Below are 144,179 nucleotides of genomic sequence, written 5' to 3' on the forward strand. Positions count from 1 at the left end.
AAACCCCAACACACTAGATTACTCCCATGTGGATTTTAATGAAAGGCACCTGAGAGAGTCTGGGGATGCCTTGAAATCTCTATACAAGTAAGGAGAAGCCTATGGACAGAGGACATCCAATGCTATTGTTAAGAGGTATGACAGAAAGGTGTGTGTTTTTAGTGACCTGGTCAGGTAGCTACTGAGACTTACCCATAGCCCCAAGAAGAAGATCAGTAAATTATCCCTAGGGTCAACTGAAGCCTGCTTGTAGATGATCTAGGGGCAGTAGAAAGCTAAAATTACATCCCAAGAATATATTCTCTTTGTAGAGAATGGACAAGAATATCTACAATGTTTGCCATATAAACATCTGTGATATTAATAATAATTTTAGAAACTATAAACATACAGATGGGATTACAAGGATTTGTAGGTAAGAAATAAAGCATACCAACCTTCTAAGACAAATTTGCGCCAAATCTTTTCCTCGTTCCTCTCTTCTGTTTTTCATCAATTGGCTGAGGTCACACAGCTGTGATTCAGGCCCTGGTGACACAGATGAATCAGACATGGCACAAAGTCCAGAATTCTTGGCCAGCCTTACAACAGATTTTTCATCTATCAACCAGAAATGATGCAGTGCTCTGATTCAGTTATGGTGGCCCAAAAAGTTAGCTAGGCTATTTTGGAATTATTCCTAGTATTTAGGCAGTCTCTTACCTTCTTTTTGCTTCTTCACATAACAATTATGGGAAAAAAAAAACAACAAATAGATGAAGTGTTTTCATCCCAAATACCTGGGCACTGCCATGTTATTTTTCATTATTGACCCTTCCATATGGACCACTTCTCTTGGATCAGGTTGACAAAATAAGATCTAATGTATTCAGGTAAAAAAAAAAAATGGCTGAAATAAATTATTAATGTTTTCCTAAGTCCCAATGTTAAGTATCTTTTTTTTTTCTTGTCGGGCCACGTGCTAGGTGTCTCAAAAGATATCTATTAAGCAGGCTTCCAATCAAGTTAATTTAATTCACCTTCACTTTCTAAAAATTTATTGGTTAAAAGCTTGGAACTGAGAATCCTACTTGTCTGGATTCTGTTAGTAGCTAGACAACTTATTTGGTACATGCCTAAGAGAAGTTTGACTTCAAAGACACACTTTCTTCACCTGGAAAAAGAGGAAAATTCTATTTGCCTTAACGGTTAGTAATGGGAAATAAAAGAGATAGTGTGTACCAAATGCTTGGTATAACCCCCAAGCTCAAGGGCAGCTGGTTTAACAGTACGACCTCAAGAGTCCAGCGCTTGATTTAGCAAATAAAGCTCACAGTTCAGAATAAAGAAAGCACCGAGAATGAAAAGTTCACGTTGGATGACAAGAGAAGCATCGTTTGTGGAGGCCTGCCATCTCTCACTGGGGCAGTTGGGAGAAGCCACCCCACCTCAGAATGGAGCAGGGGGAGGAGAGAGGAGAGAGGGGACAGAGAAGAGGCAATTCTGTTTTATGGAAGAACAATGCTGGTGAGCAAAAGGTATTCCCCATCTTACTTCCTTGCTCAAGAGAGCACTGGAGGGCTTCTCCACAGTGAAACCAAATGAGAGGAGCCTAGAGATTTGAGGAAACTGCGACATTAGACCCCACTGGTCACCTGGCTAGCCACCAAGTGCAGGCTTACCTGCACTTGCTTTCTAATGTAGGGGTAACAGCATTGGAGAGAAACACTGAGCCTTCCAAGGAGGGTGGAAGTGGGCTTCCATAGGGGAGCCTCATACCCTGAAAAGAGAGAGGAGCTCAAAAGTCAGATGAAAATAGAAGGTCAGTGTTGCTGGGAGCTCACAGGGAGAATTGGGGTGCTCTGGAGGAAGTGAGAGAGTTTGCCAAGGAACTGACAATGCATGCTTGGAAGAAGATGTCTTTGAACAGATATGAAAATGAAGCTCTAAAATGAATGACTGAATCATAAGAACAAAATAAGGCCATTTTAATAACCATCCATGAAATCAGACTATCTATTATTGGAACTTCCTACTCAGGGGGAAAAGGGGAGCTTGAGAATTTATTTTTATAACATCTAGGAGCCGGTAAACAGAATGTGAAGCATTTTAAAGTTTTTTGAGGCCCAAATGGGATCAGTCTAAAAATGTGCTATCTTTCCTCTGATTTTGTGACATTTATTTTCTTCCCTTTCCAGAATTTCTATTAGAAATTATGTTTCTCAACCTCTTTACTTATTCTCATTTTTGTTACCATAGAATCTGCCTTTTGAGTTTTTTCCCCTAATTGTCCTTTCTTCATGAAATCTTAATACTCCCACTATACCCTATAACTCTTTATACACTCACGTATGTCTGTGTTTTTTTATGTAGTAAGACTTTTTTCACCGTTCAAGAACAAATTTTGACCCCTCTGGGGGCAATATCGCCCTGTTGAAAGTCCATCGATGAAATTGACAGAAAGGCCTCCTAGCCAGATTGGGCCTGTATCTCCTCATTTCTAAAACTGAGAATTCAATTCAGTAAACATTTCTTATGCTCCAGGCATCTTTCCAGGCCTAAGGATATGAAGAGGAAAGAGGCATGGATACTATGCTTAAAGAGATGGTTGCTGTATGTTCTACACAGAGCATTTCCGGTGTGTAATATCTGTGCCTTCTATTGCACAGATCTACGATGGACTTACGAGTGTTCCTTGGATGATGGTGACTTTATACATTTTTTTTCTTTTCTGTTTTGAAAATTTTTATTCTCAAAAATTTAAGGGCTATTTTTGATTGAAAAAATCCTCAAAATGTTAGAGCCAGAAGGACCCTTGAAATCATCCCCTCCAAACTTCTTGGGTCCTCTTACACATACAGCAGAGTCCCTGCTGCTGGCTGCACTTTGGGTTGTAATTATTCATCTGGAGCTGTGGTTTCTGTCCCTATTCTGTAGCCAACAAACTGAGTGACCTTGGTTGAATTATTGATCATTTCTATGTAATTTAGGGAATGAACTACGGAACTTCCTAAAGCTTCTTTGAATAAGGAAATATTAAGATTCTAAGATTATTTTTCTTATGTACAAAATAGAGTGGTGCCAGTGTCTAAAGATATTGTAAAAAAATTAAAGAAGTATATTATTTTGTAAGATAGTACACCTTCACTTTAGGAATGAAAACCACAAATAGCCAGACTCCAAGTTAGCCAACAATACCGACACTTTACTTCATTTTTCACATATTTTCCTAGATCAGCCAATATCATTATTTGAGGTTCTTTTGATCTTCTTGGAAGCTTTCTTTTTCTACCTTCAAAAAGCACAGTTGAAGTTCTGCCTGAATTGATTTCTTTATCACATTTGAATTTTGGTTTGGGGTATTCTGCCTAACATTTTACTTCTTGGTCTAATGACCAGCAACTTGCACTACTAACATTAAATTGGGTTGCCATTATTGGAAGATTATTGGCAATAACCTGCTCTGCTCCCTTCTGGATCTCATTTACCTCCATGATATTCCTTTACATCTTCTTTTTGTCTGTAGGACTCAGGCCAAGTCTGGCTAATCTTTGTCATGATTTAGCACTGAATCATTTTGATTATTCTCTGATGTGTGTTCTCAGACTTAGAATGTCCTCCTATAGCTCTATGCACAACAGTGCATAGCAGCATTCCCTGGTGAAATTTCATCAGTACTTTATGTGATGCCAAAATAACATCAACACCGTAAAATATGCTTCATAATAATCTTACTTGCTTTTCTTTCTCAGCTGTCAAAGATCATACAGATGGTTTGGTGAAAAGTCCACATTGACTCCCACAGAGTACCCTTCACATTTCTAGTTGATAATAATTTTAAACTTTCATTCCTAATCATTTTTTATTATTAAAACAGCTTTGTTTTGAGAAGTGGGATAGTGGGATAGAAACAATTTTCTCCAGATGAAAAGATGGTAGCCCTTTCCTGGGGAAGTGGGAAGAAAAGATTTATCACAGCCCACATAGTCTCTGTGGACTCAATTCTGGGTTAGAATATCATGGGGAATGGAAGAGAAATGAAAGTCATCAAGAGGAAAGTGGCGTCTTAAGACAGTGCTGTCCAATAGAACTTTCTGCGATGATGGTAATGTTCTACTTGCACTATGAAACACAGTAGCTATTAAGTACTTGAAATGTGGCTATTGTGATTGAGGAAATGGGTTTTCAGTTTATTTAATTTATATTAATTCAAAGTGAAATTGCACCTACCATATTCATAGTACACAGCCCCAGAAAGTAATGTGACTAGTGCTGGGGCCCAGAGTCCAGTACAACGTTGAGCAAATTCTGCTCCACCATTTAATGAATGTGTTCCTGGGGAATATTTAGCCTTGCTGTAATAATATACGGGCAATCTTTGTACCTGCTTCTGAGGGCTCTTGCAATGAGTAAGAGCGATAATCCATGCAAAACACTTGACATGGTGCCTTTTCATTCTACTTGTTATACATGTTTGGTATTATTTTAATCATTCCCTTTAGGAGGTGTGATTTAGACACTTGCATCAGGAAGCTGACATAATGTATTCAGAACCTAAGGTTGGAGTCCTCCATTTTTTTCTCACAAGAACGCCATCTGTTCTAGAACTGGGGTGGTAGGAAAATCCTTCCTGAGTGAACCTGGGGAGGGAGCGATGTAAACTTCCTGAAGTTAATATTATTCCTGCTGAACACTCTTTGCTCCGTCTCAAACTTTTCCTTTCTTTGCATTTCATCTCTCAGGATTGTTAAAAATTTAAGAATGTGGAAATTCATCATAGAACATTTAGTCGGCAATGATCAACTTACTTCTGGTGTTTACTTCATGTTCCCTGTGAGACACTTGTAGAAATGAATACACTTCTGTGGAGAAACCTTCAGATGTCAGCTTGATGAACTACAGCTACCTTCCTGGGTCATTCTGAAGAGACCTTGTGTTTGTACCCCTAGATGTGTGCTGCCAATCCTCTCTATCTTTAGCTAAGGATCAGAGCACTCACTGAGTGTCCAGCCGTGTTAATAGGAATGGTCTTAAAATGGTATACCCAATGAGGCAAGAAAAAATTATTTTCTTTATTGACTAACACAAGTCAGCTATCTTCAATCTGATGCTTTCAAATATGCACTAAAAATTAAATTATGTAAACTTTGTCTTTGGAAGCAGCATAGAAATTTAAGGAGCATTTAAGTAATAGTGGATGGTTATTGAATGTCAATGGAAGCACTTCTGACATCTATGTTAATGGAAATTAAATTTGTAATCAGTGATATGACAATCAATACCTCATGTCAGCCCAATATATACATTATTTTTTTCCCTCTTGAGTCAGAATAATAAGAAACAGCTTTCAACTTATCTTATGCTTCCTTCTTGCTTTTCATTTCTGTATGCTGTCAGTGTAAATGGAAAAGGATGTTTGGGCTTTTCCCCACCTTTCCTCCAAAATTAAAGCTGACTTCTTTATTCTGCATCCTGCTCCAAATTGTACAGCTACTACAGCTGTACCCATCTCCTTTAGGGAGACATGGATGTGTATGTCCCAACTTCTCATTCTGAACTGCGTACACCTAGAGCCCAGCTATGCATCCATTAAATCTAAACTCATAAGCAAGGATGCTGGAGTGCTATGAGCAACAAAAAAATAAAACCTGTAGAGTCTGGCTGAACATGCTGTCCTTCTGCAGAAGATAATTTATAGTTTGTTTTTTTTCTCTTGCTGAACTGCTATGGTCTACCTTTTGACCTTTCTTTCTTTCTTTCTTTCTTTCTTTCTTTCTTTCTTTCTTTCTTTCTTTTTAATGGGAATGTGGGCAATTCCTATCATTCTTCTGTTTTCCTAATGATTCTCACCGATAATGATAAAATGTGATCCTAATATAAATTAATTAAAGATTTTCATTAAATTTTGATCCTGGAACATTTTAATAGACTGAGTCCTTCAATTGTTTTTCTTTTAATTTGTGAAACACGGGCTTCTTAAATCATGCTTCCTAATATTTTCCTAGGAATAAGACCACATGAAAATCTTAATTAGTCCCTTAAGCTTTACAGACATTACTTTATTTTTATGTCCGATGCCAGTTTAACACAAAGTACTTTTGCAGTAATTTTCCTTTGGAATTCTTTTTTTTTTTTTTTTAATCTTTGAGGTTAGGGTTTGAGGTTTATGGAGAACGTGTACACGGGAGGGCAACTGTTATATCAATCACATTTAATCAGTCCCCTTTTTCAGTTACTTGCATCTTGAAAATGAAAGTTACATCTAAACTAAAATAACAATTATTATCTAAAATCTTTTTTAAAAACAATACAAACTTTTGACTGTGGAATGCATGACAAAGAATTTATTTCAAGAATGTTGTTCAATTTGTTACCATCAGATGTTCAGTTTTCCATCTGGAGTGAGTGATATGTTATCATTAACCAATATGGACTAAATTTTATCTTATTTTTATTTCAAAATTGTTAAAATACAAGGTGGGAAGGAGGCCTTTGTCTTGTATGTATAATTTTTTGTTCCTTTTAAAGCTAATTAAGACTAGTACTATCTTTCTGAGGCTTTCCCAATGGGATATTTATATAAATCAGTTTGACTCTATTAATATACTGTATTGATCTACAATTCATCTAATTGTTAGGAGGATATTAATGGATTCCATTAGTCCATTTTCTAATTTCCACATATTCTAAGGACCATAAATCTCTGGTTCACCTACTTGTAAGGAAGAGTCAATTCCAATAGAACCAGTTGAAAATAGGACAAAGGACTTTTCTAATAAAATTTATTAGCACAAGTAAAATCCATTTGAAGAATTCTAAAGTCTCTCCTCTTAAAATAAACTCCTTTTAAAAAATCTTGCTGATAGCTAATGTATTTACAAATATAGACTCATAAATACAAATTTGCAAAGTATCTTTCCTGTAACTATAAGGGTTAACATCTAAAGAGCAGGATCCATCCTTAACCCCTAATCCCAACTGATTTATGATTGTTATACTGATTTCAAGCAGCATTGTGTAGGAGAGATAACTTTTCAGCTAAAACAAGGAGACCTACTTAGTAAGGTTACTGTAAGCAAAAGAGAAAATATTTGTTAAATGACTAGCACAGTGCCTGGAAACACACAATAAGTACTCTGTGTTCTGTTTCTGGGCTATGTCATCTCTACAAGGTGGGAAGGAGGCCTTTGTCTTACAGGTATGATTTTTTTGTCCTTTTCAAGATAATGGAGACTGGTACCGTCTTTCTGAGGCTTTCCCAATGGGACATTTATATAAATCAGTTTGATACTATTAATATACTGTATTGATCTCTAATTCATCTAACTGTTGAGAGGATCATCTCAAATAATTTAGATAACAGCGCACAAGTTGTATACAAGCGCTTTCCAACACACTTCTTTGAGAATATTTTCTCAGCTGATTATCTTTTTGTTTTTTTAAGATTTTATTTATTTATTCATGATAGACACAGAGAGAGGGCGGGCGGGGGCGGGGCGGGCAGAGACAAAGGCAGAGGCAGAAGCAGGCTCCATGCCCGGAGCCTGAGGCAGGACTCGATCCCGGGTCTCCAGGATCACACACTGGGCCAAAGGCAGGCTTTAAACCGCTGAGCCACCCAGGGATCCCGCTGATTATCTTCTATAGCAATGAATAATAGGAAACCAAATATAATCTTAATGAACTCCCCAGGAGATCTGATGAAATCTAATGCTTAATCCATCCATACTGAATAAAACTACCTAGAAACACTGGGAGACATGACCTAGTCGATCCGTTACAATCTGGAGGAGGACCCTGATTTCAGGGAAGAGAAAGAACTTGATGAAGGCTCCAAGCCATTGAGTTTATAGCTGATGTTCTCATGCCACCAGGCCCATAACTTTGCCAACATATCACGATGCTTCTACCTTAGTTAAGTACTAATTTCAGAACCATACTTCTTTGTATGGCTTTAGAGAATATTTATTGCATGCCTGCCATATGCAAAATATCATGCTTGGTGTTGTGGAGAATGTGAAGATAAATAAGAGCTTTCCCTTGCAATATAAATATATTTTAGGGTGTCTGGGTAGCACAGTGGTTGAGCGTCTGCCTTTGGCTCAGGTGGTGATCCCGGGATCCTGGAATCAGTCCAACATGGGGCTTCTAGCAGGGAGCTTCTTCTCCCTCTGCCTATGTCTCTGTCTCTCTCTTCATGTCTCTCCTGAATAAATAAATAAAATCTTTAGTAAAACAATATAAATATATTTTCCTTATATACAAATTTATATCACATAAAACACCTGAGGCTTCATATAGTCCCATCTGTATATGGTGTAATGTATAAAGAAATAGCAATGTCTATTGATTCTTGAAGAAAATTAGATTTTGAAGATTCTTTTAAGGGATTTTAGACAGCACACATCAATATTAGGAATTCTTCCCTTTTCAAATTTCTCTCACATATTAGGTACTAACCCTCTGCACATCTCTCATCCCTATTGCCTCTTTACTACTGTATTCTCCCCTTTATCACCATCTCCTCCATTACATATGCTTTTTCCCAAAGTGGGGGGAGAGGGAAATCTTCATATCAACCACTCTTAAAAGAGATAAAAACTAGCCTTCCTATCTTCCTGAACTCTTCTTAGAATCCTGGTGAAATTCTTTTCTACTTTGTAATGAAGAAGTAGTACTTCATTAAAAATATTTTTTAATGCGTGTGTATTATATGTGAGAGAGAGAATATTTGGCAACAAAAGATAAGATCTTTGGAAAGGCTGAATAATTGAGTATTCTATGCATTGTCCTCAAGGATGCTACTAAACAATATTCTGATTATTACCTTGATTCAAGTTGACTCTTGATGGATGCCTGACTTACAGCTGAATTTCACTCATTCCTCATATGCTACTCCCTTAAGCTCCTGGTTTGTTGAAATAGAGAACAGTATTCTTTTAAGAGTTTGCACAAGAATTTCTCTTACATGAAGGAAAACTCCCCCCCTCCCCTTTTTGGAAGTTATTGATGTGCCTGTTTGGGTTAGAAACAATAATTCAAAGGAACCAAATGTGGAAGATCATCTGTCCTGTATGAGATGAGAGGAAGACCTAGTGATTTTGGAGGGCAGAGAAGATAAAGAATGAGGGGGAAGTGCAGGGCCACTAAGAGACTATGATCAGAGTCTCCCTTCTGACCCACAAATTCTTGGGTCATTTTATGTCTCCCTCAAGGCCATGCAACATTTCTTCATCAGTGAAATAAATCATCCCATGCCTCATGGACCTAGGACTGTAAGCAAGAAATAAGTTTCTCATCCTAAAAGACCATTGACCCTAATACGTGAACTAAGCTAAAATAGGCCTCTGGTTAGCCCTCTGCTACAGTAAAGAGAACATGGGATTTTAGCTTATTTGTCTTTTAATCTATCAAACTAGCAAGGTGACCAAGACTCTCGTTCCATTCTATTTTTACTAGATATATTTGCTGAGTCTCTTGTCTCTAAGCTATCCTAAACACTATGTGGGTGTTAATATGCCTTTGTACATTTTTCTTCCTATATTTCTATGGGTGCTATTTCTGTGTTTTAGGCAGTATCTTCAAATTCATCTTTGTGGATGGTTGTCTTATCAGTGGTTTACTGATACCTGCCATCATTAATCTGTAACACAGTTTTGCCACAAGAAGTCCCACACTGCTTGCTAAGATTGTAAAATCGGGGTATAGGGTTCTTCTTCTGTGAGTGTTTTGTGGCATAACAACCTGCTCTCTGAGCACTTTGATGGGGGACACTTTATCATTTCCATCCTCTCTAGACCTACCCAGAATTTGATAGATACATATTGAGCTAAATTACTAAATACTTATGCAACTTGTAAAGAAATTAGGGGTAAAACATCAAGTAGATTCTAGTCCAAAGAACTATTATAAGGTAAGCTACCACTACTCTTCAGTTACTATGGACTTGTTTTAAGTAGCCAGTGATTTAATATACTTTGTGTGTCTCATGCTTTACATACATGAGCTCATATAATCTTATCAATAACTATAAAAATAAACATTATTTTATAGATGTGGAAACTGAGGTTCAAAGAACTAACATAATGAGTAGCAAATAAGAGTTCAGATGTCATGTTTTTCGAACTGAATAGCCTTTGCTGAGTGCCACCACACCCTGGCAAAACTCATAAGGTAAAAATAGATCAAAATAGTCAAAAGAAGTGAATCCTAAAGAAAAATATGGTTATAGTTCTTTCTCTAATTTTCAATTAAATTGAAACTTTCTAAATCATGCTAATTATTTCTATAATTTTAAAGATTATAAAAAAGGTATTCAGGTAATTTCAGGCAATTACACAATTTGTAGGTGTATAAATATTATTAAAGTTTTGAATATAAGTTAAACATCCAATAGCCTCAACTTCACAGTTAAATTGTGTGTGTGTGTGTGTTTAATATTTAATTTATTTATTCATGAGAGACACAGAGAGAGAGAAAGAGGCATAGACACAGGCAGAGGGAGAAGCAGGCTCCATGCAGGGAGCCTGACACGGGACTCGATCCTGGGTCTCCAGGATCATGCTCTGGGCCAAAGGCAGGCGCCAAACTGCTAAGCCACCCAGGGATCCTTAAATTGTGTTTTGATGTTGTCTAAAATAGTAGAGAAGTCCCCGGAACCTTCCATCATTTTCTCCTATCTTAACTCCTCCCTTCACAGAAAAAAAAATTGAGTTTACCCTATGGAGATATGTAGGTTACAGATAAATTCTTGTTGTATAGTTGTTGATTTGGTGGACTTCAAGCATGAATTCAAAAAGTATTCAACTCTATATATTCTAATTTAAAATCTGATTATGTCTTAGTTACTTGTTTACATTTGAATCAAATCCCTCCCGAAAAGGGCCTCTTCGTCCAGGGAGCTTGGTGTTGCATATTCATGAAATCACATTTTGGAATTTTGACATTTTGTAAATTAGAAGTGGGATTCCTAGTCATATACTGGTGCTTTAGGATAATACAGCAAGGAAATTCTAATGAGCATCACATTTTACTGTGAGAATAAAGCACATTTGTCCATTTATTAGTATTTATTAATGAAAATGTATAGAACATTTAAGCACATATCTTCTTAGCATTTAGGATAACATCAAGGATATAGATTCAGGAATTCTATATCTTAATAAGTTGTAAAATTTGCACTCTTCCTTTCTTTTTTTTTTTTTTTAAACTATTTCTCCTCCCTATTGCCATTGACTTATGAACTTAGCATTCCATCCAAAGAGATCCATGGTAGATGCAATTGAAACTATTTGAGTGGACTTATTCTGAAAGAGACATTCCCTTTCAGGTCTTGTTCTGATAAAAGAAAATATTTTAGTTGTATACATTTAGTTTTTTTGGGTCAGTGTTTCTCCCAAAAGCTGGGGTTCATTGGTGAGTCACCATTTCACTCTCCAGTCATTGGGGAGTAATAAGAATAAACTTTAATTATTGTTTAAACATTTCTAATTCTCTATTAGGGCATATATATTATGGCATATAAAATTTCACATAGATTTTACTTCCATAAAATGGTCAGTGTCTGTCCCATTCAAATATTTAAAAACTGGGTAGTGGTGGTAAACTCATCCTCAGAGTGACTGAAATGGATGTGAAAACACTATCAGCTTCTGCCATCCTAAATGAAAATATTTTTCTGTTTTTAGAATTCTTTTCACTTGAGTCTTTATCTTCATATTTTCAAAGTAAATTGTCCTTTACTAAAATTTCAAAAACCTAACATGCCATTGAGTATAAGACGTACATCATTTTATGAGAGTAAGAGAGACAAAAACCTTACCAAATTCATTTAGACACACACACTATAAATTATAAGACATATCCAAATTTTAGAAATATTAAAATGTGAAAATCTTTGCATCCTAGAATTGATAAATGCTGTATTTCTTCATATGAGTAATTCTATCCCCCAAATGGAGGCAAAATCCAAAGCACATCACTTTTACTTGACTTGGTGGATCAAGCTTAATTTGATGCATTTTAATAAATAAGAGACTGACTGAAGTAGGAGGTATCAAAACTTAACAACCAATTCATTTAATATGGATGAAGCTCTGCTGTGAATGGAAGGAAGAAGCAGAATGTAAGTTGCTGTCAGAAGTTTCAGTATATTTAGCATATTATTCTAACTTTGGATAAATGTGTTTTGTACTATGGAAAAATGCAGTGATGTGGATCTGGAAATCCTTATAGCACTGAAGCATTACTAATTACAATAAAATGCAAGGCAGTCTTGTACATGGAAAAAAAATGAAATCCAAAGAAATAAATTGTTTTGCGAGCTGTACATCTATTCCATGGATAGTATAGATAACACACTCATGAAACATTTCATTTCTGCATCAGCATGACAATGTTATCTTATTTATTCTAGTCAATAGCTGTTGCCTCCCTGGAAACATATTTATAAGCATACTCAACCTCCTAGTGCATAAATTATTTCATGGAAGAAAATTAGAAACTTTCGAAACAACATAAACTTTTTGAGGTCACCAAGGTACCATTAGGTAAATTATTGCTTCACAGCCCTAAATGGTACCTAGTAGCCAGGAAGAGTTTAATGCACCTTTCAAAGTGCCTAATTTACTCCCAGGGAGTAACGAACTAGTGGACAGGTCCTAGATGATAAATTACACATTGAGATGCATTTTCCCAAGTGAATAGGGCTCAGTGTTGTCTGACTAAAATTAATGCCTCACATTTATTTCAAACATGTGAAGGCAAAGGTCTACAAATAGTTTCAGAAGTCTAAAGACCATTCCATCTACCTAAACGCAGTAAAGGGCAAGGTAAATTCAGTTATATAAACCAGGATGGCTGAAAATAAATTGACCAAAGCAATTGAATAAAAAGTATTCTATGTGTAGTTAGGAAGGGTCACTGATCCAAAAACAAACAAACAAAAAAACCCACCACAGAATAAAATCACATCTGAAATAACGCTATACTTTTTATAATCCTTGTGTGTTCCAAAAAGGCCTTTCCTGTAAAATTTTAACCTGTCCAACCTTGTAGAATCTATGATACCTGCCAGGATCACAATCCAAGGTGGTATGTCTCCAGGCCATGAATACTGTTGTGTGTATTTACTGAATAATGTCTATTGCAAAGAAATTGTAAAGTATTTTTGCATTTGAAAGAGTTCCCTTTGTTAGTCTTTATGATCTCAGAGAGATTGCATAAATGTCTGGTATCCTACTTATTACTGCTTTTCCTTTGGGGAATGATGAAAGAATCTGGAGTTGTTTCTGAATCCAAGCGCCCTGAACTCATCCGATCCTCAATTCCAAATAGCCTGAGGCAACTAAACCTTTAAAGCATACTGACTTTGTATTATCACATTTGTACTTTCACTGATGTCTGAATATTCACTCCATTTAGTATCATATTTAAGACTAATATGACCAAATGAAATGATAGTAAACTATAAGACCACTTGAAGACAGACAACAATGCAAACTAGATTGCATTGCTGTTTGCTCAATATTCCTATTTATTCCCCCTGGTGTCTCACTCTATAAGAGATTATGTATGGATCTCCAGTCTGTTGAATTCAGGAACGGTCATGGGAGGAACTGACATGTACTTCAGCACAGAAGGGTTATGATTCAGCGCATGCTTCACCATTTCTTTCTATCATGAGACAGTCATTGTACAACACAGAGGATCCTCAATTGTCTGCGTCTCCTAAATGACATTGATGATGGAGGAGAGCCAACATTGACCATAGAGAGAGAGAGCCAGAGAATAAATGAGGGATGATATATATTGTTGTAAATCAGTGAGATTTGGGGTTTCTTTGTTACCACAATATAATCTATCTGACCTTTATTGGTATGGTGAACAATGCCTGGCATATTGCCACTGTTCAATAAATATTTGTTGAATGAATCAATTTCTCAAGTTTTATAGCAAATCACTGTTCACACCACCTGAAATCTGGAAATCATAATCTCCTGTCAATAAAATCAGGACCACAAAATATGATTTCTCTCTAGTCCTACCCCACAGCCCTATCCCCTTAAATAGTCCCTCTAAACGTCTTTAGAATTTTGGGGAATATTTCTTTGCACTTTATCTTACGTTTCCTTCTATCCAGTTTTGTTGGGATCATGTCTCCTTTGCTGTCACTGACAAAGAGGCATTTAGGTCATTAGCTGTCAACTCAAGGGGTCATGGTTAATTTTAAACAATGATAACATCAAAGATGAACTTATTGACTAATGTTGAGGACACTAGTGTCATCACCTGCCATGCAAGACCCTTTGTCCTTGTTCGTTTTTCTTCTCATGAGCTAAAACTTTTTAGGAAATGATTATTTTTGTTTTCATTTTTTTGTTTATTCCCATTCCTTGGAGTCTGTCATGAATTCCTAGGAGGTGAGCTGGGAGATAACAGAATGAAAGGCATCAGGCCTTAGAATCTTACCTTCCCCCAATCCTGGCTCATTGTCTTTGAATAATAACAGCTAAAATCTCTTGAGCGATTGATTATATATTAGCCACTGTTGAAAGAGCAGTTGAATCTTTACATCAACCATGTGATGCGGAAACTAAGAAACAGAGAAGTTAAATGACTTTGCCATGATCACAGAGAAAAATCACCCATGCTATCTCACTTAGAAACCAGGCTATTATACTTCTCAACAATATTCTAAGTCTTATTTATTTATTTTTTACCTAACAGGTTCTTTGTACACTTACATTAACAGAGCCCTGGTGACCTCATTTCACTAATTTTCCATGCATGCTGAGTGGAGGTTCATTTCCATAGAGGTACAAAGACGTGTTGGCTGTTCTGTTTTTGACAAAAATAAGACAATGATGAATATTTCAGATATCACTGTGTCATTATTTTATGTGCAATGTTTTAAAGAACATCATTATATTCATTGTATTATTCAAATTCCATATTTGGAAGCAATAAAAACTGCATTTATTTTAAAATGTAGCCTATTTAAAATATTCAGCTAATAGATATTCTCACTCCTTCTTTTTTTTTTCTCACTCCTTTTTTTAAAAAAAATGAACGGTGGACTGTAGACCTTTTTTTTTTTTAATACAAAATATTTTTCTCCAGTAGAACAGTAGGAAAAGGTTGTCAATCTCTGTAGACTTCCCTGTTGAAATGTGTATAATGGGGAGGAAAGGGGGAGAAAAAAAAATGAAATGTGTAGAACAAATCTAAGTAAATCTAATATAGCTTTGACAATACAAAAATCCTATTAGAAATAAATGACTAATCAGTAATGGTCCAAACATCAATGACATACTATGCTGCAATTAACATGGCCTCTTCTGTTCATAATGGAGATGGACAATAGGGGAAAATATTTGTAATATAATTCTGTATGAATGATTGGAATGTAAAATTATATGTGTATTATATTTACAACCATAAAAATACCTGTATATATGCATATACACGAAAGTTAGAATGAAATAAATCCCAATCATAACTGTTTTGTTAAGTTTGTGAGATTTGGGGGCAATTAGAAATGATGTCCTCAAAATATTTGTTGGTTTTTACATAAAAGTGAAAAAAATCTGAAAATAGAACTTAATATTTTGAAAATTGGTCTTGATAAATACATTTAATGTATCTTAATGATACATTTAATTTCTGAAATTACTTTCTTAGGTATATTTCTTAACAATCGAATTGTTGACTACTTCTCATTTCTTCCAACCATAGTGTTCCCTGTCCTCCTGCCATGAAATTCAGAAGAGTGAAGTAAGGTGAGTGGAATGGTTTAAAGAAATAAGATAAGCAGAGATCTTATCATGACTCCTTTGGGAATATATAAGGTAATAAAACTCCATCGAGTTGTTTTTACTGGCAAATATTCAAATACCAGCTTTTGAATTAGAGCTTCACTGGCCAAAAGTTGGCAAGACAAGCTTCTGTGCAATGTCTGTGAATAAAAGTCCCTAAGCTGAGTCGGGAAATTGCCAGGCTGTGTTCAAATTTTATTAGGAACACTTTAAAGATCTAGTAACAAAGGTCCTACTTAGGTTCCCTTAATTCAGCCCAAGATAGTTCATAAACACATAGGCCAAGTTCAGAGTTAGAGACTTTTGTATGCAGGAGGGCAGCGAAACAGCACATGTGCAGCCACTTTTTCTTCTTTACCCAAGGCAGGCATGAATAATCTATCCAGGACTTCATGATATTTCTACACTGAGTTTCAAATTCTTTTCAAGATGCACTCTAGGGGATCTATACTGTATGAAATGATAAGGCACTTCATTTCATCTGAACATGAAATAAAATTATTTGACATTCCATACGTAACCCACTGATTTTTCAGATAAAGGAACTGAGATCCTTCACGGGAGGGAGAAAACGAATTCTAAGCATTTTCTATTTTCAAAGCAGCCAAATAGGTGTATGATGCATGGTCTTAGGAAAAAAGTTATTAACATTTCCATTTGACAGATGAAGAAACTGAGTCACAGAGATACTAAGCAAACACAAAAGCGTACAGGCCTTCCTGGCTACAAATGCACAACTGCAATGCAATTCTCTTGACCCATGGACGAGTATATTAGTATATTTTGCACTACCGCCAAGCTCTAAAGTAATGTTATTCTTTCTCTGAAGAAATTAATGGGTGATGTTAAAAGAATCCTTCTCAGGTCAATGGCAGTCACTCATCTCCCTGTGAACCAGAAGAAACAGACTCATAAATAACAAACCACTATGCATAGCAGCCACCTGGCACCTAAATATTAATAGCGTGTATGTGAAATACTTTTACATAACCATACTAAAGGCATTAAATAAATGTCAGGATTTGAAAAATTACCTCTTTGGGTCACTGCTGGCCACTAAATTCTACGGTCTGGCTATTACAGCAGAGAGTTTTAGACATTCCACTGTCCTGGGCTTTTCTTTCCAGGAAAAATAGTATCTTCCTGGACAATAAAGAACAGTTTGGGCCTAAAATTCACAAACTTCATTACTATTTGTGAAGTTTGAGCCATAGTGGCTCTTAACAGTTTCCACTCCCTTCCCTCAGTTTGCAATTTCTCAGCAACCTAATCTAGAATATTCTCCACAGTGCAGAGCAGAGTCAGGTCCTCCGCTTGGATGGAAGACTAGGCTTTTATCATCAGTAATTCAAATATTTGTTCCTTTTTCCAGGTCCTTGGGGGAAAACTGACTTCTTAAGAGGGAAGTTTTTCTGATTAGGAAAGGTTTTCAGCTTCTCTCCGAGATAAATCATACTGTGAATTCCTTTAGTTGAATTCCTTTTCATTTGTTTTCTATTTAGTTCTTGTTTCATTCCCTCTAGGTCTCATACATCCCTGTTGTATAGTAAATTCTAATCTGTTTTCAAAATAAATACACGATTGATGAAAGAAATATTAGGAGGAAGGGTGGAATGAGAAAGAATCCAGCTAATCTTGATTGTGTATTTAGGCTTATTGGAAAACTAAATCTTTCTCCACATCTCTACCCCCACACCAGTATATTACCTGACTTCTGTAGAAACAAAAGTAACAGATACAATTCTCTTTCCTGGTCATTTTAAGCAAGATGCAGAAAGTGCTGTCTACACACCCCTGGACCCTGGCAGATTCCGAGAACTCTAGATCTGCTTCCAGAACTTTGTGCTGCTTTGTTGGTACAGTTTCTGCTACTCTGACTTTATAATCGCCAGCATCATTCTTTGCTCTTTCTTTTCCAAACAGAGCGATGAGGGTGGGAAGGAAATTCTCTGGAACGTGACAAAGCTAACATAATGGGAACCTTGTAAGGTTTATGCTGGCAGCAGAGCAGAATTCACACTGGCTAGGAGAGTTAACCAGACCATTTGTGGTTTCTGGTATATACTTAGGGTTCTCAGTAATTGGTGTCCATGGTGTAACCAAAAGCATATGATAATTGGCCATGTTCTAATAGGCGATGTACTGTTTTAAATATCATCATGTGTAATAGTTTGACATCCTAGGCAACCTTTTAAGTTCTTCCATATTTTAGAAATTATTTGGAAATTTAATGCCAGCTCCTGACAAATATGAAAAATAATGTTTACAATTGACAATAATATATTTTCCCTAATATTTGTTCTAATTATTTATTAGGATAATATATGTTTTCTGTGAAGAAGGAAGAAAATAAAAATCACCCCTAATCTGATTGCTAAGATATAACCGCTACAAACATTTTGGTTATTTTCTCCTAGTATTTCCCTGGATGTTCAGTTATACACCAATAACAACACAATTGGAAGAATACTGCACATTCTATTTGTTCCATCCTTTCTCACTTACACAATAATAGGAGCGTCCCCATATCCGATGTAAAGTCAAGAAAAGTGGATATTCTCTGAGGTGAAAGAAGATAGTGTTTAGATGAGAATAAAGTAGTTTCTAAGTAATGTAAATCATTTATTTCTTGACTTGGATGGTGGTAGCAGATGTAATTTTTCTAAATCTTCAAGGTGCACTCTTACAATTGGTGTCTTTCTGTTCTGTATGTTCTACTTCAACAGAAAGTTTATTTAATACAGAGTCACAAATTAATCAGAAAATTATTCATAATGATTGCAGATCTTTTCGTTAAAGGACTCTGCTGTGATTGAGAATGCTATTCTCCCATTGTTGGGTATTTAATCACTTCTTAATATTAAAAATACATGAAAATATTTATACTTAAATATTCATTTGCGTCACATTCACTAGAGGTGGAGTTCTGGAACTTTCCAGAGAAGAAATTACTGTGTAATGAGGAGAAGGATTATTGTAAGTACATTTTCTGCAATTGCATTTATTGCTGGCATAAACATGGTGGAACCCTCGAATTCTTACAGCTGTCAGCTGGAATGGAAGATGTGACTGTTAAATCCTGAGTTGGGTCCCACGTGGAACTTGGGCAGCAAGTGAGATATTCTGCATTCCAATCAAGGTGAACAACCATCCATTCAATTTATTTGGGCAAACCACTTCTTTTTTGAACACCAAATCTGTGGCAGGACTCTTCCAGACAGGAGAGTACAAAGATAACAAAAGGATAGCCCTGTTCTTGATTAGAATTAAGAGTGGACCCTATAGGAAAGACCCTCAAACTGGTGTGGATATGAATGCTCTCCCTCATTTCGTGGTTCCTCCCTCTGTATATTGGAATGGTGACGCTTACTTCAATGGCTTGTACTAAGGATTAAATGAAATAGCTGTAGGAATGCCAGCCAGGGGTGCCATTCAAAACACTTAGTAATCCATACGTATTGGCATCATCTAATCAGAATAAATGCTGGTTCCAGACAAACTAAAGGCTGGTGATAAAGATCCAAATGTGTTCTGCCTGAATATTTTGTCCCTCAGCCTATAGTAAGTACTGGCAATTATTAGTTTTTGGTGCTTTATTCCTTTGGATTTCATCAGACAAACTGAACTTTCCTTAAACTCCTATTCAGTGTTTGAATGAAATTATTTTACTTATAAATATTTGGAGAAAGCAACTCCAGAGATGTGATTTATGCTTATATATTCTTCCTTTAGCTTTTCTGAAGAGTAACTATTGGAACTCTTCATTTGCTCTAATCGTTATTTCCTTATTCGACTTCTATTTCTACTGCTGATAGCCATAGCAGCTTGTTGAGAGAAAAAAACACAGTGTACATTTAGTCCTAAAATTTGGCAAAGGATATAGGAACCATGTGGGAGGTGGAGATGGGATGTGGAGGCCAGTCATATAAATATAGTAAACGAAAAGTTAGAAGACCTAAAACATTATATTCTGGGAGCAAGTTTCCACTTTTCGAGTACCATGAAACTACTTCAAAACTGTGCCAAATTTGCTAAAGTCAAAGATATGAACTATTACAGAAGTTGAATCATAACCATAGCTATAAAAAAATGCTCAGCAATTACTGTAGATTTATTTTTTAGGTGATCGTGGTTAAGCAGTTACAGGTCAACAAGGGCATCTTGAAAATATGTTGACATTTGTTACAAAAATTGGGAAGAAAGATACATTATAGGAATAATATATTGGAATTGTTCAAATCTCATGTCATCTTTGAGTTCCAATAAGAATTTCTAGATGCTAGGAATTGTGGAGTCAGGAATGAGAATATTGGGTGGTATCATTATTACAATCAGAGATTTAAAGTTCTGTAGGTTCATTTCAAAGAATGACATTTAAATGCCCATGACCCAATATATGGCTTGTATGGTACCTGGCACATAGCTTTGCCTCTATTAAGTGCTTAATAATCTTTGTGGGAGCAAATCTTGGAAGACTGCATGTTTCTTGGACACCAGAGGTAATGTAAATATTTGGAAAGAATATGTATTTTGTTGTCAGAAGGATATGGGTTAAAGATCCGACTTCATCAATTACTATGTGACCTTGGGCTAGTCATTCAAATCTGAGAACCTCAGACTCCTTATCTGTAAAAATGAAGAAAATAACATATTCGCCGAATTGCTATAAAATTTAGAAGTAATGTGGGCAGTCCCGGTGGCTCAGCGGTTTAGCGCCGCCTTCAGCCCAGGGCGTGATCCTGGAGACCTGGAATCGAGTCCCACGTCAGGCTCCCTGCATGGAGCCTGCTTCTCCCTCTGCCTGTGTCTCTGCCTCTCTGTCTCTCTCTCTCTCTCTCTCTGTGTCTCTCATGAATAAATAAATAAAAATAAAATCTTTAAAAAAATTTTTTAGAAATAATGCATATATAGTGACTGGCACAGAGTAGAATCAGAAGAATAATAACTAATATCATATGTAATAATATATGTCACGCTACTTATTGCTATTATAAATAATTTTTAAAAAGGCTGGGAATCAAAAAAAAAGGCTGGGAATCATGAAAATGTGGGAAACACTCAAAAAAAAAAAAAAAAAACCCTCCCTTTGTGGTATCCTCAACATAAATGTCAATGAGGAAATTCACCAGTAGTGATTTAACAAAGGTAAAATTAGGAAAATATCCCCAGCTAAACACTTGTGTAATGAAGTCTTCATTTTCCTCCTGAAGCTTTTGTCAAGTAAAGCTGATTTCCACAATAACCCAATTTCAAAGTATAAATAGTGATGCTTTGATCTTGGTAGGAGGCATCCTCTGTGGGTTCTTGGACAATAGGCAGGTAAATACCTAAGCAACAGCTGCCCCAGGAATCCAAATAGTTCACATTTCATCTACCTTCTCATGAAACTTCACTGGATCAAACACTGTGGGCAAGCTCCTTTTTTTTTTTTTCCCCCCTTGATCCAGCCAAATTATCTAGCGGCAAAAGAATGCTTTAGTTTGTCAATATAAAGTGTAAGGCTGGAAGTGAGGTGGAGTAGAAAGATAATCACATTCTCTTCAGGAGGGCTTTAGTTTTATCCTTTTTAATCTCTCTCGATTGGATTAAAAACTACTCAAGAATGCCCTCGAAATTTTCTGTTTTTGCCTTTCAGTTTCCAGGACTAGAACTTTCTCTGTGTTGGCTCTGCTCTGCTTTACATTCTCCTACCAGTCTCTGTACCCAGAGACACTGGTGGGGGCAGCTGCTTTTCTGCCTTCTCCTCTTCCAAGGGGAGGCAGAGCCCAACTGGGAACCTCTGTGAGAGGAGGGAAAGTGAAGCTCTCACTGGCCACGGAATAGGTAGGTGAGCAATGGGCAGGATCCGAGTAATGGGATATGACTTACATGACCATTGTCCGTCTACATGTATGGGGGCACACATGTGAGAGCATGTGTGTGCACACACACACTATCAAATGCAGCTCCAATTTCTGTAACATTATATAATAACTTGTTGTGATCAGGTCAAACTGTTTATATCATACTTTCCTTGGCCAGCATCAGTAAAATACTACCAAGAAGAGTCAACTTGCTCAACTGCCTGGATGAATGCTAAGCTCTTTACGTTCATTATTACAAGAGCTCCTCTCACTCACCCTCTAAGGGAGGTACTATTCTTATCAACATCTTACAGAAAAGAGAAGCTAAGGAGCTTAAGTAACCTATACAGTCACAGTGGTAGTAAGCAGTAGAGCCCAGATTTCGATCCAGATAGCCTGATCCCAGAGCCTGAGTTCCAAAGCATTCCATTGTCTGCCTCTTTAGCCATATCTAACCAGGCCCTATTAAAGGGAATGAGGTATGTGGGCTGATGAGATGCACATGTCCTGCTGATGGCAAGTCTGAGCTGTATTTGAGTGCTTGCCATAAGCAAACTTTCCTTTGCACAAACTTTGGGACACAGGAAGGCAATCAGACTTCACTAGCTGTACCTTCTGCTCTCTGTTCTCTGTGTGCCATTTTAGTTCATCCTAAACATGACCACTTAGTGAACATAGTATATCTTGTTGAAAAAACTGGCATAGAGTGGATCACCTGCGTAGCTCAGATGGTTAAGTGTCGACCTTTGGCTCAGGTCATGATCTCTAGAGTTCTGGAATTGAGACCCATGTCTTTGGGCTCCTGGCTCAGTGGGGAGTCTGCTTTTCCCTCTCCATCTGCCTCTCTCCCTGTTCATGCTCTCTCTCTGAATCTGTCTCAAATGAATAAATAAAATATTTAAACAAACAAAAAACTGGCAGATGGTGGCTACACTTATAGTGAGAATTGAGTAATGTATAGAATTGTTGAATCAAAATGATATATACCTGAAACTAGTCTAACTTTGTATGTTAATTATACTTCAATTAAAAAAATAAAATGAAAATCTTTTGGAAAAAATCCAGAATAAACCTCTCCATCATTAAATTCCTCTGTAAGATATTTTTGTGTATTATAGAAATTGAGTGAGATTTCAGTTTTTCATGTTTTCTCCCCCAGAAAACAAGGATATGACAGTAAGTTATGTACATTAAGTTTTTTGTATCCTGATGCCATTTATTTATATTTATTAAAAATTGAATCAATGAAAAGTATATCAGTAATATGAACTTTTGGTCCTGTTGGGTATTCCTTAGCATCTGGAATCTGTGATATTTACATAAAATTGTTCTTGAATCCTTATTCTATAAGTTTTCCTTCCATCAATAGAATAGAAATTTAAAATGTCAGCCATGATTGAAATTATGATTTCTAGTACTCATTGGTATGGCCTTTTAAAAGTATAGCTAACTGTTCTATTCTCCTCTTCCAAGATGATCTTTTTTTTTTTTTTTAAGTTGATTGTCTTGAGCATCTATAGGGTCTATATTATAAGCGAGTGCTTGTCAACTTAAAGTCAATGAGACTGATGGCATATCACCCCATGTACACCAAATGTAGAAAGAACATCCTGCCATGTTATGGTTGCCAATTTTGGAAAGCTAAGGAGGGCACTGAATATTTCATTTTTTATAAAAATCATGTTAAATTTCCTTGTTTATCCCAGATGACTAGCTGAGCCAATGGTATCACTCGGATTCAATTCCTTGAATATTGGTTTATGTAAATCTACAATTATATGCAATATTAACTGAATCAGGTAGCTATTGTGATTGTTTCAAATGTGCACATACATTATTTTCCCCAAGACAATATGATAGATATTGAATTTCTGTAGACTGGCATGAAAATACTATATATTTCTTTGCACCATGTTTAACTTTTGTGGTACAATTTATGTATGTCATATACATTTCCTGAAGTAACCATAGGTAACTTCTCTGTTTTTGATGCCCGATATAGTAGCATTTGATATAGGATCTTTTCTATATTTCTAATATATTAAAGACAACGTATATATTGCTCCAATTTGCATAGAACAAGGTAAATTAAATTGTCTTCGATTACTAGTTAAGCATACTTATTTAAAAAAAATTTTAAAGCATACTAAATCTCCCTTTCTTCTTCTACTCTGTCCCTCTCTCCCAAACCTGCACCAGTTTAGCATCAATGTTCCATAGGGCCATTTCTAGTTAGTTAGGTTTCCATCTATCCTTCTAGTTCCTTTTCTTATTACTCTTGTCGATAATTTCTTCTCTCCAACCAAATTAGATTCTTTATTTTTTCCAGAATGGTCACTGCATTCCTTCTCTTTATGCACCTGTTAATGACTTGTGCTTTTATCTCACCTAAATAATTCCTTCCCATTCTTCAGAATTCCATTCAAATCCTCTCCTGAAGCAATCAAGATTTTTTTGTAAAAAGTCAGACTTGTAGTAACAGATTGTAGAAGGGTGGTTACTAGAAGCAGGGATTGTGAGGGAGACTGATCAAAGGATACAAACTTTCAGTTATATAATGAATAAATTCTGGAGACCTTATCTACAGCTTGGTGACTACAGATAAAAATAGCGTACTGTACACTTGAAATTTGCTGAGAGCAGATCCCAAGTGTCCTCACTATTCACATACAATGGTAACTGAGGGAGGTGATGGATATGTTAATTAGTTTGATTGTGGTAATCATTTTACAATGTATCCATATATCAAAACAGTACATGCTATACTTTAAATATATACTATTTGTGTTTGTCAATAATAAAAATGTAAAGAAAAAAAAACCCCTTCCCTTCTATTTAACATAGACAAGATCAAATAGCTGAGACAGATTGCTTATTTCATTCACCAGACAATTGAATATATACAACTGACCCTTGAGTAATGTTTGGGTTTGGGATGCCAACCCCCCTCACAGTAAAAACTCCATGTATAACTTTTGACTTCCCCATATTTAACAACTAGTAGCCTACTGTTGACCAAAGGCCTTACCAATAACATAAATAGCTGATTAACACATATTTTGTATGCTATATAGATGATACACTGTATCCTTATAATACAGTAAGCTAGTGAAAAGGAAAATGTAGATTAAGAAAATCGTATGGGGCACCTAGGTGGCACATTTCTTTAAGCATGTGACTTGGCTCAGGTCATGATCTCAGGATCATGGGCTTGAGCCCAGCATTGGGCTTCCCACTCAGCAGAGAGTCTGCTGGAGATTCTCCTCCTGTCCCTTTACCCCTCCCTCTTCTCATGCTCGCTCTACCTCTCTCAAAATAAATTTAAAAGTATTTTAAAAATCATAAGGAAGAGAAAATATATTTACAGTGCAGTTGATACCTGAACAACATGGATTTGAATTACATGGATCCACTTATACACAAATGTTTAAAATAAATATATTGGAAGAATTTTTGGAGTTTTGTGGCAATCTGAAAACTCACAGATGAACCACATAACCTAGGAATACCCCAAAATTTAAGAAAAAGTTAGATATGTCACATATACATAAAATATATGTCAATGCTAATCTATTTTACCCCTTACTACCCTAAAATATACACAAATCTATTATAAAAAGTTAAAATTTGTCAAAACTTATACACACAATTATAGACTTTACAGGGCACACCATTTGCAGCCAAGAGAAAGGTAGACAAACATAAGGATGCAAGATTAAATCATAACTGCATAAAATTAAGTGTAGTACATACTGTACTACATATAAAAATATCATAGCCATCTCCTTTGCTATTGCGGTGAGCTCAAGGGTTGCGGGTATTGCCTAAAATTCCACATGAGGCAAATCATCTCTGAGTAAGCCATTTGTCTCTCTAGTAAATTATGCATCCCAGTAAAAAGTGATCTCTTGTGGTTCTTGCAAATTTTTCATGTTTAGTGCAGTACTCTACACCTCAAGTGATACCATGAAATCCATACAAAGTGCCACTAGTGATGCTAGAAGTGCTCCCAAGGAACAGAGAAAAGTCATGACATTACAAGGTAAAGCCTAATTGCTTGATATATACCAGAGATGGAGGTCTGCAGCTGTGGTGACCCACCATTTGAAGATAAATGAATCCAGTGTAAGGACCATTGTAAAAAAAAAAAAAAAAAAAAATAGAAAAGGAAATTCATGAAGCTGTTGCTGTAGCTAGGCCAGCAGGTGTAAATACTTTGTACTTTTTGTGAAATACCCTTTTATCTCATTGAAAATAGAGCTTTTATGTGGGTACAGGGTTGCTATGAGAAAGGCATAGACTCTACCAGGATTCGAGAAAAAGCCAAGTCATATGACAACTTAAAGCAAAAGGAAGGTGAAAGGTATAAAGCTGAAGAAGTTAATGCCAGCAAAGGATGGATTGATAATTTTAGAAAGAGGTTTGGCTTTAAAAATTGTGCAGATAACAGGAGAAGCAGCTTCTGGCAACCAAGAGGCAGTAGGTAAGATCACACAGACCACTAGGAAAATCATGTAGGAGAAAGGATATCTGCCTGAAAAGGTTTTCAATGCAGACAAAAGTGCCCTATTCTAGAAAAAAAAAATGTCACAAAGAACACAAAGAAGGGAAGCAAGCCCCAGGATTTAAGGCAGGAAGGGATATACTAACTCTATTGTGTTTGTGCAAATGCAGTTGGGTTTATGATCAGTATTGCCCTTGTTTGTAAAGCTGCTAACCTCTGAGCCTTGAAGGGAAAAGACAAATACCGGTGCCCCTATTTTGGTTGTAGAACAAGAAGGCCAGGACAATGAGAACCCTTTTTTTCTGGACTGGTTCTACTGATGCTTTGTTACTAAAGTCAGGAAATGCCTTTCCACTAAGGGCTGCCTGTTAGAGTTCTTTTGATATTGAACGATACCCCTGGCCACCCCACAAGTTCAACACCAAAGGTGTGGAGTGGTCTGCTTGCCCCCAAACACAAGACCTCTAATTCAGCCTCTAGATCAGGGGGTCATATTCCTTAAGACCCACTGCACATGATACTCAGTGTAAAGATTATCAATGATACCCAAGAGAATCCTAAGAGAGAGAAAATTGTGAGAGTCTGGAAGGACTACATCACTGAAGACGTCACCATTGTCACAGAAAAAGCCACAAAAGTCATCAAGCCTGAAACAACCAATCCCTACTGGAGAAAACTGTGTCCAGATGTTGTACATGACTTCGGAGTATTATGACAAAGCTAATCAAGGAAGCCATGAAAAAGATTACGGATAGGGCAAATGAGGTGGGGGTGAAGTGTTGCAAGATACAAGTCTTGGAGAAATTCAAGAGTTAATAGGCATCCCACTGGAGGAATTAATGGAAGAAGACCTGGTGAAGATGAGTGCTTCTGAACCAGTGCCAGACAAGGAAGAAGACGTAGAAGAAGCAGTGCCAGGAAACAAATTGACATTAGACAATCTAGCCAAAGAGTTCTGATTACTCAAGACTACTTTTGTCTTCTTGAATGACACAGACCCTTCGATGATGTGGGCACTGAAACTAAAGCCAGTGGTGGAAGAAGGATTGGTACCATATAGAAACATTTTTAAAGAAATGAAAAAGAAAAAAATCAGACAGAAATCACAATGTATTTCTGTAAAGTTCCATAAGTGTGCTTGCCTCTCCTGCTTCCCTCTCACCTCCTCTACCTCTTCTGCCTCTGCCACCCTTGAAACAAAAAGATCTACCTCACCTCTTCTTCCTCTTCCTTGGCCTACTCACCATGAAGACGATGAGGATGAAGATCTTTATGATGAACCACTTTCGCTTAATGAATAGTAAATCATCATCATGCCATACACTTAACAGACTTACCTTTTGTGCATGTGCATGTCTTTGTGGGAAAATCTAATAATTATAAGCAAGAATCATGTGAGACAAGTTTATGTCATCATCGCCTAAGTATTTATCATGTGAACATTGAGTGCAAGACTTGTATGGGAATGGACAGCCTGTTCTTTCTTCATAGGCATAAGGTGAGTGATATTTAAGATAAAATTAATAATGTGTTAGTTTTCTTACTGTCTTATAACTTTACTTTCAAAGAATGACATTACCTTACAGTATGCCTCTCTCTCTCATCTTTGGAAAGACTGCATTTCAGCCTCTTGTCTGTCACAGGTAAGTGGTTTTTAAAAAACATAAAAATGTTTCCAATACTGTATTTTAAGTATGACTCTAAAACTGTATGCCATAAAAATTTCATCATGATACATTCATTGGTGTATCGACTAGGTTACCGTTATGCCATCATATTGATTATACTAGGCTACATCAAAGCCATCATATTGCTGCTTTTTCATTATCAATGCATGAATCATTATACCTGTAAATAAATATGAATATCTTTTTCACATTATCTTTTCACTTTTGATGTCTAGTGTATGTATGACATCCTACTATGTTTTGTATCATACAAGGCAATATTGATGTAGGTATTAACAGATGATTCTTCTTGTAAATAGACAACACAAACTTATGATAGAGTAATGTAAATGTATTTTCTCCTCCTTTTGATTTTCTTAGTAACATTTTCTTTTTTCTAGCTTACTTCGTTGAAAAATACAGTATATAATACACATAATGTACAAAATATGTGTTAATTGATTTATTTATGCTATTGGGAAGGGCTCTGGTTAACTGCTGGTGATTAGTAGTTAAGATTTGGGGAATAAAAAGTTATGTGTGTATTTTTGACTACACAGGAGTCACTTACCCCTACTCCCCATGTTGTTCAAAGGTCAACTGTACTATACTGTGTTTATTGAAGATAATCCACACATAAGTGGACCTGTGTAGTTCAAACTCATGTTGCCCAAAGATCAAGTGTACAGTTTCATAGAAGACAGGAAGGAGTAAGCCAATAAGTAAAAAAATAAAAAAAAAATAACAACATGCCATTTTGCCCTTCTCTAACAATTAAAACCATCAATAAAAATCTCTCTCATACTTTTTGCTGAGCCAAGATACCACACAGCCTTCTCAAAACGGGTCCACTAACAGAGTCGAGGCAGGATGCGAATGGTAAGATCAGAATCTGGAACCTGGTTCTACTTCTGCTTGCATCCCTAAGTAGCCATCTCAACAGAAGATTCTATTTGAAATGCGATAATGCAGATAATGAAAATATAGACCTTAGATATTATAAACATGCATATAATACTCTCTCAAGCTGTTATTTTAATCTTCTACTGAGATATATGCAGTGATGTGCTGGTTTAACAACCAGTCCTCCAGAAAGAAAAAATGTGATTCAGAGCATTTGTAGATTTCCTTGGTACAAATATTCCCACCTGGCAAATTTCAAACTACTTATGGGCCATCACGAGGCATATGCTTGAGAAGAGAAGAGATGCACAGTAACACATCGTTAACCAGTATTATCACCATACAGATGCAGTAGGCATAAAAGAACCTCGAAGAGCATAGATAGAGAACAGTATAAGGTAGCAAATGGATTGTAAGTATTTATGACTTTTTGTTTTAAACATAAATGTAATTTGATATTTATTATTTAATAATGATTGTCTCTAACAAATTACTGAGACTTAATTGGCTTTCATGAGCAGGTACTACTTGTCTGTGGCACACCACTGGGATCATCCACATTTTCTTCTCCAAATACATAAGTGCAAGTGCTGTGTTTGAGTAGTGTACTTCAGTGTTGGCACATAATAAAACTTAATTACTGTTTTACTTATGAACTGTGATGTACTTAAGAAGGCTATTGCCTTCTCAGAAGGCAATATCAGAAGACTGATTGCTTGAGATATTTAAAAAATATAGTTATTCAAAAAGCATTTATTGACTGCACACAATTTGCCAGATACTCTGTGAAGCTAAGATAGAAGGAAAAACATCATATGGGTTAATATTAATCATCAAATCCTCAAAGGCAAACGATCAGAAAAATCTTGTCAATTCTTTGGTTGTTCCTTTTAGATCTTCTGCCCACACTTGTAACTCATCAGAGGAATGGCAAGATCCCGTGGCAAAAGTTGCTTTGATCCTCAGGTTATAAGTGAGAAAACTGAGGTTTTGAGACATTGGCTGTCTTGTTCAGGGTCATTTCATGAATAAGGATTAGAGCCGGCAAAACTTTTACTTAGTTTTTTTTTTTTTTTTTTTTTCTTTTTTGGCAACAAAGCACTTTCTGCCCTCCTTTTTCACATAACACGTGAACATTTCAGTATAATATTTTTAACTATGGCAGGCTAGAAAATCTTTTTTTAAAAGATGGAGAAAAGCTGGTAGTATATTATATGTAAATCTGTTTTTCAAATAAAAGTTGCCTTGACAGTTTTTATTGGACTGCTTCCTCATTTACACATAATAGAAGGATGAATAGTGATGTGAAATTTGAGGGCAAATAACCACAGGATATGAAATTCTTTTAAAGGGGTGGGTTATAACTGGCAGTTGGGCATGTTAACTTTGAACCAAATGGAAAGTCAACTCTAACAAGATCTCCTTCTTCTTCTTCTTCTTCTTCTTTACTTTTTTTTTTTTTACTTTTTATTTTATATAAGCATTTATATTACTGAAGTAAACCATAATTACTTTTGCTTCTTGATGCAAGAATCATACTACCACACATATAGCACAAAGTATAAAAAAATATTTCCTCTGGGATTTCAGGCTCAAGTTTAGAAATAAAATTACCAGCCCATTATCATAGAGGCAGGGCAGATACTGTTCTGAGTTTTGAGTCCAAAAAGCCAGATTCATTTTTCAAGAGGCTGCCAAAGAAGAACCATGAGATGTTTAAGAACAGAAGAGAGGGGAAAGAAGGTAGGATCTTTTTAACAGTCCATCATTTGGAAATACATGCTTAGTGGAATCATGATGTAAAACTCTATTGAAATAAAACTGGGAGAAGTTCAGTAAAAAATCCAATAAATCCCATATCATACAATGCTGGCCCAGATTTGCATTGTGATAACATTAAGAGAATTTTCAACTTTGGAGAGATGTATTCCCAAGAAATTAGTGAGAGAACAAAAATAAAGGGACAAGAAAATTTTCAGAAAAAATAAAAGCATAGAAACTACAACCAGCATGCCAGTCGTGGTATGATTCTCTGACCAAAGTCTTTTATTAGAAGGATCCTAGAAACACACCCTAATGAGAAGATTCACCCTTCACTGAATTTTTATACAACATGACTATTTACATGGTAGGTCAATGTCCAGGTGTTAAGAGAAATGCAGTGACCAAGACAGTGACTATGGGGTGAAGAACAGGGTCTCAACCTACCCATGTCAAGTTGAAAGTAAAGTCTTCTTTCTGGGCAAGGCACTCTGCTCCAAGCCACAAAAGAACTTGTATAAGCCACAGCCAGAGAGGGCATCGGCTTGCATTCAAGGAGGGGAACTCTGGCTATTTTTGTCCACTCTGTATTTTAAGGAGCATGAAGCTTTGCATCATGGACCCAAGGAAAGAAAAGTAGGGATGACTGAAAACTCAGAAGGGGCTTTAAGGTTCAAATAGAAATCAATGAGCAAAAAAGAAAAATCAAGCATCTTCAGATATGTCTAATTAAAAATAAAGTCAACTCCTATTTTTTTAAATTATTTATTCATGAGAGACACAGAGAGAGAGAGAGGCAGGGACACAGGCAGAGGGAGAAGCAGGCTCTCTTCAGGGAGCCCAATGCTGGACTTGATCCCAAGACCCCAGGGTCACGCCCTGAGCAGAAGGCAGATGCTCAACCCTTGAGCAACCCAGATGCCAACTCCTATTTTTGATACATTCTTCCCTTCCATGAGGCAACAGTGGTCTTAATTTTTCCTCCAGAACAAATGGAGCCTCTGTGAATTTTGTAGGCATTTCTATGCATTGAAAGGATAGGCCTAATAGTCTTCTAGGCTCTTTCTTTTTGAACACGTGCATGGTTGTTTAGACCTGTCTAGTTAATAATAATAATAAACTGCAGTGGCATGAAGTAGCCTGGCACTTCATTCTCAGCCCCAGCCTGTAATGCAGCAGAGAAAATCTTGTTGTAATCTACAATGAGGAAACTGAGACAGCAATTTCCTTGCTCAAAATATAGTCCGTTTGTACCAAGTCATGACTGATGAGCATCCCAGACCTGTCTTCAGGCCCAGGCCCCGCAGCTCTGCCACACCATGGTGCTGTTCTCTGATCGGTGATCAGGCTTGTTGACATGACAGGGAAGGTTCGTTTTTGGCTTCTAGGCAGTGTGGCAGTACATTCTGGTACAGTGGGGCAGAATTAGACTCTACTGGGTTACCTCTTTTTTCAAACACTCTTCAAAAATGGGGCAGCATCATGGGACGGGCTAAAGGATGATTACAAAAGCCTTTTTCTGACAAGGTCTGAATCACAAATGGCACATCCAGAAGCTTATATAATTACCTCCTTACCACAATGAACGAATTGCATCTTGATTATAATATGGATGATCCTAATTCGAGGTAAATTTAACCTGGAGGAAAATCGTATGCTGAGGACTGGGAATCATTTGACAGTTCAACAAGTGCAGAGAGGTTCCATGAAGGAAGAGGAATGGATCAAAGACACTACTGAAAGCATATATCTAAAGAATTTTTATTCCATTAAAAGACCAAAAACATACTGTAAAAAACCATATATACAGTATGATCCCATTTTTGATTTAGGAAATACTACCTAGCTCTGTTTGTGTATGTGTGTGTGCGTGTGTGTATAAAAATATAATTGGAAAGAAATATGAAAAAAAAAGGAAAGAAATATGATTGAGTTCACAACATATTGGTAGTGTGGATTTTTCCTCTGTGATGTGACGTGGTTGCTTTATGAATAATTTTGTTATGTCCTCTAGCATTGTGGTTGTGTTCTGGAGGGAACAATTGGATTTGATTTCCAAGTTGCTCACTTAATGTGTGGCCCTAGGTACCCCTTGCCTTTGTTGTTTCAAATGTAAAATGGGAATAATATTAGTATCTACCTCCTGTGTTGCTGCTGAAATAAAAAGGGATCATATAAATAAGTAACAAACTACAGGGTCACTGCACATAGTAATCCCTTAAATATGGCAGTTGCTAATTGCATTTTCTTCTTTTATACATTTCTGAGTTATTCAAAATTTCTGAAAGGCTTTGTTTACTTTCCTCATCAGAAAATAAAAACAACAACAAAAAAGAAAAACACAAATGCAGAAACTTTACAAAAACTGTTGGAATCAATTTAACTCAATTGATAACCAGTACTTGTCGCTAATTGACCAGGTTGGTTTTTTTTTTTTTTTAAGATTTTATTTATTTATTTATTTATTTATTTATTTATTTGAGAAAGAAAGAGAGAGAGCATGAGCTGGGGGAAGAGCAGTAGAAGAAGGAGAAAGAGAGAATCTCAAGCAGATTCCATACTAAGCATGGAGCCCAAAGCTGGGCTAGATCTCATGACCTGAGCTGAAACCAAAAGTCAGATGCCTGACTGACTGAGCCCCACTAGTTGCCCCACTAGTTGACTAGGTTTTAATCTAATTTGATCTAACAATAACTTGGTAAGACAAGGTATTCTTTCCTTCTTGCCTAGATCCTGAGCCAGCTTCTCACTAATAGTAAGAGTCAAGAAATGGAATTGCAGTTGAATCTAGCTGTTCCCAAACTGACATGTGTTCTCAAACTAGTTTCCTTACCAATTCCTTTTCAAAGGGGTATTCCCTAGCCTCATTGTGCCTACCTTCCAAGGTAGTTGAGAGAGAAAAATAAATGTCAGAAGCAATTGGGGAAAGAGTAAAGTGTGCACTGAGGCATAATGGGAATTCAGGAAAAAAGGTCAGAGTGTCTTGGGGTAGTCTGAGGGAGGAGGTGGAAATTGCATGAAGCCCCGAGGGATCAATATTAATAATACAGGTTAAAGGGATATGCCTGTAAAGGCATTTGACTAAAAAGGCCATAAAGTGGCAGCATTTCCTGCCCGTCAAGTCTCCAAGGGTTATTTTTTTTTTTTTAATGAGTGGAAAAAAATTTTAAATGTTTCTCCAGTTTTACCACTACCCTTTCTTTCTTGTGTTGCCACCCTCCCAGTGACTTTTATTATGGCATTAAAATATTTCCCAGGCATTATCGCCATCTCTACCCAGTGACAGCATTTTAAAGGGGTGGGTAGTGGTGGCAGTATACAAATAAAAGACGGAGGAACCTCTGAAAATGCAGTTTCAGGACCTCCCAGCCCCACACATCCACATTCCACCTCGCGGCATCGGAAGGCCCATGCAGACGTCCCAACAGGATTCTCCTCCCGAAGTAAATGCTTTCCAATTCCATAACTGCACAAAATGCCCTGCCGGAGTGCAAGGCTCGGCTGTACGGTCGTCACCCTCGTGGCTCTTTGCAGCGGAGAGACTGTTTTCATTATAAGAGGGAGGCCAATTCAGGCCAAGCGAGGGAAATGTGGATGCCATTGGATAATAAGTGAAGGTTTTAATAGGCCTCTGTTGATTTTGACATCTTGATTCCTTGCCCACTGATCTTAAGGTAGTGTAAAATGGTTGGATACATATTTGAAGGAAAGTGCTTTGGACAAACCTCCAGATGACCTCGAAGTTCCCATTGATATGGAGGTTTTGTAGGAATAACTACCATTTCTCAAGTACCTATTATGCATTAGGTTTTCATTTATTTGTTCAATAAATATTAAGTACCTATTCTTTGACAACCGTGGAAGTTATAATAGTGAACAAAATAGTTACTCCTTGCCATTGCGTGGCTCTTGGTCTAGTAGAGAGACAGTCAATCAAATTAAATATATGGTAAGAGCCGTGATGGAGGAGAACTGTAAGGTAGTTGGAGAATAATATCAAAGGAATTGGGCCTACCAGAATGATCAAGGAGCAGGCATTAAATAGATCACATAGTGTGAGGGAGCCTGGCCAGAATGAAGGATCCAGACTTCCAGGAAGGCTGGTTTGGCTTCAGCAGAAGGGTCACACATGAGGGCTGAAGCAGAAGGGCATGCAGAGGAGGGAAGAAGCCAGATCATGCCAAATCTTTATGATAATCCACAATCACAAATCCTCCTCCAGCTCTGGGAGTTCGACCCTATCCTCATTTTGCAGAACAGAAAAATGAAAGTGAAGAATGGGCCTCAGGTCACATGGCAAGTTGGGGCCAGAGGTGGGGTTGGAACTGCATTCTCCACTTTTAGAGCCCGGATTTGCAACCCTTGTTCCCAATGATTGACAACTCTATTTTGACACATTGTCCAGTGGGTGATCTCTCCAAATGACCCAATAAAGACCACTTTATTCTCTGGTTCCAGGGAAGCCACTGCTGGCTGCCCCATGGCAAATGGTGTCTCTCCTGCCATAGGAAAGAACACTGCTGTGCTCTCTCACCTAAGAAAGAGGGCTGCTTCACCCATCAAACTGGAATCCTTGTTTTGGACAGTATTTGCTTTAAAGTTTCCAATCAAAGCCATCCATATTCAGGGCTTCCTTGGATGACTGTGATGATATTTTTTTTTCAGAAAATAAAGTTATATTATTTCATTCACATGGGACTTGTCTTCTTGTTTGTAAAGCAGCAGTAGCAACACTGCTTGTGTGTCATGTAACAAGTGTTCTGCTGAAGCAGGTTACACACATTATTTCATGGTGGCCTCAACGAATCCACCCAACTGGGCAAAGACATACGATTGTTCACTCTTGACAAAGGAGGACCTTGAGGCTCACTTAGTTTAAGTGACCGGCCTCGGGTCACACAGTTTCTAAGTGACACAGGTGAGGTTTGAGTCGAAGAGACCTGATTCCAAAGCCACGTTTTTAACATAATGTTGCCAAAGTTCAACTTCTAAAAGAGAATTAGTGAAATAAAAAATCTCCTAAAAATGCTGCCTGCTAGTATGTACTATAATTCAATAGTAATAATATTGTTAAACAGGGAAGAACTTGTCATATAAAGATTCTCAGTGGCTTCAACACCAATTATGGATGCTTTAGGAAGTAAGTGTGATTTCCCAAATTAAGATATCAAGTTCAAGATGCAGGGTTAAAAAATAAAACAAAAACAGAAATGATGGGCAGCCCAGGTGGCTCAGTGGTTTAGCACCTGCCTTCAGCCCAGGGCCTGATCCTGGAGACCTGGGATCGAGTGCCATGTCGGACTCCCTGTATGAAACCTGTCTCTCTGCCTCTCTCTCTGTATGTCTATCATGAATAAATAAAATCTAAAAAAAAAAGAAAGAAAGAAAAAGAAAAAAAAAACACATTAAAAAGAAAACAGAAATGACTTGCTTCCTAAAGATGAAGATGAAGGATACATATATTTTGGGGCTGTGTGTGTATGTGTGTGTGTGTGTGTGTGTGCTGGGGGTTGGAAAAAAAAACAAATGAGTAAAAGAATTATTCTATTTTGGTAATCTTTCAAAAATTACGTGATTGTTTTTGAAGTTCATACGGTAAGTTGGTGGGGATAGGGAGACCACCTTAAGACACAACCACAGAGGCGCCTGGGTGGTTCAGTCAGTTAAGCATCTGCCTTCAGCTCCCTCATGATCCTGGGGTCCTGGGATGGAGCCCACATCACTCCCTGCTCAGCAGGGAATCAGCTTCTCCCTCTACCCCTGCCCCCAACTTGTGCTCTCTCACTCTCTCTCACTTTCTTTCAAATAAATAAATAAAATCTTTTTTAAAAAAGGACATATCCACACACAGAGAGCTGTTAGTGTCTTTCCAGTGCTGTTTTGTCCTTACTAAAGAAGAAAGGTTTCCCTTCACAGTGCATTTACGTCAAAGTTCTAAACCTTCATCATATCAACCTTGTCAAGTCTCACTTGTTGAAATGAGTGGGATTTGAAAACTCCTGAGTGTGCTACTACATTTTCTATTTATGTTCAGGGAATAGGGCTGTGTGAAAATGAGGTCAAGAGTTGTATGTGTGTATGTGTATAGGGGGGTGACTAGAAATTGAGGGAGAAAGAGCTCTAAATGAGTGAAACTAAACAGATGAATTGTTTCAGGTGGTGGAGGACAGTGGTCTCCATAAAGAGTGGGACAAGGAGTTTGGGAAGAAATTTGTTTTATTTCTTACATTTTAAAATGTTTACTGCCCTATTTAAATTACTCATTACATCAAATGCTAGAGTTTAACTGAAAGAAGCCAATGTCTTTGCTTTCAAACTATATACAAGTAAAATACGACCTTATCTTCATTGAGATAACAATAAGATGGTTCTTGGGGTTTTTTTCTTCTTTTTTCTTTTTTAGAACTCAGCCAGAGACAAAGAAGTTATGAAAAAAGTGAATACTTTCATGAAGATTTCTTAACTTTCAGAAAATGAATTCACCATTTTTTGTCAAATTTGAGAAAATACAATTCTAAAACTAACCCTGATTATGTAAGCTCAAACTATATAATAGAATGACCAGATGCATTTTAGAGGAGGTAGGGATTGTTTATCGAGGGGAGACACTGCACATTTCTATTTCCATAATTCTTAGTTCTTAGTTCTTTTCTCTCTATAACTGAGTACAAGTGAACATCTTTCAGGCTTCCCAAGGAACTTAGATTTTTTTCAAAAAATTTAATTTGGGGAAGATGTCTCTTAAACAGCAAATTTCTTTTTCAAGGAGAGACCAAATGTTTTCTTCTAGTAGTCAGTAGAGGGAGCTGTTGGCATTTGATTTGGCCTCATAACTCGACCTGGAAGTTCCCTTCTAATTAATTCAATGTTTGAAATCAAACCACCGTTTAAATGTAATGATATTAATATGCAAGGATAGACATGTAAACGTGGAGATTTTCCATTCCCATTAAACTTTCTACACAACCACATATTTCTGGTTCTTCTGTGGGCCTCTTTTAGAGAGCTTATGTTATAGAAATGTTGGCTGCTATAAATTAAAGCTGCTCAGAACTGAGTTCATGCACCTAGGCAATGATTCAACATTTCGAAGACTGATTGCAAGTCAAGAAAGAAAGCAGCTTCTTTCTCCTGCTCTATGAAGAAAGAAAGAAAGAAGGAAAGGAAAGGAAAGGAAATGAAGAAAGAAAGAAAGAAAGAAAGAAAGAAAGAAAGAAAGAAAGAAAGAAAGAAAGAAAGAAAGAAAGAAAATGAAAGAAAGAAAGAAAGAAAGAAAGAAAGAAAGAAAGAAAGAAAGAAAGAAAGAAAGAGAAAGAAAGAAAGAAAGGCAAAACAAATATTTGACCTGGAAATAATACTTGAAATTTTCAAAGAAAAATTAGCATGTACTAGGTTTATAATAAATTTGAGGATCTTTAATCCAGGGGGAAGAATTTTCCATAGTTAAATTCTGGGTATATTTGATGGTATCCTTGTGATAAAACACAGTATATTGATTTTTCTTATATTTCCCTCCACCCCAGATTCATGTCCATCGCTGTGGGTTTTTAAAGACTTGTTTCACAGCCTAGTATTGAAAAGATACTTTTCCTTTGTTCCTATTTTTTAGTTAAAATAGATCACTATGTAACAATTTCCAAACACCTCACCGAGTTGGACAGAGAGCCGGGAAGTGATTGTTCTGGTAGCACTGCTTCTCAAACAGCCCAGCCTGGGAGAGTAGATAAGTCCCCCTGGAACGTTGAGGAACATTGGAGAGAGAGTTAGAAATAATCATTCTGATACAACGGAGTTTTTCTGTCCTGAAATGAACAGAAAAATAAACTAGTAGATATTTAAACCAAAGATATTGAAGACCTGAGATTGTACCAAACTTGAAATGGAAAATTACTTGAAAAGATAAATAAGAGAGTGATGTTTGCCTTGATGGGCATTAACAAATGATCACTAAACACACCACCCAATCCTTGCTGATAGACGTAGGATTTCTTCATGTATGTACGCCGCAAACCTAGCAGAGATACAGGGCTCGTTGTGTTCTCAAGAACAGAAAGAAGTGCCATTTTCTGGGGACAGCACAGAACATTGCAATTTGCAGACTGAAGGCTAAACCAAAGTCATTTGCCTTGTTCACAAAAACACCAAGCAGAGCTTCTTGGAAAGAAAAAAAAAAAAAGGTGTTTTTGTATCTGAATGTGGACGGTGTTTTATGCTATTTCCAGGTAGTGTGTGTTCCCTCAAATGGCTCATGCTCCTCCATGTGTCTGGCTTGGTCTATGTTTTGTGTTGATTTCTGGGCCTTGCAATCAACATTAATTTTGCTGCTCTTTCTGAGAGATGTTGTTAGGGGGGAAAATGAGCCACTCGTGCAGGTAGAGTTGAAAGACAAGGAACAAAAGTGCTGGATTGTACTCTTGAGTGCCTCAGATAGCTGAAACAAAAACACCCGAACGCTATTAGACATATAATTTTAGGTGAAATTGGGTTCCATGTGAAGCATTAATTTTAATAGAGACTTTATATATAAGCTCTCGTTTGAATAATAATGTAAAATTAAATTTAAATTGTAAATAACGTCCAGATACTAGTCGTTTCCTGGCTCAAATTCTTTAGCACATATGGTGCTAGCATAAGCTTGTGCCTGTCTGCCTACTCTGGGTAATTTTGCATGCAAATAGTTTTAGTGCCTATGTTGAGGTGCTAAAACGTGTTTAGTACACTTGAAAATATTTGCATTGCAAAAGGAGACTGAATCTCCTGAGGAAAATCAAATTGATATTTTGTATTAAGAGACCACTCTGGGCACTGCATGGCATTCTTCTATGGAGACTTCTGTTTATAGTGCAAGTCACATTTTTAATTGACCTTTAGAAGAGAAGGTCTGGCTCCAGCTTTGCCAGGTTTATAAACCGTCGGATCATCTTCTGGCAGCATTCACCATATTAATCAGTAGAGCAGAGAAAGCTGAGGATAGAATCTACTTGCCTTGGCCGGACTGTAGCCTTTCAGGCCTCAGGTTGGTGGATTGGTAGGATAAATATGTTAATTATAATTAAAAGTTTCAGTTGAAATGTGCCTAACTAATTAGCTAACTAACTAACCAACTAACTCAGGAAAGGCTTTAGCACAGTGAAGCAGCAGTGGATGCTGGGTGTGAGGCCGCACACCCGCTCCCATTTGCTACACTCCCATCTGCTGCATTTACGGGAACCAGTTCGTTAAGAGTCTGAATTGAATCCAAATAAAATGCATTTCTGATGCAAGCCCGATGACTGGTGCCATTCTACGCTGCATTATGTCAAATTAGAGTTCGTTTGGAAAAGAGGTTACAGAGATTTTACCGAAATGTCACATGCGTAGAGCATCGAGGTAGAGTTCTGCACAAAGTCAACATCCGATTTCTAGAAACAAATCAACCTCCTTCCTGATACAGCCCTTATTCACCAAGACCAATGAAAATCTTGGACCCTCTAATCAAGTAATAAGGAAATTTCACGAGGCTTGTTAGGAAGAGGTTTATAGAACTTTCCTCAGAACCATCTTTTCAATGATTGTAGAGAATTTTACTTTATTACATTGACTAATTCAGGTGTAGTAACATCCTTAGAAAATGAAAGTTAAGTTTAGTATCCATGAAGTAAACAGATGATCCAAGGTCTCCAGGAAGAATTCAAATTGTGGGACTTCTCTGTCTGCACCACCTTCCTCGGCGGAGAAATGATGCCAGATGGAATCCTAATACCTCCCATTGTTGTAGAGTGGCTCTATGGCTTCCAGCCCAAGCACCATGCAAGAGATTGCCTATCATAGGTGCTTATATTGGCTGAAACTCTGGAGTTTGATCCAGATTTTCTCCCCATATTTTACCCTTCCACACGTAATATTTTATTCCTTCATCCCTGCCACTTCCCTCAGTATGCAAGGTGCAATATTTTGTGTCAACGTATAGCCATAGACAGGTAGCAGGCAAAAGCCAAAAGGAACTCATTATGAATACAAACCAGGAAGGAGGGGTTGACTCACTATGTTAGTGAAACTCCTGTTTGCAATCTATTTCCTTTAAAGCAAGCTTTAAAAAAAATAGCCCTGTTGTCTGTGGGATCAGCCTGGCACATCAATCAATCCATTAAGTAAGTAAATAAGGCAATAACTAAACAATAAATCATTTTGAATTTCACGCATGCACAAACCTTTTGATACATAAATTACCAGAAAGGTTTAGATTTGGATGCTGCAGCCTCTTTTCTAATGATTTTGCCTAGAAGAGAAAGAACTATTCTAAGCTATGGTGCATTGCTCCTTCTGGTCCTCAGATCGCGGGTTTCTCTGCACCCCTTCGGTGGTTGTGTGTATGATGCATGGCATGGGAGTTGTTTGTGCGCGCGTGTGTGTGTATGTGTGTGTGTGTGTGTGGCGTGTGTGGGGGGGCATGCTGTTAGGGGGAAGCCTCTCACACATTTCTACCATCACAGACGGTGGGCAAACAGCTGTCTCCACAGCTGAGGCCACTGGAACTGCTCGCGCTGCTCCAGTAACTCGAGAGCGCACGGCTGGTCCCTGGATGGCATGGAGCACTGTGCCTGCAGCAAAGCGCCAGAGCTTTCCCGGGGCTGAGCAGGCGGAGACTTTGCCACCAGACACAATAAGCATCTGAAACGGGGTCTCATGAATAATTCATCCTTGGTGTCCTACGAAACAAAGAAATGATATGTTTGCTGGTAGATAACTGTGTTGTGGCATTTGTAAATCTTTTTGAATTTGGAGTTGATCATGTTTCGTGTTGGTAGAGAAATATGTTTTTTTTTTTTCCTACCCTAAAACAAAAAGTTGGGAGTTCAATGCGATAATCTTACAGTGAGGGTCTTCCACGAATAGGATGGATTATACTAATTTGGCTCCTGTTTTAGGAATTTTTAAAAATCTCATTCAGTGAAGAGGGATGTTAAAATGGTTTTACTGCCATAAAATCCAGCAGGATACCCAGCTCTCAAGGAGATTATTATTTTTTCCTTAGTAGGCAACCAGCCCACTTTTGCTAATGCAAGTTTCATTACTGTAGACTAAAAAACAGTGGTGCCTTTAGCATCCCAGGAGAGCATCAGGAGGAAGAATTCTTCACTTTCACTAAAATATTAGTAAAAATGATACTTCAGTGAATTGAGCCCTAAATTGTTTTAGTGACAGTTAAATACCCACTAATTTAACACTAGTTAAATCGGCAATAAAATGACCCCCAACCGAGTTGAGCCAACCATCCTATTTTCGGCACAATAGTTCCGGACCTAATGCCAGTGATCTAGAAGGACCACTGGGTAGACTTTATGCATTTGCATAACAAACACTTCCAGTGTTGTATAAAGTAGCCAGCTACTCAAACTTATCATAATCAGGATTTATAATTAGTATTTGTGTATTCATTTCATTTATTCTTTAATATCTGTGTACTCATTTCCCTGAGAAAAAAAAAAAGATATCGATTTAATAGTTCTTCATTGTCTTTGAAATGACAACCTGGCAAAACAAATCCTGGTGATGTTCTCTGTCATCTCTCCAATAATTATCTCAAATCTGTCATCTATTATTCACTCACGCTTTCTCCGTGACACTCTTCCCCCCACTATCTCCTGTAGTCTCCCTGGCTTTCAGGTTGCCCGGGTATTATTGTGCATCCGTAAACCTCACACAATCTGATATGTCTGGCAGGGAAAGTCAGAAAGAAGGCACATTGATTTCACTGAAAGGAAAAAAAACAAGCAAAAACAAAATATGGATCTGCCAATTATATGCTGGAGTGAAAATACAATTCCTTCTTACTTTCAGGTGAGGGAATTGGCAGTTGGAGTCTGAACTGGTAGGTGGTGAGCCCTCCAAGATAAAGAAGAGTAGTGAATGCTGTGTGAGTGCGTTTGTGTGTGTGTGTGTGGGGGGTGTTGTGGATGCTGGTGTTTGTCATTTGTTTCCTGAAGCTCCGATAATGAACCAGATAGGAGATGCACAATATACAAGCAGGTGATGACTACTTCTCTTTACTTTGGCTGTGTAGGATTAAGGCTGTAAATAAAATTATGGTGGTACGTGTATTGCTTTGTACTTTTGAAAAGGTAATTAGATTTCCAGTGGAGCTAATAACAAGGTAAGTGGTAAGAATGGCCTGGGCCAATGGAATAGCATTAGAAGTTGAGGTGACAGCCTGTTTGACCAAAGGCAAACAAAGCCTACGAGGTCAGAAGCAGAGTCTAATAGAAATGTCCCTCACTTCCCATGGACTGCCTTGCTGCTCCACCACCTCCTGCGCACTTCGGGTTAGCGGGGGGCAGCAGAAGTTGCTCACGCCTCCTCTTTCCGAGCTTCTCGAAGCTTCTTCAGGCTCAGTCAGCTACTGAAGGACACCAAGTCACTATGACTTTCCAGAACATCACCACCCGGGCTTCCAACTTTTGTTTCCAGGATGTAAAAGAATCCTTTACGGGACTATCAAGCAAATCCATACCCCTAATGTAGTATATTATTCCGTTTCAATATATGAGAATGAAAAGGAAATTTAAATAAAAGACATTTAAGGATGTGTGCTGTGATCACACAAATAGTAACCATAGGAAAGAAATGTCAGGAAGTCAATCAACAGCTTAGAACATTGATGATATATTTACAGTTAAAAAAAATGCACACACGCAACAGGGTCTCTGAATAAAAGAGACTTGTATTTCTGTCTCCACCACACTGGAGTTATGATAGACATTTGAACCTCCCTGAATATATTTCCTCGTCTGCAAAATGGGGACAAAAATACATACCTCACAGAGTACTTTTATAAAACCGGAACTAGTGATCTAATATATGTCAAGTGTGGATGGTAGTTTGTAACAGTTGAAGCATGTCTGAGTCACCTGAGAGCTTTGAAAAGCTACCAATGCCCCCTTCCACCTCTGTCCAAATAAATCTGAACCTCTAGGGAACAGGCCTTGGCATAAGAGTTTTTAAATGCCCCCCACCCCCCCCCACCCCCCGGTGATTCCAGTGTGCAGCCAAGGATTTGAACAACTGATGGAAAAGCTTGAAACTGAATGAACTCTCAGTAAATATTACCTAATTCTTCTTGTTCGTGTGATATGAATATTACCTTAGTCAGGACACGGATTTTTATTCCTGAAAGGAATCCTGAGGCCAGTTAATCCATGTTCATGCTTCGAAGGTAAAGAAGCTGAATCCAGGAGGATTAGTGACATGTCCATGGTCATATGGCTAGTGGTAGAAATGAGACAACAGTTCCAGTATTCATCCTACAATACTGCACGAAGTTGCCCTCCCTAGCATAGCTCTTAAGATATCTCAGATAAGGCTGAGCTCCATCTTTCCTTTTTCCTTTTCTCAACAGTATTTTTCCGGCAGTGAAGATATCACTAATGGAAAGGATTACACCCTCAACTCTTGCCTTCATTAGCTTGGCCCTAGTAGCATCTATTCATAGAAACTTTTGAGCAGAAAAACTGAATCCCAGCAATGCTCTGTGTGGAGGGCACATGCATATGTAGTTTGGCTTCTGAGAGTGGATGTCATAATGCTCCTCCATCTCACTGAGCATTTCCTGTGTGATTGATATGGAAAATCTGAGCAATTTACCACAACACAGTTATGAGCCATCATACAGGTGCATTTAATTTTTAATTACTCTTAAAAATGTTTTTAATAATTAGTAGCAATAACCACTAATTGGCACGTAAGCTATTCTTGCACCAGCAGGCAAACTGTAGGTTTACTTCTGTACACCCACACCCAATCAACTGAAAATTGCTTCCATGCTTATTTTATAATTACTGTGCTTAATGCTGTTTGCATTGTTTGGAAGCTTTTATAATTAATTGATTTTTTTTTTTTTTTTACCTCTGAACCTGTACATGGAACAGTAAAGATCAGTCCTTTGCTCAGTAACATCTTATTTACATTGAATTGTGTAGACATACATAAGGTGGAAAGTGATGGGTTTTGTTTTTACCTGCCAAATAGATTTCCTTTGGTTTGACGATAGTGGGACAGATCCCACGTAGAATATGAAACTTCTCTGGCTACCTCCTTGTCTTTCTCCTCAATGTGGTTGCATTGTGGCACAATTACATTTTTAGGCAGATTTTTTCAGCCTCCATGTACCTTTATGTCATCTGCATTATTGATTTCGAAAATATTTCTGGGTAAAGAGCAAACATTTGTGGAACGTCTGTATTCAAGTAAAGGTCATCATAGTTAAAGTTGCATTGTTAGTACGTTGGGCATCATTCATGGATTTATACTTGTGCCTGTAATTGTGCCTTTGATCTGAAAGTGGCAGGAACAGTTAATCACTAAAGAAATCATGAAACAAATTGAAATTATTGGTATGGTAAGCCATTTTAGAAAAAGTGATAGATCTGCCAATGTTTTCATAGTAGTAAATGGCAAATAAAATTTTATGATGAGAGGGGCAAAAGATAAAAATTGCTTTGTAATTGTAGGTCATTATGTACTGGTTATAAACAGAAACTGGATGAAGGCATGGGTATGAATATTGCTCCTTTTATTTATTCTCTCATTCAGCAAACAGTATAAGGAATACGATGTGCCAAGCAATGTGCTAGAAAATGGAAATACAAAGGGAACAAGACATTGTAGGAAAGTGTGGTCTTGGGAGTCAGAAAAAAACGGAGTACGAAAATCTTGATTCCACAACTAAGTAACTGAGACACTTTAGGAATATCATTTTGTCTTTTAGAACCTGATTTCTGTCATTGGAAAAGTGAGGACAAGGATACCTACTGTGAATACTCATTGTGAAGATTAAATGATGAACAATGATACATAAAGCACTTTGCACTTTGCCGTTGTGCAGTTTTTACTGAATGCATGCATGCCATAATTTTAATTAGATCGAAGAACTCATAGTCCAGTGAGTGAATCACATCTATCTCTTCCAGAGTTCTTTGATTGCAGGCACAGAAACAAATTCTGGCTGCCTAAGCAGGTGAGATGTTTATCGGAAAGCTATTGGGATATGCATGGGATCAACTAGAAGGCTGGAGAATCAGGCTTGAAAACAGAAGAACTAGGGTACCTAAGAGTTCAAGTCTCAGGATCACGCCAACAGTCTTACAGGGCATCACCAGTGAACAAATGTATTCCAAATTTTTCCCCTTGTGCTTTCATCTTTGTTCTCAAGATTCAAAGTCTTGGAAGAAAGAAAGAGAGAGGAAGAAGAATAAGAGCAAGAGGGAGAGAGAGGAACTAATGGAGCATGAGCTTGGTCATGTCCCTATCCCTTAGAAGGAAAGGGTAGGATACCTTGATTTCTAGATGCATTGAGACAATATATAGCAAAGGAGAAGGATCTCTAATACACACACACACACACACACACACACAGGTGATGGGTGATTAGTAAACTGAAATCAACACAAAATATATAATGCAGAATCTGATTACAGTGGCTTTATGGACATGTGACTTGCACAAAGCGTTCCATGTTAAGCAGCTCTTACATTTGATTTGATGCTCTGTGCCACCACTTTAAAATTTTTAATAATTTATAAACCAGGGACCCCACATTCTCATTTTGTTCTGGGTAGTGCAAATCTTGTAGGCAGGCCCTGATCATATGCCCTATGGTAATGATCTATACAAAGCTCTGCAGAAGTACAGAAGAGGGAGAATGGCCAGGAAAGGATTCACGGAGATGCCAGGGAAGGGGTTCAAGAGATAAGAATTAAAGTATCAGTCAGTGTTTGCCAAGTGGAGGAAGGGGCTAGAGGATTCAGATAATGAAAACCTAGAAGCAAAAACCACCAACATTTCTTATGATCAGGATATTAAACATGATTTTGGCATAATTTGAAGTAAAAGTCATCCCCTTCAGAGTGGTAAAGTAAATAACTTACTATTACAGATTGGAGAAAACAAGTCCCTTTCACTCTCTGTATGTCAGTGCCAAGCAGTGGAGGGGACCTGTACAAAGCTTGAGAAGAATCCCACCAGAGCTTAATGAACCAGTGTGCTTCCAGGCCACTAGAAATGTGTGGTTTAACTGTCCTAGCTTCCTCCTGAAGTCACTGGAAGCAAGAACTGTTGCCAGTGCAGACTCCTATCTTCTTGGCACAAAACTCATATGTTAATGGCTGGGCTTTTGAGTGGGACGGTAGAGAGAATAAGCAGAGCAGTTTAGCTTTGCTTTCCATGTGTTATTTTAGAATTGATGCAACTCTGCTTTTCAGTGTTTCCTGATACCAAGACTTTTTCCATTCTTTTATCAAACATTTTTATAGAACTGTGGGCTTCTAGCCTAACACTTTTCCAAAGCATGAATTTCCTGAACATGTCCAACAAGTGCTCCTTCAGCCTTGGCTGGAATACCTCCAGCCCATTTGAGTTTTGGATAGATCTAATTGTCAGAAAGTTCTTCCTTCTATTGAGTTGAACTTGGACTCTGAGTAAAATTCATCAAAAGATGTTTTGGAGTCCCTCAGATTAAGCCTGATTTTTCTTCATCGTGCAAAATCAAAAATATATTTTCTAACCCCAACAGTGGAAATTTTCTTTGCTATTGGGGCCCATATCAGTGGGAAAATACATATAAGGTTTCCTTTAAAGAAGCTCCTTTTAGCACCTTGAGAACAGTATACTATAGGGTAGAGCCTGAGAGGATCCTCCTATGAGCTGAAGAGGATTATGTTATTCTTCCGAGATGGCAAAGGCCTGAAAGTCTCTCCTCCAGATTCATTTTGCCTTCTGAACTTCATACTCTTGGTGGGAAACAACTTTTTCCATTCCCTTTATCATTTGTAATGTACCAGGCTCATATCCAGCTGACTCCATTGCATGAGAGACAGAGCAGGTCACAAACACACTTGTGCCAGGAAGGACAGCCCAGACATTTGCCATCTGTGTCTCAGCTTTCTCTAGTTCTGTTCTTGGGTTGCTTGTCTAGGGACACACCCATACACGCTCTTTCCCATTCCCCTGGCAGTGGAAAGAATTGGCACGTTGCACATTAGGTTTTCGAGGGAGGCCTTATTTTACAAGATTTTTGTAAATTTTAGTGAAATTTTTTTTCTAATGTGCTAATAAATTATTTTCTGGAGTGGTGAACATTCAGATGCGTGTGCTAAAATTAATCTACTTGATTATAACAACAAGAGCATCTTCATGATGACATTTTGTTTTGCTTTGTGGGGAAATCAAGGCATCAAGTTAATATAGGTATCAAGTCAATGCCTAGAGGCTCTTTCCAGAAGTATAAACGTTCATTGATTAAAAGGTAATTAGAATTGTACATACGTGGATATTTGCCAAAGAGTCTTATTGAACAAGGGCCTCTTCCATGACCAAGAACTTAATTTCAAATATCATGTCTCCTTCTCTTTAGTTGTCTTGCAAAGTGCTGCCTCGTAATGCTGAAAATCAAACTATAACATTATGCTCCCTTACCCCTTAAGTATCAGTTTCAGGAATACAATACAATTTTCTTTCCTTAATCTTCTCTTTCTCACTCCCTATACCCTAATTTTCTTTGTACAATCTTCCCCACTTGATTATTTGATCTCTGGCCAAGGTAGAACTTTACAATGCAATCATGATGAGCTTAACTGGAACTTACATGAAATTAGCAACAGATATAGAATATCAGGAAAATATAAGGTAGAACAATTACAAAAAGAGCGGCTAGACTGTTTACAGAGCGCCTACTATGAGTCATGCCTTTTGATGGGAATGGTACATATGTTTTCCTTCATCCTTGCAATGCTATAAGACAGGAATTATTGTTCATATTTTAAAGATAAGGAAACTGAGGCTCAAAACTTTTAAGTAACTGTCCCCAGTTCGGGCTGCTCTTAAATGATGGAGCTGGGGTTCACCAAACTTTGAAAGTTGACAGTGCAAGTGAAGAAGTGGTAAATAGAAAATCCTAGACTTGAAAGGCCTGGCTGAAGGCAATCTAAATTTGCCTGCATGACTCCCCAGTATACTACTTTATGGTGCGAGGGGATGTAGTGTACGTGTATAGCTCACATCTTTTCTGGTGTAATCTAGAAGTCCTTAAATATTGAACCCCTAGGATATTGTCATAGCAATCAAGATTTTGGTAACAAGTATCTTATATTAAGCCATTGCAGATTGGATGACAAGGCCCTTGAAGCATAAAGCTAAAATTGGGGTGCTGGGAAGCTCAGTTGGTTGAGCATCCAAGTCTTGATTTCAGCTCAGGTCATGGTCTAGGGATCTTGAGATAGAGCCCTGTGCCAGGCCCTGCTTTAAGCCCCTTGTCTGCTCTGTGCTCAGTGGGGAGTTAGCTTGAGATTCTTTCCCTCTGCCCCTCCCCCCATGCTTACATACAAGCACTATCTCTCTCTCTCTCTAATAAATAATCTTTTTTTTTTTTAATTTTTATTTATTTATGATAGTCACACAGAGAGAGAGAGAGAGAGAGAGAGGCAGAGACACAGGCAGAGGGAGAAGCAGGCTCCATGCACCGGGAGCCCGACGTGGGATTCGATCCTGGGTCTCCAGGATCGTGCCCTGGGCCAAAGGCAGGCGCTAAACCGCTGTGCCACCCAGGGATCCCAATAAATAATCTTTAAAAAAGAAACATGGAGCTATAGATGATAGCAACAAAAAACCCTCAATTTTTGAACATAAACCTGTACATAATCAGTCATTCTAGCTGTAAGTCCATTTACTATTCCAAAATTCCCCCATAGTGCCTCATCACAATGGGCTTTCCTTTCCCTTGAATGGAGATATGTATTCATCTGCCTTACTTAATAAAGTAAAAAGTTGATGCCTGGGTGGCTCAGCGGTTGAACATCTGCCTTTGGCTCAGGGCGTGATCCTGGGGTCCTGGAATTGAATCCCGCATCAGGTTCCCCACAGGAAACCTGTTTCTCCCTCTGCCTATGTCTCTGCCTCTCTCTGTGTGTCTCTCATGAATAAATAAAATACAACCTAAAAAAAGAAATAGTAAAATGTCAGCCCCAAGGTTGGCAGTGTGGAGGAAATCAAGGCCGAGGCAGGAAGCTAGACTAGGTAACTGTGATGGTCCCCTCCTTGAAGGGATAACTCACTCCTTGGCCAGAAACATTGAAAAGGGTAGACTTGGTTTCATGAGTTGAACCAGCAGGTCCTAACCTATGTGGAGACAGTGGTAGAATCCTAGAGACACCCCTAATGGAGTTGGAACAGTGCCTCTAAGACCCATACCAGCCAGAGAGTCTCCCACTATTACCAAATTAAATATATCTATGCTTGGTATCCTGAGAGGAGCTAGTGGGTTTTCTTTCTTTTTTTTTTTTTTAATTTTTATTTATTCATGAGAGACACAGAGAGAAAGAGAGAGAGAGAGAGGGAGAGGGAGAGACACAGGCAGAGGGAGAAGCAGGCTCCATGCAGGGAGCCCGACGTGGGACTCAATCCCAGGTCTCCAGGATCACACCCTGGGCTGAAGGCAGGTGCTCAACCACTGAGCCGCCCAGGGATCCCCCTCTAGTGGGTTTTCTTACACAGCCTGCTAGTGTAAGTAGTGGAGAGTGTATTTCCTTAGAAACTATCTGAAGTAGAAATAATGGGCAAGAGACAGAAGTGCTAACTTACACTTTTCAATAATCCAGGTTTTCCTCACTTCTCAAAGTCACTGGGAAATTCAAATCAGAACAAGATGTGAAATCACAAGTCAAATAGCAAAGCATTATTATTTTGAAAACTAGTGAGTGGCAAATAGATGTGTCTTATAGTCTGATTTTATAGTCCTAAATCCTATTACCTGGTTAGGAAAGCTTTTTTTGACTTTGCTTTTAAGATTCATTATTTTGTCTTTAAAAATTTTTTTAAGATTATATTTCTTTCAGAGATAGATTGTGTGCAGGCGAGTGAGACTTGTTAGGTGTTACTATTATTAGGCAGATAGAATATAAAATATTTTCAACACCTTCTCATCAATAAAGACCATTGGTGCTGGTGTCTCATGAAACTTTGTAATGCTTGGGTATTTTATTTTCTGTACCGACCACCGCTGAGAAGTATTTTGTTCAGAATGGTGATGTTGACAGTGGTCGGGACAGGAGTGACCCCACTGAAACAGAAAATGCATCTTCAGCTCCCAGGAGGAAACTCCATACACCTCTGCTTGTTGTTGTTTTTAAATATTAATTTAATTTTATGGAAGGGACTAAAGTACTCTAGAGAGCCAAGAAGCCTGATTTCCAGGGAAAGGAAGCCATATATCCTCGAAGGCAAGTCTGTGGTCTATCTCATAGCAGGTTTGGAACTGCAGAATTTTAAGTCAGATCATCCTCCAGAGAGAGCAAGGAGCTGAGACTCAGACTCTAAACACAGCCTCACACAGTAGTGATCTCAGCTGTCCATGGTGGCCCCAATATATGCTGTGGCACCTTGTCTGGACATAGAACCTGGTGGCATTACACGTAGGAGGTAAAATTCTCTTGGGCACCATGTATTGGGACAGCCCCTGGATGCTTCCCAATCCCCCTGCCCTGCACTTGAGGTCCTCCATGTCACTTTATTTTTCTGTGTGAGATCATTGGACTTCCTTAGAGAATTTTTGAATTCTTTAAAAAGGATTATGTTCCAACATATAACTAGACTCTTGAGTCCTCTCCCAACTCACCTTAATTTTACAGCTAAATAGACAGAAGACAGGGATGGGCTAAGCAAAGAGCACAAAGCCACCCAATGCTGGAGCCTGAACCAAGACCCTGGACTTCTCATTCCCAGTTCAACCGATAAGCAGAGAGATTTACTAGTAGCATACTGGATTCGTTAAGTAGTAGTACTAATGATGATGATGATAACAAATATTTTTCCAGTACTTATTAAGTGCCAGGTACTGTTTTAAGAATTTTACATGTATTAACTCCTGTTGTCCTCATAACAAAACTATGAGGAAGATATTACCATCATCCCCATTTTACAGGCAGGTAAACTGAACCATGGTGCAGTTGATCAACTTGCCCAAAGGCAGAACTAGTATGTGACTGAACAGGGATGTGATTCCGTGTAATCCAGCTACTGAGTCCATGCTTTTAAGCTACACTACATCTTATTTAATTAACTGCTTCTACCACATGTAGTTTAACTCATTCTTCTTGATATGCTTTACTTTAAAAAAGGCCTGAATCTTTAGGCTATTTATTAGACACAGAATTTATCAAAAGCCACACATGCCCATTTTGTACCTTTCACATACGTTCATCCATGTACACAGAAAACCCCTTTGTAAAACCAGCATATAAATATATATGTATATATTTATATATAAAGATCTACCACATGCAGGGAATTTATCCAGGATAGCAATGAGTGATACTCCGATCGTTAACACATCCTGGCCAATTAAGTTAACAAAACTGTAACGTATACAGTATTCATTTGTAACAAAAATAAAATAAAATTAAAATACATTTGACACCAAAACTGTACTCATCATAATACAATTTCATTTAAATTCCGATTTGGAGGGCATGGCAAGTTTTATAGTGCCTCCAGTCTTCCCTATCAACATTTTACATTCCAAAGATAGAGAGGGAGAGAGGAGGCAATTAAGTTGTCTTTAAATGCTATTTCAGGAGCTTTTCTAAAAGTTACTTCGTATGACTATATCCCTGTTGTCCACGATTTTTGTTTGTTATTTCCTAATGTCAAAATGCAGAGTGAAAACAAATTTGAGTTACTTAAGCTCAGTGGTATGATGGAGCCCCAGAAATAAGGATTTGCTTCCATCCTTAATCTATGCATATACCAAAAAGCTTTATAAAAAGAGGGAGGGGGTTAGAGTTATTGGATAAGTAAAAAAAGAAACCAGCCCAGTAAATAATGATAGGATTTTTACATGAGAAATGGTCCTTCTGAATAATAATGACTGATCTCTAATACACAAATTAGAAAAGACAGTATTTGTGCTCCATACCTGTGCACACACTATTTTATATGTAGAAATGTTGTTTACCTTTCCTAGATAATTTTCGAGAGGTTATTCTTGTCTTTACTGTTATTATCACTACTACTCACATGTTCACATCCTAAACGCTCTCACTCAGCTCACCCTAAAATAAAAAAGTTGTGTGCAAAGAACCCATCTAAAGGATTACATCTCAAAATAAGGTACATACTCTAATTTTGCTGTAGAGTTGTTTTTTTTTTTAATGAAATAATGAACATGGCCAAAAATAATTATTTTCTTTGCAGGGCTAGCGATGCTAAAACCTGGCTGCCTTATTGCAGATAACAAACTTTGGCTCTTTGTTCTTTATTTGGAATTTACCCTATAGCAAAATAAAAAAGAATAATAGGGAACACACACACACAGACATACACACATATTCAAAGAGAAAACCTCTGTTCAGGACCCAGTCATCCATCCCCTGAAGAGATGTAATCTCTGCATAACAATGCTTAAATCAGCACATTTACAACACATATTAAGTGGTTTGTTATTTATTTCAAGACTTTAATTGGCACAATATATTAACATCATTGTTGTACCAGTTCCGCTTAAGATTTTTTCCCCTTAAAAAGAGGAAGAGAGGGAGAGAGAAAAGGAAGAGAGAGAAAGAGAGAGAGAGAGAAACAATCAACCAGAATTACGCTATAACCACTGTTTTGTTATTTCTTTAGCCTGAATGAACTGTTAAAGATGAAGGGGGGAAAAAAGGAAACTAGCTTCAAGAACCATATTTTAGACTCAATTCAGTTTTATTAAACCCAGACCAGTGTTTTTTTTTTTTTCTTTCTGTCATTCTAATATAACCTATTATGAGAATTTTTTTTTCCCAGGGACAAAAACAACACCAACTTTCCCTCCCTAAGAGCTTCTTATTGTTCATTTTCGTTGCTATTTGGAGAAAAAGCTCATTAAAATATTATGAAGCACATAGCGCAATTACGTGCCAGCCTTCGCCAATGAGGAACATCTGCAGCACAGTGTATGTATATTTATGTTACTGCAAACTTGTGTGCAGACTCTCTCTTTCACCCCTTCCCTACTTTGCCTCTGTTCCACACAATTCTTTGTCCTGACTACAGAGCCCCGCAAACGTGTGAAGCGCACAGGCTACAGTGTGCGCATTGTCAGCCTCTCCCGGGCTGCGAGCTCCAAATGTTATTATTCCATCATTAGCCTGTAGCTCACGCCAGGGTAAACTGTGCTCTGCTAAATGCCTCCAAACCTTTTTCCCTCTTTTTATTCCCCCAGTTATTTTTAAAATGTATCTTTTTCCTCACTCGCTCTCTGGCACAGAAGGATCTGCAAAGTGCATCCAACACACACCCAGTTCCCAAATCCGTGCTTCTCTCCCTTCTTTACATTATTCCACTTGCTTTAAAACCAAAGAACCTTGGGCATAATAAAAACATTGAGAGCTTGCCTATACCACAAATATTTGTGGAAAGCACATGGTGCCATTTTGCCAGACTACTCTTATTTGTTAAACTGAGTTAAGTGTAACACGATTCCAAAAACTGCCTTTAGAATGAAAGAAAAGGCTTGTAAAGCCAGGGAGATAATTACCGCAATCTGGGTTAGAGAAAATGCAAAACAAAGGAGCACAATCCCATTTTGTGTGTGTGTGTGCGCGCGTGTATGTGTGTGTGTCTGTGGTGTGAGTCTTTTTGTTTTGTTTTGTTTTGTTTTTTCCTCTTTGTTGATGTACCCAAACATGTAAATATTCCATGGCATGTGTTGTGTGGGGAGAAAAACCAACCCGAATCCTGCACAGACGGCACAAAGCGCAGACTCTGTAGTGGACAGTGGCATGTTCCTGGTGGGAACATCTCTCCAGAAGGGAGGCTTTCGTTCTTTTTCTTCCTCCATCCGGCAAACACTCACCCAAGGGTTACAGTTATCACTGGTTGCCAAGACTCTGACACCCACTTACCTACCCTTCATTCGAAGCTGTCAATGTATTTTTGCTCACATGAATAAAAGTTGGTTTGGCAAGAATTTAAGTTCTGAAACTTTGCTTATGAATCCATCCATAAAAATACTAAAGAATCCTCCACTCTCTCCACTCCACCTCCATGGTATTGTCTTCATGGGGATTATCATGCTATCTGTCTTCCCACTGTCGGGAATACCGTCCTTCGGGATGGTTTTGTAAACTGGACCGTTCCCAGTTTTCCTTTCTTTGTCTGCCAATTGTTTCTGGATTTAACCGCTTTCCGAGACGATTAGTTCCATACGTGTACGTGTATGTAAATATTAATAATCACTGCGTGTGTGTATTTATGTGTGGGTAAATAAACACCATCCCCACACGTATTTCCCGTTTTTAAAGAACTAGTTCTTACTCCATAAAAAGATCTGTGTTCCCAAAAGCAGGTTGTTAATGTGCTTTATGAAAGAGAAAGAGCGGACCTTCCCCATTTCCCTATTTTATGTTTAGAAGTGAACCTTGCAGGTCTGAGCTAAGCTTTTTGGTATGTTTTAGCCGAGACCAGATTACAGGCTGACGGTTTCAAAGCTCAGATCACCCAGTTTTCTCAAAAACTGTCCCCACAGCTCCCTCTTTAAATTTCATCTGGACTGTCTCTAAAAGCCCCAGCTGACCCCCTCATTTCCTTCTCTTATTACTAACATGTTTCTCCCTGTGTGTACAACGCGATGATATTTTCCAGAGGAAAAGGGCAAAAAAAAAAAAAAAAATACAGTAGGGGTTTCTTTGCCTCCAGATGTAGACATTTTGTCACCCGAATAGCAGTGAGAGGACACAGAAAATGAACCTGAGCTCGGAAGAGACAAAATACAGGACGTCACCGAGGTGCATGTAAGGATAAACCCGTGAAGCTCTCGAAGCAGGATTTGGCAACAGAACTGTCCCGTGGAGCCAAAAAGCCAGGCAGGGCACGGAGCTGGGGATTGGGGTTTGCTGGGCGAGGGGGGCCCGGGGCTGCCCAGCGTGAAGCCTGCTCAGGGTAGTGGAGGACTAGGGAAGGAGAGGCTCTTGAGGGACTCCGAGTCCAATCCAGCTGCGGCTGCACCCTAACCTTGGTAAGAATTCAGAAACGAGGCAAAAATAACATTTTTTAAAAAAAATTCCCCCAGTAAGATCATGGGTCCCGTCTTGAATCTTCTGACATTCACGATGGGCGGTTTCCACCGTGGGCAACTTGCAACTACCTGTTAGAAAGTGGGCGAGAAGCAATGCCTTTGAATGAAAGCACCAGCAAATGCGGAGGAAGGCAGGAGCAGGAGACGGTGCTGGAGGGAGCTCGGGGGAGCCCTTCGCAGCCCTGCCTAAGAAAGCCAAAAATACCAATTCTTCCCATCCGAATTATGTGACACATTATTGGCTCTTTTCCTCTCTTTCATTTTTGTTTCCAAACATGCTCGAATTGGTTCTTTTTTCCCCCCTTCTCTTAATACTAGATTGAATCGTGCGAAATGTAGATGATTTGACAATTTTGACTTTTACAAAAATGTAATTTTGCATACTTCAGCCTAATAATCCCTTGCCTGAAGATAATGCTTCTATTTTCTTCTGATTGACTCATTTTAGGATGACCTACGAGTCAATAATAGGTGATATTATTTTTGTGTTGTTTGGTTTCTTTTCCTCTGCTTTCCAATTTAGTCGCTTTTTGTATTTTAATGCCTGCTGAAATTTTGGAGAAGTGACTATTTGGTTAGATGAGGAGAAACTATTTAAAACCTGTATTTAATGTGAGGTTGAAATGGGCTTGTTTTTCCTTCAATTTCATTTGGAGGCGCTCTGTATGAAGTTCGGTTTTCCAGATTTTTTGTCCACTGTGAATACTAGGGGGAGGATGTCATGTTTGTTGCCTCTAAGGCCTTTACTTCACTTTTTAGTCTTAAAAAGAGAAATCTGAGTTTTAAAATAATCTATGTTAAAGAGATAAGGTCAGACAGAGAGAGAAATGCATTCATAAGTTCTGGTGGTGATCTTTTTAGATACTCAGACGTCCCAAGGGTGGGAAGGGGTGTTTCCATAGAGTGTTGTCCATATGCTTCCTAACGTTTGGGAAAGGGACAGAGTGGTTCTTTCCAGAGTGGTTCCTAGCAAGGATCATGCATTCTGGAAAAGGAGGCAGACTAGTACACCCTAAAGTAAAGTGGAAAAGAAGCATTGCTGGGATTATCAGTAAGGCCCCCTCATTGTTATGGACGCCGAACTGAGTAATAAGGATCATCTGAGTGAGAGTCTGGAGGAGCCGATGCTCTGAGAATTTATTCTTTTCAGAGATTTCAGCATCTCCTCCAGCTTTTAGGGAAAGACATGCTGGATAAAACTAAGAGCCAGACATATTTAACTCCCTGTTCTCACTAGCCAATAAAGAAAATGCAGCCCAACACACTTTGTAAATCTAGAAATAATACTCAAAGCGTGACCTAAAAAATTTAATTAATAACACTCAGCACAAGCAATTCATAAATAAAAATCTCGATTCTGTTTTATTTTCCTCATGTAGAAAAGTTTTAATTTGCATTAGTTGGGAATATGAACTTTGTTTAAAAAATTTCCACAGCATCATTCATTGGGAAGTAAAAAAAATTAATCTTCATAGACTCAAAATAATTATAATGTCTCTTTATACTATTCTTCATAATTAATAAAGTAGGAAAAAAATCTGTATTTATTTTGAAACCAATAGGTGGTGCTATAAATTTCTATATTTTGTAATATGTTGTTATAGTTTCCCACCCCTCAGTGGCATTAGAAATTTCTTTAATAATCATAGTAGGATTTCTTGTGTGTCCCTGCCACCACCACTCCCCCCACCACCACCCGCCAAAAAAAAAGAAAGGAAGGAAGAAAAAAGACTGAATTGACTTTCCCATTCAATTAGCCACTGTGATATGTCTCTTTCCCATTGGAAAATCAGTTATAACTCAGAGTATAAATTAAAGTGAAGGAAATCTATACAATTTCTGGCAGGAAATTATATTTATGGAAACAGACTTATATATAGTTCTCCATAGTTTTTTCCCCTAACCCTTCCACTAATGGAAATGCCATGGAGGAACATAATTTCAATATTTAATTTAATATTTCACTCTATGAACCATCTTAAGGTGTTAGATTTGGGTAAAAAACAACAACCGCAGTATCATAAGACCATGATTGTGTTATCCTGGGCTCCCCTAACCACAGAGCAAAAGAGACTCTCAGATATCAGGTAGCTGCCAATGAGGCAACTGGCAGATACAAGTTGAAAGTGCTAGAAACAGGCACTTGATGGTCGTCACCATGGGAACCAACACGTTCCTGGTTTAAAGCCAAAAAGTTTACGAAGGTTCAAAGACACTGAAAAATTAATATCCAAATTCCATTTCAACTTGTGTCAATAGTCATCTCAAACTTATGCATTTCATTGATGTACACCTTGAAGATAAAAATCTAAATCCTTTCCTTTCCCTTAGAAAAGCTCTGGAAGTCCTTCATAATTTTACCGGTATGTAGGTGTGTGCGTGTGTGTGTGTGTGGGGGGGGGCTGATATACTAGAGAAACAAGAATTTCAGTGAGGTCTTGAAGAAGTGCCATAAAAAGACCATGGCAGCTGCAACTAGTTCCCATCTCAACCCTATCATTCCTCAAACATCTGGGTGATTTTTACCTCTCTTCGTCCAGATGTTTTGGTACCCTGCAGAAATAGCCTCAAACACTTGTCAGTATTGAATGAGCAGCCTAGTTACTTACTGGAAGATGTGTTTGTAGAAGACATGATAATTTGCATATGATTATACTTTGTGTAGCAGATGAAGTTTCCTCCTTCCCACCAGGAGCCATTTCTGGGCGGGCTCGTTATTTCCTGCTTCCCCCAGCCCTGTGCTTCTCTGCCCTTCGGGGGTCAGGCTGATTTCTTCTGGCTTCCCGGGTAGGAATTGGACGGAACCAACCATTAAATAGTCATTTTTACATTCTAATGAAATATTTCATAATGTTGAGGGTATAAGAAAGACGAAAATATGGGCCAAGAAGAAGAGCAAATATCACTTAGGAGACAGTAATAGGAACATAATATCTAGAAAAGGGACTTGAGAGTCTTGTTCTACATCGTGTTGCACAAAATTTACGGGGGGCATTACTTTCAAAACCAGGCACTTCACTCTGAAAAGAATTTTGGCAAATTAGGGTGCAATTGAAAGGGAGTAATGAGAATAATGTAGAGATATGATAAGCCCCATGAGAAATACTTTAAGGAATTACAAACTTTTAGGCTGAATAAGAGGCTGATGGTGAGGATGTGGTAGGGTTGGATATGCTAACTGCCTCCTAGTAATGGATGAGCTGTCATGTGGAAAAGATACTAAAGTGATTTGATGTGATTTCAGAATGCTTATGGAGGACTGATTGAAAGACATTGTCATTTAGTATCTCATTTTACCATCAAGATATTAGCAGTAGATGTGGATAGCTTTCTTTTACTATTATAAAGTGAAATGCAACAGAATGAATCCGGCTATGCATTGAAGTAAAATTGATTTAAGTAATCATGGTATGGTTTGGCTCAATAGCAAAAAGAACCTTCTTAAAATTCATGTATGCAATAAATATTTATTGAAAACTTATGTGCCCGTTACTGTTCTAGGCACTGGAAAGAAAGCCATGGACAAGATGGAGTTCTTGCTTTCATAGTGCTTTCATTCTGCAGAGGATGGAGACAATGAACAGAGAAACAAAACTATGAAATAGGTCAGAGAGTGCTAAGTGCTATAAAGGAAAAGAGGATAGAGTGGCGGGGGTGCTCCTTTAGATAGAGAAGTCAGTAGTACTGTCTGCACATGGAAGGGAACATTGTCAGAGGCAGGGACTGATGAGAACCTGTCGTGGAAAAGGAGTGAACCTGGATAACCGATTTGTGGGAGGTGTAAAATATTAGCACCTGTTTGTTTCTGTGTTCTGCTACCCCATTGGTTTATGTGTTCATTTTGAGTATGGGTACTGTCTTACTCAACTCTGCATGAGTAGCTCTTCCTACTATATGACAGTGCTTCATCAAAGCTTCTGGAGTGAAAGCTGTACAGGAGCTTCTGCCTTGGCTGACATGCATAATCTCCAAATCTGCCCCAATTTAGATGGTAGATGGTCTGTTTCCTTTGTAAGCATTCACACTCTTCTTTCTTTTTTTCCCCAGTTTTATCTTCCCCTCTCTAAGCCAAGAGAGTATGAGTGGCAAATATGTCAAGACTTTCAGTGATAGGGTTGGTAAAAGGAAGTGTGGGGAAGAAAATCCCCTACTTCCTCTGATGCCAGTACTTTCAATGCAATAGTAATTCAACTTTTTGGGGGGAGGGACGGGGACACAGCTTGCTTAGTAGAATTAGATTCAGCTGCGTGGAAAGAAAATAAAAATTAACTATGGCTTAAACATTAAAGGTTTTATTCTCTTATAAAAATCCTAGAGATTGGACATTCAGGCTGGTAAAGCAGTTGCATAAAATCTTCAGAGAATAAACATCCTTTGAAGTTTCTCTTATACCTAGAGTGAGGTTCTGTCATCTATCTGGTCTCAGAGGTTACTGGATGACCAGTCAACACCATATGAGTTGGAAGTCTGAGAAATGGGTGCTAATATCTGACTTACTTTTATCTGTTTTATATATCAAGAGTTTTTGTCTAATGAACTAATTTTGGTGCTTAAAAAACTGGAAAATTGCTAATCTCTTTTACAAACAAGGATACTGAGGGCCAGCAAAATTGAATGCCTTGCTTGGGACCCCTGAGCTAACTATTGACATGGTTGAAATGGGAACTTAAGTCTCCTAATGACATCTGTGCCATTTTCACTGTTAAGATAGTCAATATCGTATCCAAGTCACATACAAATAGAGGAGTTGAGGCACAGCACACTGTGGAATCCATCTGCCACACCATGCATCTTCAGTGTTGAGTAAGTATTACCATCCACTTGAATGGTGAAGAATTTTGGAAAATAGGATAGATAACTGTCTTTAGCAACATTGCACTGTTCCCGGCAACAACTTTACACCACCAACAACATGAGAGGAACATAGGAGGAGCTGTTCTGGGATACATGGCAACAATACTGATATTCCTTCAAGAAAGTGAGATTTAGTTACCACACCAGTCTGTTCTAAAACACCCCTGTTTCACCCTTCTTTCGCTTTCTTGTTTCAAAGAACTTTCAAAGATGTTTGGAGTAAATTTTGCCTATTAGCTATGCAACCATGAGGATGTGGGACAATTGATTTGGTAAGATTGGATAGAATTGCTTCGTCTTTATGCCAAAACTACTAAAGGAAATCAGTGCTTTGTCTTTATATCTAAGTGATGCAAACTATTAACATGGAGCCTCCATGAAAATGAGGCAAAGTCGTTTCAAATAGGGGTTGAATATGCTTTCAACTGAGCAATCTGCCAGTATCAGTTCCTATTTTGTGTGTAGTTGAACTGATTGAATTACCATTTGTGCCTAGAACCACAGAAGCCCAGGAGACTCTAGGGCCCAAACCATGAACAATGGTTCTTTGTCTAAGGCGAGCCCATGGTTGGGTTTTTACACGCCAACATGTGTGATTTCAATGTATAGCAGAATGATTAAGAATTCAGCTCTGTTCCAGAGCAGGTCTATTGTCTCTCAGCCCAGCCCCTTATTTATGAACAGAACACTCTACTACATGTGAAGGCATGGAAAAATCTTGTTCATTTGTTCAATTATTTCAAGGTGCAAATTCATCACCTCTGTGATGTGTTCCCTCTCAGTTTCAAAGCATCTAACATGAACCCCTTTCTCCCATTTACAAGAGAATAGTGTGAAAGTAGATGATTCTGGCAGGATTCACAGCATTGCCACTTTGGAGTCTGCTGGAGAAACCAGGCAAGGGAAGGTGGTAGCCAGGTGACACTGCTGGAGTGATTCCTTCTGGGGACTGCACATCTGGGTCGTGCGGCTGCCAAGCATAAAGCATGTGCTTCGATTAGCTGCAGCTCGGAATTAAAACGTGGAGAAGTAGAACATGTTCTACAAAATGCCAATAATGTAAAAATGTTCGGGGTGAGGGGCTGACTTCTCTGTGTGTGTGTGTGTGTTGGTGTGGGTGCACACCAGCACAGTCTGCAGTATTGCATGTTCATGTTTCTGAATAACAGCATATGGCCTTTTAAACACCAGTTAGACCTTGGGCCCACAAGGTTTAGGTATGCTTCATGGGAAAACCCACTTTATGTGTACCGGGAGAACAGTGAAACAGCAGTTTGTCAGAAGGTCTTTGCTTAGCATTAAGATAGAGCCATGGCTGGCTGATTAAACAATATTAAAAGACATTTCTTTTCTCCCTAAATCCACTGGGGTTTGGCACTCATAGAAGGTAAAGAAAAATAGAATGTTCTAAAAGATTCAGGTATTCTTTGAATGTAATAGGCATTTAATATTTATTTGGTTAATGCATACCCACCGTACATGCACATTTAAATGCATAATGATTGCACAGCTCAAAAATCATGTTGTTTATTTCCCCACCAACTTTCAATCAGCAGGAGGACTATAAAAATCACATAATTGAGCCCAGAGTTGGTCAGCATAAGCAACTAATGAGCCCCATGAATCTGACTTATTTTTTGCTCATTACTAATGCTCTTTAGATAGCTCATATTTGAATTGAAAGACCAGATTCCTAATGACCAGGAAAAGCATAGGACTGTTCAATGATGGAGTCAGCCTGGGAAATTGTGTACCAACATCTTGGATGGCTGGAGCACCTTAAACCTTATTTGTTTATTTTTATAATAGGTATTTGGCTTAAGTGAGGCAAAGAAACTTTGGGTCTCATCTCTGCATTTTGTCTTATGATGTGATTCTACCAACATCTTTTATAGCTACGGTGACTCTACACAACCACGGAAACAAAATAGTGAATTCTGCAAGACTTACCTTGGCCTGGACCCAGGCATGTAAGCAGAAGATCCTGTAAATATTCTTAGAGCATTGGACCTACCATGATTAAGGAGTAAGAAAAAATGGGATACAGCACCTAGTTTCTCTTCCCTTAACTATGGCTCTCATCAAAATCAGGGCAGGTGCTTTGAAATGCTAGCAACAGAATTATAAATTATTTGAGTTGTAATGATCAAATCTCAGAGCTAGAAGGAAACTTGGAGATTTCCAGTCAACCTCTCTTATTGTAGATGAGAAACTCAGGACCTAGCAAATTTAGCCTTTGTTATCTCCAGAAACTAGAGTCTGGCCTCCAAGTCACAATTTCCATGGCTTTGCTCACCTTTCCTGCCCCATTGACTCATTAAGTCCAATAATAAGTTCTTAAATAAAAATAAGGCTTGCTGTGTTCTCCTATCTAGATCATTTTGGGGGGTCAAACCTCCAAACTGAGCTTCCACCTGGTTTCTGCTTCCAAACTCCCTGATGCCACCCAATTCTCTTTGGCTTCCAGGAATTTTACTTTTTTTGTCCATGGTTGGAAGTCTCCAATCTATAAACACTACAAAAATCTTGTTTTTAGCTTGGAAATTCTCTAAGAAGAAGGGCAACGTACCAAAGAAAGGCAAACTTCTAGGGTCTTTCTCAAGATTTTGATTGGTTCCACGAAGATTCTGTGGAACCTAGACAAAAGCCACTTCTGAATTTTATCCTTTTAATATTCATTAAAACTGCTCAGAGACCTTTATGTTAGATGACAGTCAGCCCACCAGAGGGTCCTTCCTCCACTGAGGACACAGAAGGAAGTTATTCTAAAGCCCTCTGGCCTAGACCCACACTGTTGTGGAATCAGATTATAATACGGGCTCTGTAGGGCTCTGCAGCAGAAGGGAACCATGACGTGTTACTGTGTGGAATGGCCTAGCTTTACTATTTGGTTTCTAAATGTGCAACGAAAATCCATCAACCATTTATGCATCTAATGAGTAAATTACACACACTCATACACACACAGACACACACACACACACACACTTGAATTTTTATTTGTTGTAAACTAGTTAGGTTCTCCAAGCACATAGAAAAAAAAATTAGTCTTGGTAGAAGTATTCAATCAGTAATTTGCTTCTTATTTGTTTCCCAGACGAGCACAAAACCAGCAACAATGAAATGGGAAAGCCCTGGTATCCTGCTCTGGGAGTTGCTTTTTTGCACAAGAAGCATTTTCTGGAGTTGCTTTGAATTGGCCCTTAGACACCACTTTACTGTTAATGCTGCTGAGATGTGGGGGTTTACAGTGAAGTAGACTCAATGTCCATGCATTTTGCTTAATATTGAAAAAGATCGCATGTGTGTTTAACCAAAGAATTGCACTAGCGTGCACAGTCCATATTTTTGTTTGCTTTTCAGTCCAAATGAAATTCTGCAGCTTGTTGGGCCATTGACCAAAGGCCATTGACCAGGCCTTTGACCCTGGATCACATAGAAGGGACTGCCCAGTGAAGCTATCACATCACAGAATTTTGGAAGTACCGCTAGGGATGCCAACTTGATGATCCAAACCTGTTTTCAAATTTTGTAACATGTCTCCAATTTAAAGAAAAATGTACCTTACATGGGAGATGGTCATTCATGAGTGGTTAACTAGGGAAGTTTGTGTTCCATCATTCCCTGCTTAGAAGAACATGAACAGCATGATTTCAGGTACACAGTTAGAGTGGCTGATGGCACATCTGCAACTGAAACAGGGTGGGTCGGAAGCCACAAATGCAAATTCTATTTAGGTAAGTCTCTGATCACATGAAATAAAGCAATATTATTAAGTTTCCCCAGAGGATTTTTTGGCAGGAAATGTAACTGGAGAGGGACAAATCTAATATCTTTATATACTTTGTAGAATTCTATATTACATTTTCCAAAAAAATTGCAATATGATAGAAGCTAAGAAAGAATTTTAGATATCATTTTTTAAATATCATTACACACTTTATTTGCTCTTACCACTTATTTAAAGGTATAATGATAGCCCTAAAACTTTGAAAATGATATATGATTTCAAGAATTTGCAGAGATTTCAGATGTAACTTGTAAGGACACTTTTAATGGTTCAAATGAGTCTGTTGGTTGAGAATTTCATCTTTATAGTGTAATTATCTTTGTATAGGATCTGTATCTATATGTAATATATAGCTCTATATATGCATTTTATATTATAAGCACCTTTATACTTAAAAAGGCTTAGTAAAGAACTACAATTCCAGATCCTTAGTATACAAAATGATGTATGATTTCACCAGAATTTCAGATTGCAAAAGGCTCAGAAGACTGTTTTGGAATTAGGACACGCTTTGAAGAAATTTCCCAAGTTTATCATAACCAATAGGAATCAAAATGTCCTCGGCTAGAGACAGATTCAACTCTCTAGATTAGCTGGTCTGTTAAATTCAGCTAGTAAATTAATTTTATATTGTCTAATAATTAGCTTTGTTAATCTTGTGCCATAAGAGACTTTCTATTCATGGAATCACAAATGGCATTTGTTGAAAAAATTCTCACTCCAGTGAAATCTAACCCAGAAATAAACTCTATATTATAATCTGGCCAAATTTGTTTAAGGTGGTGGGAGGGTGGGGCAGATCACAGGAGGTTTAATTTTCTGGAAAAGGATCCTGTGTCTCCCACCACCTCCTAAATGGCCACCATAGAAAGCAAAGGCAAAGAGCCACTATTGGCACACTGTCTCTCTGTCTCTGTCATCTGATTTGGTTCCCAAGTCACCCATTGAAATTAGTGCAGCTGACAGCTGGTTTTGATTGAGAACTATGACATTAAAAGCAATAGTAGCAGTCGGCCATTACCAATAGTGAACTACCTTTTCCTGTAGAATGGAGAGCTAATTACTTGTCTTGAGATTTCTTCCCCTCTTCAAAGGAAGTCAGTTTGATTCCCCCAAAGTTATCAAGCATAAAAGAACTCTGCCCCCAAATCAGGATTGCCCTTTTGCATTTTCCCCATGATTTCTGAGATTTTCACTGTTGTTACTCTGCTCTTCATATCCTGTTTTGCTGCTTCCACTTAGACATGCCAATTAAAGAAAGATATGGTTTATTTAAAAAATATGGTCCTAGTGCTGACTGTAAAGAGAGCTCTTAAACAGGCCTGAACTCTTCATCAGGATTAGCTGAACGTAGTAAGTAAATCCCATGTTGAATGGTGACCTTGTAAAGTCTCCAAAAAGCGGGGCTATATTGGGCTTTGTAGCAGCTTAAATGAAACAAACCTGCTTCTTCCCTTGGGTCTCACCAATCCTGGACCAGGCGATGTAATGGGCAAGATGCCCACTTTAAGGGGCTATAAGAACCGTCTAATGTGGTGGTTCCTAAAATGTGGTCCGGAACCAGCAGTAGCAGTAGCACTTGTTAGAAATGCACATTCTCAGTTCCCGGGCAGCCCTGACACAGGGCCCAGTAATTTTAATAAGCCTTTCCGTTGATTCCGATGCATGTGAGCATTTGAGAACACTGGTTTAGTGCATCAATAAGCTCTCTGTTGACACTCACAGGCTTAAATCTGGTTTAACTTCACTTAGAGGGAATACAGAATCCTGGATTGCAGGAAAAGTTGGATGGGCAGACAAGTCAACAGCAAAAAGGCACCAACATATCTTAACTATATCTGAACAGCCTGATATTTAGACACCTTGCTCTCTCTCAGTCTCTCTCATTCTCTCTCTCTCAGATATAGACGTATCAATTCATAGATTCTAAGCTATTTATTCATTTAACAATAGTTGTTTCTATATATAAGACACCATCCCAGAAATTGAGAGTACTGTAGTAAGCAAAATATACTAAGCCCCTGATCACATGCTATTTATAGTCTTGTAAGGAGAACTTCAAGCCAATAAGCAAGTGAATACATGAGGTGGTAATGAGGGGATAGAGAGTGACAGGATAGGGGCTGGGTGCTCTGTGGATAAAGGGGTTAGGGAAGTATAGATAAGTCTTAAGCCCTGTCTCATATCTTCTCAATCATCTTTCTTATTTCACTCTTTGCTGCAATGGTCAGATTCACATCGACATCATCGCGTCACACCTCAACTTAGTTTTGCCTTATATCTCTACTCTCTGTACAGGGGATTCTCTGTCCCACTGAGTTTATTCCTTTCATCATCCTGGTACATGCAGGAGCTCACTTGCTCAAGGAAAGTAACATTCCATTCAGAAACTTTTGATCAATTAGAAAGAGAACTGGTAAATAAATACTTGCTTCTTTCTCTACGGGGTAGACAATTCTGTGAAGCATTCCTCATGATCCCTAGCCAGACTGAGCTCTGGTTGCCCACAACATTGACCAGGTTACTAATGTGCCCTGGGTTTAGCTTTATCTCCTTCTTCCCTGACTCCATTCCTTGGGATCAATTTTCCCCTAAAAGTACCTACATCTGAACTTTTGTCTCAGGCTCTGCTGTTGGGGAATCCCAGGCCATGATGATGGATGGACCTCAAGGGGGCAGAAGCATGAGGAGGGAAGTCACACAGATATCTTGATGAAGAGTGTTCCAGACAAGAGCAAATTTCATGACACTAGAATGTGTTTGGCATGTTTCCAGATTAACAGGAAGCCAGTGTGGCATGTGTGGAGTGAGCACAGGGGAGGGAGAGAGAGAGTGGAAGGAGGTAGGGTACAAGACGAAGAGGGATGCCCAATCACTTAGGGCCTTGTAGGCCATCAAAAGGATTTTGGCTTTTGTTCAGAGTGAAAAGGGAAGCCAGTGAGGAATTTTGAACAGAGGAACTACATGGATTTGAAAGATGTTTTGAAACATTCACTTTGGCTGCTGTTTTTAGAAAAGACTTTAGTAGAATCAGCAACAAGACCAGTTTGGAGGCTTTTGCCATAATTTGGGCAACTTGGACATGGTGGTGGCAACGAAAGTGACAAATTGACAGAACTGACACTTGGACTGGATATGGAGTGAAAGAGAGGAATTGAGGATGTCCCCAAGTTCTTTGTCTGAAATTGAATGGAAAGTATAAAAGTATCCAAGAGAGCATACTTGAGCAAAGTGGAGCGAAGCTGAGTTGAAGGAAAGGAAACCATAAACAAGTTAAATCATATTCTGGTTCATCAGTGATTATCTAATAGCCATGGTCATTGGAGAGTCCAACATGCTTCTTAGCCTATCAACTATCCATGTCCAGAATAATAGGAATTAAGCCTCCATCTTTTCCTAGGACATGGCAGAATCAGCACAATAGACACATTCTCAAATAATATTGCATCAATTACTCTCCATTAATTATTATATTTAATCCTTTAAACAACTTGTGAGCTAAATATATTTATTTTCCTTTTATAGATGATGAAACTGGCAAACAGCATAGCTAAGGAACTTCTTCAAGGTCTCAGTGCCTAAAAAGGGCAGATCTCAAATTCAAACTCAGGTCTTCTTTACCCAACTTATTTTTACTCCTAAACACCAATATCTCCTTCTCTCCTTCCCATTTCTAGCATAATGACTTGTCAAAACCTAACTCCTTCACTCTTGCCAGCCTATGTAAGATTCTAGATAGGTTCAGCATCAGGTGCAAAACAGTTGTACCTTAAATCCTTATCATAGATAATTATCCCAAAATGATTTTCTTTCACCATTTTTCTTCAACCCTTTATCATCTGTCTCTACAGTCTTCTAAGATATGTTTATCTTTCTTCATTTCAATGCATCTATTTTTTTAAGCACTTGACTATCAAAGATTAAATCTTTTATGAGATGAATTCAAATGCCCTTACAGTGGAATAATATGTACCAGTGGACATGATGTATAGATTGGTTTTGACTCCCTTTTCTCCCCATTCTTCCTAATAATTTGCAGTAGGGGTCAGTTTCCCTCACCTAGTGGTTCAAGGATACTCCTTGGATTCATGTTCCACTCAGAAGGCTGTGATGAGTCCAGCAAGAGCTCTAACCAAAGGAGTTTTCAGGACAGGCTGGATACTAAGAGGAGCCATGAACACAAAGACAGAATTCAAGTTCTAGTTAGAGAGAAGAACCCAAGCCAAAGTCAGAAAAGCAAGACCAAGCTCAGAATTAAAGAATGTAGTAAGGTTGTAAATAGGAGATTGTATAATGAATAAACTCAGTGGGTCATAAGCCAGATGGATCAGAAACACATGGAGTGTAGGGTATAGAGTAGGTTTGGACAGGTGGCTCAGGACTAAGATTGTGACTGATCAGAGGGTATTGGAAACCTGTTTTTATGTGATGCCAGCTGCTTGGTACAGGATAGATTTAATGGATTAAAAGCCTGAAAACAAGATCTTGTTCCTAAGTAGGGGTATTATAGGAACTATAGGCTAATTGCTTACACGTACATCATCCAATTAGCTAGGGTCAGCTCTGACAGCTCTTTCTCTGTAAATATCTTCATCCTCTTGATTCATTCATTCATTCAAGGCATTTTCAGACATGCATTGAGCATTTGTTCTGCATTGAATGCTCTATTTTGAAGCAAAACTGGACTAGAAAGATGAACTGGCATAGTTGTTGTTCTCAAGGAGTGTTTAGTTTTGTTTGGAAATAGTTTTAAAGCAAATAGTGAAGAGAAATGACATGGTATAGTAATGCCCTGATGGAAATAGGTATGAGGCTCAATGGAGGCACAGAATATCATGCTCCTAAGTCAGAGATGTCCTCACAGAGAAGGTCATCTTGACCTGATTTTGAAGCACAGTCAGCTTACAGAGAGGGGGAGTGGTACAGGAGCAGGTTTTCCAAGCAGGGAGACCCACAAGTACTAAGGAATGAGCAAAGAAATTGTAGTCATGGACGTGTGGTGGTGGTCTGGGCAGGGAGGTTAGCGTGGAGAAGGCTGGAAGAGTTGGGGATGGTGAGATCATGAAGGGGCTTATGCTCCATTCTATGGAGTTTAGATTTTATCAGGTGAATGATGGAAAGTCACTGAGTTATTATGTAGAGGGGAACCACATGAACTCAAAGTCAGAGAAAGTCTTCCAAGGGCAGTTGTGGGCTTTGGAACGGTCCTTTTGATTAGGTAAACAAACAATTACTAGGTGGAGCCGTAGTGACCAGAGACTCTTAAAGAGGGATCACAAGCAAAAACAGAGGACCCCCCTTTCCCCGGAAATATAGAACATTATAGGTCAAAAAGCTCAAAACCACTTCAGCAACAGCGCTTCTTTTCCTAGGCTTTCTTTGAGCCAATAGTGCTTGAAAAATACCAGGTTTTTTAATTCTTTCTTTTTTTTTTCCCTTTTCAGATAACTTAAATAAATTCACTTATTTTTAAAGGCCTTAATATTTTGGAATGAAAAATCTGTCTTAAAGAAAAGCTGTGTATTTTTTCATATTAATTTTTGACTTGTCAGAAAAGTACTTCTTTGTCTAAAGGAAGCATTTCTCTAAAGAAAGTTTTTTTCTGGACATGGGTCACTGAATCTCTTGCCCCAAGTACCAAGGGTGTACTATAATTTCTGGCTATTAGTTAAGTGTTTTTCTTAAGGCAAAAGTATTAGGTGTGTTTACCCCCATTTTCCTAAGGGGAGTGTAAATATCACTCCCAATTCTTTCTAGACTGGCTTTAATTGAAGAAGAAAGTAAAGCAACATTTACTGGGGAGGAGGCTAAGTGACTATGTTTCTATAAATAATACATGCTTTAAGAGTTTGGTCCTCTGAATCCTCTAAGGGCAAGTACTACCTGTAGCCCTGATGCAGTGGATCAAAGATCCTTTGGGGCAGAGACAGCATCTTCTCTCTCCTGTTGCTTCTCACTGCACTGTATTCATGGCAGGATCTCAATACTTGTTAGCCTCTCATGAGAGTAATGAAAACTTGTGAGATGTGGGGAACAACTCTGTGATGATCAACAACCCAGGGCTTCCCAAACTTGCCTGATGGTAAAATCATCTGGGGCTTTTAAAGCAAAGATTGTGGAGCCTCATCTCCAGAGTTCTAGATGAATTAGGATCTCCAGGGAGAGGGGTCTGAGAATCTGTACAGAGATCAAGTATTCCAAGTGACTCTTAGAATCTGGCAAATTTGGGGAGTGCAGGCTTACTCTATCTTCACCCAAAGGAGGTATAAATTTTTAGGAGTAAGTTGGAGAAGATACATCAAAAGTCAAATATAGAAACAATATTTTTAGTTGCAGTTATGGCCAGAAAGCCAAATCTTGCCTGTTTTTGTAAATAAGGTTTAATTGGAACAAAGTCACATCCATTTATTTATACATTGTCTGTGACTGCTTTCATGCTTCAGCAGAAGAGAAGAGTAATTACAGCAGAGACCATATGGCCTACAAAGTCTAAAATACTCACTATCTGACCCTTTACAGAATAAGTTTGTTGACCTCTGATCTAGAGCACATGGTGTGCTTAAGAAAGAGCTTACCAGTAATAGTATGCAATATCCAATAATAATTGCAATAGCAGGTCACTTCAGCCATAACTTTTTTAAAACCTTAAAAATCCTATTTTCCATCCTGTTCGTTGTAAATGTGAGATGTGAATGCTCATTGGGATGAGAAATTATAATATATAACTGTGTCACATCTATCTCAAATACCTTAACCAATCCCCCCACTGCCAATGAAATCTAACTCATAGCCTGGTATTTAGGACTTTCCGGTATCTGGACACAACAGTCAACCCCTTCTCCCATTAACCTCTCTGGCACACCATTCCTCTTGTCAAATCATACCTCTGGCTGTTTCTGGCATCTAAATAGCATCTTTTTGCCTTTCAAAATCCAGACAAAATATTCATGCATAAAGACTTCCCATTCCTCTCCCATGATATTTAAAGTATATCACTAGTATTAAGCTTTCTTATGTAATGGCTACTTTGTACCTACTTTATCTCCTCCAGTAAAGTAGACATGCGTTAAGAGCTGGGGTTGTATTTTGATCCATTTTGTAATTTTTTTTTAATTTTTTTTTTTATTTATGATAGTCACAGAGAGAGAAAGGGAGAGAGGCAGAGACACAGGCAGAGGGAGAGGCAGGCTCCATGCACCGGGAGCCTGATATGGGATTCGATCCCGGGTCTCCAGATTGCGTCCTGGGCCAAAGGCAGGCTCCAAACCGCTGCGCCACCCAGGGATCCCCCATTTTGTAATTTTTGAATGGACCAAATATATATAGATGATGCATTGTGGGTATTTATGAATTGAATAAAATTCTTTGTATATCAAAAGTGACTGGATCTAAAACAATCTCATGTGAGTGGGGGGAAGCACCAAGGGGAGAAAGTCCTAGGAGCTGGGTCAAAAAGACAGGGGTAGTCAGTAAGGTGCTATAGCAGGTGCTGCTGGTGGTTGCCCATACACTTGCAGACAGCTCCAGGTAACTCTGAAGCAAGGTGAGGCAGATGATGAATAAATACTCTATCTTTCTTACTTCTAGTAGGATAGTTCTGGCCAGTGTTCCACACAGACGCTCAGAGGGATCCTAGTGGGATGGAGCCCAGTGGCACAGAACTGTAATACACTCATTAAAGACCATTATCTTAGTTCTTTTGGGCTGCTTTAGGAAAATGTCACAGATTGGGAGACATATAAAGAATAAATAATTATTTTTCACAGTTCTAGAAGCTGGGAAGTCCAAGATCAAGGTGCTGGCAGATTTAGTGTCTGGTGAGGACCCTCCTCCTGTTTCAAAGAGAGCCTTCTCATCACTGCTTCCTCAAATGGCAGAAGGGATAGGGATCTTTCTTTTTCTTTTTATTTTTTTGACAGGGATCTTTCTTATGCCTCTTTTATAAGAACACTAACCTCATTCATAATAACAGAGCTCTCATGACCTAATCAGCTCCCAAGGGCCCCACTTCCAAATATCATCACATTAGAGATTAGATTCCAGCATATGAATTTTGGGGAGACACAAAGATTAAATCAATGGCAATCATTTACTGCTTGTCTTTCCTTTCCTGTCTTATTTCCATGCCTCTTCACAGTATTTTTGGGGATCTATTTTCTAATAAACTGCTTGCACCTAAATTCTTGTCTTAGGATCTGCTTTTAGAAGAACCCAAACTGTGGTAAGCAACCTCTAAGATGATCCCAATGATCCCTGTTTCCTGGCACTCATGTTCTTGTCTAATCCTTCCCCTTGAGTGTAAACATGAATTGATAGTTTGCTTCTAATGAATAGAATATGCTGGAAGTAAAGATATGTGACTCCTGAGCTTAGGTTATAAGAAGACTGTGGGCTTTGTCTTGGGAGCTCTCTTTAACTCTTGTTTGGATTTCCAGACTTTTCCCGGAAAAATAGCTGCTGAAATACTCAGACTGAAATCCTTATAGTCAAACAAATCTAGAAGAAAGAAAGCATCTTTTAAATGTTCAGAAAATGTCTTGGAATTGAATGTTTCTGGCTACCCTGGGTCATAAGCTCAGCCATGACCAGAGAAATTGGTATGACCAGAGAATATAATACACAAACTAGCCAGGCTAGGTCCAAGGTACACTTCTGTTGTGTAGAGAATGGGCTGTCCTACCTAAATAATATGGATTGAACAGGTGATTCCCCAAAACAATATCAAGTTGATGTTAACAGAATAAAGGATAGTGGATAATGGACAGAAAACAAACCAAACAACTAATCAAACAAACAACCAAACAAAAAACAAAACAACTACAGACAACGAGACATCTCCATACAGTGGGGAATCAGAAATGTGGTTGAGAATATTCAAGATCACAGTTGGAAGAAAGATGATAGTATGAGACAAGTTTGGAGGACAAGATGTTAACAAGCTAATTCAAGAAATTACAGAGAAAAGGGAAGAGTTGAAAGGACTGTAAGGTATGATCATGACAAAGATTATGTACAGAGAGAATGTGTCAGGATTCTCTGATCAACTCCCCACCCCTACCCCTCTTCTACCCTACACATGAATCTTTGGACTGTGCTTACTACGGACCACTGGAGGCTAAAGGAACTATTCATGGATGGACAAAAGGGATATTTGATATAATATTTTTGTAACCATATGCATATTTCCCCAGAAATTACTCATTCACAAAAGTGACATGAATAGTCACTGCTATTATCTGTGCATATTAGTACAGTGATCATTTATTTTCAGTTTCTCCTTAACTGAACAACTAATATAAACCATAAGTAGTATGGAATGATACCAATCCAGACACACCCTAACACTAGATGCAAAACTGAAGTTGCAGAGTAGACATTTGGGACTCTATATGTCAGCAACTCTTCCAGTGCCTATGAAAAAGCATTAACTTGAAGAGTTATTCAATTTGGGATTAGCAGATGTTGAGCATCTGCATGCTATTCACACCCTTATTATCCTGGACGTAATTAAGTTGCATTACTTCATCTGAGAATCATCACCCTGACAAGGCAGTTACAGAGGGAAGATGGTGGATCCCACTGACAACAGTATGATGGCCTTTTTGGGGTGGCCTAAAAAGCAGGGAATAATAAGAGGCATTTCGTATTTCTTGCATTTCTGTATAATTTCTTCAGAATGTGTTTTGACTGCCTTCCCCCAACCACTGCCCTGTCTCAGAAACCCTAGTTCTTCTCATCTTTTGTTCAACAAGCTTTTCTTCATTCTCCTCCTTGGTCTTCATCTATCTAGTGTTTTTAACATCTGCATTATTGACATTTTGGAACAGGTAATGCTTTGTTGCAGAGGACTGTTGTATTCATTGCAGGATGTTTAGCAACATCTCTGGCTTCTGCCCACTAGATGCCAGTAGCATCCCCAGGCATCTGGGTGGGGAGGCACCGGAAGGGGAGGGGGCAAATTGCCTGTAGTTGAGAACTACTGGCTAATGCTACTTATCTTCCTGAGGTGATAGAATTGATAACTGTGGCTTTAACTATCATCCTTGCCGATGGTTCCCTTATCTGTATCTTTGTCCCAGCATGCCTCAAATAGGACACCTCCATCTGACTGTTCCTTTCGCATCCATAATGGAACCCATCTAAAACCAAACTTTCTTCTTTCCCTAAATCTCCTTTCATTTTCATCCCCACCTCCTCCTCTTCCTCCTTCTTCTTTGCTATCTTAGTTATAGGTGACACTCCATTTTCACTTTGCCAAACTAGAAATCTCTGGGTTATTATCTGATTTTTCTTGATAATATATATTCAGGAGTAGATCTGCCTTTGTGAGATCTAAAACTCACACAGTTTGAGGAAATTTTTTTTTCAAAGATTATAAACTTATAGATCAGATACAGGGACTTGGAAGGGGCTGGTGCAAAGAAGGGAACCCAAAGCCTATATTTTATTGGTTTCATTACTAATCCACCTTTGTATTGACTAGGTTTCTAAAGATTTTATTTACTTATTTGGTAGAAAGAGAGAAAGTACAAGCAGGAGGAGTGACTTTTCCTCCTGGAAGAAGCAGGCTTTTCACTGACCAGGGAGCCCCCCACATGGGGCTCCACACGGGGATCATGACCTGAGCCACCCAGATGCCCCAATGTATTGACTATTCTAATATAAGTAAAGACAATTCACTCATATAAATATTTTTTATTCAATGAAAAGAACAGCAGGCTTCCATGATTAATTGAGGAAATTTTTGTCTAATAAAGAAAAACTTTTATAAAATGTCTACGTTGTGTCAAGCATTTTTTCCTCATTTAATTTCCTTTGCTACCAATGAGGAAGGTATTAATCTACTATTGTGGTTAAGAGCATCTCCTTAGAGGCCACACTGTCTTAGCCTGACATGTGGTTTTGCTAACCTACCATGTGACTGCACAAATCACTTAGCCAATCAGAATGTCATTGTTCTCAACTATGAAATGCAGATAAATTTTAGTGACTACCTCACTGAGTTGTGAAAGGTTAAATTAGTTACTATGTACAAGACACTCAAAAGAGTGCTTAAGATATAAGAAAGACATGAATACAAGCTATTATTATTTTGCTGATAAGAAAACCAAGGCCCAGAAATTAGATAACTAACCCAAGGTGATATGTTAAGAGTGGGAGAGAAATAGGAAATTGAACTTGAAAGCTTGGGGTTTTTCTACCACATCAATTCCCCACTATAACCTTCATGAGTTTTGGGCAGGATTACATATGCTACTGCTGATTCAATTGTTTTACATATTGTTACACCAATATACAGAGATTATAAGGGAAGAACAAAAACAAACTAGAAAGTGGATGTTTGGAGGTTTGGTTTTAATAAAAATAGTTTGGAATTAGAAATAAACATAATGAGAGAAATAGAAATAAATTTATACTCTGAAAACTATAAAATCTTCTTTAAAATTTTAAGAAAACCCAACTAAATGGAAAGGAATCCCATGTTCATGGATTGAAAGACTTGAATTGTTAAGATGACAATACTCCCCAAATTGGTCTGCAAATTTAATGAAATCCCTATCAAAATCTTTGCAGTGTTTCTTGCAGAAACTGACAAACTGATTCTAAAATTCATATTGATATGGAAAGGAACTAGAATGGCCAAACAATATTGGGGAAAAAACAGAGTGAAGTTGGAAGACTCACATTTCCCAGTTTTATACAACGGAAGAAAATATTTGAAAATTACATATTTGAGGGGGATCCCTGGGTGGCTCAGTGGTTTAGCGCCTGCCTTTGGCCCAGGGTGCGATCCTGGAGTCCCGGGATTGAGTCCCACGTCGGGCTCCCAGCATGGAGCCTGCTTCTCCCTCTGCCTGTGTCTCTGCCTCGCTCTCTCTCTCTCTCTCTCTCTATATATATATATATATATATCATAAATAAATAAATAAATCTTAAAAAAAAGAAAATTATATATTTGATAAGAAATATGTATCTACAATATATAAGAACCACCCAATTAAAAAAATGGCAGAGAATCTGAATAGACATTTCTCCAAGGGAAATATACAAATAGCCAATATACACATGAAAAGATGTTTAACATCTTTAGTAATTAAGGTAATGTAAATCAAACCCACAATGAGATTTCACTTCATGAAATTCACTAGACTGCCTATAATAAAAAAGATAAAAACAAATAACAAGAAATTGGAACCTCAAACATAGGTTCCAATTGAAAACCTGAAACCTGAAATGGTGTAGCAGCTTTGAGAAATAGACTGGCTGTTCCTCAATAATAAGTTAAGTTACCATATGACCAAGTAATATAGATATAGATATAGATATAGATATAGATATAGATATAGATATAGATATACACAAATATATGTTCGCATAAAAACTTGTACGTGGATATTCATAGCAGCACTATTCAAAATAAGTGATGTGATGAGCACCTGGTATTATACTATATGTTGGCAAATTGAATTTAAATTAGAAAAGCAACAAAAAGACCCCCAAAATAGTCAAAAGTGGAAACTATTCAATACCAACAAGCTGATGGATAAATAAAATGGGTATATTGATACAATGGAATATTACTCAGCAATTAAGGGAAATGAAGTACTAACATGTGGCACAACATGGATGAACCTTAACATTATGCTTAGTAAAATATACCACTCGCCAAAGTCCACACATTGTATAATTCCATTTATATAAAGTATCCATAATACGCAAGTCCTATATAAACAGAAAGCAGATTAATGGTTGCTTCGGTCTGGGAGAGAGGTTTGGGGAATTTGCTGAAGTTGGATATAAATTGCAGGTTCCGAACTCAATCTTGACTGATTCAGCAGAGACTGCTATTTTCACTACTACTAGAAACTTTGGGGAATTTCTGACTGTTAAAATCAAGGACTGTCTTCCCACACTTTCTGTATACTTAGACCTCTCAACCATGTTAGAGAAGTATAGGAACAGTTGCTCAACTTACTGGTCAGTCTGAGGATATCATGGAGCCATAGAATCATAATATTTTAAATATTAGCTTATCTTACTACTTCTAGACACAAATGAAGAACCACAACTCCATGGGGATTGCACATGATTATTGTTATTATTATTACCTGAATATGGCTTTCCCAGAAGCTGCTGAAGTAGCCAGGTGACATAACCTGGAGCAAAGTTTGACCAGTTGGGAACAGCATATGGGAAGGGAAGGCAGAAATATTCTCTTTCCATCTCATTCTGTGTACTGTTCTGAAGTTCAATAGGCTATCCAGAGAATTCCAGCCAAGTGACCAGCTGGGAGTCTTTGTGGGGCACGGTCATCTTGTATTTACCTCTCGTGCTTCTCTGTCTCGCTTCTTTTTCCTCACTTCTTCCTCTGCTCCAAATATTTTAATTGTCAATTAAGCATTAATGCTTAGCCCTTGCTTCAACTTCTGTTCTCCAGAGAAACTGGGCTAAGACAAAAATCGTCAGTGTGTATCCAGCTATCGATAAGGGAATATTCTAGTGCCAGTTCTGTTCATATTCTAGTCCTTTGTTGATTAGTTTTCTTTGAGAGGTGAGAATAGCAGGATTTAGGAATCAAACCTCATCCTGAAATTTTAATTTATCACGTATGTTTTCTCTCTTTCCTATGGTGATTGGATCACCTTACAGGGATTTCTGCTCTATTTATTTTGAAATGCCAGTTGCGAATCATGTGATCTTTTGCATGCATTTCTACTTTGGGTGATTGATTTAGTTGTTTTATGGAATCAAAATAATCATACTTAATTCAGCAAACATTTTATGCAATTTGTATGTGACCAGGTACCACAGCCATAAAAGATAAAATATAGTTTCTGTCTTGCTAGAAACTCCAGTGCAGTAAAACTGGACAGAGATACTTTATTTTAAAAAAAAAAGATTTATCTATTTATTATAGAGAAAGTGAGAGAGAGCATGATGGGAGAGGGGCAGAGAGAGAGAATCTCAAGCAGACTCTCCACTGAGCACAGAGCCCTACATGGGGCTCAATCTTGTGACCCTGAGATCATGACCTGCTGAAATCAGGAGTCTGTTGCTTAACTGGCTGAGCCACGCAGGCACCACTGGACAGATATACTTTCATCCAAAATGACTAGTAGTGGAACAAATACAGAGGAATGGGCCAGTGGGAGAGTGATTAACCCCAACTGGTCAAAAAGGGTAATGACTTATAGAGTAGATGGTGATCAGTCAAGCACTGAAATATGTGTATGAATACAAAAGATAAAAGTGGGACAGATGTGCAATGTAGGTGTAGAATGAATAAATGTAAGTAGAGAAGAGATTGCAGAGTGGATTTATGGAAAGGGGACCCTTGGAGCATAGAGTTCATGTGTGAATCTGTTGTGAGGTGGTCAGACTTAATATGGTGAGTAATAATGAGAAATATCCAACATCTAACTCATAGAGAGCTGCAACTGCCAGACTGAGGATTTAAGAAGTTATGTGGATGAATTTGGAAGACATTGAGGTGCTTAGGTAAGGAGGTGATATAATCATGTCTGTGCTTTATAAAGATAACTGTGTGCATGATGAACTGGTGAGGGAAGAGTCTGCAGGCAAAAAGAGCCATTAAGAGCTTAAGGCAGCAATTCAACTGATGCTGATTTATTGTTGTGGCAGTGGACGTGCCAGCATATGAATTTACAGAAAGGAAAAAATAAGAAAACTTAAAAATTATTTTGTGAATTTGGGCAGGAGAAATGGAATGTTGATTAGCACACATTATTAGCTGAATTCATTAGATGGTAGTCTTATTAAACAACCTCATTGTGAGGAAGTTAAAATGTATTTGGCCCTGATGGCCATCTGGTGAAACTAGTTTATAATCTTTGATAGTTTTACCACAAAAGGGGTCATTACAAGGAGGGTATTCTCAAAAAAAAAAAAAAAAAAAAAAAATCCGAAAAGGCAAACAAACAAACAAAACCCCATCAAAACAATAAACAAAACCCAAAAAACAAAAAAACCTGGTCTAGATGATTAAAAAAAAATTTAGAGCTGCTTTCCCCCTAAGGTCTATGAATATTATGCACATAGGTATTTTCTGGTCTTCTAATGTTCTGTGTAGTCCTTCCTCCAAAGAAATCATCTTTCCTAGAAATATTTCACCTTATCTTTTATTAAGGAGTTTTTTTTTTTTAAGGAGTTTTTTAATTTGTATAAATATAAGCATAATTGTATAAAGACCTCTCAATTGTTCCTCACCCAGTTTTTAAAAGTATCTACTAATGGCCAATCTGTATCACTGATTCTCCCATACATCACTCTGCCCCACTCGAATATTACTTTGACGCAAACCCTAGACATCATCTTCCGTCTTTGACTATTTCTGTTTCTCTAAAAGCTAAGAATTCTTTAAAAAAAACTTATCTGCACACCTAAATATTAGCAATGATTCTTAAAAATAGTAAGTATTCAAACTATTTATTTGTTTTTACTGTTTCAAGTAAAATCCAAATAAGGTCCACACATTGCAATTAGTCAATATATCTCTTAAATCGCTTTTAAATCTATGGGGTTTCCTTCCATTTCTTTTTTTTCCCCCCTTGCAAGCAACCAGAAAAGCTATTTGTCTTTTATAATTGCTCAGTGTCTGGTGATCTTATGCATTTCTTGTAAACTGGTAGTTGAATCTAGAACAGTGATTCTCACTGTGAGGGGACAGGGTGATTTTGTTCCTCTCTCCAGGGGACATTTGGTAGTGTCTTCAGAGATCTTTGGATTTCATAACACAGGGATGTCCTGGCATCTAGTAAGTAAAAGCCAGAGATGCTGCTAACCACCGGCAATGCAGACAATGTTGTGGGGACACCATCCCCCACTACACACACAACAAGGAATTATCTGGCCTAAAAAGTCATTTTGAGGTTGAGAAACCCTGATCTAGAGTCTTGGTCAGATATAAGTTCACATTTTTCCAGCAAGACTACTCTAGCAATGTTGAGTGCTTCCTTCTGGTTGTTAGTGATGCAAGGATCTGTCGATAATCAACATCCAGAAGCACTAATTCAGAAGTATGAATTCATTAGAGTTTGCAAAATGATAATATTCTAGTTGTACAATTTCTTCTTCATTTATTAGCTGGAAAAATTCTTTTTTTTTTCTTTTTTTTTTTGGAAAAATTCTTTAAAGAGAAATTTCCCCTCATCTGCTATTTGGTTGCCCTGAGAGATGATCGAAAATATTAAAGTCTGTTGAATATCTTGCAAGATATGTTTTCTTTCTCAAGTACTTAGATTCAGTTCTAAAGTAAGTGGAATGATATAGACAACATCAAGATTAATTGGATATACAAACCTTTCCTTTTTAGTCTTCCTAGACAATCTATTAGAGTATTTCTACTGAGATTTTCTTCCCCTCAATAACTTTAGCTGTATTTAAAGTTAATGAGCTTTTACAATTAGAGCCACAGATATTTAGCCTTTGGATAACATTTGGATGAATCAGGGTGTATCTAATTACTCTGGATAAATTCTTAAGAGGCTGAGAAGATTCTTTACTCAGAACAAGCACAACTTAAGTTGGAGTCACGTAGTAGACATCATTCCAAACAATATGCAAACTACCTTTGAGAAACCTCAGATGTGGCTGAGAGTTTAAGAAATGCATGCAAAGGAAAGCAGAGAAATTATTATTCTTTTCAATAGTGACCTGTCAATTCTACAACTAGACGACAAAAGTAGCAAAATTTACGGCCTGAGTGTTCACAAAGCAATTGTGGTATAGTCATCAGGAGGACCCTCACTCACTGACTTATCATTAGACTGACTCCAGGCATAGCCAGACTCAGATGTCCAAAACAAACAAACAAACAAACAAAAAACAACAAAACAAAACAAAACAAAAGTCAGAAATATGTTCTAGAATGAGTTCTTCAATGATCTGGCTAGAGTCAAGTGCCCATCCTTGAAGCTGTCACTATGATTAGGATGAGTGAATACTTTGACCTGGCCTGGTTCTTGTGGCCACTTCTAGAGCCACAAGATAGCATCAGCTCCACCAGAACTACACAGACTGAGAAAGTAGGCAAATGATGTCACCAAGGAGCTTTGGGTAGTCAGATAAAATAGATGTCTATTATACTTTGGTTTTATGGTCTTTCAACTTTTACACTCTACTTACCAAGCATCTTACTGCATTTTTGTTTGCTTTTTGTATTTCCTTTACATAGAGAACCAAGGAAAAAAAGGTATTCAACAAAGATATTAGCTGTTTCCTGAAATTTCAATATTTTAATTATCAACTCGCCAATTATGTCCTAACATAATTTAGTAAATTAGCCTTCATGCAGTGACAATTGTTGAAATTATAATTTTGCAATTCTTTTCTGAGAATTTCAGTTCACAACTGGATCTCCCTATCAAGACATTTTATTTATTTCAATAATTACAGCATATCATTAAGAACACGGGGGAAAAAATCTTTGCATGTGTGTGTTTGCACACGCATATGTGTTTCATTAAATATTGGAGGAGAAATTTAAACTTCCTCTCTACTTAAAGGTAACCACAGGAAATTCTTGAATTTTATACTTTATTAATGTGAGTATTTTAATTATTTTCTTTAGTAGAGATATTAGGGAAGGTATTTCTAGCATCAAAAATGGAAATAGAAAACAAGTTTGAAGCACTTACTAAAGAGGGAAGGAAAAAGACATTTTAAGATGGTAGTGTATTTTGCAGAATTCCAATAGGCATTTACTAAACATTTATTGAAGGTGGAAATTGGGCTGCATGTGATCAGAAAAGTTTACAGCTCTGATTTTTCAGCTGGAGGAGATTCCCAGTGACTTAGGTCACTCTTAACACCCTTGTAGAAATATGCATGTTTCTACAGGGTACTACAGGGTACTGTAGTAGCATCTGTCACATTCTACCTGGATTTCCCCAGTGAAAATGGAGCCACTTATCCCCCCTGCTTTCTGGGGTGGTGGCTAATGTCTCACAGCTGGGCAATTCCCTAAGCTTTGCTCTCAGCTGAGAGGCACTGGTAAAAGTTATGCTTTCTCCCTCTGGGCAGCCCACATCAATGGCTGCTCATGTGGTGCTGTGATTGTCTTAGTTTGAGACCTCTCTGAAGGACTAACCTCTCTTCAGCATTCCCTGTTGAATTGGCTAAACCTCAGCTGAAACTGCATCATGGTTCAACTTGTCCATGTGTCCAGTCCTGCTTCCCTGACTTCCTTACAGTTGTTACCAAGAGCATTGTTTCCTCAATACACTTATTTTGAAAAGATTTAATTAATTAGTTAATTAATTAATTATTATTTATTTATTTATTTATTTATTTATTGGGAGAGAGAGAGAGAGAGCATGAGTTGGTGGGGAAGGACAGAGGAGAAGGAGAAGCAGACTCCCTGCTGAGCAGGGAGCCTGATGAGGGGCTTGATCCCAGGATCCTGAGATCATGACCTGAGCAGAAGGCAGACACTTAACCGACTGAGCCACCCAGGCGCCCCTCTCAATAAAATTCTTATATGCGAATCTCCATCATAGCGTCTGTGTCCTAGGGCTCTCATTCTCTCACAGTTGGTACCAGGCTTGGTTTTTCAAAGCAGATTGTGAATGAGATTTTGGAGTTGGATCTGTGCTTCTCTGATTGGCAATGAGGATGCCATCACTGACAATATTAGTATTATTCGGATTAATAGCCCCTGGAAGGGATCCCTGGGTGGCGCAGCGGTTTGTCGCCTGCCTTTGGCCCAGGGCGCGATCCTGGAGACCTGGGATCGAATCCCACGTCGGGCTCCCGGTGCATGGAGCCTGCTTCTCCCTCTGCCTGTGTCTCTGCCCCTCTCTCTCTCTCTCTCTCTCTCTCTGTGCGTGTGGCTATCATAAAAAAAAAAAAAAAATACTTTAAAAAAAAAAAAATAGCCCCTGGAATATGTTACAGTAGAATTTTAAAGACTTTCACCATTGCTGAACCTGGAGGGACATCTGTGGAGGGAAATGCAGGGCTCGTGCAATATTTCTAGCTTAACACTATGCATGTGGGGATGGGATGGAGAGAGGTAGTTCTTGCAAGAGCTAAGAAATTAAATGGATATTTCCTGGGATAATCAGTACATTGGGGAAAGTATAATAAATGCCTGGGAGTGGTTAATCATCAGTTTAAGGTTAAATGTGAAAATCAGGGGCCTTTGGCAACTAGAAAGAAGCTCTCACCTCCTGTAGCTGGAGGACAAATAAAGCTGAGGACTAGGCCCATGAGTTCACTGACCTTTTTCTTGTAAGTTCCATCAGGAAAACAGACCAACTAGAATCCTGGAAGAGCTGATTCCAGATGGAGTGAATTTATTCAAGGAAATGAAGGGAACTATGTGATACAAGGGGTAGGCTGTAGTACATACTGTGTGGCACAGCCCCTTTTGGAAATAAATTCCTGGGCTCCAGTCACCAGGAGCATTCTTGCTGAAGGGTCACAGCTGAGGCTCCTCTCAGGCTTGCCCTAAGCTGAAAGGAACTGCTTCTCCTCAGTCTATATCTCTTTCCAGGATGCAGTTTAATTCAATAACTGGTTTATACAGGGGGAGGAGGACAAATTTTGTGGCTACCAAACAAGCAAACTAACAAAAAGAAAAAAAAAAAAAAAACACTCACTCTGAATGAAGCATTGAATGCCGTTATCTATAGGGCCGCTAGCGTCTTCTAATGGGTCTCATTGGATTAGTCTGTTCTGTTCTATGATGCCATGATTTAATATTAGGTGTAAACAAGTAGTGAAGATATGCAAGTGTAATACAGACCAGGGCTTTTCAAAGGTATTTTAAAGTAATGAAACTTTCTTTCTGCTCCAGACTTTTTGGGGGGTTTTTTGGAAGGGAGAGAAGAATTCCTATATATAATAAGGCTGTACATGGATTTCCTCTAGTTGGTCGATTTCTTTTATCCCCTCCTATGAGTAGTTCAAAATTTGGGTAGCAGGCACTCCTTTGACCTTGTCTCCTACTACTTTTTCTCCTCTACCCTTGCTCCCTTACAGTGGCTTTTGTAGTATGTTGGAAGATTCTTAATTCTCCACAGAGCAGTATTTATAAATCACTGTTCAAAATAACATGATAATCCTACAGAAGTCATTGAAACACTGGATGGGGTGTTGAAACTGTGAGTCCTTCATTTCTCCAGGCTTTGATTGTGTACCACTTATTACGTCTTCTTCGTCCTTTATTCTCTATATACCAAACTCCTACTTTGCATTTCTTTGGGAATCTCTTTGCTCTTTAGGTATCTCAGAATAATTAAATTTTTGGTTTGGGTTTTACAGCTTCATGTCAACAAATCTAATGAGATGCTAACCAAGTTTGCTGCCTATTTTGTTCACTTGAAATCATAAACAGACATCATGAATATCTTAGTAGTTACTGATGAAAATGTCCTAACAATTTCTCTTAGAGATAATCAGATTTTGTAATGAGTTTGGACAGAGAGAGATTACATGACTTGTTTGTCACATAATTAAGTGGCAGAGCTGGGGTGGAATACAGGGTCTTCATCCTCTCAGTCAAAATTTTCCGGTATTCCATGTTAAAGTACTCTGGCAAATGAATTTCAATTTATTTCACCAACCATTGCGTTTGCACCCCATTAGACCAAAGTAGAAGAAATGTTAAAAAGAAAAATAAGATCCATCCCAAAGGAATAACACATCTATCTTCCTTTTTCTATATCCCCTCCATGTCCTCTTTCATACACATAGTACTTTTTAAAATTTTTATAATTCTTGCAAGAGAGATCTCCTCCTCCCATTTCTGCCATAGGTTCTTTTTTTCCTCATCTCCTATTTCTTTCCCTCCTTTCTTTTTTCCCACCCTCCTTTTCTCTTCTTCTCTGTTCACTCAAGTCTCAGTTGACAGCACGCCATGCTGAAAGAGGTTATTTTGAAGCAACCAAGGTCTGTCTTCTGGATTTCCCTTTTTCTTAAACAAAGGGAGTAAGAGGAAGTTTTCAAGTAATCAAAATCAATCCTTTCTCCTGCATGACAATCTTGAGAAGTGAAAGAACAAATCTGCCTATGATGATCAGGGATTTGGGAGTGAGGATAGGAGAAATAGATAAATTAACAAGTGTCTCTTGAGATTTGGAAGAAAGAAGTTTTATCAGGTGGGTTAGGTTGGCCACAACCAAAGCCTAAAGGCTGTAAATTCCTGAAATCTCATCTGCATGAGGGTAAAAACATGAAAGTGTCGGGGAGTTGAAACCAAAAGACTATGACTGGCCTCAGAGAAGATGGAGACAGAAGATGGTTCTGTATCAGTGAGGAACTAGTTCTGCCCCAGTCTTGTTCTGGGTAAACAAAGAGCTAAGTGTACCATGGACTTGTATGCTTGGGGCTCAGGCTACTAGTGAATGCATTCTCTCAAATGAACATGACATCAGATATTTGTCTTCCCTTGAAGAACTTGCTGCGATTAGAACAGCAATCATCTAAGAGTTCCAACAGCTGTAATGTGGCCTTCACGGTCAGGAACAGAGCATGGGAAATGCAGCTATATCCTGAAAACAATATTCACCTCCCTCCTCCTAGATACCCCTTCAGTTTCCTTGGTATTTGGCAATTTCCAATCATCTCTGCTCAGAAGTAGCAATCCTTTCTATAGCCTGAATTTTCTACTTGTGACAATTTGGCTACACAGCTTCCAATGGGCATTGCTGTAATTCCACCATAGCCCTTTTCTCCATCAACGTTGGCTCATGAGGGAATTGGGACTCTGAACTTTTATAATGCCACTACTCTGGGCATCTTTGTGCCCTGTGGGGATAGGTGGGTGAGGTGATGAACAGAACATGGAGACCAAGGACTATCTCCATTTTGCTGGAGAATCCCCATTGTCAAGTGTTATTGGAAAGCAAACATCACTTTGGCCCTTCTGACACCTACTGGAGCAGATTTCCCCTTAGCTACTTTCTTCTGGACATGCCCAGAAATGACAAAGTTATATTCTGTAGCCAGCAACCTTCAGCCACAGGCTGCAGCAGCACATGGAGAGATGACTGACACACACCAGACTTCTTCTATCTCTCAGACGCTGAAAAGCCTTTGCAAATCTCCAGTTCTGTAATGGGAATGGCTTGAGGACTTGGTAGACTAGCCTGGACTTTGTAACACTACTGGCCAAAGGGATCTGACCAGTATATGTGAATTGCATCCCAAATCATACAATGGGATACCTTAACTAGGCTTGCATTCCACTGTTTCACTTACTTGTACATCATTAACATTTCCCATATTGCAACATGGTTTTGTATATTTGTTTAGTGAATGGCCTTCATAATTACAATTTGATTGCAGCATAATGTTTCCCTTAAGAGGATGTGCCATAATTTGTGAGGCATTCATTGATTGCTGGACATTTAGGTTTTTTCCAATGTTTCATGATTAGAAATAATGTTGCAAAAAATATGCCTATTGCTTCTCTTCTTATTTTAAATCATTTCCTTAGTGTACATTCCCAAGAGTGAGATTACCGAGTCAAAAGTGTAAACATTTTAGTTAAACAAGTCTAAAGGGAAAAACACATTCTATATGCTTGAAAAGTAAACTATGAATCTGGAAAATACCAATTGACTGGGTCTTAATCTTTGCCCCATTTGATTTAATTTGAAATAAAGGTAAACTTTCTTTTTCTATAACTGAATCTTATGAATTAGCATCAACCACATAGGCTCTACCTACCAGCTGACCAAACTGACTCTAACTGTAGGGCTGTGATACAGCATAACAGAAATTATCTTGCCCTTGGGTTCAGTACAACATCCAATTGCATTATCATTTTCCGAGTAAATAGCTCTTGTCATCCCTAACTACAGCTGTGTGAAACCAGCGGCGTCCACTTGGCAGTGAATCACATACCAAAGTGTTACTCAATTATTATCCAGAAATAAAACTTAAATCACTTCTCCTGGCTAACTGAGTGTAAGGTACTTTTTATTTACTGAAGGGTGAAATCATGCCTTTCAAGCAAGCTTTGGTTTCAAGTGTCAGTTGTCTGATAGGGGAAGGTATTTTGATGGCCTCAAAATATAAGGTGGACACACAAAGCTTTCTCCTTTTTTTTTTCCCCCCCATGGTTTTTGGCATTCAGAATGTAATCCTGGAGCTTCACCTCAAGGCAAATTCCACACTTACCTTACCATTTCCCTCAGGAAAACCCATTTCACAATAGTTATACTACAGTGGTATTTGCTTCACTTCAACAAAAATTTATTGAGTGTGTACGTAGCAGGGCGTATGGAAAGAATATGGCTTGAGAATCATGCTGACCGGCTGTGTATTCATGAAAAATGTATGCAATTTCTCTAAATCCCAATGCCTTCATTTATTAAGTGAAAATAATAATACCTTTTTCACAAGTGGGAAGTACAAATAATATACAAAATAGGAAGTTCTTGGCATGCAATAGGCACTCAATAAATGACAGTTCTTTTTCTTGGGGTCTATATGGAATACAAAATTGCAAGACAGGGTTCCTGCTTTCAGAGCCTACAGAAGGGCAGATATGAGCAGGTAAATACAAGTAGCTAGGATACAAAAGTCTATGACAAATGCCATAAAAGAGAAACAAGTTTGAAGGGAAACATCAAGGGGAGACAACAGAGACGACCTAGAGAGAGGCTATAAAAAATAGTAAAAACAAACGAGTCTGGATTCAGAGATTCTGGTTTCACAAGACTCCAAATTCTTTGAGACTGAATTTCTGTATCTAGAAATGAAGGAAGTCAATTAATATTAATAGGGTTTGGAAACAAATGACATCATGTATATGAAATCTCTTTGAGCCTTACATCCTTTGCATTTGTTAGTAATTGCAATAATGATAATTCCAAATTCAACTCTCTGGAAACCCTTTATGGAGGTAGTGGCATATGAAATAGCTGTTAGAGAATGGATTAGATGTTGATCACATGTAAGAACTGGCTGAGGGAGTAGCTTAAGTAAAGGTTTGTGAGAAAGAAAACACACCATAGGGTGAGTGAATTTAAGTGGAAATAACAGTGAAAAGTGGGTTGGGACCATTTGGGAAAAACTGGATGGTTTGCTAAGCATGTATTTACATTTTATTTTACATTATGGGAAGCTCTTAAAGTTTTGTGAACTGGAAGCAAAAGCACTCTCATCTCTCTGCTCTCAGAATGGAGTTTTAGAAAAGAATTTTCACAGTGGTATAGAGACCGCACACTCTCCCTCCCCTGTTGAGAAGGAATTTAGAGCACACATCCCAGAATCAACAATTGAATTGGAAGTTGACTTAAAATATTCTGTGGGAGTCTTGAATAACAGCCCCCCCCCAGATGTTCACCTTTTAATCCTCCAAGTTTTGAATATGTTACCTCGTGTGGAAAAAGAGGATTTTGCAGGTGCAATTAAAGATCTTGAGATGGGGATAGTGTCCTAGAGTATCCAGGTGGGCCCAGTGTAATCACAAATGTCTGTAAGAAAAAGGCAGAAGTGTCAAAATCAGAGAGAAGAGAGGTATGCAGCAGAAATTGGAGTGAAGTGCTTTGAAGGTGGAGGAAGGGGCCACCAGTCAAGGAATGTAGCTTCTGGAATCTAAAGGAGGACCTGATTCACCCTAGAGCCTCCAATAGAAACACAGTCTTTCCAACGCCTTCATTTTAGGACTTCTGACCTCCAAAACTGTCAGATAATACATTTATATTGTTATAAGCCACTCAGCTTGTGGTAACTTGTTATATCGATGACAGAAACTGACACATATCTTCTGTCGTGGTTGTTTTCAGCTTATTTATGAACTCTGTCCCTAATCCACTACCCACACCCACTATAAATCCATTAAAATACCCAAATTTTTCTCTGGGGATTTCTTTGAGAATATAAATGCATATCATTAAAATAAACATTGTCGTACATTCAGATCTGATCTTTAAAAAAAAAATTCAAGATCCATTTGAAAGTGGTACTTTTGCCTGTTTGGTTTTTCTCATCAGCTTGACACTATTTGGAGTCAAGGGAGCCCCTGAATTGGTCACAGCAAGGAGTTTCAGCTTAGGATCAGAGGGGCTGTTCCACAGACACAAAGTTAAATTTCGAATGCTGTTCTTTCCAAATGGTCCCAACCCTTTGCATATACACCTATTGAGAAGACTTTTTTTTTCTATCCAGTGTTCAGCTTGGCTCCTGTACTTCCTGGAATTTGGAGAGGAAAAAAAGTCACTAACTTTTAAGCATAAAGTAATAGGAAACTGGAAAGGGGAAAAACATCACAAACTATGGTGCTTTCAGAACTTACCAGGATTCCTTCGTGGCCATTCTTCTGTATCCCTATCCTCTATGACTTCAGCCAAAAAACATTAAAATGAGTTCCTTATACCGTGCATGGTTTGCAGGTGAGGGTTGTCTGAGCTTTAATTTGCTGTTTGATTCGCCCCAGGATTTTCAGGTGTTGCATGAGGGAGTAAAGTACAGAGTGTACCTTAGTTCTTGGTTGTTAGCCATTGGATGATGGCCATCATATTATTAAACCATCCAAGCACGCTGGGTCTCAACCACAAAATTTAATTTTCCCTACTGCAGGGACTAATCAACTACTATAGACGTAAAGACCTAAAGAGACTGTTTTTATCTGCAACAAATTCCCCCTGCAGACTGAAGTGGAGCTAATTTTAGTTTTGTCTATCCTCGGGGTTACAAACATTGATAGAAGTTCAGCGTGATGAGAAACAGATAAGAGGTGGAATTTATCTGAATGCAATCTGTGACATAAATTAAAGAAAGATGAAAGCTCTGAGGTTCTTCGTAACACCTTGGTCAATAATGTTTGGGGATTCCACTATAGGCAGTTCCCATCATACTTGTTAATATATTTTTACATCCTCTAGGTACCTCTAGGAGCTAATGTCTCCCTATTCCTTTCTGCCATTCCCCAGGAGGATTTTCCTCTTCTCCAACCCCTTCCCTTTTCCCTGACACCTCCTCAACCTTCACTGTCATCATAACCTGCTTCTAACCTTCCAACTCTGCACCAGCGGACAGAATCGGTGATACTGAAGTGGAAGCAGGGAAGAGAAGAAAATCAGGTGCACTGGATGCCTGCAATATTGGTCTTGGGCTCTTGTCAGACCTCACATATGACAGAGAACAAGATGTTGGGGCCACTGGTAGCCAAACTCCTCTGATTATCAAGGCATCCCATTATACAATCAAGAATTTTTAATGATAAAAAGTCCTTGTAAATATTCTTAGACCTTTTTAACCCTTATCTTTAAAACTACTTCAAGTACATAAGGCTCCCAAAGAGGTAAATTCATGTTTGACCACGTTAAGGCTGCTACTGAAGCAAAGGGTGCCACATGGCATCGATTGTTCCTAGGCTGATGCAATCAGCATGGAGTAATAAAATGGAATGGGCTGACTCTTGAGGTGGAAAAACTTTTGATTATGCGGATTACACGATCAGAAGCAAGCAAATCCATATGGCTCCAAGCCAAGTGACAATTGCAGGAAGGGCACTGCATCTCTTTCAAATATTTAAGGATGATCTCATTGAGACATCAAAGAAATAAATTGTAGCTATAGCAAAGGATTGATTTGATTGCTTTAGGACACAAATTGTTTGGCATAACACCAGAGTTTGGGGGTAAATTCCAAGTATTTATACAGGTGACCCAAGACTTACAGCTGCTTAACTTGTAACTATTGTTCAGGAAACAATTAAGATGTAAGTGCGGGGGTACAGTCAGCAGTATACTCCAGGGAGCTCCTGGGAGGTATAGGGTTTGGGGGGCTGACTAGAAGTCCAACCACAATTTTTTATAATTTCTATTGAAACATATAATCACAGTTCTGTAAAGCCAAGTTAAAAGCTATCTGAGTTTCAAAGCAATCTGTGTTTTGCAATGCCAAACTTGCCCAGGGAAAACAAACTAGTATCTTACTTGATGCAAGTATGTGATACAATTTTTTTTCACTGGAGTGGAAAGTTGATTCTGATTGAGGACTGAAATACCGGTTGACCAGACTGCACTGTCAAGTTTTCCCAATCTGATTAAGAGGCATTTCATTTATCTGAGAGAACAAGTAAGAATCGAATGGCTAATTGGAATAAGGTGGCACTTTACTTCCTTTATACCTTAATGGGTCAAACGTTATGAGGTGTTTGTCTACCATTCCACCTCTCTTCCTTACTTAAGAAAACTCCAGTTTTGTTGGGTAGCCATGTGCTCAGTTCCAGGAGGGGCCTCCTGCTGTAATAAAGAGACACATAAATAACCCTTTCCTCTCTGTCAGTTATTGGTTATAAGGTGGGTATAAGAGCAGTTCTTGTCAATGGGATGATATAAGAAGTATGAAGAAGACTTTTTTCTGCCATCACTTCTTATCGTCCTTCCATTTAGAATGTGCTTCCAAAAAATTTTGATGATTGAAACATCGGCAGCCATTCTGAGATCATCAGGGGAGACCTCTTCCCAGGACTGAGAATACAAAGAACAGAAGCTTAGAAAGAGAGGGGCCCTCATCTATCAGTAAGTCCCAAACACAACTCAGGAATCACCTCTTCTGGCCATCTTATTGTGGAAACAAAGAATGTTTTCTATTTTAAGCAACTTTTGGTTGAGTATTTTGTTGAGTATTATGTGCTTTTATTCAGCAAAAAGCACTCTAGATGATCAACTCAAGAGACCCTTTCTTCTAGGAGGTGGCACCATGGTTTATCATGGAACTCGGAAATCAAAGAAGATTAGAAACCAGATTTGAGAGCCTTGGGCCAAAGAATCACAGCAATCACCCAAAGGTGTTTTCCTATGGGCAATTATGAGAAAAATTTGAACTGGAGCAATCTTCCCCTTATAAAAATTAACCCAAGTCACAGGTAAGGGAACCACTGAATTCAAGAACTTTTTCAGATAGAGAATTATATTTCACTCTGATATTTTGGAAGGGAAAAGTGAGTGAGAAGTCAGAATTCCTGCAAATGTGTAGGATGTGCTGCCTTAACATTCTATTTAGGTTTTGAAAAGGGTCTCCCTTGCTATTTTTGGAAATATCGTTGGTAAGTTTCACACCTGTATTCCAGGAAGTTGCAACATCTGAATTTTACTTATTAAAATGAGGCATGGTCTCAATTAGCTTCTGAAGAGAGAAAAGCATGAGTAAGATCACTGTGGGTCTCCCAAATGTAAAATTAATCCATGTTACCCTTAACCACAGAAGCCTTTCTTAGACAATCTGAGAAAAGGAGAGGGTGGGAAGAGCAGAGAGGAGATCAGAAGGCGTTTGAGCTAACTAATGGTCCCTTTAAATTCACCGGTTCTGGCAATAAAGGGTGTCCTCCACACCTGTTAAATTTATCAAGCAGAGGCAGGACAGCTTCCATGACTAAGAAAGAAAGCCATTTTGAAGTGTTCATTCAAAATGATTGCTGTCGAGGCTTTACAGGAAACATTAGCTTTAAATGACAATTGGAAATTGAAGAAAGTTGCTACCCAAGAAAACAATTATAAGTATTCTTAATTGCCTGGAAATGGTTTGTCATGCAAAATCGGACCATGCACGATACATTTACATAAATGGCTCAGAGGCACCGATGTTGTAATGCCGCAGAGTCTCTTTGCACACAGTGTTCGATAACACGCTTGAGACTAGGAATCTGACTTGCTTTTCTCTCTCCTCCCCTACCTTCTCCACCACCTCTTCATGCTTTTTGAGGCCGGGAGGGATGGAGGGAAGGAAGAGCAAGCATAAAATAACTGCAAAGAGTCAGTGACTGCTACTCAATGTATTTTATTATTTCAAGAATTCATTCAAAGCTGGGCTGCAATTACATTTAAAACAGGAGAATAATGGGCTATTGACATGTATATGGTTTTAGAAATATAAGGCCTCATTTTCTCAGCTGGAATTTCCCCTACAATGTGCATTTGCATTACATTAGAGATGCTCTTTTGGAAAAGGAGGATCACATGCATTCAGACATTTTGACATTATCTGGGTCAGAGGCAACATTTAAAAGCAATAGCCCTACTAGTACCAAAGCTCTCTTGCAGGCAAGCATTGCAGTGCATTAGAGAAAAAGGAGGCGAGCCCTGAGCGTCTCCCTGCATTGGCCATGTTTTATGACATACCTGCCTAACCCAGACATTAATCTACTGAAGATGAATTGGCCTGGTCATGGTCCTCTGCTAACCTTCAACGGCGTGTACATTACCTAAATTGAAATCTGCACTTTTTCATGCCACGTGTGGTTTGATGTGATGGTCCAAGGAATGTAGGGTGCATTAGAATTGGTTTTTATGTGAAGAGAATCTCCCCTCCTATTTACCTTTCAGCAGGGCAGCTGCAGGCTTTCCTGCTCACTTGACAATGAAGGCATTATTCTCTACTGCTTCACCCAAGAGTAGCTACTCTGGCCGGCTCAAAATTGCGTGGCCCTGGTCAGGTATGTAAGCAACCCAGTGCCTTTCCTGTTCCCAGAAGTGCCAAAGGCATAATGAAAAAGGAATGCAGAAGTTTTCACCTGTTGTAACTGTCTAATAAAGCCCTGTACAATGAATTCTTTGTCATCTTCCAAGAAGAGGTCAGTTGTAGGTGTCCGTGATTACATGAGTACTTTATGTGAACAGAAAGACCTGTATAATTGGTGTGATATGACCAGTAAAATCTCATCAAAGTTGCACAAGATGTCTATAATTTTCTAATCCCTCACGTCCTGGTTCCTCAGACATGACACTCTTTATTTACCCTGCATTTACACTTCTTCCCAGAATGGGCAGGGAAACTAGACTCGTACTGGCCCCTCTATAATTACTGTAATAAGTTGGGGGAAACTAGGAAACAGTGAATCCTTGTGAAACTGTTTTCCTTGAATTTTCTGTTCTTCTGCAGGTTAAAATTGAAAGAATAAACGGACACCACAGGGCTCATGAGCACAGGCTTTATGGGCAGATAACCTGTGTTCAAATCCTCCTCCTCCAGTTATTGGAGATGGGTGACCTTTGAGCTTAATTTCCTCATTGGCAAACAGGTGATAATAATGAAGATCAGATGGGTTTCTGTGATCATTCATTCATTCAACAAGTACATAGAAAACAGTTCCATGTACCAGGCACTCTATGTGCCTCCAGCTATTGGGGATAGACTGCTGGTATCTTGTTTTCATGGAGCCTATAGAGATCAATCCAGGAAAGCATTTAGCAAACAGTGCTTGGCACATAGTAAACACACCATAAATTTGCTATTATCATCATAATTACTGTAATAAAAGTATGCAGAGTCACATTTCCACACTTTCTATTGAAGATATTCCATGCTGTCATCTAGAAGAGCAACAGAAGGGTTATTTTAAACAATGGTATGACACTCTCCAGACAAGCATAGTTTAGAAATTTGACTACTCGCTTTCTCAGTGCAGATACTTTTGTAAAACTATCAAGTCTTTGTTTTGGCAATCAAAGATGATGGTGCGCTCTGGGTGTTTTCACTGAGGTTATTGAGAGCCAACTATGCACCCAACAGTCTTGCATTGGGGGGATTCTGGAAAGACTTTTTCCCATTATTAACATCGTTTTTGTTCTCATATTGTTCACAGAACAACTTCAAAGAAATGATCTTGCTCCTGAGCGTAAATGCTCCCAATGTTTTGATACATGAAGGACCCATTCAATATTAGTGATCAAAAGTGCCAATGTTGACATTCAAGCAATTGAATTTCATTACCATTAGCCCCCCATTATAGAACTGACTTCATTTGTTTACAAAAGTCACTTACAGTGAAAATGACATTGCCTGGCAGGATCCCACAGAACTGGGTTCCGAACAATTGTAACATAAATAAGTAGTCTCTGGCAAATGGGTGCCAAAGAGAAGGGAAATGGGATGATGTAGATGGGCAGGAGAGCTGTACACCTGTTGGAGTTATAACTGGCATGAGCCAATGACATTTGTTTCCACTTTCTTAAGCAATAAATTTGCTTGGTGAGTAATGGTGCACACCTACCAATTTAGAAAATTAGAGAGAGAGTTTCCGTTCCAGGGAAATGGCTCCAAAGGGTGTGTGGAGAGCTGGAGGCTCTTTAAATAATCCAAACTCTCCACAGAGTAACTCCTTAGAATTTGTTTCACTGGCATTGGGAATGATTTGCAGAGAGCACAGAACATTTAAATATAGACACTGTATTATACAAGCCTTTGATGACTGTATGAGAGAAGTGCTCTGCAGCTAACATGGGAAAATATTGGGAGCCTCTACCATAAAATAACCTGAAGAGGTCATTGTACTGTTTTGTTGAATGTGATTTATTTCCTAGATTTGAGAATAATGGTCACTAGCAAGGCCTCTAACCCGATACATCTAGAGACTAAATCATGAAATGTTTTTAGAAGTACTGATAAAAGCAGATAGAAGTAAAAACAAGCCCAAGATTAGACTGAAGCCCAAGTTCAAATGCAGTTCTCTGTGATTTTTTTCCGTGAAAATTATGAAGGTGTTTATCTATTTTTCTTTGACCCTGTTTTGTTTTTTGGGGGGATTTTCCTAGGGATACAGTATTTAAAAGAATATCCAATAATATGAAGCATCTTTGCCAAAGTGAAACCATCAAACAGATGCAAGAAAACTATGCTCCTGCTTCTGATGGAGCTTGGAATAGAACCCTCTCTTCATGTCACGAGAGTGTTTAGTTCCCAGTTCTTTAATTGGTATCTGGAAGCATTAATAAAGAAGAACAAAAGTTTCTGCCAACCTCACTTGCCTAGATAGCTTGTTTGCTCACCCCCACCCCCAGCATTGAGACACTGAAGGCAAAGAGAGGACATCAATAATTTTCTAATTAAGTCACAGTAGAGAGGCAGTCAGGATAGTCTGAATTATGCTAAAATAGAAAACACTCAAAAACCCCATTGGCTTAAAATGTTGATTTCTAGTTTACACTATATGTTCAATGTGACTTAGTAGGGGCTCTGCTCAACTAAGTCCCCGGAAGATACATTACCATGTAATTCATGCTTTCAAACTCTCCATGACAGGAGAAAGGGGGAACATGGAAATGTCAACATTGACTTTTAAATGCTTCCACTTAGTGGGGACACATATCATGTCATGACAAAGACAAATATCGAAGCCTAATTTCAAGGGGACAGGGAAGTGCAATGCTCCCATGTGCTCTCCAGCATTACCAGCATTACCATACCCAAGAATATAATAATCTATATCAAGATTTTCATTCATTACGTAAGGCCAGTGGCTCTCAACTGGGGGTAAATTTGTCCCCCAGAAAACACTTGGCAACAACTGGAGGCAGCTTTGGTTGTCACAAGGGGAAGAGAGTGACACTGTCATCTAGTGTTCAGAGACTAGGAATGCTGCTAAGCACCTTACAAGGCACAGACAGTCCACAGAACAATTATCTGGTCCAAAATGTCACTGGTACTAAGATTGAGAAACCCTGCATTGGATTACTGGGTTTCTCAAAACTGGCATACATAAGAAAGTCCATGCCCAGACAAATTAAGACATATTTTATTTTAAAATTCTATTTAAATTCAATTAATTAACATATAATGTATTATTGGTTTTGGAGGTAGAGGTCAGTGACTCATCAGGCTTACACAATACCCAGCGCTCATTACATCACATGCCCTTCTTAATGTTTTAAAGTTCTAGTGATGTTTCAATGGACACCGAGGCTCCTTCCACAGTTTGGCTATTTTGGACATTGCTGCTATAAACATCAGGGTGCAGGTGTCCCAGCATTTCATTGCATCTGAAGATGAATGGATAAAGAAGATGTGGTCTATGTATACAACGGAATATTACTCAGCCATTAGAAATGACAAATACCCACCATTTGCTTCAACGTGGATGGAACTGGAGGGTATTATGCTGAGTGAAGTAAGGCAATCGGAGGACAAACATTATATGTTCTCATTCATTTGGGGAATATAAATAATAGTGAAAGGGAATATAAGGGAAGGGAGAAGAAATGTGTGGGAAATATCAGAAAGGGAGACAGAACATAAAGACTCCTAACTCTGGGAAACGAACTAGGGGTGGTGGAAGGGGAGGAGGGCGGGGGGTGGGGGTGAGTGGGTGACGGGCACTGAGGGGGACACTTGACGGGATGAGCACTGGGTGTTATTCTGTATGTTGGCAAAGTGAACACCAATACAAAAATAAATTTATTATAAAAAAAAAGTTCTAGTGATGGAAACTGTGTTATATTGGTGAAGGAATAGACAAAGAGATCAATGGAGCAAAAAAGGGAACCCCCAAACAGACTCACTTTGTATGAATATGGTAGATGATAGAATGACAATCCCACACAAGGCAGAATGATGTGAGGGTAATTATTTATGTGGAAAAAAATAAAGCTGTATCTTTTTCTCGTATCACATGCATGAATAAATTCTGAATGTATTAAAATTGTAAAAGTAAAAACATGACTGTAAATTTACTAAAAGAAAATATCAGTGTGTTTCTATGAAAAGAGTAAGGGACATCTTCTTAAGACACACAAAAAAACCTTAAAGAAAGATATGCATAATTATCCCGATATCAAAATTACATGACAAGCAAGAGATGAAAAAAACACTTATGAATGTTTACACAACACCCAACTAAAATATATAAAGAAAAATCATCTGAAATATATATAGAAATTTATCAAATGTAAAAACAAAAGAGGGAAAACACAAAATGAGTCTGGAGCATCTTGTGGTGTCTCAAAAATAAGGAAGTGCTCAGAAAACAAATGGTGATGGCATGTCAAAGGGACAGAGAAACCAACACAAAAGAGCTTCCAGTGGCAAAATTGGAACAATTTTGAGCAATAAAATAAACATGTTTTAGCAGTACATTATAAACAATAAAATAATATATTACTGGGTTAGAACCCAGAATGTAAAATAAATATACAGGAGTCCATGCTGATATAGAGGATTGAATAAATAAATAAATAGGAGAGAAGAGACAAACCTTCCTTGCAGAAGAATTCCACCTTTTGTAAACAGTACGCCTCCCCCAGGAGGTGGGGCTTAGCCACACCTCCTCCCCTAGCCTCCATGTGGCTTGGACTTTGTGACTTCCTTCAAAAGAATAGAATATGGAAAGGAGGGAATTATATAGCTTTATGGTGGAAAAATCTTGCAAATACTAGCTCATACCCAATATCAAAGAAAAAGGTCTACCAGGATTCATATTGAAGCAAAAATGGTGGTTGCTTTGGTAAGCCGACAAGATGGGAAATGTGATATGTGGATGTCTGGAGAGAAGAAGGGAGCAGTACTTTGGAAATAATATATTTTTATTCCTTATGTAATTTAAAAGTAATTTAAAATAAATAACCATCTTGTGTGTTTGTTGAAGATGGTTCATTCTTTGACCTTTACAGTCAGAAATTCAGTAGGTCTGGGGTGGGCCCAGAAGTAAGAATTTTTAACAAGTGCTCTGGATGGTTCCAATGCGGTACGCACATCAGACTTTGCATTCAAGAAACTGAAAGCTAGGAAGGAAGTTCCTAGTTTTCAAGTTGTGTTCCATATATTACTTACTTTTCTGAACTGAATGGGGTTAATTTCATATGTCCATCCCTTAACCAGTGTTAGGATTTGAAAGGGCCCAAATTCTGATCCAAGTGAGACATAAGACCAAAGACTGAGGCAAATGGGAGATAACAGTATCATATAAGTATACCTAAAGATGTCATAAAGCTGATACTGGAAGGTGTGGCTTTTACCTGTGGAGAGGTGATTTTCATGTTATTAAAATTAAAAATAAACAGGCTCACCTGCACAGTGACACTGAACTGGTTTCTGCTTTTACCTCATGACAAAGAACATGTGCTGTTTTCAACCAATTTCACCTCCATGGTGAGAGAAAAGAGCTACCCTATATATTCCTCTTAAACACACCACAGAGAATTTGCTTGACTTTCCATGAGGAACAGTAAGTCAAGGTCTACAGAGAGGCCAGAATGTTATCCTTGTGGAGTCCTTTCCACAGGGAAAGAAATACCTTGGAGTAGGGAAGGATTGAACTCCTAACAATATAGGATGATATGAGAAAATTCTATGGCATTATTGAAGGAAACTGTCTCCTTAGAGGTGTCTCCATCATTCCAAGGTGTCAGCTCTTCTAATTAGTGCTTCAGTTTTCCAATTCATACTTTTTGTGTGGTAGAATAATAAAATGAAGCTCCTTAATTTTTCATTTTTCACTTGTTCTTTGATTTATTTATTTTAGAGTGGGGAGGTGAGGAGAGGGGAGAGAGAATCCTAAGCAGACTCTAATGTTGAGCTCAGAGTCCAATGCACCAGTGGATCCCATGAACCTGAGATCGTGACCTGAGCCAAGCATTGATTGCTTAACCAACTATAGCACCTAGGCTCCCCTTCGCTCGTTCTTCTGTCCATAACCCTGTATGGCTCCCACAATTAAGACCCACAATTACTTTGGGCTTCATCACATATATTTTGACCAATGGAACTTGATAATGGGACTTAAAGTTTATTTTCATCCTGGATTTTGGAGCCCCAGCCGGTATCACCATATGCATAGGCCTGGCCTAGCTCATTGTATGAATAGAATCAAACAGCCAAGATACTTCGATTGTTTCACAACTACTGGACCTGTGAGCAAGTTCATCTATCACCAGTCAGCCCCAGACAACCTGACAAATGACCAATAGCCACATGAATGAATGCAGATGAGATCAGGACTCTGGCCTGAACCAGAAAAAGACCCACCCAGTAGAACTGTCTACTACAACCAAGCCACTAAGTTTTGGGATGGCTCTGCAACAAAAGCCATATGATACTCTATATAGCACTAAGTATATATCCAAATCGTATTGTAAAATTTTTCTTTTATATTTTGTGTGGAAAGTCTGAAACTTCCTAACACTAAAATTTTAGATACTGTTTCATGAACCTTATGAAATAAAATATGAAAAAGTAAAAACAATGTGAAGGTCAATCATCTTAAAATTGGAAAGCTTGTTTCTGTATTGTCCTCCAGATACTCATACCCAAACTCTATCTGAACCTTCTCTAGTTGAATCCAAATTTGACATGAGACCTCAATGTCGCTAGGTTAATGGCAGTGCACTCAACTTACACTGTAACTGCATTTAAATATTAGCATATTCATTACATTAGGCATTTTTGTTTTCAGGATCATGCCATTGGACAACACTGAGAAACATGCTGAGTCCCATTATGCTCCTAAGAGGAAACTGAAAATGTAATTCTTCCCTGAGTGGTGGCTTCAGGACTTCATTAGCAGTTTTGATCATTGCAAACCTGTTTTTGTCAAGGGCAGGTTTGAACTGTGTATCGGTGGAAACTGAATCATTCAAAGACAACAAGTTTAATTTTTCACATGAGTTTGCATTTGAATAGGTAAACGTGAGTTGTTTCCTCTGTGGATTTGGTACGACCTTGCCTATCAGTAATAAGATGCTATTTAATATCCCAGAATTCCCCATGGAATGGGCCATCAAAATGGAATAGTCATTGAAAAGACATGGAGGAAGGAGTAGATTCAGATACCCATCTGCCAGGGAGGACCGCCTACTGTCCTCCAATTCATAGAGAGTTGGCAACTCCATGCCTCCCCTACTGCAAGCTCAGTGACTTCCCAAACATACTGGGGTACCAAGAATTCAACACCACTACCAGTGGTCCCATCACACCACCACCCCCTACCCCGCCCGCCGCTTCTTGGTTCTTCTTCCCAATCTGTCCAAGTTCCTTTAGGAATCTTTGGATGAGTACCAGTCTGCTTGGCTAATACATACCCTTGGTTGCAATCAAAGTTATTTTAAGAAGATTTGCTATGTGGAAAAACATCCAGAGGTTGAAGCCTTTGAAATCTCTTAGCTTTAAGTTGTAACCTATTCCATAAAGAAAAAAGTCTCAAAAGCTAAAGGGAAATACCTTTGCCAAAATGAGTCTTATGAAAGAATACATTTTAGTGCATGCTGAGAAATCACCAACAAGAACCACAACAAGTCCCTTAAACATCTGCACTGGTTTAAAACCATTACTGTGTACTGGCACGAGTATAATTCACTCCAAAGTTATTCTTTTTGCTCAAAATTAAGGGCAGTGGCATCCATTTTGTTTACTTGCAGCGGCATGATTCTCATTAAAGGAATACATTCAATTCTTTTACATTTACATTCCTACGAGCAAAGCAAACTCAAACCAGAAGATGCTTATTAGGCACAAATGTAAGCATACATGCTCGCACCAGGAAATGAAACCTGAATCTTTTGTAACCATTGCAAAATGCTAATTATGACTATTATGCCACCTTATGCGAAATACTGGCTTGAGGGGTGACAGAGATTTAATGTGTGTGTTCTCTGTGCAAGAGGTACAGAAGATTGGTGATTTGTCCTTCCTCCCTCCCTTCTCAGAGAGGTAAATCATCCAGGTTGTTACTAGGGAAATTAGACATCCTTAATCACTTCTACTTATTGTTGTTTTAAATTGCTGCAAGACTTTTAAAATAAGCACACGGTGGTTACCTCTGAAATAGGCGTGGTGAGTGGGTGACAAGCCATTGCAAAAGTATGCAAGAAAGTTTCTGTGGGGATAAAACTTTCTGTTTTCATTAGATTTCTAAATCTGTAAATAGTGTTTGTAAAAGGGAAAGTAAGTAAGTAGGAGGGGCCGTGCTCACCTTGGCAGCACATATACTAAAATAGTAAGTACGAGGGGCCAAGTCAAGTAGGATCTTACAGTCTGTAGCAAAGGATTTGGATACGAGAAGCAAATTCATGGAAGATTTTCTAGCAATGGAGTGACATGATCTCACTTATGATTTTAGAGGTGGACTCTGTCCGTGATATGGCCAGGGTGCTATAGCAGGACAAAACTTGAATCAGGGAGATCACCCAGGAGGCAATTGCAGTAGTCAATAGTAATGACCTAATCCATGTTGACTTGGAGGCGATCGAAGTGGAGGTTGTGAGAAGTGGTGCTACTTCTGCCCTGGGCCATGTGATGTGCTACTCAGATATACTTGCACCCTTGCCCCAGGAAGGGGCTAACAGGGAAGGTTTGGTTGCCAGCACTCAGGTGTTAGTCATCTTTGTGAGTTGTATCTTCTAAAGAAAGCCACTTGCTCTTTTTTGTGGGGCAGCCCAAATAATAGGCTTGATAGGTTGATGCAGGGGTATAAAGCCCTGACTCTCTGAACCCCACCCAGGACACCTCTAAAAGGCCATTCCAGCCTTATAGCTTCCTGCAAGTTTGGCTAAGGCCTCGTGAGTGCCCAGCAACTTCTCTCTCTATGGATCTGCTTCTCTCCTGTTCTGATTCAGGTGTTGGTCCTAAAAGCACTCCCTAATAAATGCTAATTTCTGTTTCAGAATCTACTTCCTGGAGAACCCAACCTGTAATGCTTTGCAACATAAGTTTATTTCCTTTTCAACCGTCTAAAATTGAAAGTTGTGCTTCGGGAATTTCATCCTCTCATGTAGTGATCTATGGTGGGTAGTGATGGTCTAGAAATGGCAATTAATGATGAGTCTCTCCCTGCCTCTGCTTCTTAACTGGCCATGGAACACAATCACTTAACTTTTCTGGGATTCTCAGTTCCATCTTCTGTGAACTAAGGAGAAATTTAATCAAATAAGATATCCCAGAAGGAAATTTTACACCTCTATGATAAAATTCATTGGAAACTAACAGAAACTGAAAACCAACTTATCTTTTTGTTAATTGGTCTTAAGATCTTGACTTCCATTGATCCACTCCCAGGGTGTTAGCTATTTCTGTGTTCACACAGATCTTTAGAAGGTACATAGGAGACATGAAGGAAAATTAGACTAAACCTAGTCAGTTCTCCCAACTGTTTACAAATATAAGACTTAGTTGGAGAAGATTGTCATTAGTAATTACCAAACTCAATTTCTTGTGTTTTTCTTATGTTTTGGTTTTGAGTATTCAGTCCCTATTCCAGTGATTCCAAGTGGCTCTAAGTCACTGCCTAACTTGATTTACCTCTCCTTGTTTTTGTTTGTTTATTTGTTTGTTTGTTTTTTTTAAAGTAGGCTTCACATCCAATGTGGGGCTTGAACTCACAACCCTGAGATCGAGAGTAATATGCTCAACTGACCAAGCCAGCCAGGTACCTTAGCTCTCCTTGATCTTGATCTTTCATGATGTTTAAGACAATCCTGTTTCATTCTCAAGACACATGTTCCCTCTGCCAGAAATATTCTTTACTCTTAACACATTTAACTCCCACTTATCTCTTGGGTCTCAAGTGCAAAGTTACTTCTTCAAGGAATTTTTTTCTTTACCACCAGTAATGCCTGGTGATTTCTACCTTCTTGGAACATTCCCACAGGCTTATCCCATACTGGAAGAGGTTTCTAGGAGCTACATGTAACTCCACAAGTGAGTGAGAGTGACATTAAACTCAACTCTATTTTTAAAAATCATCAAATTATTTGAAAAATCACTGTTAGTTGCTATTAGCAACATAGCGCTTTGTGATGTACTACAAAACAAATTAACGTATCCCATTTGGTCACTATGCCAGCAAAATTTCATATCTTTGCCTTAGAGAACTCCATACAGTATCAGCAAGGCCAGAGAGTGAATCAAATGCATCCTGATTCTGTTAGTTTCACTATCCTTTAAAGACATTTTCACCGTGGGGAGTGGGAGTAAAGGAATTAATGATCACATGTTCAGGCACCCTTGATGTACTAGCAAAGAAAGAAATATTTACATCCATTTCTGCAACATTCTCTGTGGTAAATTTAAGATATCTAGGTGCAAATTCCTTGACACTCCTCTGAGGAGTGTGGTCTGTCCCCTCCACTTGAATCTGGCAGGCTTTGTGATTACTATGAGCAATAGAATAGGATAGAAGAGACACTGGGGGGCAGCTGGGGGGCGGGGGGGCTCAGCAGTTTGGCCCTGCCTTCAGCCCAGGCCATGATCCTGGAGACCTGGGATAGAGTCCCACATTGGGCTCCCTGCATGGAGCCTGCTTCTCCCTCTGCCTGTGTCTCTGCCTTTCTCTCTCTCTCTCTCTCTCTGGTCTCTCATGAATAAATAATTTTTAAAAATCTTTAAAAAAAAAAAAAAAAAAAAAGAGAGACACTGGGCCAGTTTCCAGTCCCAGGCCTTAAGGAACAGGCAGTTTCTTCTTTCTGTTTCTTAAAACACTCTCTGGAAGCCCTGAGCTGCCATGGGGGAAGTTGAAATAACCTTAGCCTGCCATACTGGGGCCTATGATTAGATGTTCCAGTTGACGCTTCTGGACCCAGCCTTCTAATCCTTCCCTCTCAAGTACCAGATTTAAGAATAAAGCCATCTTGGACTCACTGGACCATCCTATCCTCCAGCTGAATAACACCAAGTAACTACTACTGATCACATGGGGAATAAAAGAATCATCTACTTGAGCCCAACCTAAATTCCTGGTCCACCCAGTTGTGAAATGTAATTAAATCGTTGTGGTTTTAAGTCACTAAGGTTTGGGTAGTTTGTCATACAGCAAGTTGTAACCAGAGCATCCTCGTGGCATACTCTTTCTGTGTTTTGTTTTCCCCTTTTCTCACGGTGTCAAGGTGTCAATGTACCTTGTTGCAATGCCCCCATACCGCTAAAGGAACAAGTGTCTTCTTTGTTCCCAAAGTGCTCTTATATTCAAAGAGTCAAAGAGAAACTTAACTGACAATGAGACCATCCTGTGTTGGTAAGATAAAATGTTAAAAGCAAACAACTTGGCTTTGAAAGGAAGATGAGATTTAGAAGAAGTACCCTGTCTTAGAGGAGTATTTTTTTGAGTGTCATTGGTTCCACTTTGCTCTTTTTCTCTTGCTAATATTGAACTAAATTTAAACTTCTTAAAGATACATGGTGTTCAGGGGCACATGGGTGTCTCAGTCAGTTAAACTTCTGCTTGCAGTTCAGGTTGTGATCCCGGGGTCCCGGGGGTCCAGCCCCAGTCGGGCTCCCTGCCCAGTGGGGAACCTGCCTCTCCCTCTCCGTCTGCCATTCTCCCTGCAAATCAGTAAATACAAAATTAAAAAAAAAGATGCATGGTGCACATTATAGACAACAGTGGTGATTTGGAGCATCCCATATTTGCAATGGTTGACATGCAGGGTGTGGCGGAACATTTACTTGGTCCCGTCTGGTTCACACACCCTCCCTCCCCCTCCTCCATCACTCTTTGCCCTCACCTCTGCTGTGATAATCAAGGGCTTCTCACAGTGTGGCTCACAATCTACTTGCATCAAAATCACCTGTAAAGCTAGCCCCAAATGCTCATTCCCCGGCTACATAAACCTCATGAATTAGAATTCTGGGGATAAAGGCTCAGTACTCTGCATTTAAACCAAGCTCCTCAGTGACCTTATGCATGAATCACTACCTTTAGGGACATTTTGTTGTCTTTTGCTTTTGGGTCCTCCCCATAATTCAATGTAATCCTTTTAATATTGTCTAATAGTTTTAATGTGCTTTGGCTTCAGTTGTGTGTCTCCTCCCTTCCTAGTGTCCTGGGTTCTTCTTTGTGTTCTGTTTGACTAATCAAAGCACTCTAAATATAATTCTTAAGCCTACAGGTTTCTTTTTTGGTTTATTTGTTTTTGTTTCTGTTAGATATTTGTAGTGTTTCACAAAGACATTATTACTGCAGCCATTTAAAAAACATAAAGGGGGCAAGCCTCCTCTTCTGCTCTTTGGGTAACTAATTATAGAAACATTTATATTATAGATACTTATTATTTTTTTGTTATATGTACTTAGATTACCACATTCTTCTTGACTTCAGTTTTGTTTCAATTAGCTGGAAGAAGAGCTGCCTGACACTGTTTTGCCCTTCCTCTGAATATTTTGAAATTTATGTTATCCATCTTTCAGAACACACCTGTGTCTTCTTCACACAATCTGGTAAATATTATAATATTTAAGCATCATGGGGGCATTGATGCATAACTGAACCCTGGGCTGGCCAATCAAGACTCACAAGGAATGCGTTTCAGGAAACCAAGATGATGTGTCCTCAGCCACCTGAAAAAATATGCAGAGACTCGGGTTACATCTGGAACTCATTCGGTGTTTTGTCCGTCCGTTCCTGATCAGTTTTCTCACCACCCTCCCCGTGAAAATTGGGTGATCTGGGTGAGTTCATTTGCATGCCCTGGTTCAATTTCTCAAGGAGCATGTATTGATCACTGCCATAGTTCAAAGCACGGCCTTGAGTGGTGAGGTAGGAGTGAGGTCTTTCAAAGCAGTGGGGAAAGATGGGAGGAGCCCCTTTGGCAGCTGGGATTCTTGAACTCCCAGGTAACGCAGAGAATGCTGTGATTTATGAAGTGTACTGTACTAAGCTACACTATAATTGTGTGGTACAATTTAGGGCGTACTGTGTTTCTCCAAACACAGTGATTTCATTTCGACCTTAACAGTTACTCTGCAGTCTATAAAATATTTACATTGCCTTTCTAAACATATACATTATTTACTATACGGTCTATAAAATATTTATGTGATTTTCTCTAAAGATCCTATATATGGTGCATTATTTCTATTCACTTTGTTTCCCTTCCTAGAAACAGGCATGCAGTGAACTAGGACACTTTTTGAAATCCAGAAAAAAGTGGCAATAGAGAAGGAGACACAATGGAACATTGAGAAGAGATGGCATCTTTGGTTTTGGTGGTCTTGCTCTCAGCTGCCTGTACCCTGTAGGCCTGTGTTGGCTCAGAGACCAAGTGACCAGAAGCAGAGGACCACCAAGTGTCAAGTACTTTGGTTCCTTGTGAAAGAGAAACAACATGTACCCGGCCACATCTCAAAGAAACAAAAGAAGGATGACATGTACACACACACCCCCACACACAGATACACACACGCCAAGACATAACAAAACATGAATCAGTCTTCTAGTTTGGCTACTACAGTATTGTTTTAGATTTCATACTCTCCAACTTGCCCCAGTAGAGTCTATACTATTACCTCACTTCCTTAGGTCCAGAGACATGTTCCCTGAAATGAAGGTGAAAAAGTGAATGGGGGAATTGAGGCATTTGTTTAGAAAATGTTGGATGATAAATGCTGTTGCCATTTCCAAATCTTTGATATAGTTTACACAACACTCCAACTAAATAGAATTTATGATTGAATTGTCCCAAAGATCAAATTTCTCAAATAGTGGTTAAACCCTTTGCAGCATTGGGGCTAGATACTTTGGCACAGGGGCTATGTCTATGGGTCGCTAAATGTTTGGCTAAAAAGTAAAAATAATGTAGTCAACCATGAGAATGTTTTGTCTTCATGACACTAATTTGGTTTGAAGTTACCCAGTTAAGATCCAGACTCGGTTCACATTCATTGGAATGCACCGTACCATTAGTTCTCCATATTATAGAGAAAATGGGCTTGATTTGCAGAAAAGCAGAATGGAGGGGGATGGTGGAGAGCTCATTAAAAACCATTTAACACTAAGCTAAATGTCAGCATACTTTGAAAGAGGCCTATTAGTTAATGTACACAAGAAGTTATCAGCACTTGTGATAAGCCAAAGAAACCAAACAGAGAAAACCATTAGGTGGTACTTGTAAGACAGCTGAGCTTTAAGAAATGTTTTAGATAAATTAAATTGGGATTGACAGAAAATTTTTTTTTTTTTTACAGGGAAGGATTTTTACTTGTGTCCTTACCTGCAGCCCCAAATCCTGAGTTTTGACTGCCCCTAAATGATTAACTTGTCTACAAGGAATCGGTGACCTCATAGGGGACAGAGAGGACATAATTACATTACAACCAGAGTGCTTTTTTTTTCTCTCCCTTTGTCGTTTCATGGATATAATGTATATAATGGACAATATCCTCACCAATACACAAATAGTGTTATTGCTTCCAAAGACTGTAATTCAAAACCTCCTTCCTCAGTGTAGTCTGCTGGCATTACAGTGAAAAAGCATTTCTGGTACATAGTTCTTATAATCTGGCTAGATCTAAGAATAACATTGAGAACTTTTAGAGTAATATTATTTCTTTCAAATAGACCTGCAGAAAATACAGGGCTGTAATCTCTGGCAAGAATATTCTATGGTGACAATTGAGAGGAGAAACATGATCTGGCAGTCAGTTGGGGAGGGATACAGATAAGAAAAATAATGAGCTTACCCCCCAAATAGGCCAGAGTGGATTATTACTCCACAGCAAAGGAATAACTATAGGAAGGCACAACATGTTAATGGAAGGATAGCAATTGAGACTGGTTATATGCCATATCATTTCATCACAATGCATTTTAAATGCAAAAAAATTCAAAATAGGTATAATTACCAGCTACCACTAATGGAAAAAAAATCTGTAACACATATGCACATGTCAAATTTTAATCGATTTAGATATTTGTGAAGCCTCAATGACTAACTAATTGAAAACTATACCTTTAGGTAATTGAATGATTTGACCCCATATAAAATTTTTGGATAAAAGCCAATTAAATGCCAGAGAATATCTTTAAAGCTGGTAATTTTGGTTTTAGTATATTTAATTTAAGTAATTCTTCTGCTAATAATTAGATAGCAGAATCTATTTTGTCTAGTAAGGCTACATGTAGTGCATAGCAACAAAAACATGCCCTCGGCATAGGGGGGAATTCTAATCATGTTGCTTCTCAATAGCAGGAAGCGATTCACTTAGTTCATGCAAAAGTCAAATCAAATTATTAGGATGAGAGTTAAAGAAAGGACAACCAAACTAAGAGTATTAAATTTATATCTCTTTTTGTTTGTTTGTTTCAATTTTAGATGACTTTCAATTAAGTTCTAGCAGCATAATAATAGGGAAACATTATGTACATCCCTACTATTTGCCAAACATTATTCTGCCTTATCCACAGGTATACATTTATTTAATCTTTACAATAATCCTATGAGGTGATCCCCATTTCATAGACAGGGAAATCAGACCTTAGAGTTCATAACCTGCCCAATGGCATATTGAATAAATGGTACAGTCAAGATTTGAATGTAGATATACTATCCTGCATCTTGGTTTAACCCTCGTGTCGTGTCCAGTTGAAGTAGCCTTCAGACAACCCAATATCAAACCTTTTGTTTACCAAAAATAAATATTTATTCAGAGAATGCTTATTAATTATTATATTTTAGTTGACTATAAAGGGAAACAGTTACTCCATGATATGGATATCAAAACATTTAAAAGAGAATAAGAGATCCAAAAAGAAGTGGGTGGATGGCCAGGGTGTGGGGTGTTTGGTGATAGAGGTGAGATAGACATACAAAAATAGAGAAAGAAACTGCCTCGTTCTAGTCAGTTAGAATTAAAAGAAAGCATATTATCCTCAGAAGAGAGCTCAAATTAAAGGAAAAAGGACAAAAGTGAAAGGGCAAGGTGAATTATGCCATTTATTCTAAATCTTGATGACTGGCTTGGTGACTTTCCTTCTCAGGTCAGGAGCCTAGAGGAACATCTACAGGGACATTGCTTTGGTATCTTTGATACCCTTGGCCTCTTGGCATTTGATACTGGATACCTTTGTCTGTTAGAAGAATAGTTTGTAAGTGGCTATTACAGATATTATATTATAAAGTAGATAAGATACCATCTTTGGACCAAGTTTGCCTGGTTTAAAATAAAGATTGTGCCCTGTTGGAAACATTAATTATATATATTGTAAGGATAGCTGAATTTAAATTTTGGCCTTTTCATTGATTATGTGTTCCATTTTCTGAAAGATTCCCAAACATTTCTCTAGCTTTCTTTCTAGAGTATTTTTTAAATGATAATGAATGATTACTTTTCATTATTGTTCCACACTTTTAGTGTGAGCATGACATATCAGTGAAATTATTGTTTGCTTCCCTTTACTAAATGCTGGAAAAGTAGTTTATAATCTTTCTTTCTCTTATTCAAGAATACTATCATACATACAATGAGAGCGCAGTTCAAGTTCACAAATATCTATTACCATGTTATCTGCCTTGAGTATACTGAATGTTTGTAGCACAAACATCAGAAAGAAGAAAAAATAAATACCATCCAACAAAGCAACCATTCATTAAATATATCATATCATTTTGAAATCTAATACTTTAAATTATAGTATTTTTGGACAAAATCCTATACACGATAACGTCAGCAAAAGTCCAAAGTTACTCTATTCAAAGGACAGTGGATTTCAAATCTGTTGCTATAATATTTGAAGGCCAGATCTGAAATCCACTGTCCTTTAAATAGAGTAACTTTGGACTTTTGCTGACATTATCATGTAGTTCTGCACCACATTAGAAGGGGTGTCTTTGGTAAGACAAGCTTCCAAATATAGGAATTAAAGTATTGTTTGTTCTAACATGAACTGGAGCTAGGTGAATGTAAGAAACAGAATCAGCTCTGAGTATCCCAAGGGTCACAAATGTCAATATCCCATCTTCCAGGGTCTTGATGCCTTATTTCAGCTCTAGTTACCTTGATACTCTTTCTCATCTTTCCCTGGACTGGCTTCCATTGTTTAGACATGGGCCAATAGGATGACCCCAAGTTTATTTGATCGGATGGGTCCAATATTCCCATTTGCCAACCGCAACCCTAATTCTCAACTGGAGAAACACATCTACTTAAAATGGAGCATGCACATCTGAATCTTCAGTTATGGAAAGGAGGGCATGAGCAATTTAACGTTCGTATTTTAATATAAACACTATATTTGGAAAAGTTAAAAAACATTACCATTGTTTCATTATGTAAGGCATAGAAACTAAAACCCCATAAAGTTTTACTAGAAAATGAAAAACAAAAATTTAGAGACCTAACTCACTGAAGCCTCTGTTTCTGTGTCTTTTAGTTCTGATTCAAGAGATAGTGAGAGTCATCCTGATTGATTTTCTCCAGCCAAGGGAATGGAATGATTGGTGTTGGGGTGGATTTTCCACCTCAGGGCTAGTCTATTGTGACTGGAAAGAAGAATCATGGGAAACGAACTTGACCTATCCCTTCAATGGAGGACAGAGGTGTGTAGCTGTCAGAGAACATTATGGTTAAGTCTCCCTCCCCCCACTGTTAACTATGCTAGTGTGATTATCAAACTTCATAGAAAGATAAAGTTTGGATTTAAATATGAAGAAAGAAGTGTAACTTAAATCAAGAAATGAAAAGACACCATTCTGGGTAGGAGATATTTCAAAACCAAAAGTATCCAAAATGGGCTTTATGCAGTATATTTTGAGGATAATGAATCTGCTAATGGTTTACAGCCCATTACTTCCTGAGGTAGAGCCTAAAGCAAGTTGGGAATCAAAATCACAGATTCAATTGCTCCTAGGACCACTCTCTCTGCTGTCAGTGAACATATCTGGAGGGAAAAAAATTCTTCACTGAAAGCTGTCAAGTTTGCAGTATATATTTACCATTGGGAAGGTATGGCTGGAGCCTCCTGGAAAGGAAGGAGCTACTGGCCTACTCATTCTCTCAGCAGATTTTCTTCCAAACATGGTTTTTTACCTTGAAATGGAACAGATCTTCGCTTATCTCTAATGTCTTTAAAGTCTCAAAAAAAAAAAAAAGTGCATAGATAATCCTTTCCTTCCTTCCTCACAACTTTTCCTTGGAAGCAAGGAGGGCAAAAGGAGCCAAAAGGGGTGTGTGTGTGTGTGTGTGTGTGTGCGCACGCGCGCATGCGTGCAGTAGGCAGGAGAAAGGAGGTTAGAGAGGACAATGAAGACCAGCTTCTCTTTATAATTTCACTCCTCAGGTCATTCCATGTGACCTCTTCCTGAGTATCTTAGATATGGGTCAAGGAAAGATGGTATGAAGGGTTCCCAGGTTCTAAGAAATTATTAACTTTAGTAAAGCAGAATCCTTCAGAAAACCACTGAGTTCCCACTGTGGGGGAAGAGAATACTCCGTAGAATTTTCCTTTTTGTTGTGGTTGTTTTCCAAGGCTGACATCCTCGTGCGATATTTACAGGCTATATTATGGTAAGTGGTGACCCACATATGATTATGTGCAGCACTTTTATGATTCTCATTCATTTCTCCTGTTAAATAGAGAAGCTTAGGGTCTTTATCTCCTGTGCATCTGTGGCAAGGCTGGGTTTTCCTGGGCGTAGGCCTGCCGAGACAGCTCCTGGTATGCCTCCTCTGACTTCTCTGTGTCCTGTCCTCCCCCAACCCCCACCCCCACCCCATCATCAGTTTATTTTGCCTTTGGGCTGAACAGGCCGTCTCCCTTCCTGTTGGTGCTTTGTCACTGCTCAGTCAACAAGTTATCAGCTCTCTTCCTGGCCCATTCTCTCCTCCTCCCCCTTTGCTTCCAAATATGCACCCAGAGTTGTCCAGGAGCGTCCCATCTGCCCCTGGAATCATCTGATGCTTATTCCGCAGGCTTGAGGAAGACTTTTTAACTTTCCTTTCGCCTACAGGGAACCAGGTTTTCAGAGGCCTCTGGGAGAGAGGAGAGCTGGTTCCCAAGGGCTCCTGCAGGCCAGAAGTTACTGGCTTAGTGAAAGCTGTTACTTTGTTTTAAGAACCGGCATGAGTCTGTTATTGTTGGGTACCCCAGAGGCTAATCACTCAGAGGGAGTTTGATCCTGTCCTGTCTGAGAGAGAACACTGCAGAGCCTTTGTCTCCTTGCTGCCTGCCTACCCACACAGCCCTGTACCTCCTGCCTGGGGCTTCCCAGCATTCCCTGGCTCGCCCTCTGGGGGCTGAGCAAAACCTCACACCAGGAACTCGCAGAGGTGGAAGGGCGAGGGACTTGCAATTTTAAAGTAAATTTATCAGGTTGTCTCAGAGCACAATGGTGTTATGGGTTTCCCTCAGTTTGTTTTCTGTCTCTGTGCTGACGCAAGCCTTGCTGTACAGGATTTTAAAAACATTTTTTTTTCATTCCTCTATTGTGAAATACAACGGGCACTTAGAAAAAGTACATAAAGCAGATCGATTCAGGTCAATGAAATATTAGAAAGCAAACAGCTACATACCTACCACTTTATTATTTAAAATGCTAACTAGTTTCAGGCTGAAAAATAGTCCTTTAAAACTTGGTCCCTTTGGACTTAGGGAAAATAATTAGGAATATGTAAGCGAAAATATCAATTTGGTTTTTAATATCTCAGTGGTGCAATTGTTATTTTATGTTCATATATTCTGCTGAGCAATCAACTCAAGTACTTGCCTGTAGATCAGCCACTTCACGGTTACCCGGGACAAAAGTTTTCTTCTAGGTTACTTTCCCTTATTAAACTGCTCTATTTCAGGACTTTCTCCTTCTGCAAGACTTAACCTAGGAAAAGCAAACTGATCTTCATAGTAGGGTGGAAAAACACAATTCCTCATACTTTTAAAATAAAACAATTGCAAAATGTCTCAGTGATTTTACTGGGTATTCCATGTGAATTATTTTTGGAGCATTCAGAGTTATCTGTTCCCATAAATAACTCTATGGAGCTGACTAAAGTGAAATCTTCTCACATCAATAGATATTCAATGTGTGCCCACACTGTGCTAGGCATTGTTCTGGATAAATGAGCTGGGTGAACAAAGAAAGATCCTTGCTCTTACGGAGCTTACATGATAGCAGTCAAGGAGGCTATAATAATAAACATAATAGATAAATAACTTATAGAGTATGATAGAAAGTGATGAATGCAGAGTAAGGGAGGTGGAACAGAGTCCTATATTCAATAGGCTCATCAGGACAAGTCTTCTTGAAAAAGTAACATGTGATCAAAGCCTGGAAGAAGATGGGAGAGTTAGCCATACAGCTATCTGGGGGAGGAACATTCCAGAAGGGTAGAGGGAACAGCCTGAGCCAGGCTGTCCGATAATAGCTTGCCAAGTATGTCTGAGGGAGAGCAAGAAGACATAGCAACTGGGGCAGAGTGAGGAGAGGTGGAGTTGGAGGTGAGGTCAGCGATTTGGGATGCAGATCCAGACCTGTGGGTCTGTGGGTCACAGGAAGCTCTCTGCCTTTCACCTGGGGAACATGGTGAGCACTGGCAGGATTTCAAGTGAAGTAAGGCCTGATCTGGTTAAGTCGTTAAGTAGGTTGTGCCTGTAATGAAGCTATTGTCTCTCAGTTCCAACCTCATCCCCTCTCATTCTTGGTCTCGTGATACTGGGGCTGAGACTCTGCAAACCACGTGTCTGCTTTGCCACTTGCTCCCTGTTAGATCCTGCCAACCAGCAGTAAGAGTGGTAGCTGCTAGAGTGGAGGGCGAAGAAGGGACTTCCTGCTTCCTGTTTGCTTTCCTTCCCAGCAGCGTGGTCCCTTCTTCGGCTGCCACCTGCAGCTTCCAGCAGCTGCACAACTAGTGCATCTCACAGCCTCAGAAATACCAACATCCACAGGTCAACACCTATCCTGACAGGCCCCAGCTACCCAGTGGTAACATTTTCAACCTCTTTCCTGTAGTCCTCTGCCATGGTAGCTGCTCAGCACTCTTTCGACCTCCTTCCTACCACTTTTTGCGTTTTCAGCTATTTAGTTAACAACTTTCTATCCAGTTAACAATTATTTATATTAAATTTTTCGTGTTAACAGAACTGATGTGAGCCCTGTGGTTTTTTTTTTTTTTTTTTTTTTCCTCCCCTGGGCAAGGAGAAGAATGGATTTGCCATCAACCAAGGTGAAGAAAGCTGTAGGCAGAGCTAATTTTCATTCTCTTCTGTATAGCCCCTGGGCCATGAGCACACCTTTTGCTACACTAGGAATGTTCACTGACTGATTGACATTCTTAATGTTAAATTAATTTCAAGGATTTAAAGCACTCGGTTAAGAATACAGATGTTGGAATTAGAACTAGATTTGAATCCTGGTTCTTTGGTTGATCTGTGACATTGAATCAGATGTGTAACCTCTTGAAGCCTCAATTTCATCAACCATAAAAACAGGGGTGACGATACCAAAGGGATCAAAAAGAGAAAAATAAAGGATATACAGTGGTGAGCACATAGTCAGTTATCTTTGAAAGTGAACTGTCCTTCTCAGTTTCCTTATCTGTAACATGGAGATAATATCTATTTTATAGGTTTTTTTTTAATTTTACATCAGAATATGTCATGTAAATCACTTAGCAAAGAACCTCCCCAGCAGGCACTCCATAAATGTGATTTTCATTCTTGGCATATTAGTTCATCTTTTCCTCATAATGTCTCTCTCATTTACAAATTTAACAGCATTTTTCAAAACATGTTCCATAAAGCATTAATTCCAGAGGAAGTTAATAGGGGTAAGCACAATAAAATAAAGCCATAAACATTTATTTAAGTAAGAGTAGCTAGTACATTTAGCTGTGTAGATTATGATCAACATAAAACTCTATTTTTATCCCTGACCTACCCCTTACACTCTATTTAGTGAGGGTAATCTTTTTCCTGCTGTGGGTTGACTACCTTGACAGACTGATAACTTGTCTCCTCATTTGTAGTGCAAGGCAATATCACAGTCATTTGAAGTTATAAGTATATCTCAATTCAGATATTATAATGTCTGGTCTCAAGGAGTTGGCAGCAGACAGCGCATCATGACTGGTCTGCAGTTAGGTATCTCTGTCCTCCTCAGCCCTCTGCCTTTCTTACTCATGACCTCTCACCTCCATTTGGCCAGACCAAGCTCTTCTTGGATCAACGGAAGGGGCCCAGAGAATGACAGCATATTTTCCAATGGACTGCTCTTCCTTCCAAAGTTAAGTCAGAGGAACACATTTTTTAAGTGTCTGTGATTATATCCAATGAATCATTTCCTCTTGATCAGGGTCTAGATACCTGGAACCCAGATACGATCATTCCCTAATACCGTGGAGCACTAAATTAGGTTTTGGGGAAGAGATAAACTGCTTCTAGGTAGTGATGCTTGTGAAACAGTACAGGCTGCTGATTAAAGTCATGCACCAATCCCCAAATCCTTCCAGTTCTACTTCTTGCTAGTAGTGAGCATGAACAAGTTCCTTAGTCTCTCTGAGCCTGGCTGTCATCTCTAAAATGGAGACACTGAGAATTGACACAGGCTAGAGGCAGATAGAGTAGAGGCACTTGGTGTTAGCTGTCAATATCAAAACACCTAGAAGAAACGGAGTAAACTAATAGTTACTGCTGTGCTGCACGTTACTGAAACAGGAGTTGAAAAGGTGATAGCACAGGTCACAGAAGTCAAGACAGATGGAGCAGAAGAGGGAAGAGTGGATCTGAGCCGTGGATAACAGAGAGATGTGTGCTACTTCTGCTTTAATTATTTTGCTATTGCTTATTTTTTGAAGGAGGACCAAGAGAGCCAGGGGTGACAGCAGTATAAGGGGATATATTGAGATGAAGACAGGAATTTTTGTTTCTACTTTTCTGGAGGTCCATGTTACCTTCTAATTGGAAAGTTGGCTTTCATCTATTGCTGGGTGGGCGGGATGCTATCTTGTCACTGCAGCTCTTCCGCTATAGATCTTTTGTTCGTTATCTTAAGTTAAATTTTTATTATCTTTAAGAAGAACATAGGCATGACTTTCCTTTCTATACTTGGTATTTATATCACTAGCATTATTATATAATGTAGCTTTTGAAATAATTTCAATTTGGATCAAATTCACATTTTCTTTGAGCTACTACTTTCCAAAACCATAACTGCAGTACCAATTGGCATATAATTTTAGAGGCTGCCATAAAATGCAAAAGAATGGTTCAGATATTTAATATTCAATACCCAAAAAAGATTACTGTAATTATTTCTTTTTTTAAAAAAAGACATGACTAGGAACTTGGATGAGATATTTATCAGTGCAAATGATCAATGAGATAAACAAAAATCATTCATTGAAGAGGAACATTGCTTATCTCTCATACTTTGAGAAATGAAGTGAAGCATTCCAGTTTTGTGGATTTACTTCTCCTGTAATTCACTGTGCTTTTAAAATGAGCAGCTTGGCAACACAGAAATTTAGACTCACATTTCTATCTATAAATCACCAGTTTGTCCTTTATGTTGACAGTTTCTGTGCAAAATTGAAGGATTTCAAAGTGTTCCAGCAACAAAACGTAAGAAATTGCAGGACACATAAATTTCAAGCATTTTCTACCTACATCAGCAACATCGTTTTAGCAAAATACAGACCGGGTATTCAAGTGCCAAGGCAGAAAAAAGGTAAATCGCAAACCAGAATTCAAATAAGGGGTGTTTGTGGATAATCAAACTAATTATTGGGAGATGCCATTCTGGCTTAATAAGATGCCTGTTATGACCTAAATGAAGGCGGGTGAAGCTGGAAATAGAAAGGAAAGGGTGCCAAGTTTAAAATCGAGGATCCAATTTTTAAAAGTACTATTTTGAGCAAATGTATCTTTCATCAGTCAGCCTTGAAGCTGTGACGAAGATATGGGCCAAACACTTTGTGAATCATGAGGAGAAAAACAAGAGGAATAAACTTAGTTCCTGCCCTCAAGGAGCTTATAACTTCGTAGTCTATGATTAGAAACATTAAAAGAACTTTTTCAAAGTGCAAGATGCAAACGAGGGTGTAGAGTATGTCATTAGGAAACTATGGCACCACCACCCTAACGGTCTCTGGGATCTAAGAAGAAATTGTCCTGCCACCATTTTCCTCGCAGATTTAACAGGAGCATCTGTGTTGTACTTGGTGACCCTTACACGGAGCGAGCCAACTTTTTCATGAATAGACTATTCACACACGAGGATCTGGACCTTTATATTGACTTTCACCATTTCTAATTATTTTTTACAAGTGATACAAAGGTGGGGAGGGGTGAGGAAAAAGAAAAAGAATTTTTAAAATCAACTCCTGAAAAATGACATAGTTTCACTTTGCTCTTTCATTTAATTTAAGTGCTTTGGCTATTGCCTTTATATCCTACTTATTTGTAACGATCAGTTACATTGATGAATAGCAGAAATAGTAAATTTAATAGATTGTGCTTAATATTTTGCTCTTGAGCTAATGTTCTTCTAAATTAGTTAGGTTGAAATGATTATGTCTTCCTTTACAACTGCCTCAAATTCTAAAAACCCTTGTACCTAGATTAAGGACATTGAAAGGAAATGTAGCGGGAGGAACGGGCTGAGTGTTGTAGGGAGTAATATCTTAATGCATTTCTATTGCTTTATTGATTGGAGTGGATCTCTTCTCTAGTTCATTTTCATAGGTGCTCCCGTAGTGACAGCAATTGTGAAAAGTGCAAAATATCTCCTACTCACAGACCTCTGTTTTAACGGAAATCTCAGGTCTTGCTATGAAGTGTTTTAGACCAAATATGAATTATTTTTGGAGAGCTGACAATAACTCATTTGCCTCCCAGGTATTCTTCGTAGCTTATGGAATTTAAATGCTTTGGTTGAAAAGAAATATATATGTATATAAAAAATATATATCAAATATATGTTCAGTGGTTCACATGACTAGTGATTCCTGCTGAGAATAAATGAACAAACTTGTTATTTAAAAGATCACAATAATGACAATGGACATTAAAAACCACATAGTGGGCTTCAAGAGAGTAGCTAGGCATTATGTTCACAGAAAAACAGACTTGCAAGAGAAGGAAGGTGAAAATTTTGGTTTGCGGGCAAAATCAACAATAGTATTCTCACAATCATTGTTCTCCTTTTGAATCCATGCTTTTCTTCAGACTTTTCTGAAAAACACCAGGGCTTTATTCATCTCCTGGCTCTGTTTGTGGTTTGCAGAGGTGTCATTGTTCTTAGCCACATCCTGTTTTCCCTTAGATGGCCTTAAGTTCAGTGGGAGTAACCAGAAGGTCAACTCTGTTGTCCTTTACGATGGAGAAAAACACTGTAGTTCAGGAAAACCAGAATCCAACTTTAAACGGCTCCTTTCACTTTGCAGTTTTGAAAATGAACTTTATTTCCCACTGACAGTAATTGCTGTAAAAAGTCAAGGGTGTTGGATTGGTGGATGGCATTTCTCATAGCTAGAAGGAGGTAGAATTATTTGTGGTCAGTAGTAGTCAGTTTTCTTTTAAGTATAAATCAGTTCTCAATTGACCCTACCCCCAAAATGGTGACCTGTCCCAGTAAAATATTTGGGGGAAAGGCATTTGCCTTATTTCTGCTAGACTGTTAGATGTTTTCTTTGTGTTCTGGGGCGAGGGCCCTGGGACAGGCACCCCTGTGGAGCACTGCTGTGAGCTACAGGAGACCTTGAGAAATGTGTATGGACGTGGGTAGATCTCTTCATCCTTCCCACTGCCCTTCCCTGCCTTCTCTCACCACTCCACAAAATTATTTTAGACGGTATCATATGAGTGATGGTATTTAAAACTGTATATGATGTACGATTATCTTCATAGCTCAACAACCAGAACTTACATGGTTTTTGTAGTCTGTTGGCATCCTCTTCTGGGTGCATTGAAATCTTTCTATGACTTCCTCATGTAGCTGAAGGTAGCTTGCACTTCAATGCACAGTCTTGGTCTAGGCCCCCATCATTCCTAGGCTCATTCCTTCGATGGCACATTTCCCTGCATGTAGGTCAAGCATCCAGCAGGCTTTTCCTCTCCTAGGTCCTAAGGAATAGGTCAAAGTGGCTGTGCCCCCCTCCCTCAATCCCAAGCCAAGCCTCTAAAGTATTTTTCCACCTGTGAATGCTCGAGATGTATCTTTTATTCTTCTAAATGTCCCATAGGACCTCTTGGGTCAAACTCCCATTTTTCCCAAAGACCAACATGAATTTTCAGATTTTTCAATCTTAAGTCTTAAAGGGAATTTTTTTATTGTACTGCACATCACCATATTATTATAACCCATTCCTTTCTTTTGATGCCTCCCAACTCACCAGGTTTCCTGCAAACACAAAACAAAAAAACAAGCTAAAAATTCCAAACACTTAATGGCTCCTCCTCTGGCTATATAAAGCCTCAGCCAAAGCTTTGAAATTACTTGTCTAGTTTCTGATTGGATTGGTATGGCTATGTTTTCCTTTTTCCAGTTACATTTGCAAGGGAAGCCACCGGTGAGTTTGGACAGTCTACGACAGATTAATTTCTGTTTGCTTCATGGTGTATGGACAGAGTATCAAGCTTGAAATGAGAAGACCCCAGTGAAAATTTTACCTTAACTATTTACTTGCTGTTTGATTTCACACAGTTTTCTTAAATCCTTAGTAGATTCAATTTCCTTTTGAGTTAAATGTGACTATTGGTGTTCATCCCATGGTTATATTAAGGTTAAATGAAATTACTTAAATGAGAACAGTTAGCATAAGGCCCAGCATAAGGCTAATGACTTGCAATATTTACTATATTTTCATTCTCTCCCTAATTTGGTAATGCTATATTGTATTAGAGCTTTAAGTTTTATGTGAAATTTTTTTTAGAATTTCGATAACAATACTAATTAATGAGATCCTAATCAATTATATCTCTTAGGCAGATATTAGGTTATAATCATTTCACCTGAATTTTTATGTAAGAACTGTTCTGGGAACACATGAATAATTTTCCTCATTTGCTATTTATAATGACAGGAAAAGTCCCTATTTATTGAGGCAATAAATAATTGTGGCTATGTGGCTGGAAGATTAAGTGCCTAATATACATTATCTCATTTAATCCCTTCACTTCAACTGGATGATGTTGAGAACATTAACTTTACTTTACAGATTGGGAATTGGATGCTCGGAGAAATTAAATAGCTTGCATAGGTGTTAGCAGCTAGGGCTTTATCTGAAGCCAGTTCCGATACCTATGCTTAAGCATTTAATAACACTATACAGTACATAACTTAATGCTATCTTGATAACTTCCTCTGACACTATTCTCTTCACAGAATAAGAGATTCACCTTATCATTCAGCCCAGCTGACTCCCAGATCTACTATCAGGCTGGTGTGCACCCCCAGATGGTGATCAGCTTTGCCTATCTGCTTCCCTGAAAAGAGACCTCTTTACGTAGGGCTTCTGCTCTGGGCACCCAGATCCAGATTACAGTTGCCATATGACACCATGCACCTTGGAATCCTGTCTTTAATACTTAAATGAGATCTTTGAACTGCAGTTATTGTAAAGCAACGGCAAAAAAGATTTGAGGATGAACCCACACTACGGTATAAAGTTTAAACTCAAGCAAAATTTTCACAAACCAGACTAAAATGACCACATGACTCCAGCACACAGGGAGTTGGTAAAATTACTAGCAAAAATGTGGCAGAAAAAGCCCTCTATCTCTTCCATGGTATATATACATATATATAAATCTTCCTCTAGGGTTTGTGTCTTTCTTTGTTTTCTGTTCATTTTGTTATATGACACCACTCTAATCCAAATGCCATGTTCTTCTGAGAACTTCTAGAAGCCAATCCTCTGCCTGTTTAAAAGCAATTAATCAAAGCTCAGCCTTTAAATATAGTTGCCTCAAGAACTTTTTTACATAGCTCTAATTGTTTCTACTGGGCTTTGCACATATGTGCAAGACTCACTTTTTTCTAATGCTTACTGCTGTTGCAGAAAATGCTTTCTGTTTCTCAGATCTTATGGGCTGGCTATGATAACAGTCGTAAAGACCACTCTGACTTTCAGCTGACAGACAGTTTCCCTCACTGTTCATAAATCTTTTCCTCCATTCCAGTTCCTGCATTAGAGCATCAGAAATCCCTTCTGTTTACAGAAGCCTGGAACGTGCTGGTTATTTCGCTTGACCATGTCCCCAGTGAGTGCACTGTATTATGGTGTAAAAATCCCTAAACTGGTCTGTGTCATAATTCTTTCAGCTGTAATGTAATTTAAATTTAAGAGACACAACTGAACAAAACTGGACATTTGCCTAGTTGGGAATAGGATAGGTCTTCCTAAGCAGGCAAAGGAATGAAAAAATTAATAGACATGGCTATATAAACACTTAAGCGTTCTGTGTAACAGTGGTGACAACAAAATCATCATAAACAAAATAATTAGGCAAATGAAAAACTGACAAAAGCATTTGCCACTTTGAATACATGAGTTCTAACAAACTAATGAGAAAAATACAAATGGGCTGTGAGAGAGTAGTCAAAGAACATGAAGAGGCAAGGGACCAAAAATGAAACTTTAATATACTGAGTATGGAAGAAATGTTTTATTCTATCAGAAATTAGGAAAATAAATACATTTCATCTATTAAAATAGTGGTAAATTTATATGTCCAGATATATTTCTGTGAGGATGAAGAAGCATGGGCACTCACCCCACTGGTGAGAATGACATTGGTACAGCTTTTCTGGATGTCATTTAAAAATACGTTTCCAAATTGCTAAATATGTTCTTGCCACTTGATAGGGTAATTCACTTGATAGGGTAAAAACAAACAAACAAACAAACACCCCCCTATCCTGCAAAAAAGAATCTAGGATTCACACAAAGATTCGGGTAGAAAAATAAAAGTTGCAGCCCTAGTTAAAACAGGGAAATTTAAAAATAGTATGTGTTCAGATGAAAGGAAAGGAGTTGTGAAAGAAATTATGTATGTACACAGGAGAGTGGATCTGAAGCAATTTAAAACCATGCTTTAGAACAATATTTAGTGATACAGGATAATGCTGACTTTGACTAAGTGAGAAGAGGTGTTACAGGATAGGATGCACAGTGTGATGATGCTAATTGGAGGAAGTTGCAAATATAGGTGTGAATATGCACAGTAAAGAAACTAATACTCCAAAATATTAGTAACAATGAACTTTTAATGGGTATTGGGATTTAGCAGTAATTTTTATTTTTTAGTTACAGTTTTTCGGCAGCAGCCATATATGACTTGGGAAAAGGCAAATATATTTTAAAAATCAAATTCAAAGACTTTATTACCCTATCAAAATTACTCAGATGTAATGCACTTTAGATGGAGTATTTTCCTTACTTCCTACCCATATGTTTCTGTTCACATTTCTAGTCCTAAATCTATTTCTTCTTCTTTTGTTTCCAGAATGTGTTCATGAGCCTGTATTTCTCACTCAGAACTCAGAAAAAGATTAAAGATAGTCATTACCTTCTTTTCTTTTTACACAGGCAGCGGAAATCTATTTTTAATGGTTCTGTTTTAAATCCCTGTTGTTAGAAACATTTATTTAACCTCTAACTCTGCTCTACTGAGACGTTTTTGTTTACATCAGGTTAGACCTTGACCTTCATAACCCTACACTCAGGGGAAATTTGTTGTTGTTGCTGTTGTTGTGCTTTCAAAAAGATTTGATTGAAATTGGTTTGGCTGATTCTTTTAGGTTTGGAAATAGCCAAAAGCAATTTTGTTTCGGACTATTTGGGGAGACTTTGTTTTTTTCCTTCTCTGGCTTAAGATTTCATTATGAAAGTGAACTTGTATGGACAATGAATAAAGTGTATGTCAAAACTGCTTGCCCACCCCCTCCCCCAAGCTTGAGTGGTAAAAATCATCCACTGCCTTTCCTGGCAGATTGTGGGCTCACTCCTGTTTTCTTGGAGGCCTGTTGGTGTGCAGAGTGGAGCTTCAGGCAGGCCCTTCACCGTCCTCCAGACAATTTATTAGGATGAGGCTCGGTGTCTAGTTGTAGGCAACTACCATCTGGTAGCCTCCCATAGAGACACCTTCAGATACTTCTTGAGGATTTTTTTGAAAGACATTGTAAAGAACTTTACTTCCCAGAGAAGGCCAGGAGTAGGTACAGAGGTTTTTCACTTATTCCATGGAAAGTGAGGATATTATAGCTATGGGAAAATGTTTTAGGTATGTGTAGGAAAAACGTTAAGAAGGAAGAATGAGTCTGAATAATTTCCACCCATCTCTCCATCCCTCCAGCCCCCTCCAGACTCTGAAAAATATTCTGAAGGTCTCCACTAATCTACAAATTTCCCATGTATCACAGATTACTCCCCAGGACAAAGGGAATAGCAGAGGCCCAACAGACACATCATCCTGTTCCCCACTTCCTACTGTGGGCTTCCTACTGACAGTTTATTACTGAGAACGTCTCCTGTGTGTACTCAGGTACACAGTACTCTCAACTACTGCATCGTGCTCATAATATTTTCCTAATTTCAGCTCCTGTGGTGATGTTTGGCTTTGATGACCTGGATGACCTTGAAGCCATACTGAGTGTCAATGTCAGTTCAGCAACTACTGCTGACCATGCAGAGAAGCCACTGCTGCTGGCACGGAGGATGGTAGCTCTTGCAGCACTGAGCGGTTTCTCATCATGTTGACTGCCCAAGCTCAGGACTTAGACAGCTAAAGCTCCTCGGTTCACTGGCTGGGTGACCTTGGATAAATACTTATTCTCTTTGGTAGAGTTTACTGGCTTCTTCCCACTTTTGACAGAACTCTTCACCAGTGGAATTCACAGCACTGTGCTCAGCAAAACCATGACCTTCAACCAACTCCCAGGCAACTGATTGTGGCTGTCGGGCAACGTGGGCCATGATAGAAATAATGTTTGGGACTTTGCGGCAAGGCTAACTGAAGGGAAAGAGCTGAGTGCCCTCAATCTCTGCTTTATTTCTTCCTGATGCCCGGAAATGCAAATTTCCGGCCAAAAGCTCCAGCTTTGAGGCCAAAGCTCCAGCAGCCATCTTGGCTCCAAGGTGGATTTTTGGAACAGATATCACTTACAGAAGATTGCAAAGCAGAAAGCGAGAAGCAGAAAGAAAGAAACCCATGACATGCCCTGGACACCGTATCTTCAGACGTCATCTAGCTGGAAAAAAATCAACTGCAAATTTGTATAAGTTATTGTCATTTCGATCTTTCCTATAATATGCAGCCAAACCTAATCCTGATCATGTATCTAGGAAAGGAGAGCAGTAGCAGTACCTAAAGCCTACAGTTATTGTAAGGTTAGATGATGAAATAATGCAGGTGACAAATTTTTATTTGTTTAATAAAAGATACCATCACTAAATAAAAGCATAGTTTGTCCTTAATACAAGTTAGATGTTATAACCTGAATGAAACCTTGGATTACCCAAGTCCAATCTTGAGATGGAATTTCATAAGAAAATGTGGTTTGGTCACAAAAATAATTAAAAGCAATTTAAATTTTAATTGAAGTTACTAAAAAATATCAAAATGTATCCAGTTAGAAATCCAGACACTTTATTTTAAATGGAGAAGGTCCTTTTTTTTAGTCATTTCTTTTGAAAGATTTCAGTTACAAAAATTTGCCAGAATAATATAGAAAACTTCTGTAACCTCTTCACCCATATTCCCCAAATGGCAACTTGCTATCACATTTCCACAATCACTCACATATGTACTTACTAACTTTGTTCTTGAAATTTTGGAAAGTGCATTGTAAGCTACTCCCCCATAAACCCTGAAACACTCTAGAACATGATCCCCAAACAAGAACGCTCTCCTAAATCACCAGCATATAATGCTCCAAATCAGGAAATCTACACCTATACAACACTACCTCCCATCCTGCCCATGGACCCTTTCAGATTTCAGCAACTCACCCTATAATATCTCCTTTTCTTTTCTGCTCTAGGATCTTACCCAGAATACTTTTGCAATTAATGATCATGCATTTTCAGATAACTTCAATCTGGAACACCTTCTCGTTCTCCTTCTTTTTCATGTCCTTGATGGTTTTAATGAGTACGGATCTCTGATTATATTTATATATTCCTATACCATGAGTTCACATGGCTACCTACAGTTTCAGCTCAATACCCCAGGCTTCTTTCCATTCTTTTTTCTTTCCCCGTTTGTAAAATCTTCTCCAGAAGTGAGAAGTTTGGCTTCCATTATCCTTGGTAAATTGAATTCTTTGCTAAACTTGCTCATTTGTTCCCTGTAAACCAGTCCTCCGGCCATGATGGCCCTTCCTTCAGCTGCCATCTCTGTTCATCCGTGCCCCAGTCTGTTCCTTAACTGGCCTCCTCATCAGTGCCTTGGAGGAGGGAAGGAAGGGGAAGGAATATAGAATAGGAAGGAAGCGCAACACTTCTTAATTTCTTTTTTCCTCATTCCCTTTCTCACACACCCTGCCCTGTTGGAGTGACATCCCAACCTAATCCAGAGCATGGTGGCATTCATTAATATGCATTTTCTCACATACTTGTAATCTTACAATAGTACTTTTTAAAATAAAAAAAAAAACACCTTAATCCATCTATGCACCTAGCCCCATCCTCCACAATCCCCTAAACCTCTTGCATTTTAAATCAAATATAACAGTTGTAAACGAGTGAACAAGACTTCATTTCTTTTATAGTAGGCTCCAGGTTCAGCTAGGAGCCCATTGTGGGCTTGAATTCATGACCCTGAGATACAAGACCTGAGATGATATCAAGAATTGGACACTTAACTGATTGAGCCACGCAGATGCCCCAAGATTTTACTAAAAAAAATATATATATATATATAATATTATATATTTATATATAAATATAGTATTAATTATTATATATATAATATATTATATATATAAATTAATGTGATGCTAGAAAAAGTTGTCTGCCTGCAAAGCTCTTCAGCTGCTAAGGAGATGTAAGCATATGAAGCTAAATGCAGGCTTTCATGTTCACAGTTCAGGCAAAGTCATAGAACATGTGCATCTGTGCCTGCAATTGCTTTGTCTTTCTTCTACCTGCATCTTTCACCATCTCAAAGTCTGGGAAAGATCAATGTTAGAAGACCATATTGTCAAGAAAAGGCTATACATCATGTTTTTTGAACTGGAATAGGCAGCCTCTTTCCTTGAGAACAAAAATGTCCCCTCTTTCATTGCACAAACTCTTTTGCAAAACTTTGACCCACGACATGCTTTAACTCATTAGCAATTGTGAACCTGTAATTTTTTGTTACTTGCTGAGCATGGAACTTGACTGCATTTCCCAGCCTCCCTTGAAGCTTCTAAGGAGTGTGGGTAAGGAAAGGGATGCACACCTACTACCTCCAAGCTGAGCTCATACAGGTCATGATGTGTACTCCCGTTCTCTGTCTTCCCTCATGCGGGCACTTGCACACTGTGGTACAGGACTCCAAAGTCTGGTGGCAGAGCCACTAGAGGGAAAGAAGCTGGTTCCTACTTGGAACAGAGCCCCCTCCTTCTCCCTACCTCCACCCCCCAGTTTCCAGCCTGCAGAGGACTGGGAAGTGTGGGAACAATGGACCTTAGTGGTTGAGATTGAGTATTATTTATGATAATACTTAGCCTACAAAATCTCCAAAGAATGTCATACGGGTTCCTACTAGGACAAGATCTCAAACAATTCCCTGATGGATAGTTTTCCCGAGTGGTTTTGTATAGCAAAAGTCAACTGACTGAGCAAGATACCTTCTCTTACTTCACCCTGGAAATTTCCTTTAATTTCAGGGAGTGATGTTGCAATATTGTTTAAGGCTCTCTTTTTATGACCATAGTTCCAAATGAGGCACTCGGATATGTCCAACCTCAACGGCACATCTGGAGCTTATGATTCCAGTGGAAAGTCACAAGTGGAGACAGTGGTCAGCTTAGTGGTGCATGGAGCTAGGTTGGCCCAGTCTGATGTAACACTATAATTAATGTGACTCTAACATACCTTACAGTTGCATAAGGGCTAATATTCTTTCTTGTGTGTTTAGCTTCCTAGCAAGAATGATTAAATAACAAGGAGGACTGAACTTAACACCACTAAGGCATTTCTTTTCCTCAGAAAGAGCTTCTAGCTGGGAAAGGTGGATTTGCTTGCATTCGCACTACTGCGAAAGAAATGGGAATGACCACAATGTCACCTCTCTGGATGCACAAGTCCTTTGTGCTACTCTGACCGATTGGGATGCTCCTACTTGTTTTTTAATCCCTGGTCCCTTTCCTTCTTGGAGTAGGCCCTGGGGCATTCTCTGCAGAGGGCCCCTGACACTGGAAATTCCTCCTTTTGGTTGATCAAAGCTGATGCAGCCTGACCCCACCCCAGGAAGTGGTGGCAGACACATCTGTTCATTCTGGCTTCCTGCCAATAGGGGATTTACTCTCGGGTGAGTGGGGGAGAGGGACTTTTATGTCGGGAGGGGATTTATTGTTGGCTGACGGGGTGTGGCGAGTGTGAAGGGTGGGAACCACTTCAGCTCCTTGGCTGGATTGTCTGACTTTTTATGCAGTGGGGTTTAATCTTTGTATGTGGGTTCCAAGACTTTTGTAAAGGGCAAGTGCTGAATCGGTGAACTTTAACGACGCACTGAGAAACTTTTGGGGGGAGTATAGATGTGCAAAAGGAAGAAGATGAAAGTGAAGGTTAGCTGACTACACACAGTAAGATACTGTTTGGAATCAAACAACTACTGAAGATAAAATTCTGGCTGTCCTTGCTTGTTAGCTAGCGTACGTAACTCCACAGGAAAAAGGGAAGTAGAAGCTGGACCACTCGGTGTTCTGAAATCTGGCCTTTGCTAAGGGGAGGTCATTAGACTCCCTCACATCTCAATGTCTTCATAGCAACAGTTGCAACAGTACTAAAACTACACGTCAAATTTCTGTAAGACACTTTTGTGTGTGAAATTATTACATGCTAAGAAAGGAGAAGTATGGACCAGGACCAAGTATGGACTCTTGAATGCCGAGAGTAGGAAGGTTGTCTGAGACCAGACTGTGGTCCTGAACACAACACTGTTTCAGTGATTCAAAATATGAACAGCGAAGAAACGTCATTGAGGTAATTGAGTTTAACTTTAGAAGCTGAGAGAAAGCCAGCATTTGGCACCTTAGACAGCCCTTTATCTTTCCTCCTTACATATTATTTTTATAGGACTGCCAAAGCCAGAGATTTTACCTAGGTTTGAACTTTTCACCTCACAGATCTTATCGAGCAAGTACTTAGAGTTTCTATGCCCACTGCCAGGCCATATGATGAGGTCTACACAAAAGAAATACGAGGCATGGTCCCTGTTCTCCATATAGCAGGGATTTCTGTTCGAAACCTCAATATAAGAGTTCAGGCAGAGCCACAGCCCATCTGTAAGTTAGAAAAAGATGTTGTCTCAGGCAGACATAGTTCTGGTTTCATAGTTTGCGAGTGGAGTGTGGGCTACATTTCAACCCTCACTGGTCCTTTACATTCTTGACCTATACGTCTTTGTGTGTTTTGGATTCCATCTTAGCTTATGGATATGGAGCATCATATCTTAATGGAGTTGTGGGATACATCTGTCAGAAACCTTAGCTTCGCAAGGGACCACGAAAACCTTTCTGGTAAATAAATCATCTTAAGGGAAGAGAAATTTGAAGCAGACAACTTTAATCCAAGAGCAACATGTCACAGGAGAATAGTCTAGGAGGATCCAAAGGCAGCATGGTGTCTGTCTTGGAGTTAGGTGACAGTGGCAAGTGTGTGGTGACTATAGGTGGCCTCAGCAAGTTTGGTCCAGCAGCCCAAGAAGCTTCAGTACAGATCAGCTGCAGAAGTTGGAGGCTTTGCGATGGACTCAGAATGGCCGAGTAATACCTTCTCCAGCGTGAGATCAGTGAGGGAAAGTGGGAAATGTCAGCTCTATCCATCGCCATACATGTGCTTTTTGGAGAATTCCAGAAATACCCAGGAGAGGGGAAGATGTTTAAAAAAAGGACTGGATAGGGCAGCCCCGGTGGCTCAGCGGTTTAGCCCCGCCTTCAGCCCAGGGAGTGATCCTGGAGACCAAGGATCGAGTCCCACATTGGGCTCCCTGCATGGAGCCTGCTTCTCCCTCTGCCTGTGTCTCTGCCTTTCTCTCTCTGTGTCCCTCATGAATAAATAAATTAAATCTTTAAAAAAAAAAAAGGACTGGATACTAAAATTGTGAATTGAGGAAGAGCCATAAGAAGGTTATTTGCCACTGTGATTGTGATCCTATTTTTATCCCAATGCAGAGGTGAACTGGGCAACCAGAATAGCACATATGCACATGGAAGTATGAAGTAATGTTGCATTCCACTCCAGGGTAACAAGATGGGAGATGATTACAAAATGTAAGTCAACACTCTCTGTGTGTAATCCACTTGAGTCAAGTTCACTTGTTAGGAATGATAGAATATACAGGATGGTAAGCAACTTCCACAATTAATAATTGGAGGTTCCTGAGTAATACTCTTAAATTTCTCTTTCAGTGAAGAGATGGGGGAAGGACAGGGTATGGAGTAGAGTGGTTGAGGGGGGCCAAGAGGTGACTGTGTGTAGAGTATGAGTAGAAGATGTGTGAAAGGAAATAAACCCTAATTCAGGAACCAGGACTCCTGGGTTCTCTGCCTCGTTCTGCTCTAGCCAGCAAAGTGGAAGTGAGAAAATCATTTACCTTCTCTGAGCTTTGATTTTGTCATCTGTAAAATGGATTGAACTGATTAACTTTTAGAGTTCTTCCCTGAGTCTGGTGCTCATGTTTGTCTCTGAAAAACAATAATGGTTGAAAATGAAATTTTGCCTACAGACCCTGTGAATGGTATGTGGCTTATTTCAGTAGGATAGGACTGCCACCAAAGTGCCACATAACAGGGTTAGCTTTCTGACTAGACTTTTCTGGTAAGTGACTAATTCAAGATGAGCCCTGCAGGAATCCCTGAGTGGCTCAGCGGTTCAGCACCTGCCTTTGGCCCAGGGTGTGATCCTGAAGACCTGGGATCGAGTCCCGGGTCAGGCTCCCTGCATGGAGCTTGCTTCTCCTTCTGCCTGTGTCTCTGCCTCTCTCTCTCTCTTTCTCTATGTCTATCATGAATAAATAAATAAAATCTTAAAAAAAAAAAAAAGAAGAGCCCTACATGTACACATACGGCAATGGTTTGGCACAGCTGAGCATTAAATGTTTTGCTAAGTTTCTTGTCCTTTCTTTCCTGCTTCCTACATGTCAGGTTCCTACTTCCTTTTTGGTCACTGTATAAGTGTGCAGGTTTTCTCTTAACCCTATCAGATTGGCTAGGCAGTTAGTCTGTGTTTTTGCACACCCTGGCCAAATCAGCATGGTCATTCAGCTGTGTTTATTTTCCCTTCCCAGACATCAGGTGTCATCTGCCTGGTAGCAGCCCCACAAAAGTACTATCTCCCCTAGTAAGCCTGCAATGCCTCTGACTCTTGCTAAGTTTGGTGGACTTGGAGTCACATCAACAACCAGAGGCACCCATCAAACAGCAGCCCATGGCATTTGATCTCTTCAAGAGTTTTCAAAATCTCTGTAACAGCAGTTTGAATGACATTTTACTTATTTGTAAAAAAGATTTAATTTATTTATTTGGGAGAGAGAGAGAGACCACAAACAGGGGGAGCAGCAGGCAGAGGGAGAGGGAGAAGTAGGCCCTCTGCTGAGCAGGGAGCCCCATGTAAGGCTTGATCCCAGAATCCCCGGATCATGACCTGAATTGAAGGCAGACGTTTGACCAACTGAGCCATCCAGATGCCCCTCAAATGACAGTTTAAATAAATAGTCTCATGAGAAAGAGAGGAGGTCAGAAGAGAGATAAAGAGAAGAGAGGAGAGGAGAGGAGAGGAGAGGAGCTAAACTATAAGGGAAGGAACCCAGAGAAGAACAGACTCCTTTCCATTTCCTTCCATCATATATATGAGAATTTTGACTTTTTAGGATATATCAATCCACTTTTTGATAAAACTACAATTTCAACACTAAAAAACTTAATTTCAAAGGCATTTGGGTGGTTCAGTTGGTTAAGGGTCCTTTTCTTGGTTTTGATCTCAGGGTCATGAAATGGAGCTCTGTGCTGGGCTCTGCACTCAGTGTGCAGTCTGCTTGGGATTCTCTCCCATCTGCCTCTGCCCCTCCCCCTGGCTTGAATTTTCTCTTTCTCTCTCTTTAATTAATTAATTAATTAATTATTTAAAAAATAGCTTTTGATTGATTCTAATCCCTTACATTTTGGCTATAGTTTGCAATCCATCAGGTTTGGTTGACTTAAGGAATTTTAGGCCATTTTCCAGAATCATCTTCTGAAAGCAAGGTCCTGGTAATTTGTCTCCCCTGCTAAAGAATCTTCACAGGCTCCTTGACCCTGGTATACTTGTCTAGTTTTGAATCAAGCTGATTTTTTTTTTTGTCTGTTTCCAATGCCTTTCCACAGTAGAAAGTATAGTTGGAAATATATAGTTTCATATAGTTGAAAATAGTCTTACAGATCAGTATTCACAAAAATACTAAAATTACTCTTCCTATAGCTAGAATTTCACTCTAATTCCTTATGAAACTATGTTGAATTGAGTCCACATACTTCTTAAACTAGATGCCTGTCAAGTAAGTACCTGAAATCTCCCACAACTACTCTCATGCCCTCTGTATGAATGAATGAGGTGACCTGTATCATTCCAATTTGAACATTGTGGCAGGAAATAGAGAAAGATTATGTGGTTTGAGGATCGATTGACCAATATCTATATAGATGATAAGAGGAAAAGTGTGATTAAATGAAGGCAAAAGGATTTCTGTCTTACAATATTGAAGATATTAACGATAAGGAGGTTGTAAAATACTGTGCTGAGCTGATAATTGTTGTGGGATTTGCTTTCCAAGCCATCTTTTGTATCATGATAATAAAAAATACATATAAAATTATGCGGGATAATTTAGAAGTGATTTTGATCTCAATAAGGTTAGAGGGAGAAATTTAACTGGTTCACTTATTATCATATATCAATATAGCCAATATAGGCCAGAAACAAATGGATGTTACCGATGATTTTCTGTTTTCATGGAAAATAAAAGGAAGGGAAAGAAAAGAGAAAACAAAAAGTTAAATGCCTCCTATGCCAGTCTTGTGCTTGGCAATGACCTCACTTAATCCTTATAGGAACTTCCATAAAGGAGTTTCCATTATCCTCATTTTATAGATGGTGAACATAGGAATTGGGAAGTAACTGGCCCAAAATCCCACCACCAGGATCTTAGCTGAGCCCAACCTGCCCTCAGAGACTTTGTTCCTTCTACCTTGATCTCTTGCAACTGGTTTTATTTGTTGTTTGTTTGTTGTCATTCAGTTCATTTCTTCTTGTTCTAGAAGAATTACACAGGATTTGGTCACCACTGTCTGTGCAATTCCATATGAAATGTTAGTTACCATTTTGAAATCATTTTGGCACTGAATATTGAACAACTCACCAGTTTCAAGATGACATCTCTATTCTGCAGGCACACATATTATTTAAAATAAAGAATGTCATTTTTTATTTGACCAAAGCAAGGCTCAGTTTCTTCCCACTGAGTTCTGAGCACCTGAATCTCCCTGCTCAGCTCTCTTTTTTTTTTTCAGTTTATAATGTTTTGCTATGATTTAGATTTCCTCCAAGAAGAACAAATTTTATATATAGCATAAAAATTCCGAAAGACTCAAAAGGCTACTTTTAACTTTGTTCAAGTTTTTTTCCAGGCATTAAGTGTGTCATAAAGCTGTTGCTATTATTTTCCAAATGTCCTATGTGTACTATGATTGACAACAAGACCATTTCAGTTCTTACTGCATTAATAACAAGTGTTTCGACATCATTGGCTCCAATCTGAAGTTCTTGCTACATTGTGTCAAAAGAAATTTCTTTTTTAAAATGATTTTTATTTGCTTATTTAGATAGAGAGCAAGAGAGATCATGTGAGGAGTGGGGGTAGGAGGAGAAGCAGACTCCCCACTGAGCAGGGAGCCAGATGTGGGGCTCTATCCCAGGACCCTAGGATCATGGCTTGAGCTGAAGGCAGACATTTAACCGACTGAACCATCCAGGTGCCCCAAGAAATTTCTTTATTTTTCACTGCTATTCCCATAATAGTAAGCAGTCTCATTTTTGCCATATTCTGCTCATGTGATAGACCAAGTGAATCAATGAAGTCGATTATTCTGATAAAACTTGACATATGACACCAATTAACACTCACAGGAATGATTAAAAGATCATGAGTAAGTTCACCTTCCAAAAATTTGACTGGTTTTAAAGTGAGAGAATGGTAAAAAACAACAACAACAACAACAAGAAAAAAAGAAATGCATTTAGATCTTTCAATGCTCATACAATATATCTGTGGGCAACAGCTTGAACCTGGGAGTGTTATCCTCTGTGTGGCTTCCTAGCAATTCCACACATGAGTGTGACAGCCGAATACTTACTGAAATACTTTTTCTGGAAACCCAATGAACCATTCTCCTCTGGTCATAAATGTACTACTTTTTCATCATTCAAGTCTGATTATTACCAAATACATTTCTGGAAACACATTCTCTAGATGTTACAGAGGCTTTCATAATTTAATTTATCAATGTCAAGGAATTATGAAATTGTCACAGCAGCATTAATGCTGAATCAATTAAAAATACAAAATAAGTTACACTGTCTCATGCTTTGGAAGATGAGAGGTGATTACAAGCAGACCCACAGGGACAGAGCATTAAACTTCCAAAGGATGAGTCATGACTGTTAAAAACAGTATACATCTGTGTGAGATGCCACATGAAAATATAAAAAAATGGCTTTCTTAGTAGCTGTGAAAAGTTAAAACAAGGCACCAACCAGAAAGCTCTCCTATTTCCCAGATGCCTTTCAAGACTGTTGTCTCTCTATAGCCTCAAAATCAAAAGTCAGAGACAGAACAAGTTACAATTAATTATTACCACCATGATGATCCATCAAGGATCCGTTCGAAGTATAACATTTCTTGTAACTGCTAGATTTCTGAGCAAGAGGTGACCAAAATCTCATCAATTTTTTAGCATGCCATGTAATCCTTTTAAATCTTAGAGAACATTTGGACAAAAGTTGGGAAATACACACATGAAATATTGATTCTTATTCTGGTGAGTAATCAGGTTAACCTTCTTGGTAGAATGAGGTTGAGATAATTAAATAGGTGGATTTGCCAAAATGAGTAAATGAATCCATTACAATACATTATGTCACAATCCTATCTCTGCTACCTTCATTTTAAAATAAAAATAACATTTAACAAGTTCTGTGCCATGAAGTTGAAAATAGAATGTTATAGAGTTGTCATTATTTCTTCTCTGGGAAGGATTGTGACTGATAAGATAACTATTGCCTAAACTATTTTAGTATGTGGAATTGGCACAGATAAATTCTCTGCTCTATGTACTAATTACAGTAATTTGATCATTATAATGATTATAATTTCATATTCACTTTATATGAGATAGTCTTTTAACACTGCCTGTCACATCATAGTAAATTTGCTTGTAAGATTCTTTTGGGGGGAAACTATTATATCTTATCAACAATGTCTTTAGTAGCTTAATTATGATATGCCTTCAGGATTTTTATAACACCTCTCGTAAAGCCTGTTTTCTGAATGAGAATGTTATATGTCTAAGAGCTGTGTCAAGATACTGTTTTAAGTAGTCAGTTGCATTTCTAATATATTTATGAGAAAAATTATTGAAAACAACCTAAAATTCCAACAGTGGGGCTTTCTTTTTTAAAATTTTATTTATTTATTCGACAGAAAGAGTGAGTGAGAGAGAATGGGGGGCAGCGGAGGGGAGGGAGAAGCAGACTCCCTGCTGAGCTGGGATCATGACCTGAGCCCAAGGCAGATGCTTAACTGACTGAGCCACTCAGGCTCCCCAGGGAAGTACTTATTGACTTAATAATTGCATTATCTCTGCATTGAATATCAGATATTTACAAAAAGAATGAGGAAATACTATGTACTGTTTCAGACATATACCAAGGTACCAAGGTAGATTATGAAATGAAAACAGCAAGTGCAAAATAGTGATGATAGAATATATTTTTATATAAAATACAGTATATATAAAAATCCATCATTGTATCTTCTTGCATTTTCAATCAATGAAGACCCTGGTAGGACAAAAAGGAAGGTAATATAAACAGTGTCCCAAGGCTGAGAGGAGGGACACGTATGGTAACTAGATGAGTGGAAGACGGGGGAAAGACAGACTTTCACTGTATTCCTTCCCTTAGAATGTCTGTTGGTGGCTCCTGGGGCCATGAAGAATGTTTGATATTCACTCAGCACACTACATCAAACTTTATTTCATTTCTTATGGATTTTTAGTCATACATATGAAAGCCCTTACCTGTTGTCATTTTATCACTTCTATAACTTATTGCAATTAAATAGTTGATATTTTTATAATTTACTGTGATGCATATTATGGGAAACAATGGTTATCCAGTTGTCTCAACATTATTTACGAATAGGCTATCATTTTCTTATTGACTGGAGATGTTACCTTGTTCACACATTAAATTCCCTCAAGTATCTGTGAACGGTTTGTCTGTGTATACGCCCCCATGATTTAGTTACTTTGACTATCTGCTTTAAAATTGATAGGTCTGGTTTTCCTTCATTGTTCTGTGTCAGAGGTTTTTCTGGCTATTTTAAACATTTTTAAGGTAAATCTTTTCTAAAATCAGAATGCTTAATTGAAAAATGTTGGCTAAATATTGGCATTGTGCTAAATGTATCTATCCATTAGCTTAAGGAGAATTGATAACCTTCTGATGTTGGATAGTTTTCCAGTTTGTTCTTTTGGACTTTTCAAGTGTATAATCATATTACTTGCAAATAGTGATAATTCTACCTTCTTTTTCCATTTCTCTTGTCTCTAATTTCTTTTTCTCATCTAATTACAATGATTAGTTAAATATGCTCTTAAAAACTCTGCAAAGACTCACCGAAGGAACAGTTATAGTAACAGAATTTGGGTGAAATTCTTAAGCCATTTATACAAGACATTGTTTTGAATAACTGTTTTGGCTATAGCAACATGACCTGTTAGAAATTTTCCTGATGCCTTATTTCTAAGAAATGAGAAATGACTTCACTTGTTATTAAAACCATCTTCAGTATATTAAAATGGAGCTTTCCCTAAGGGCTAGTTTACAAATAATCATGACTCATCAGACATATTGTGAGGAAATATACATAGACAAAAGAGAGATTTTAGCAATTGACTGGTTAATCTCTCTCCCCCAACCCCAAGTCAGGTATATTAGAAATGATTGAAGCAAAATGTGTGGTTTACATCTTATTCCTCAACCCCTGTATGTTTGGATTCAACTTTCATATTTGAACATAGTCATGCTGAGTTTAAGAATGACCTTCCTCATCTAGGGTAGCAGGATTGATTGCCTGGTGTGTGACATGATGATATGTAAATTTTATATTTAAATCTAAGACTCCAGCAGCCAATTCAGGGCTGAATTTTGTCCCAATACGAAGCAAAATATATTGGACAACTAAATGGAAAGAATATCAACCAAACTAAAATTTTCTAAATTTAGATATTTTTCATTCAAGAAGTGAAGTGTTAGTAAACATGTTTGAAAATCCAAGGCTGGAAATGCCAGTCACAAGACTGGATTTCCACAATCAAAATTTACAAGTTTTCTTGCTGACACAAACCTCTAGCATATTTGCTAGATGAGGGGGGTCATTATGAAAGGAAAGGAACATCGTGAATAGTAAACGGAATGACCATAGACAACCAAAATTAAACAGGATACTCCATAGCATTGATACAGACAAATTCAACACACACGCACACCCCCAAACACACACACACACCTCAAGAGAACCTCTTTACAAATCAGCAGTCATTTGATTTACAAATCAAGTGTCCCCTCAGCTTCCAGGAGCCACAAAGGCCCAAGCTCTGGTTTGAAGAGCCCTTAGTTTCCAAAGGAGTTAATCTGCTTTTAATCTTTTGGAGCTCCTTCCTGAACAAAATAAAGATCGGTAAACCTGCCAGAAAACAAGAAAGCAAACTCAAGATAAGACTTCCCAATTGTGTGTTCTAACACACTAGTCCAATCCCCTGTGTAGTGTAGCTTGAGCAAAGAGAAGTGGCCATTTGGGAAGGCTGATGAAAGTTGACTCCTTATTCTAATTGCCACATTTAGCTAAACTAACACTAATTTACAGATCTACAGGAAAAAGGCAGGACAGAGCATCCATTCAATCATGGAAATCCACCAGCATATGTCACTAGAACTTACTAGGATAAGTGTTTCTTACTCACTATGTCTACCAACTTGGTAACACTGAGGCCATCTCTCAATACCAGAGAGTTTACATTTCGACCTAGACTTCTAATGATGAATAGTGGGTGATTTCTACCAGGTGAAAATCTTATTTATCTATCCTATGCTGAGGGTAAAAAATCCTGTGCGAGAGCCAAAAGACACATGAACTAGATTATATGTACTCAGAAGAATTTGTAAATCAAATGACTGATTTGTAAGGAGGTTCTCTTGATGTTTGTGTGTGTGTGTGTGTGTGTGTGTGTGTGTTGTGTTTCACTTGTGTGTATCAATGCCACACAGTGCCAGGTTTTGTAAATTACCAAATATATAGTCATAACCTATTGAAAAGACTAAATATTGGCTTGGAGGCATTGGCTGAACTTTACCATTTTTCTTTTTATAATTAGATTTTTTTAAAACTTAGCCCCACATGCTGCTACTTTTAGCCTGATGCGGCAGGACCTAGTTAAGTTATGCTATATGCTTTTCAATTAAACCATAACTTTCACATGTGCATTTTGTTGTGCTCACTCAACATTAAATAAATGGATAACACCTGAATAAATTCAGAGTCCTGGAGTACACCAATTCTTGGAACTAATTTACCAGTGAGAGGTTTTTCATTTTACTTTAATCAAGAATGTTACTGAATTGAAGTAAAGCAGTAGTTACTTAAGTACAATCTCTAAAAACAGGTAATAGTAAAATATATAATAGTATTTATGACTGCTTGACCCATTTCTCAACCCATTTAAATCTGGAAAGATATGCAATAAATTTGAGTCCAGTTTATATACTTGGACCATTCATATATACAGTAAAGCTCTTTCATAAAGCTTCTTATCAGGGGAAATGTCTTAGAAAGGAAATGGAAAATTATGGGCAGGGAGATAGTACATAAGATTTTCAGCCTCCCATTTTACCATTATATCTCCTTATTTGTATTAAAAAACACAGCTACTGACAATGACACTGTACATGTGTGTAAAGTGTCAAGGAGACATATATCCTCAGCAGTTCCTGGAACATAAGAACTCTGTGGCCTTTCTCTACTGTTGATGTCATTTTTCTTGTAGCTTTTTCTTGGTTAAGCTGAGTGGCAATGACAATAAATATGACATTCCTTATTTCTGAAAGCTTTAACACTTGATTAGGTTTCTAGTGTAGGGACCTGTGCACAGAAAGCATTGTGTGAATATTGATTAATGATGATCACACCCTGCAAAATAAAATTAAACATTATACATGATGTAGATGTTGATAAATTGATAAAGAGACTGTGTAATTCTGCAGAAGATCTAGATCTTTCAACTGCAGTCTGTGAACCACTTGTATAGCATTCTTGTTAAAAATGAAAATTCCCAGCTCATGCCTAAAACTCTGTGATTTAGAACCTATGAGTGTAAGGATGCCTGGGTGGCTCAGTGTTTGAGTGCCTGCCTTTGGCTCAAGGTGTGATCTTGGATTCCCAGGTTCGAGTCCCAACCAGGCTCCTTGCATGCAGCCTGCTTCTCTGTCTGCCTGTGTCTCTGTCTCTCTCTCTCTCTCTCTCTCTCTCATGAATAAATAAATAAAATCTTTAAAAAAAAAAAGAACCTATAAGTGTAGGAATTTTCATTTTCAACAGTTTTTCTGGTGATACTCCTATATTATGAAATTTGACAACCTTTAACCATTACATCTTGTATTCTTAAAAGAATATTTCTAATATGTGCATGTACATTTTCATCTAGACCACTAGAAAGGAAGTCTACAGAGAAGATGACTTTTAATATTAGATTCTGAATTTTTATTTAAGTGGACAAAATAATACTAATCAATTACATAAAGTCTTAAGCTATGCCTGTAAAATTCTTAAAAACTCAGCAGAAAATTTAAATATTCCCAAAGGCAAATATCTGGCTTTTGAGGAAAATCTGGGACTTTTTTACTAGTCATTTTTTTTAATCTGTAAGTTTCATAGTAAGTCAACAAAGGAAAGTTGTTGAGTCCATTCACTACTAGAGAGGTCAGGAAGAAAAGACAACAGTATATAGAGTCCAACTTTTTACATCTTTACCACGAGCAGCAGGAGAATGTGTGCAAGGTGTAGCTGCAAACATTTTAGAATTAAGTGTAACATAAAATGTCATATCATGACCTCTCAAATATAAAAAGCAAAAGCAAGGCCCCAATAAGAAGGCCTGGGATGGAAGAAATGTTCCCAGCATGAGGGAGATGGTGGCCACACCTAGAATTCAATTCACACTGAGAAGGAATGGATATATTAATGCCTCCAGGAGAGAAAGCAGGGCTTATGTGAACAATTTTATTTTTTTAGGGATTTTATTTATTTATTCATGAGACACACAAAGAGAGAGGCAGAGGCAGAGGGAGAAGCAGGCTCCCCGTGGGGAGCCTGATGCGGGACTGGATCCTGGGACCCTGGGACCCTGGGATCACGCCCTGAGCCAAAGACAAACGCTCGACCACTGAGCCAACCAGGTGTCCCAACAATTTTAAAATATGGATGCTTTGCCTGCTAATGATGAGCTTTGGTCCCAGTGTAGATGAGGGTTGAGGATACAGTCAGGGGGATGAGAATGCTAGTCAGACCTAAACTGATAACTATGCTCAAATGCTTAAAGAGATAGCATAAGAAGAGGGATTAACCTTACATGGAGTTTGAAAATACAATCTGTAGACCAAAAAGGTAAAATAGGAAAACTAAAATATGGAGAATTTTCCTATTAAAAAAAATTCAATGAAAGCCATTCTACAAAGAATAGGAAAGAATAGGAATGACCATGGTTTGATGAGCTGTCATCTTGGAAGCAAGAGGCTATTTGAATAATGTTATAGAACATTCACTGTAGGCCAGTGCCTCTCAAACTTTAATGGGCATACGAACCATGCGATGATCATGTCAAAATGCAGACTCGGGTTCCAGCTATGTGGCGCAAGACTTGAGTTTCTACTATGTCTAGCAAAGCTCTCCAGTGAAGCCAATGCCATTTGCTGGCCTATTAGAATGCTTTGAGTAGCAAGATTCTAAGGTATTTTCCAAATCTAAGGATCCAGAATGTATTTATCTTGTGGTTCTGTCATTTTCTGTGTGATCATGGAACTAGTTTCTTGTCTTTTTTTTTTTTTTTGTCCCAGATTTTCTCATTTGTCAATTGGAAATAATCAGTTTTGCCTTGTAGGAATGTTTAGAGGATTCAGTGAATTAATGGACATAGAACACTCAGGAGAGAGCCTGACACTTAATAAATGTTCAATAAATGTCAGCTTTGATTATTGCTGTCATTTTTATAAAACTAAAAAGTTATGAAATACAGAGTGTTTGGCTTTTTCTGATTTCCATCTTCGCTGATGTAATCAGATTGTGTTTATTGTCTAAAACTGAGCAATGATGCCTTAGAGTTTCTCCTGCTCACTGCCAGATAGAAGAACTCCAGTGTGGCCTAAAGTCATTTTTAGGTTTTGCTAAATTCCGAAGGAAATAAAATCTGCAATTGACTCTATTATGCAAATAATAGTAATGTTGAAGGAACAGGGGAATGGATTTCTAGAGACCTAGTTTTCAGTCCTGCCTCTAATTAGCCATGCAAACTAATAGCATGCTCCCAAACCTGACAATCCCACAATGCAGGAGAACATGTGCTCCTTTTTACTGCTGACTCAAACCCCCAGGACATCTTTCATGGATTGGTGACTTAGCCATAGACTTCTAAGAAATAGAGATTGCCATCATTCTTTGGGCCCCACATGCTCTTCTAGACTTTTAAGTTATCCACTATACTGTCCATTTCCTCTGACTTCTGGCTAAATGCCCTGCTTCTAGTTATGAAGAATGCTTGGCAATCAAGCTAATATCAAAGTAAAGGGCTAGGAACCCTATCTAAGGGGTAACTGTGGCTTAATGGAAATACTATGACTTGTTTTATTTTTGGTACACCTTACTCCCCAAATGCCTTAGCTAATTAAGAAAAAAATCTCAATTTTTGAATAAACATTTATGGCTCACTTATTGTGTCACTTCCAAAGTGCAATTTTAGGGCAGCCCCGGTGGCGCAGCGGTTTAGCGCCACCTGCAGCCCGGGGTGTGATCCTGGAGACCCAGGATTGAGTCCCACATCGGGCTTCCTGCATGGAGCCTGCTTCTCCCTCTGCCTGTGTCTCTGCCTCTCTCTCGCTCTCTCTGAATGAATAAATAAACAAATCTTTAAAAAAAACAACAAAAAAAAACAAAGTGCAATTTTAATCTAAAAAATAGTTTTACATGAATGATAGCCATCAAAAAGAATAAGCATATGGTAAATCATCAAGTATTTTATTAAATTCCTACCATACGGTCAGCACTGTGGTAATATGGAGACTATGACAAGTGTAGGACATTGGAGCTTAACATATAGCTAAGAGGATTACATACATGGATAAACTGGAGTCAATTTAATATTGAGATGAGCAGAACTAGCTCTGGGTGCCACAACCTGTATGGCAATCACCTCTACCTGTCTGTCCCTCCTTGTCAGAACTCCCACTCACCTTTCTACTCAGCTTTTTCTAACCCCTCCAACCAATAACACTTCTAATGTACTTACATATTAGATAAAAGAGTGCTTACATATTAGATTCATTGTCTACATTGTTTTCCCCTACAAGAATGTAAACTCTGCAAGGATGGGGCTTTTGTCTGTCATTTCTTTCTTTCTTTTTTTTTTTTTTTTAATATATATTAATTATTTATTTACTCATAAGAGACACACAGAGAGAGAGAGAGAGGCAGAGGCACAGGCAGAGGAAGAAGCAGGCTCCATGCAGGGAGCCCGATGTGGGACTCAATCCCGGGTCTCCAGAATTATGCCCTGGGCCGAAGTTGGGCACCAAACCACTGAGCCACCCAAGGAACCCCCTTGTCTGTCATTTCTTGGTGGATCTCCTGTCTGTAGAAGAATGCTTGGAAGCACAGTAGTGTTCAAGAGCTATCTTTTGAGTGAGGAAATGATTCATTAAAGAGACCAATACCAAGTTTGAGCCTGCATTCCACAGCTTATAGACCATTGTGTGTTCCTAACACACAAAAGAGGCAAGCAGAAAATATTTTACAACTGACTAGTTTGTACAAACTGTATTTGTATCTCTGTTCTATAATACTCAGGATTTTGCCTTTTATTCCTTTTGATGTCTAAAAATTAGGCTGAAATGAAGACACAAAGTAGTGAGAATAAATTATAGATCATTATTGCACTGCCATTTCCATGAGGAAGTGAAATCTGGAATGACTTCATTACACAGATAAGAGTAACAGTGAAGGAACATGGGAATGGATTTTTAGAGATCTAGTTCTTTGTCCTGCCTCCAGTTAGCCATGTAAACTGATAGCATCTCTTGACCTCAGAGTTCCAATGTCTTCTATTGAAATATGAAATTATTTCTAAAGGATAACCAATGATATTTAACTTTGATATCCAGCTCTTTTTGACACTAACTCCATTTTGTCCACTTCATCCTAGTACCCGCCATTCTATTAATAGTTCAAGTTTAAGGAGTTGGAAAAGACATGGAGATGAACAAAGGAGGAAGATAATGCCTGATGGGAAACACTTAACTGTTATTATCATAATGACCAAGAGCATAAAAATAAAGTCAAGTAAAAAATTGGACTTCTGATAGTCCTAACCTGATTCTACTTTCCCTGGGCAGAAAATCAGAAAAACAAAAAACTTGAAAGTCAGTTTAAAAGGCCTATGAGTAGCAAAAATAATGGCATGGCATTTATCCTGTAAGGCTATTTGGTAACTTCAGATTCTCATTCAGAATCTACTGACTGCACACATAATTCTTTGGAGCTTGAATTCTTTTTCCCCCTCAGCCCAAAGAAATTAGAAGCAGCAAATTTTAAAATATTACCACTGGGATAAATAACTTAAAGCTGATAAGAATTAAGGACATTCTTTCATTCAGAGATGAGCCAGTGTAAACTCATTACATTAGCACCATTAGATTACAGTAAATTTTAAAATGATTTTCTAACAATGATCTTGACTTCTCAAGAGTAGATTAAATTATATTGATCACCTTGTGTAAGAAGGCAAGGCATAGTTCTGCCAGAAGGGTTT

The 144,179-nt window shown here is 38.5% G+C and overlaps 1 long non-coding RNA gene and 1 pseudogene across 3 annotated transcripts; both read right to left on the reverse strand.

The window, feature by feature from the left end:
- Positions 1 to 242: 242 nt before the first annotated feature.
- On the reverse strand, positions 243 to 89,611 carry LOC112650308 (uncharacterized). Of its 3 annotated transcripts, XR_007413980.1 has the most exons (7): positions 89,465 to 89,611; positions 88,514 to 88,643; positions 44,466 to 44,654; positions 43,593 to 43,714; positions 38,122 to 38,205; positions 14,724 to 14,817; positions 243 to 528 (listed from the first exon to the last, which is right to left on the reverse strand). It is a non-coding gene; the product is annotated as an uncharacterized LOC112650308 (long non-coding RNA). The 3 variants fall into 3 exon arrangements; XR_003130100.2 differs by lacking the exons at positions 243 to 528; positions 14,724 to 14,817; positions 38,122 to 38,205; positions 43,593 to 43,714; positions 44,466 to 44,654 and adding an exon at positions 87,508 to 87,916 and having other exon boundaries at positions 88,545 to 88,643; XR_007413979.1 differs by lacking the exons at positions 243 to 528; positions 14,724 to 14,817; positions 38,122 to 38,205; positions 43,593 to 43,714; positions 44,466 to 44,654 and adding an exon at positions 87,508 to 87,916.
- A 43,774-nt stretch (positions 89,612 to 133,385) lies between these two features.
- Positions 133,386 to 134,213, reverse strand: LOC112650373 (eukaryotic translation initiation factor 3 subunit M-like; annotated as a pseudogene).
- Positions 134,214 to 144,179: the final 9,966 nt, after the last annotated feature.

The sequence above is a fragment of the Canis lupus genome, chromosome 11 (assembly GCF_003254725.2).
Source record: "Canis lupus dingo isolate Sandy chromosome 11, ASM325472v2, whole genome shotgun sequence".
Lineage (NCBI taxonomy): Eukaryota > Metazoa > Chordata > Mammalia > Carnivora > Canidae > Canis > Canis lupus.